Here is a 130,972-nt window from a genome sequence, read left to right as displayed (position 1 = left end):
ATACACGCTTTTTTTATGAGAATCTTTTTTATAAGAACGATGTTGCCGAGATTAAGTTAAAATTAAGAATATAATCAGAACATCACCCAGGCTGAGAGTCAGTTAAGAAAATTTTTATTGCAACCAAATATTTTTAAAATGAACAGTATAAATACGAATAAAATAATACATGAATAAAGTCAGTCGATATTGTCCAATTAACGAAGTAATAGGTCTCTTGGTCACATCCGCATAGATTTATTGCAATACTATAAGATAAGTTAAGAACATCTTAAGAACTTTTCAGGCTCAAATTGATAACAACAAGAACGTTCACCCTCAACTTCAAAATTAGACGTTCTTATAAAAAGAGAGTGTACACCAGCTTTAAGTTTCGTGATGAGTTTCATTATGAGATTAGTAGCATTTTAATTTTTGCGTCCACTTGATATTATACTGTTACTCATTTTATACACGACTCCATAAGCATTTAGCTTTAAAATTTATTGAGTGAAAATAAAGGCTACTCGTCAACTCATTCGCGTGGTTCAGTTCCGTGCGCTTCAGGGTGTGTTTTCTGTAATATTCAAAACATCTTCGTTATTCCCAAGAGACATACGTTTATGTCTAAATTTTCACCGGTTTCTCAACTTCATCGGAGTGAAACCAAAGTATAGTTCTAGCGAACCTGTTCACCCTCACAGATTTCTTTTTTTATTTTCTACGCACAGACCAGTCAATGTGGCTTGCGTTTTAGTACAGTTTCAGTACGTTCTGAAACCCTTCAAATGATCCTAATTTGAAAAATATCGGTCGACCGTTGATAGGCCCACATTTAACAGCGCTCCTATTTATTCTGACTTGGCTGCTCGCTTAAATTGAGACTGATAAAATCTTTTACAAGGCATTGCCTTTGGCCGCAGATATAGATTAATCTGGTTGGGTATTGAAACTTGACATCAAATCATATTGGCTATTGGAAACACCGGAAGTAGAAAACATAAAATGTTCAGGAAGTTCGTCAACAGAGAAGAGGGAGCTTGTTGAACTGATTGCTTCTGCTTTTCGGTAAGTTTTGTCGATTACGCAGTGATATACTTTGTTTTATTTATGTATCGTTACAAAATCAAAGATACCGTCCATATCTAGACTGGATTCGTTTGAAAGTTGGCGGAATACACAAGCAGAAACCGCCTTAAATTCTAATAAAAAATGATGGCTAACTTGAGATCACTCAAATTATGTAATAGCTCTAATTTTTTTCGTATCTTTTCTTTCCCCTTAAATTTACTAGTATCAGTAAAATGTAAGATATATTTCACTTTTTACATTTCTTTCATAATCGTTATTATCAAAATTTTCCGTTTTATTACAGCTAGTGTTGGAATTAAGTTACAATTTTATTTAGTACGATATTTGTAGTTTCTTTTGTTTGTCTTCCCCCGCCTCGATTAGTAAACTACACGCGGGTGGAAGTATTTTTGTATTAATTTATTTGCTTGTAGTATAATAAAGTTTTGTTGTTGTTCCTTAAAAATGTGACTGCTCCAATGCACGTGCCGGTCTTAGCCTGGCGGTCTTCCAATGCTCCACGATATTTTTGACCTGCGTGGCTTCTTTTCAGTTTACAGTTGTTCTGAACTCACCAAACGCTTACAGTGGTTTGGATAAAGATGTTTGCAGTATTCTGGTTGCCAACGGCTTGGATGTTACTTCTTATCCAACGCGAAACTCTGGCTCAACTCGGAGGTTTGTTCGTGCAGTAGGCCTACCGCCATCTTTGAATGCATGGCCGGAATAAAGCTTGCCAATATTACCTTGTGCAGTCTACATAGTGCTCTTAGCGGATGATATACAGCAAAATCAGGACCGAAGAATGATTTTTGCATGCAGGGATGTTTGAACGAAACCTGCGTTGGACCAAAGGCTAGATTTGGCTCGTGCATGGTTGTGAAGAAAAATCAAAACAGAGCCGGCGTCTTGCTCGCTATGTCTGAAGATCTTTCACTTGAGATGCTGGGCTGTGGCACGGATGACGGTGAAACTCAGTCATGCTATCCATGCTATTTTTCTAAGATTATTAGAAGTGCAGTACTATTGTTCGTTCTTGGTTTATTGCTAATCGTTTAATAATTAATGACGCGAAAACTGAGTTCAACAACTTGAGAAGACTTCTATTAATTCTATTGTCGTAGGTGACACTGTCATTAAACAACCAAAGTACATCCTACATCAAAGATCTTTTGTCCCCGATACCAGCTTCTAACTATCGCTCGTCCAAACAATGTCTTCTGCTCATCTCAAAAGTCAACTGCTCCGCTACTCTTGGGAATCGCGCCTTCGTTCATGCTGTTCCTGTCTTATGGAACTCGCTGCCATTATCAATCAGAACCGGTAGCAGTCTTGCCATTTTTAGAAAACAACTGAAAACATTTCCTTTTAGGAAAGCTTTTAGTTTATGATTAGTACTGAATGTAAAGCGCTTTTGAATATTTTTTTTGTAGTATTGGCGCCATATAATTTTATTGTTATATAAAAATTTATTACTATATTATGACATCCCCGAACTTAACGAATTTTCCCACAGGAAAGGTCTTAAAATTTCTACACCAAAACATCAGAAGTGTGTTAGCAAACAAAGATAGCATCTGTCAAATTCTGGACAGTTTTAGGAATTTCCATGTATTTTCGCTAAGTGAAACCCATCTATCCATCGATGATGAGGCTGAAGCACAAATTGAGGGATACACGGACATTGGATTTGAAAGGCTTCTAGTTCGAGCCAAGGCGGAGGTGTCGGGGTTTACATTTCTTCATCTTTCCCTTTCCACGTTCCTATTTTTATTTACTGCGGCCAAAACACCCTTGGTTAATCATAGAATCGCAAGGGCCAAATAAGAAGCTTTGAACAACGAAACCACAGAGTTATTGTGCCAAATTCGCCTTCCTGCTGCTGAAAACTTTTCGAAGAAGAAAGCGTGTTTGTTTGGTTTTGACTGCCTTCAAGGGAACGTTTGTTGTCCCTTTGCGCACTCTGATTTTATTTTGTCAAATCACATTGTAAATACTAGAAACAATGGGACAATTGTAAGTCTTCCTAAAGTGAAACTCGAGTTTGCTCGTCGAAGTTTTTAATTTTTAGGGGCTTCAGTCTTAAATTCTTTACTTTAATTATCAGGCAGATTGACTGTAGGGCACTTTTTAAGAAATCTTTAGATGAAAGCTTTCTTTTTATATAAGTATCGGTTAGGGGTTGTTTACATGAAGGGAGAAAGATCTTACCACTAGGAAGATCCTAGAAGGCGAAACAGCTTTTCTTTTGGTTTAGATGCAGAAATTTCGGTTGGGGTGGTCACCAAGTGGAGAAGGAAACAAGACGAAATTGTCGACCTTTAGCAGCTGAACGCCCAGCCGCCAACATGGTTGTTTTTCTTGTCCCTAGCACTAGTACCTTCCAAGCGAAGCCTTTGTCTACATGGTGCTAGGATCTTCCTAACGCTAGGATCTCTTCCTATCTCTCTACTAGGAAAATCCTACTGCTAGGGCCAAGTACAATCTTTTGCATGCAAACTGCATACAGAAAACATGTGGCGCTAGTATGATCCGCCTTGTAGGATCTTCCTCCCTCCATGTAAACGGCCCCTAAGTGTTAGTTTTATGCATGGTTTCTTTTAATTCATTTATAATTGCATTCAATTTTAGTTAATTTTTTCCAAATATGCCTGTGTCATTTAGTGATTAAATTCATCATTCTTATTTATTCACCAGGCTTAACATATCCCATCACATTATTTCCATTGCACATATGCTACACATTGACATTCCAATCCTAGCAGTATGCAGGATGTTTGTACCATGAACCTAGTTTAATGGCTTAGCTCCCACGAGTCTCCTGTAGCTCAGTGAAGGTCTTAGATTCGACTCCTAATAGAAGCGCTCAGATTTTTTCCTAGTATGACTGTGTCATTAAGTGATTAAATTCATCACTCTCTTTATTATTATTGTTGTTATTTTTAACAGGACCCCTGTGATGACAGTACTGGTGTCCTGATGGGTTTTCCTGTATAAATATTCGTTTATTATTATTATTATTATTATTATTATTATTATTATTATTATTATTATTATTATCAATATTAATATTATTATTATTATTATTATTATTATTATTATTATTATTATTATTATTATTATTATTATTATTATTATTATTATTATGTCAGTTTAAGCTTGTTGTCTAGGAAGCGCTTCTTGTATGACAAATGAGAAATTGACTGAGCTTTACTGATTCGTATCTGACTGAATAAAAATACAAGACAAGAAGGTTCCAGTTTATGATCCACATGAGTAACATTGCGTCCCAGTAACCAATATTTTGATCAACGTCAAAATTTGGATGTTAGCCGAGACACTCTTGAAGGACAAAGGAGGCCGAACACTTAAACGAAAAATATAAAATTTTATATCCGCGCCTTTTAATTTTACCTTTTTAACATGACATATTGTAAATGACCTTTAGTGGAGTAAGTAAAAGATATCATAAAAAAGTAAAAAACATTCGCCTTAATTTGCTGAAACTCGAAGTCCTTCGCAAAGCCGTAGGCGTTTGATCGCCAGTAGCGCAGATATCATTCACTCACAGGCTATCCAAACACTGAATATACATATCTAGCCATATCTTACTCGCGGCCCATAAAGTGTGCATGTTCTCAGGGCCTTCTCTGTGGCCGATACCAACAATGCAAGGGAAAATTTAATCATACCAAAATGGCGTTTACAAGTTTCCCCAAAGGCCACTACTAGGCCAGAGGAGAGCTCGCGAGTATAGGGTAAAGGAAATAATTTTGATTGGCTGATTTGATAACTGCCAATGAATAAAAAACATGGTCCACTGGTGAAGGGTCCAAAACGTCTCGAATTATATATGTTTTCAATTTTGTTTGGAAGTTCTCCATCATTTACTCAGCTGTAATATCTATTTTACATTTCGTGTTTTCTGCCGGAATGTTTTACCAAGCGGAAGGAAAATGGAGCCTAATCATTGGTCTAATACCGTAGACCAACACGTGATCCATCGTAAATACAGAGTTTGACATTGACCTTGTTGTTGTTAAGCTAATGGCGATTCGGCTATGTTCAGGCCATCATCAAGTTCAAAGTTGACTGTTGTTCGTGTTTAATGCGATGTTTCCTGGCATAGGGTTACTCTTGAATAGTGCAAGGACCACTTGTACAAACAGCAGCAAAGTGTAGCCGGATCTTTGTGTAGATCAGGATCAACAATGTTCAATAACACTTAAAATCAAATGCAAGGATGATCGGACAGCTAAAAAGGGTAATTTTATTGTCCAATATTTCGGTTAGACAAAACTAACCTCCTTCAGGGGCTGCAAAGAGCTAAATTAGTAAATTAGTAAATGGAAATACTAAGCGGTTACAATATTTAAAATAGTACTAATGAAACGATGAGACATGATTGGCTGACAAATTTAGAAAGCAGAAACGTGTACAAAAGCCACTATAAAAATAGAGATATAAATAGATTAAGTTTCATCGCGTCTGTTCATCCCATCCATAGGGTTCAAAAGTCTTCCCCTTAGAAATTAGAAATGCTTCTTTAGCTTTGCGAATGTCGTCTCTGATAGAGTTGATTAGTTCTACGGGAATGAGTTCTGTACATGTATTGTTGATAAGTATGATTTCAGACCAAAATTGCACGACACGAAGTTCAATTACCACTTTATTACACCCATTTTGAAATCGCGCAGTTTTTTGTCAATATAATATTTATTTATCCGCTTCACATTTTCATTTTGATGGGCTAAAAAAAGGATGTGATTTAGGGCAAAATATAGTGCGATTTGGAACAAATCGCACTGTTTTTGGCTAACCAGATTGCAAGGATCACTAGTGATTTCAAAATGGGTGTATTAAAATTTTATCACATATTTAAACAACTTACATCCTACAATCAAATTTACCAGTTCCTTCTCTCATAACGAAACCCGCTTTCTTGATGTTAACGGCGTATTGCTCATCAACGGCAGATTAGAAACTCACCTTTATGTTAAACATACAAACAAACATCAGTATTTCCTTAACTCATTCTGCCACACATCTTACACCAAACAGTGAATCTCGTTCAGCATGGCCCTATTAAGCGCGCACTAGGATTGTGGTAAGCAAATATGGCATCGATAAAGCGACCCCTCAATTGTATATCAAAATGATCACAAAGTGGAGTTTCTTGTTTGCAACCACTTTTCTTTTTATCCCCTAAAAAAGAATGCGAGTTCGCGAAGAGCTAAGCCGTTTTGCATGCTTTACATCTTTGCTGCGGAAATCCAATTAAAAGCCACGCATGCGCTTTTAACCAAAAAATTGTGACTGGTTGTTTTAGTGGAAATGAGCTGTTTTCTTTGGAACTGCTTGTTACAATTTCGTGAAATTTGATAAAACAGTAGTTCTCTAAAAGCGTAAGTCGCCTACAAACAACACCCAAATCTGACAGAGGGTATCTTCACAAAACATTAAAGTACGGCCAATATTTGCAGAGGATCTCTCTGTCAAAATTACGTGGGCGCAGCGTCAGAATGTCAGTATTTTGTGGGCTTATCTGGAGACAAATAAAGGAAAAAATCGAGTGCAGTTTCTAAAAATAAAGAAAAATCATTATTTGTGAACGGTTGATTGCTCGCCACTTTGTCATGGCAACGGTACCTAGCTCAACAACAAGATCAAAATACATTCCTTCTTACTTAATCTTGCACTGTGCTGCTCTCGGGCATAAGTATGTGCCTGCAAACAACGTTTACTAACACCTGTATACTAGAAAACTGTATTCGGCCACCTTAAAAAACAACTTAGTTATGGACCTTGAAAACATGGTTCCAAATCCATACAAAAGTCTCTAATTTTGAAAAGCGAAGCAGAAACCGATACAACGTAGAATTACGTTTTAAGAACAGTGCTTACTAATATCGAGGTATTTTTGGGCGGTTTTTCACTATCCGGAAAAGCAGATCTTAGCAAGGGATGTTGAAATCCAAAAAGAAAATTGGGGGTAACGACGCATTTTTTTTAGAGTAAAATACAAAGCAATGTATGTTTTTTTCCACATTGAAGCTTTATTATCTCTGCAGGATGTATGGTTACCCCCAATTTTCTTTGTGTATACCAAAAGCGCTTGCTAAGTTCTGCTTTCTCCGCATAGTTTTAAACTGCGCAAAAATATCCCTGTATTAGTAGGCACCACCCATAGGAAACCTTATAAGTAAAGGCTTAGATATACATAGGCAAGTGAAAATAAACGATTAAAACGAACGACGTTTCGGTGTCTTCGTGACGCCATTCTCAAGTTCGGAGTAATTGAAATAAAGTCATAGTTCACAAATAAGCATAAAAATACTTCACAAAAATTAACATAATATCTGAATATGTAATGCCACGCAAATAGTTTTGCTTGAATTGAGTCCAATTGGACATTGAGAGATGGTGTTAACTCTCTTATTGGCAACATTTCGTAAACTAAACAATCGAACTTATTCATACACTTCTTAAGAACAGAAAAATACCTGTCAAGGTCTTTTAGGACATTACCGTGTTTGTTAAGAAGATGCTTGCCAAAGAAGAAGATTGGTTTTTATGCTCGACCACGCGCTGGCGTAAATATGTGTAACCCTACATAACTTGCATCGCACAAGTAACATTGAAAACAACACAATGCAGATTTACAATAGGCAGTTTTCTCCCTTGTATTTTTAACTCTTGCTGGATTTTGCTTCTAAAAAAAGCAGTCATCCAACCGAGTTATGTATGGTATACACTTTAGCTTAGGCATTTAAACCAGCGCGTGGTCGAGCATAAAAACCAATCTTCTTCTATTGGCAAGCATCTTCTTAACAAACACTTTAATGTCCCAAAAGACCTTGACAGATATTTTTCTGTTCTTACTGAGAAGTGCATTAATAAGTTCGATTTTAAAGTTTACGAAATGTTGCTAATTAGAGAGTTGACACCATCTCTCAATGTCCAATCGGACTCAATTCAAGCAAAACTATTTGCTTGAATTGGCGTCTTATCTGACATCCTAGCTACTATAATAAACTTGTCGGTGCAAACCGGCGACTATCCTTCCAAATTAAAGCATGAGAAAATAATTCCAGTTCAAGACAGGTGACGAAACTGAGCCAGGTAATTATCAGCCGATCTCATTACTCTCTGTTTTCAATCGTCTATTGGAAAGACTCATGCATAAGCGACTCACGTCTTTCATTGAAAAACACCACATCTTATTCAAATCACAGCATGGTTTCCGAGAAAATGTCACTACCCAACATGCAATCCTCGATATTGTCAGTAAGATACAAAAAAATATGGTCAAAGGATTGTATTCGTGTGGCGTCTTTATTGATCTAAAAAAGGCCTTTGACACCGTTGATCACAGCTTTTTATTGTGCAAATTGCATCACTATGGTATGCGCGGGGTTATCAATGATTGGTTTTCTTCGTATCTATCTGATAGGACTCAGACAACTCAAATTGGTTCTGATATTTCTGGAAAAGATAAAATATAATTACGCAGATAAAAATCTTAGATCACTTGAGTAAATTGTTAATGCTGAATTGATTAAAGTTTGCGAGTGGCTTAACACAAATAAACTATCGCTAAACACTGGTAAATCCAATTTTGTTATTTTTCACCCTTATCAACGCAAGGTTGATTATAGCGACGTAAACCTAATACTATATGATAACGACTTAAAGAAAATGACTTCTCTCGAACGTAAAAACTACGTGAAATATTTAGGTATTCTGGTTGACAGTAACCTCTCCTGGCGATACCACATAGACTATATTTCATCAAAAATAAGTCAAGGTGTTGGGATTATTTCGAGGCTTAGGCATTTTCTGCCTACAAGTATCCTTTCATGAAGAATCTATCGTTCCTTAATTGAACCTTACATCTCTTATGGATTAGTTGCTGCCGCTTCTCATCTAAACATAATTCTTCTGATGCAAAAACGAGCCCTTCGTCTGATGTACTTTTCTGATAGTAGAACTCATGCCATCCCTCTGTTTCTCAGCTCCGGTCTTTTGCCTCTGAATATGCTCTATTTTAAGCATATTGCTACTCTAATGCATGATATTTTTAGCCATTGTGCTCCTCCAAAAATCTCTGAACTGTTCACTCGTTCTGACCAGATCCATTCTCACTACATTAGATTTTCAGTGTTGGGTAATTTTCATGTCCAATTTTTAAGACTCAACAAACAGCTGCTGTCCTTTTCTAGAATTGGAACGAGAATTTGGAATAAAATTCCTCCTCAACTACGAGAGTTACGTAAAACACTTTTCAAGCGTAAACTGCATGAATTGCTCTTAAAGGTTCTGGAGACTGAGGAGGTGTATGTTGATGAAACGCTGTTACTCGTATCAATGTTACGTCACTACTTAGTTAGCTTGCATTTAACTTTCTAAATAATAATTAGTCATTTAGGTGTTTTATTTATTCATTTATTTTCTTATTTAATTCTTTTTCTCTTTGTTTAATGACTCATTTCTATTTTGTGCTGTTAATTTTCTGTTCCTTTTGAGCGTGTAAACAACTATCAATGCTACCCACCTCGAATAGCCCTTGCTAATTGTGGGTATCTAATATTGTAATAAGTCTTCTCTTATAATAAATTGTTGTTGTTGCTGTTGTTGTATTGAGTCACAAGACATTGATTTTGGCCGCGGATTAATCTGATTGGCTATTGAAATTCACCGGAAGTAAAAAACATTACTTGTTCAGGAAGTTCGTCACCAGAGAAGAGGGAGCTTGTTGAACTGGTTGCTTCTGCTTTTCGGTAAGTTTTGTCGATTACGCAGTGATATACTTTGTTTTATTTATGTATCATTACAAAATCAAAGATACCGTCCATATCTAGACTGGAGTCGTTTGAAAGTTCACTGAATATACAAGCAGAGACCGCCTTAAATTCTAATAAAAAATGATGACTAACGTGAGATCACTCAAATTATGTAATAGCTCTAATTTTTTTGTATCTTTTCTTTCCCCTTAAATTTACTAGAATCAGTAAAATGTAAGATATGTTTCACTTTCTATATTTCTTCCATAATCGTTATTATCAGAGTTTTCCGTTTTATTACAGCTAGTGTTGGAATTAAGTTACAATTTTATTTAGTACGATATTTGTAGTTTCTTTTGTTTGTCTTCCCCCGCCTCGATTAGTAAACTACACGCGGATGGAAGTATTTTTGTATTAATTTATTTGCTTGTAGTATAATAAAGTTTTGCTGTTGTTGTTCCTTAAAAATGTGACTGTTCCAATGCACGTGCCGGTCCTGGCGGTCTTCCACTGCTCCACGATATTTTTTACCTGCGTGGCTTCTTCAGTTTTCAGTTTACAGTTGTCCTGAACTCACCAAAAGCTTACAGTGGCTTGGATAAAGATGTTTGCAGTATTCTGGTTGCCAACGGCTTGGATGTTACTCGTAATCCGACGCGAAACTCTGGCTCAACTCGGAGGTTTGTTCTTACAGTAGTACGACCTTCCGCCATCTTTGATGTATGGCCGGAATAAAGCTTGCCAATATTACCTTCTGTGCAGCCCACGTAGTGCTCTTAGCGGGTAATATACAGCAAAATCAGGACCGAAGAATGATTTTTGCATGCAGGGACGTTTGAACGAAACCTGCGTCGGACCAAAGGCTAGATGTGGCTCGTGCACGGTTGTGAAGAAAAATCAAAACAGAGCCGGCGTCTTGCTCGCTATGTCTGAAGATCTTTCGCTTGAGATGCTGGGCTGTGGCACGGATGACGGTGAAACTCATGCTATTCATGCTATTTTTCTAAGATTATTAGAAGTGTAGTGCTATTGTTCGTTCTTGGTTTATTGCTAATCGTTTAATGATTAATGACGTGAAAACTGAGTTCAACAACTTGAGAAGACTTCTATTAATTCTATTGTCGTAGGTGACACTGTCATTAAACAACTAAAGTACATCCTACATCAAAGATCTTTTGTCCCCGAAACCAGCTTCTAACTATCGCTCGTCCAAACAATGTCTTCTGTTCATCTCAAAAGTCAACTACTCCGCTACGCTTGGGAATCGCGCCTTCGTTCATGCTGCTCCTGTCTTTATGGAACTCGCTGCCATTATCAATCAGAACCAGTAGCAGTCTCGCCAGTTTTAGAAAACAACTGAAAACATTTTGTTTTTAGGAAAGCTTTTAATTTACGATTAGTACTGAATGTAAAGCGCTTTTGAATATTTCTTATAATTGGCGCTATATAAATTTATTATCATCCCCGAACTTAGCGAATTTTCCCACAGGAAAGGCTTTAAAATTCTACACCAAAACATCAGAAGTCTGTTAGCAAACAAAGATAGCATCTGTGAAATTCTTGATTCTTGACTTCTATGTATTTTCGCTCAGTGAAACCCATCTATTCGCTGATGATGAGGCTGAAGCACAAATTGAGGGATACACATACATTGGATTGGAAAGGCTACTTGTTCGGGCCAAGATGGAGGTGTCGGGGTTTACATTTCTTCATCTCTCCCTTTCCACATTCCTATTTTTACTTACTGCGGCCAAAACACCCTTGGTTGGTCAGAGAATCGCAAGAGCCAAATAAGAAGCTTTGAACAACGAAGTCACAGAGTTATTGTGCCAAATTCCGGCTGTGAACTTCGCCTTCCTACTACTAAAAACTTTTAGAAGAAGAAAGCGTGTTTGTTTGTTTTTGACTGCCTTCAAGGGAACGTTTGTACAAGTAGTCCCTTTGAGCACTATTTTGTTTTGTCAAATCGCAGTGTAAATACTAGAAACAATGGGACAATTGTGAAAGTGAAACTCGAGTTTGCTCGTTGAAATTTTTACTGTTTAGGGGCTTTGGTCTTTTATTCTTTGTCTTTAACTATCAGGCAGATTGACTGTAGGGCACTTTTTACGAAATGTTTAGATGAATGCTTTCTTTTCATATAAGTATAGATAGGGGCTGTTTGCATGGAGGGAGGAAGATCCTAGCACTAAGAGGATCCTACAAGACCAAACAACTTTTCGTTTGGTTTAGATGCAGAAATTTCGGTCGAGATATTCACTAAGTTGAGAAGGAAAGCAAGATGAAATTGTCGACCTTTAGCAGCTAAACGCTCAGCCGCCAACATGTTTGTTTTTCTTGTCTTTAGTACTAGTACCTTCCGAGCGAAGCCTTAGTCTACATGGTGCTAGGATCTTCCTAACGCTAGGATCTCTTCCTCTCAGCTAGGAAGATCCGGGATCATATGGAAACCAGCCTTAAACTGAATACAGAAAACATATGGCGCTAGTATGATCCGCCTTGTAGGATCTTCCTCCCTCCATGTAAACGGCCCCTAAGTGTTAGTTATATGCATGGTTTCTTTTAATTCATTTATAATTGCATTCAATTTTAGTTAATTTTTTTTTTCCGAATATGCCGTGTCATTTATTGATTAAATTCATCATTCTCATTCGTTCACCAGGCTTAACATATCCATTTGACTTTCCTATCCTAGCAGTATGCAGGATGTTTGTCCCATGAAACTAGTTTAATGGCTTAGCTCTCACGAGTCTCCTTTAGCTCAGTGGTAGAGCATCCGAACTAGTAATCGAAAGGTCTTAGATTCGACTCCTAATAGGAGCACTCGGATTATTTTCCTAGTATGACTGTGTCATTTAGTGATTAAATTCATCATTCTCTTTATTATTAATATTATTATTATTATTATTATTATTATTATTATTATTATTATTATTATTATTATTGTTATTTTTAACAGAACCCCTTTGATGTACTGATGGGTTATCCCGTATAAATATTAGTTTATTATTATTATTACTATTATTATTACTATTATTATTATTATTATTATTATTATTATTATTATTATTATTATTATTATTATTATTATTATGTCAGTTTAAGCTTGTTGTGTAGGAAGCGCTTCTTGTATGCCAAATGAGAAGCTGACTGAGCTTTACTGATTCGTATCGGACTGGAGTAAAAAATACAAGACAGGAAGGTTCCAGGATCCAAAAGAGTAACATTGCGTCCCAGTATCCAATATTTTGATCAACTTCAAAATTTGGATGTTAGCCGAGACACTCTGGAAGGACAAAGAAGGCCGAACACTTAAACGAAAAATATAAAATTTTCTATCCGCGTCTTTTAATTTGACAGATATTATTTTGTTCTTAAGAAGTGCATGAATAAGTTCGATTGTTAACACCATCTCTCAAAGTCCATTCGGACTCAATTCAACGCAAAACTATTTGCGTCAGACAAGAGACTTGCGTCAGATGACATTACATATTTAGACTCCAAGCAGTCCCTTTCTGGTCAGTCGAGAGGGTGCGCTCACAGCGCAGCGAGACTGAAGCGAGGAGAAATAAACGAGAAGAGACTGCCTCTATCCAAGCCCCCCTCCGCTCGTTCCCTCCAGTTTGTTTGCGCTCGGCTATTTCGCGCGGCCTCGCGACTATCCAGAAAGGGACTGCTTGCAGTCTGTTACGTATTCAGATATAATGTCAATTTTGGTGAACTATAGCCTGCCAACGAAGACGTATTTCCGGCTGTCGCTTCTCTCCGTTTTTCGGCGGAGAGAAGCGACAGCCGGAAATACGTCTGCGTTCGCAGGCTAGGTGGACTATTTCTGACATTGACTTTATTTCAATTACTTCGAACTTGATAATGGCGTCTTGGCGACACCGAAACGTCGTTCGTTTTTATCGTTTACTTTCACTCTCCTATGTACACCCATAGGAAACCAGCGCAGACCGTGTGCGCAGTAACAAAAACAGGCACCGTCCTTAAAGTGTACTATTGTACTATACATTTCGGCTGGTAAAAGCAGCCTTTTTCAGGTACAAAGAGAATTTGCATTGGGACATGTGCTTATATTACAAGTATTTGCGAATAACAGAACAACTAAAGTGATTGACAGTGTAAAAAATAAAGCAAATGAAATAATAAGAAAATTAAAAAATAAAAAGGAAAGCTAGTAAATTTCTTCGCGAATATTGAGACTATGTGGAAGAATCGTTCTGCCAAATTTACCTGTTGTCCTTCAGGACGATCTCCTAACCTTCGTGACTTATTGGTTTCAGCTAAACTTTTTTCTTACTCGACTAATCCCCACTCACGACTCCCTTCCGGCTTCTATCGTTGCGGTAAAGATTGCGCCACTTGCCCATACATTTCCGAGTGTCTCACTAACTACACCTTCTTTTCCACCGGTGAAACACGCCCTATCAAATCTAAGCTGACCTGTGAAGCTAAAAATCTAATCTGCATGATCCAATGTAACCGCTGTAATTTACAATACATGGGAGCCGCACCATGGATAACCCTAACACTAAATCTAAACCCACCACAGCCGCAGAACACCACACCGCTGACGAGATTCAATTAATCCCTATAGAAAATTGTTTTTGTTATTATTTCATTTGCTTTATCTTTTATACTGTCAATCACTTTAGTTTTACGTAGTTCCGTTGTTGCACAAATACTTGTAATATAAGCACATGTCTGCAAATTCTCATTGTACCTGAAGAAGGCTGGTTTGGCCAGCCGAAATAAAGTACACTTTAAAACGTAATTTTATAAACTATTTGCGATTTTGAGAGGGCAATACGCATTATATTGACGGCTTTGGAAGAAAATATACTTCGTATTGGGCTCCGTCGCTACGCGACTCCACCCAATACGGAGTATATTTTCTCCCACCTAGCCGTCAATATAACGCGGTATTGCCCTCTCAAAATCGTAATTAGTTTTGTATCGCGATACCTCCATTATTATTAAGGACAATTAAGTAAAACTGAAAAGAAATTATTTCGCGCCTGGTCAAAATGTATCTTCTTGCCGCCTGCGAACGTATCCATTGTAACATTTTTCACGCGCAAACAAATTTCGTCACGGGATATTTGAAATATGCCGGCAATTTCGTAAGTTTTCGTGTCTAAAATCGTTTAATTGAAACAGAGAAAACGTGGAAATTCAATGGAAGAGTTGTCGAGCTCCCATATCGTTTCCTGTGGTGGTGAATTGGGCGAAATACCAAATTTTTATATTTGCGTTTTTTTTTTTAAGAGTTGTTTGAGAACACCGAAACAGGAGGGTCCCTGAATAAAGCCAATAGCGAGCCAAAAACTAACGAATCTGAGCTCAAACTAAGCCGAGTAAGAAAAGAAGTAATATTGTAATCTTAGACGACGAGGAGATTGAATTAAGAGTTCCAGAGAAAGAAGATCGCGAAGAATACTGTCAAAGCTGGAACTGAGAATGCTGTTCGTCGCCTTCAAGCGTGGTACAACGATCGATATGGCAAGACACTGGAGTTGACAAGCATCAACAAAACCAACGCTTCCGACCTGCTGAAGCACGTCTTTCTCAAAAAACACAAAAGAAAATGTTTGATCGACTGATAGAACCGGAAAGGTGCTCTACAGCTGTTTACGGCCCAAACTGTTTGCATAAACACGGCGAGCGCTGAGCTCCATCAACTGTTCTCCAATCTTTTCAACTGTTCTACTTTTAACTCTTGCTAGATTAACATTAATTTCCCAAATGGCAAGTGACTTTCCATTTCATGACAAAATCAAGTGACATTGCCCCTGAATTTACAAGACTTGAGCTTGAGACAATCAGAGAAACGCACGATTGTTTTGAAAGTTTATTTTGAAGTTTTGAAAATTTAATTAACGCATAACCACTATTTCTTTCTTTCTTAAACTCTAATTTTGGAGAAGGCGTCCCCCAAAACCAAACAAATTCAAACAAAAAGTTGCTCATTTTGTTACCCCTGTAGAATCCTGTCAGACAGCTACCATTTCAAAGAAACTGAGTTTAAAATTACGATGTTTATCAATTTTTAAGTAAATCACAGAAATACGAAAATTCGTGAGAGTTTATATCAGTTTTCAGGGACGCCGTATATGTTATAGATTTGGAACCATGTTTCAAGGTCCATAACTTAGTTGTTATTCAACTAAACAGTACCAAACCTGTCAAAACACTAATGTTAAAGTGGTCTTTCATATGGTGGTGACAATTTATAAATGGGATAAAATTGGAAACTCGACCCAGTCCCCTCCTCAACCTCAATGGGCCAATAGCCGGCGCCAAGCGCGGGAAAACGCGTGAAGGCAAGTCACGATTGGTTTGGGTTTTGCTTCTCATTGGCTGTGGAATTGGCGCGAATTCTTTTAACCAATCACAGAGCGCAGCAAGGCAAAACCAAAGCAAAGGAGAATTAATTCCTTTCGGCACTCAAATGAAAACAGCACTATACTTTATAATGTAGACTGTTAAGTTGTTCACCATGCTTTTATATAGTTTAATTCTAGTATATTTTTTCTACTGTCGAGAAATAAAATAGAATAATAAAATTCATTGTTGATTTTATTTATCAAAGAAATAATTCCCCACTAGCTCCAAAAACTGTGAGGAAGCAGCAAGGAAGCCGATTAGACTGCAAGCAGTCCCTTTCTGGTCAGTCGAGAGGGTGCGCTCACAGCGCAGCGAGACTGGAGCGAGGAGAAATAAACGAGAAGAGACTGGGGGAGAGAAGTTTTGTATCCCCTTTTTCACGCCTCTCCCCAACTCCTTTCCGCTCGTTTGCTCCAGTTTTTTCGCGCTGGGCTATTTCGCGCGACCTCTCGACTATCCAGAAAGGGACTGCTTGCAGTCTAGAAGCCGATTGGCACAATGTTTATCCGTCTATCCAAACAATCCCACAATCCTTCACTCGCACCAGACTCCTCACAGTTTCTGGAGTGAGGCTGATTATTCTTCGACGAATAGAAACTATATCAAAAAATTCAACAACATTTTTATTTTCACTTAAATATCTCAGTAAAACAGAACGATTACAAATGTATACAACACACCATGATTTGCAAAAAAAAATGTAAGTGACTGTCTTTTTTATTCAATTAGCATTGAACAAAGCCACACAGGGTCTCATTCAAATATGTATAAAAAGAGTTTGGTTACAACTTTTTAACCTGTAGATTAAACTTCAGCGTGCGCGCATGTGCAGTTCTACTGAGCACTACTTTTACCTTTTATTCGGTGTTCTTTCTGTTTTTGTTTCCTAAACATTTTGCTTTCACCCATGGCGCTAGCTTTTGTTAGCTTACAAAATACTGGGAAAATACTGCGTTAAAAGTATTGTACATTGTACATTCACAGAGCTGCAAAATATTGAAGCCAATAAACAAGAAATATGAAATAGATGGCAAAAACAGTGCGGCTGGTTTGTGTTTCCGATCCAGTGCTGTATACCGTCGGTTTACCTGTTAGAAAGAAGAATGGAAACAAACAGCTATTACGAGCATGCGGGAGATAACCGTAAAAATAAAACTACATTTAAACTGATCTTGTTCATCATCATCTTCTTTCAATTTAATAACTTGCAAAATCCTTAACTGGACATGCAACAAATTTCAAAAGTGTTGTGCAAATAAAAACGTAGCATATTTAGAGTGTAACAAGTACAAGTGTAGCTGAGTTAAAACTTAAAAACGGTAGGTAAATCAAGTAGATGGGCATTAATTTCAACGGATTTAAAGCTTTTTGCTGAACTGAGTAAGACTTAAAATCTTAGATGACGAAGAGTTCTAATCGTTGATTGTTCGCGGCCACAAATTGTACTTATGTGCGTCACACGAAGCTTGTACCGGAATAAATTTAATAAGAGGTTTAAGTCCGCTTTGGAGAAAAAAAACTGATCTGGTTTTCACCTTTTTAGATTTATTTATTTAGTTATTTCTTGCTATCGTTATTTTTGCAAGTTATTAGACTAACCCTATCTTAGTTAGGCTTGCAAGTGAATGAATGAATGAATGAATGAATGAATGAATGAATGAATGAATGAATGAATGAATGAATGAATGAATGAATGAATGAATGAATGAATGAATGAATGAATGAATGAATGAATGAATGAATGAATGAATGAATGAATGAATGAATGAATGAATGAATGAATGAATGAATGAATTGTTCATTTATCTTTGCCTGAATGTAGCGAAGCGTAATGAAACAAAAGATAAATGGTTTCTTGAATTCCCAAGCACAAGTGCATTTGTCGGCAGTGTGTTTTAAGTGCCGGCGTGAGATTATGGGAAAAAAGTGTGATATGTAAACTAGCAAGTACATATTCGCTAAACAGTAAACAAGTTTCATTGTGGATTTTTACAAGCGGACAGTTAAATTTTGTTCTTTTTTATTTTTTGGTTGGAATCCTGTAATCCATTTCCTCGTAACGATTTTTAGTTGTGCTTTCCTGATGATTGACAGTCATTATAAGTGGTTTTATTTATTCAATTTACTTTGGCCGCATCGAACGTATAGAGTTTGTTTAATTTTTTGGTGTTTAAACAGTGTAAACAGTTGTTTTTGTCTTGTGATTAGTTGGTTAGTTCAATAAATGGGCTAAGAATTGTCTGCTTATCCCGCACCGCATTTCTGGTTGTCAGTTTTTTGGGTGCGGGGAATTCAAGAATGAATGAATGAATGAATGAATGAATGAATGAATGAATGAATGAATGAATGAATGAATGAATGAATGAATGAATGAATGAATGAATGAATGAATGAATGAATGAATGAATGAATGAATGAATGAATGAATGAATGAATGAATGAATGAATGAATGAATGGATATCAGAAGCGTTTTTGTAAGCGTTTGCATATCGCTTACTGGTCGAACGGCGCTTATAAAATAAATAAATAATAATCTTTATTTGTGCTTTTTTTTTTTCAATTTACATGTTGATTCTTACAATCTTTTAGCGGTGATATATCGAATTAAATTAATTATTAGTTAGAATAATGTGTAAAGCAAGGAAGCTAAATGAACCATTTGGTTATCTTGTTAGCTCCCTGGCTAATTTAGGTTCTAGATAGCAGCAAAAAAGAAAGAAAAAAAAATGAAAAAGCAAAAGGAAGGAAGAACTTATTAATTGTAAAAAATTAACGTATGTTACGAGGTCAGCATAAAAGAAAATTAGTTCATTTGTTGTTCTGACAGTAAATAACGTAATACTTGTTTCGGAAAAGCAGACACACTTTGTATGAGTTTTTTTAAAGGAGTTGGAAGGTCTTTCCAAATATCGGTTGCCATGAAGGAGATTAATTGTTTACCTACATTAGTTCTTACGTTCTGCTTATAAAGATTATGCTTAGCTGCATATCTTGTGTTGTAGCCATGTATATTACTAGCATATTGGAACATGTTGTCGAACACTTCAGGCAGGAGGCCTTTATGCCATGAATGTAAAAATTTCAGCACTTGTAGGCGATAAATATTATTTACTGTCAGAAGGCCCAGTAGATTTAGCAAAGGTTTGGCTTTCTCTGTTTCGCTGCCAAATGATTTGGCAAAAAATATTAATCTTACAATATGATTTTGTTTCACTTGAATTTTTCTTATATGTGTTTTGTATACACTCCCCCAAGCCAATATGCCATAAGAAATATAAGGATAGATTAGATTATAGTATATTTGTCTTCGTTGTTTAATTGAGAGGTAATACCTTAATTTCGAAATTATTCCAGTGTTTCGAGATATACGAGAACAGACAAAAGAAACGTGGTGTTTCCAGCTTAAAGACTCGTCAATCATAAAGACAGTTAGCAACGAAACTAGGGACATCAGCTTGTCAAGGCACCATTGGCAGCTGGTAGTAGCGGTCCGCCATCTCACTAATGGTGGTCATGGCCAAGGTTCATCTTGAGATATGTGAAGGTCATAGTAAGGTAGATACCTTTGGTGGGTAAGGGTGGGGCGGGATGGCGCAGTGTTGTTACTCCAACATATACACAGAGCTGTACAAATGTCCGATTCCTTTGTTATTGGCACAGGAGATTTTTGGAGCAGGTGCGCGCATCGCCATTTTACTCTCACTTTGTATGCATCAGTAGACCAAGATATTATATTTTACTTTTCTGCTTTGTATTTGTGTTTGTAAGCAATATTATAATTAATTAAACAAGAGAGAATAAAGGGTAAACCAAAGCGAATGGAAACAGGTCAAAACAGCTATGAACTTTCTCAGTCTTTGGTAAAATGCCTTCTCACTCGTGTTTAGAAATCAAATGCCTAGTTGGTTTAGAATTTTTGAACCAAGCCTTAATCTTCTTGTACTCCTTTGCAAACATTCCACGCTCACATCATGTACGCACATTTCCTAAATGCGATACAATCTCTGCACATCGAATAACATTCAGGTATTTTTCTACAAGGCCTATGACTAAAGAGGACCAATACGAACTATACACTTGTACGATACATCTGTAAACAGGAATAAACGGGACTTACTGGTTGGCATCAAAACTGTGAATAAAGTCTCCATTCCACCTGTAAGGTGATTGTTCACGTGACAGTGTAGCAACCAGTCCCCAACACTGTCAGGTACCATTTCCACAGCCGCGTAGACTCCTGGGAAAAGGTCGTACACATCTTCGCGGTGAAGTGTGGAGGATTTCTGTGACAAAACAATAGCAGCATTCGTTAAACTCTGAATTTATTTTAACAAAGTCTTGCAACTGACAAACTTGTTGCTCGCTGGGCTGAGATAGATTCACCCATAATGCCAACAGCTTATTTTACATTTGTGTTTTTGGTGACCTGGCCTTTGAGTGGACGCTAGGCTGGATTTAACTTTGTTTGGATATAACCTTCGCTTTTCTTATGTTTAAGAGAGGATCCTCTCTTGCTAGTTTGCAATACATTTGCAATGAGGTCAGGCCACTGGCTGGAAAAAAAAACTGTAGCCAGCAATCTTTTTGCAATTCTTTTTCGGCCGAGTTGTTTGCTGGAGAGAAAATGGCCTGGATCGGGGTTCATTTATTTCCAGTAAAAGTAAAATCGAAGTGAATGATTTTACAAGACAATTATTGTGTTATTTCCACTCAAATTCTTAAGCTGCTTGTGCGTTCTCTTATAATTCTACCGCTCTGGTGTAGCGAATATTAGGTTTGATTAGTCTAACACGATTACTGGAAATGTTCATGATGTCACACTACTTTGCTGAGTTTCTTAGTCTACCGGCTAAAGCTTCGGTTCGGATTTTTTTCTACGCCCCCATTGGAGTATAATGACGGGCTATACTGAGCTCAGAATGTGATCAGCTCCCAGTTGACTCGATAGCTCAGTTGGTAGAGCACTGCATGGGCATCACTGAGGTCATGGGTTCGAATCCTGTTCAAGCCAGAATTTCTTTCAGGCTTTCTTTTCACAACTGCTTATGTTGCGTACTAACTGCAAGAATCTTTCTTCTATTTGATACATATCATTATCAGAGTGTAGGAACCTAGAAACTGTCGTTCTATTTCTTAAATAAAAGCATTGCTTTTCATCCTTACGAATATAAATGTTTGCCCATGGAAGTGGACTGTGTGGACATCTGTTAAGTCTCCAAGACCCATTAAGTACCACTCTACTTTCTCTCCTCGGTACATCTTTAGACCAGGTAAGTTTCCATAAAGGAAGCCATTTACTGCGTAGTTCTGATTACTCTCCTTGAAGCCCGCATCCTTCTTAAGCTGGTCAATAGGGCCTGGGTCTGAGCAGTATTTGTTGATGTTATCGTCAAGGTACCAGCTTCTATTCTCGTCGAATGTGGCGAACAGAAGAAAAAACTCGCGGTCCACATCGCGGCGGGAATAATTGTCTTTAAGCGTACCCTTTTAATATAAGAAAACGAACGACATTTTAGCAGTAGATTATCATGTGCGTTGTTAGCTCTGAAGAACCGACTCAGCAAGTGTAGCTAGAAGTGGCTACCTTGTGCAAGTGTTTTCTTAAACTAAGAAAGATTGTTTCTACCACTGAGATGTCTATTAAAATTCCTACTGAGCGTTAGCCCTGATGAGGAAATGGGATACCGTACGAGGGAAAGCTTGAGTCCGCCCCGGCCGGAATAGAACCCAAGAATCCACGACCTCCGAATTTGATCGTCCGTTGCTCTAGCTACCGACTGAAACTAAGATAATTAGAGACATTCTCTCTGTTGTGGTTTTCCTGAACAAAAATGTTTCTTTCCCCCCCTCACTTTGAAAGAATGACTGAAGCCTGTCTAAAGTTTGTGATTGGTGCATGAAAAACTCACGTGAACGCTATGACTATCTGGCAATCTCATGCTTTTTTCCTTTTTTTATGTGGAAAGAAAACAGACTTTTTTGGGCCACGTTCTAGGGCGTTGGACGTTTCGGGATCTGAAACTTTGGCCCGCATCTCTACGTCGCTAATTAACATACCTGAGTAACGCCTCCCATGTGGTTCTGTTTGTTATCTTTATATGATCTCTTACTGTCTCTTAGGTGTCTGTCTTGGAGCTCCAGATTTACAGGGACAGACTTCACATGTGTCACGTGTTCACCCTAAGGGGTTGCTCGTCTAAAGGAGTCGCTCGCATTAAGACAGGTGCCCAGCCAGAGGATAGTTGTCGTATAAATACGGTAGGAGCCGACACCAACTGTCTGCTTTGTTGGAGGGATGGGGGTGTGGGTGTCCAAGGGAGTTGACAGTAATGCGTCTCAGTCTCTCTTCTACGTTAAAAGGTAGCAGCTAATGCAACGATGTGGGAGGGGAGGGTGAATGAAACGCTTATTAGACAGTTTAGAGATAATGATTGTATTGTTAACTAACTTCAGAAGAAATTTTTATTTTGAAACGGTTTACTACGGGCATTGGAAAAGTATTTATGAGCGAGTGTTTTTTATTTTCTCCAGCTCATTGTGTAATCAGTTATTTCCCAACCCTCAAGAAGAGTATTCAATAAAGTCAGAATATATAAAGTTAAAGTTAAAGTATCATTACCTTCTTGCAAACAATAAGCGGTCCAACAAGCCCAGAATAGAAATCTTTAACAGAAAAAGAGTCGGAGTAGTAGGACCACACCAGACAGTTTCCATCATTTCCTGTCGGTCCAGCACGCTCGGGAACTTTCCAGACGTATTTGAATGCTTTCCCTGGAGATATGGCATTATCTGCGATGTCAGCACCATTTGTTCCATCCTGGTAATTAGAACCTTCATACTTCTTTCTAAGAAAAAACGAACCACAAAGGTCTAGTGCAGTTTGCAAGTAAAGCGCTTCTCTCTTTAGCAAACGAATAAAATTCACTATTTCAAAAATGACTTCAATCATACTTGTTGTTCGTTTTGATAAAATTATCTTCAAAAAGGAATAGGTCCTGGCCTTGGCATCTAGGGGATCACGTAAGCTACAAGTTTAAGGTCCCTGAAGATTTTATGAAGATTTTTCCTCGCACAAATTATTCGTTTAAATTTTCCAAAAATACAAATTGCCATAAAAGGGCCACAAACAACCATTTTGTTAAGTTTTCCATCTCCTTTCACGTTTCGGTATTCTCTAAGTTATAGCCCATGGTAATTTCTAAGTCTTGCGCCTAGCTGCAAAATGCCTCATGTTAGGTGATGTCTTCCTTTGGTAAATTTTCTCATTTTTCTCTGCATCCTCTCCTCTCTAATTAAGGCGTTTTCACTATTCTCACGAGGCGTTTAGAACCTTACCTGTAAAATACTCCATGTGGGTGGATTGAATAATCTCGACTCGCCATGTTTTTAAACACCACCTCAATGGTATCTCCAACCTCAGCGCGCATGATCGGTCCCAGAATTCCAAGGTGTTTTTCGTATTCGGTTTTTCTTTCCATCTTTGTTACAAACGTAGCATCGGTAAATTCTCGAAAGATGGCCTTCTTGTACTGATGGCCAATGCGTTTTGGCCCTCGTGTAGTGTATATTTTGGCTTCCCTAAATTCAAATAAACAACAGGGTTATCATACATGAGATAGCAGAGATCTTGATAAACATCAAATCCTACTGACGAAAGCCATCCCAGCTAATGAACAGCTGTCAATGACTGCCACTGTCCGGGTGATATGGCTGTGCGCATGCGTAAGGTACTGGCTAGGCCGTGGGTTGGTGTCACTTGCTTAATTGTCTTAATAAACAGTATATCAAGTTGACGAAGCTTACTAAGTCAAGCGTTTGCATTATCATCAATAATCATCTTGACAATAATCATTTATTATAGTACACTTAACAAAACTTCTCAGTCCTGATTTGTCAATTCCAAATTATACTCTGTAGGGTGTAACTATAATGTTTCTACAGCCAACCGGGGCAAATTCGAACGCCAACCAAAACTATGGCCAACAGTTGTTTTACAGTTTCCAATGAAGACGTGCTCTAGAACTTAAAAGAAAAAGCAAGCAACAATAACACAATTAAAGTACAGAAACCTGGGTCAATGTTTGGCGTCGCTGAGCTGAAGAGTGCAATATCAATCCTTACATTGAAGAAAACTTGGCCGGTACTTTTGCTGAGTGTACTATAAATGGAAAAGTGTACGACTTTCGATCTGGTACAATTCGTGATTAATAGACGCGAGTGATGTCTTTGAAAGTTAACAAATTCTCGAGAACTTTCAAAACATCACTCCTATCTTTTAATCATGACGAATCAAACTTCTCGAAGTCAGGGCCTTTTTCTTATACTAGCTGTGGGCTAAATAAATCACAAAATATATAATGAAAATACTACCTGAGAAAAAGTAAAATAAACCTTCAAATTCAATTACCGAACATTAATGGTATTAGAACTAAAGGAATCAGAACTAAAGGACTTGTGACATCAAACAGAAAGGAGCAAGTGTCTTACTTTATAATTTAACGCTATAACAATAGACCATTTCCGAGTTGCTTTGAACCTCATTATTAAAGCGAGGCTAAGTGCAAAGCCTTTCATATGAAAATTAGTTTTTTTTTACATATAAATGAAAACTAATGTCATAATAAAAATAATGCACAAAGCCTCGTTTTCATAATGAGATTCAAAACAACTCAGAAATGACCTATTAAGTTAAACATACTCGCTCTCTTCCAAGGCTTTCCCTTTCAAAATATCTCGTCCAGTAGGTGTATAGTCCCAGGTCTCCTCAACCGCTGCAATATAGTAACGCCTGATGGTATCTGAAGCTTGCTGTGAAGTTGTATTCCCACAATTCTCTCGCACTGTATACTTTGTTTCCATGCCTCCGGTAAGGTGGCTTGTTGTTAGGCAAACTATTCTCCATTCTCCTGGGTTATCAGGTGTCATATAAACAGTGGCAAGAGATCCTATTGGTGAAAAGTGATTCGTTTTTAGTAAAAGGGTCTTACTCGATCTTGTACAGAAAAGTGAGATCCTTCTTTCAGCCTGACCGTGGGAAGTCTGGGTTCAAGACTACCACTGCGCTTCCTTCACAAGCTCTTTTCGTCCGTTTTTAACTCTCAGCCACAACAAGCAAACAACAAGCAAACTAGCTAGCACACCCACTATGGTACTGAGTGCGGGGTGACAGTTAAAGCTCCTCCCCTATGTTTTTAATTGCTGTGTTACGTGATAAATATCTCGACCTCACGGTTGATTGGAAAAAAATCTACTCGCTGGTCTTCAGTATCACGTTTATAGACACGAGATTAAGAGCTTTACAATGCATAGCTTTAAATGAAAGTGTTCACAAACACTAAACTTTACAAATTTAAAATCGTAGAATCACCGTTTGTATACACGTTTTGTGGAATTGGTGAGGAATCTCTCTAGCATTTGCTGGTTTAATTTCCTGTAAAGTTACTGACAAAGGAAGGCTGTTCCATAGGACTGGGGCAGGTACCATAAACGAGCGATCCCCCATAGTCTTTTTTGTTTCTAGCCTCGGACTTACCAGCAATATATCATTGTTGTTTCGACGCAATTGACAACGTGAAGCTGGTAAGATTTGGTAAACGAAATGAATTCTGGTAGTTGTAGTCAATGATGCCATCAGGAAAATACCTTATTCGTTTTATTTGTTTCGTGAGTTGGAGAATATTAAGTGTGGTATATATTACAGTCCGTCGTTGTTCCAGTAGCTGCTCTTACCTTGTATTAATGCTATAACATCTGTTCGTTTGCCATTAAAGAGAACAGTGTTACCAGAAAAATAAGCTGAATGCATCAGTATTCCGCTCATGATGTGCCAGGCCACTCGATCGCCTTTGCACATGTTCAAACCCAGCTGATTCCCATACACATATCCATTTATGTCATGCATCTTGTTGCTATTGATGTAAGAGGAGTCAGCTAAAAAGAGAAAAACGCTTCTGCATTATGAACTGGTGAGATCGACGTAATGGTATATATATGTGCTGCAACTTATTAAGAAACAGAACAACATTTTTAAGTTTACACGACATATTTAGATATACTTATGGTGTCATCTTCAGCTGCAAATTAAAGCCCTCGCCCCCTCCCCGAGTTAAACGCCGAAATCCTCTGATGGCAAGAGAGATGAAACTCTTGGCCCTTCCGAATGTGATTCCGTGGACTGTGAGGTTTAGCTACTTTAAACTGTTGGCTTTGTGTCTCAAGCTGTTTTGTTGTCAAACGCAACCAATTTTGAAACGCAAATTCTGATCTCTCCACTTATAAGCCCTGGCCCAGGTATGAGGGTATGGGGGAGTAGGGATGGTCCAGTGATGAGAGCACTCGTCTGCCACCAATGTGGCCTGGGTTTGATTTCTGGGCTCGACGTCATATGTGGGTTGAGTTTGTTGTTGGTTCTCGTCCTTGCTCCGAGAGGTTTTCCCCCGGGTTCTCCGGTTTTCCCCTCTCCTCAGAAGCCAACATTTTCAAATTCCAATTCGATCTGGAACCTGAGGGCCACAGAGTTGTCAGTCGTAACAGACTGTTAAGTGTCACACTCGTCAAACAAAAGCGATTTATTTATTTAGTTAGTTAGTTATTTACATTATGAAGTTTATAGTGCACGTAATTATGAAGTTTCTGTCAGCTATAAAAAGGAGCAAGACGCTCCGAGAAGGATTGGTTAACGACAAATCAGCTAAATAAATATACTATAAAGAGAATTCATGAACCAAAGTATTTCGTTATATATTAAGAGTTTTAAATTTTACCTTCATTTATACTGGAAGAGTTTTTAGCCTGTTGTTTGTTGAAATCGTAGTACCAAGAATTTTTTTCCAGTGTAACAACGAAGTGCAGAACAAACTCTTTGTCCACATTCTTTTGTTTATTGCTGGAGTCCAGACTGTTTTTCTTACAAACCAACAGCGGACCGAAAAGACCTGCAAATGAGCATGGTTTTAGTTTTGAAAAACATTTGCTAATTTACAATTAGATCACTGACGCTGAGGTCTCTATGAGTGATTATAGTTCATCACTAAATATTATCCGAGTCTGATTGGTTAAAATTGATCATGTGACAGGACACTTTTAGCACATAGTGTCCGTCCTCTAAAAATACCCGGAAGGATATTACTCGTCCGCAATAAAAATCCCATTTATTCTTCCAATTCATTAACAAACAAGTTGCATTTGTTGTGTTTTCATCCAGTGTTTTTTGTTCTTTTTGTCCTTATAGGCCATCTTGTTGAGCTGTAAATCCTCAGTGACTTGTGCAGAAGAAGATTTAGGGATAAACAATAAAAAACAGTGCATAATAGATAGTACTGTCGAGGAACTATAAGATGATATTGCCTCTTGCAAATTTAATGTTCTTAAAACTTACGACGGGCAACTATAAGCCCGCCATATTCCCTCGATAGAAAAATTATATCATTGTTAAAATAGACAATTTCCCAATATAAAAATGTCGGCGGTGATTGTCTTTCCCTTTAGAGTTCTCTTAGGGTAGAAAATATGTGGATTCATACCTTTTAGGTGTGAATCAAATAGTTGTCGTGCCTCACCTTTTAGGGTACGTATTGAGCCAAACGTAAGACAGGAACTATTTGCCAGTAAACTTATTTGGTATCTCTTAGGCTTGAAAATGAATTTGTGCCATGCCAACAAAACGAGATTCCAGTACTTTTGGGATCATTTTCACACTAGTGTCCTTAGCGGGGATGCTTTCTAATTGCGTTAGCCGACAACATAACTCTCACCACGACAATTTGGCCAAATAGACATAGACTACATTGTACTTTTAGCAGGGACATTTAGCCGTCGGCCATCCTTTTCACGTATTAATTGAAAGGGGATGTAAATGTGTCTCATACCAGCATATCTGTCCTTAGTTGGGTGCACAAAGGACAGGTACATTCTTGTTAAACAGTGAGCGTCCGTAGGCCTGGGACCCATTTCCTCGGGCACAGTCCACCGATACGTGAATGTTCCTCCCGGTTGAATAGCATCATCGCTTTTATCTTCCCCAGAAGTACCGTCTACATACAGAGCTCCTTCGTTGGACTTGTTGTACAGAACACCAATAGCGTGAATGCTGTAGTTTCTTGAAGCCTAAATTTCAACGTCAAGCGATCAGCTTACTAGCTTATACACTGTTCAAATAATGAATCCGGCACAGAATTAACTCTGCAGTAAAAATTAAAGAGCTGAGGAGAAACCATGAATTTCCAAGTAATCCTTAGCCTTAGAAAGAAACTTGAAAACCATACGATGCAAAGAAAAAACTTTTAAGCTCTCCGTGGGAATCGAACCTCAGGACCTCCTATCTCGTTGGTTTCCCGGCATTTTCTCTCTGGACTCAGAACTTCATCACATTAACTTTCACTGTAGCGTTAATTTTCTGATTCACCAATTGTCAGTTTTACTAGTGCTGCGAAAAAAAAACCTTGGATTCAAGAAGTTTTTGGACAATCGCCGGCCTCCGGTTCTCAATATTACTAAAAAATAATCTTGTTGTTATGAACATATTTCACTCGGTACTTCATAATTATTGAAAATAGAGCAGCTAAATAAGATAATAAAACTAAGAAACCAAAGAATCAAATCAACTGTAGAAATTTAAGTGCTGAGCATGTCCCTAGTAAGGAAACCGGTGGTAGAGAACTGTAGAGAACTGTTTGACCTCAGTGGGTTCAGTACGAATCCATGACCACTCCTCCTCCCCACCCCCCCGAGCAGCTGTAGAGTTAATCATCTGATTTCTCTGTCGTATAAACATTGCTGAGATACGCAGTTTTTCATAGCTGGGGGAGGGGGCTATTCGCCTATAAACATGACTAGAGTGTTTGTCGTATCTTTTGGATTGGTACCTCTTAGGGTGCTAAAATCCAAAAGGACCGCCGCTACAGTTGTCGGGTTACCTGTTTGGGTCCTTTGGGGAAAATGACGGGAACCGTAACCGTTTCCCATTACTATCGCTAGCTATTTTTTGGTTTAGAATTGATTCCTCAGGGGGATAAAAATGAATTTGGACTACGCCCACAAAACTAGATTCTGGTACCTTTTCGAGTGTTTTAGAAATTTTCAAACGAGCAACCCCCTTCATTTTTAAAGGGGAGAATTCTCCGGGATTTCATATGCCCTTCACAATGATGAAACTAACCTTGTTTCTAAAGACAACTTCAATGGTATCACCAACTTCCCCACGAATAACAGGGCCCAACGAACCAAGGTGTAGTTCATCTTCAGTTCTGTTCCTCGGAGTGCTAAACGTATCGTCTGTATACTCAATATACAAAGCCTTCTTATAAGTGCCTCCAATTCTATCGTCTGCTTGGATGAAGTATTCTGATGACTCGCTGAAATAATGAAAACAGACGTTTATTGACATAGTACCCAATTTAAGAAACAAAATGACGGTTTCTGTCTGTTACTCGTGTCTTGAATGTACTGAAGACTTTGGCAAAATAGTAGAATCTCCAAGACAAGACTGCTTCAACTGTGAATTGCAACTTATCGTATATTTGTGCACTCCGTAAGTGACTTAGGCGCTAAGGAGCGTTTAAAGTCAGGGTAAATTTGTTGAAAGGAGGTAATAATAATAATAATAATAATAATAATAATAATAATAATAATAATAATAATAATAATAATAATAATAATAATGACGACGACGATGATGATGATGATGATGATGATGATGATCATCATCATCATCATCATCATCATCATCATCATCATCATCATCATAACCTTTACTTACCCTCGGCATTAGTGTTACCGAGCATTAATCTTCACAAAAACATTATTCAAATTGAATTTAACATGGTTTAAACTCTAGCTAGCAGACAGAGCGGGAATTGAATCCCTAGTCCGGCACCCTAACCGCTCGGCCACGCTGTCACGCTGTCACGCTGTATCGGCGCTAGAAAGAGTATTTTTTTTATCCTTTTTCTTTTTCCCTCGTCTAACCTAATAATCAAAGTGGTCTTCAGTCATAAAAACCATGATATTGTCTTGTCGGAAACTTTGAAATGAATTCCGGGAAGGTTCGCTATCAGGAGGCACGGTTCAAATTAAAGAATTATCCCAAACTACACGGCGCGCCACTTTCATATACTCTTTTTTAAAAAATCCTTTTTTGTAAGAACGTTTAGGCTGAGTTTTACTTTGACCATCAGTTTTTGTTTTGTTTTCAAAAGAGCAGTTTGAATACAGGTAAAATAAATGTATCAGTTTAGTCTATACAGTCCAAAATACAGAGAACTGGGTGGCACGATATTTTGAACGCAACACTAGAGTCACAGATTACTTGATACCACAGAACAAAATGTAATGCTCATTGATAACTTTCTGCTCTCATGTGCGCATTGCTTTTTTGGAAATACTTTAACGGGTAACTTGAGGAACATCTTGAGAACTGAGTTTTTAGGCACAAATTGGCAAAAAAGATAAGAACTTTCAGCCTCATCGCCACAATTAGACGTTAAGCCAATGTATAAAAAAGAGCGCATGCGATCCCCTCCCTATGTTGTGAGTTTCTCAAATAGGTTTGTGGTGAAATGAAAATCGAGTTTTAATTTCGGCCGATAAATGGCATTTTGTATCCATCAATCAGAATTTCGTGCATGATAATGATCTGTTCCTTTCGCGAAACGATCTTTAGTTTGCATTTAGTAATTATCCATACCTTCCTGGTTTAGTGAGTTGATCTCCATTCATTTTATTCACACCACTCGGCCCATAATTCCACATCTTCTCCTCGGCAGCAATGAAATACTTTCTCGTTATGCCACCGCTGGCGACTGGCGGAACAACGTCGCCGGCGCATTTCGTTACGTTAAACAAAGCGTACATCCCTCCGTCATAGTTACTTGTTACCATACAGTTTAAAAGCCAAGTTCCCGGATTGATGGCCTTCATGTTTGCTGCCACAAATGTCGCGGGAAAAAGGGTTGCAATACTCTTTCGGTGATGGTCAATACTAAAGATCTGTCCATGAAAATATGCTGTTGAACAAGAACAAACGATCATTAGGATTGAAGACAGGATATTTAGGCCCAGTAATAATTTATTGATCATGATTTCATTCTCTAGCTGAATTGATGTCAAAGGACCAGCCGTTTGCAGCTCGTTAAGAATTACATGTAATTGCCACACATCGCTCCTAATCTCACAGGATATGTCTTATTTTGCTATTATTTGTGATTCTGGAAAGACAGCTTGATTTATAGCTAGAGGTCACTTTCCACTCGATACAGCTAGGGATCGAGGCGAGAAGAAGGAATGAAATGAAAGACAGAAAAAGTAAAGACAAAATAGCCAAGGCCTAGTCTGAATTGAGCGAACAAGGCATTGGTATTCCCCAAGGTAGCATATTAGGCCATCAACAGGCTTACCTCTCTTCCCCATCTCCACCCCCTCCGCTCTCCAAAAAATGTTAGGACCATTACACTCCATTTATCGACCTTCGCGCAATTTAAATTTGTCGTCAGTGCCAACTATTAATTCATCCTGCCTTAAAAATTTCTCTTCAAATGTGATGAAGACAGCTGGTTTCAACAGTTTCAATCCAAGAAATAAGGAGGTTAGTTTCTAAAGGAACTGTGGTGTTGCGTCAGTGGGAAGTGGAAACGAATGTTTGGTTTTTTCAACAGAGTTGAGAAGGTACTGTTTGGCCACCATAACGAGATTCGAGTGCTGACGTTTCGAGCGTTAGCCCTTCGTCGTTCTGACGAAGAGCCGGCTAACGCTTACATTTAAACATCAGCACTCGAATCTCTTTACGGTGAACAAATCCCCTTATGAACTCTGTTGAAACAAACAAACAAACAAACAAACATTCAATCCAGGTAAGTTGAGTTAAGAGTTCTGTTCTGCTTTGCCGTGATACAGTAAGAAAAGAAAAAAACATTCCTTTGAGGTCTGATCCAGTCTTAATCGGGATTTTGCGATCAACTGAATCAGTTTTCGTTTCCATTGAATCCAAACGATTGCCTTACGGTATTAGCTTGTTCCGTTGAATCGGCTGAATCTGGTTCATTAAAGGAGGTTTGATCTTTTCCCACAGGAAGTAGTTGTTTTAATATTTAACGCGGTGGATTGTTCAGAGTCACTCTGGCGAAATTGAAATCTAGCTGGCTAAAACGTACGTCAAGTGAACTGTAGTTTCATATTTCTCCATTTTTTAGAAGAGTAACATAGGCAATACCTGCGTGGACATCGTAGTCAGCACCAATACCAAACATATGCCAGCTGATTTTGTCGCCAAGACACAAGTCTAATCCCCCTAAGTTACCAAACACGCGTCCATTGATGGCGTACATCTTGTTGCTTTTCACAAATGCGCCATCTCCCTTCAGATTCATAGCTCCGCCAGGGTCTGAACAAAATCGCTTGATATTGCGATCAAGGAGCCAGCTTTTGTTCTCATCAAAAACGGTGAAAAGGAGTACAAATTCTCTATCTACATCTGTTCGAGTCCCGGAGCTTGGATCCAAAGTTCCTTCTTTGCAAGTTAAGATCGCCCCTGTTTGTCAGCAAAATAAATATAAACTCAAAAATAGAACAAATTCGTACGATTTATTAAGTGGCCTCTCTATGGTCGTCAATACAAACATAAGTTTTTTTTTTCAATTTACTTTGCCACACAAAAGAAATTATAACACGGGAGATACAATTAGGTACACTATTAAAAATGTAAAGAAACCATGGAGAGAAGACGTAAAAACAAATAGAAAGTTTACATGTGATTAGATACTCAAGAGAGCTTCACTGTAATTCTCGATCAGATCTTAGATTCCATGTTGTTCCGTCATTTTTACATTCATCAAAGTCATCAAAGTCAAGATATTTGTTGCTGTCACCATCGATCGTTGTTGTTTATTGTTTATATTTTTGTTTTCCTCCTTGTCAACAACAACAACACTTTATTTTACCCATAAGAAAAGTCAAAGTTAATTTACGAAAGAATAACTAATTAACTAAATGACTAACTAAATAACTAAACATAAAACGACAGGGAGCCGGATTAAATAATCTAAATTATATAAAACATTGATAGCGGAGATAAAAAACTAAATAAAGTAATGCTTGAAACACGAGCAGCAGCGTTTTATCGGGATTTAAAACCACGAGGCGCAGCCGAGTGGTTTTAGACCCGATAAAACACATGCTGCGAGTTTTTTGAACGGCTTCAAAAACATTCCTGGAAAAGCGTTTGTCAAGAGAGTTCATAACAATGATGCTTTTGTGAACATTGGAAATTAGCATACGAGAAAAGACATTTCACACCGCATACTAATAGGGAGGAGGTTTTATCGGGTTTTAAAACCACTGTTCGACCATTTGATAGGTCAAAGGGCCTATGAATTCTTAATAGTTTTTTTTTTTTGAAGTTAAATGTTGATAGGGGAGGTACAGCATGGCAACACATACAAACGTTCACACACACAGTGACAACTTTTTTAAGGAAAAAAACGGAGAAGTAGGAGAGAAATTAAGGAATAATAACAACTACATGCTGTGGTTGCCGTGGTTAATGTTTTTTTTCGTTGTTGTACGATCTTGTTATCAGTGCTAACCTTGTTGTCACCGTACTTACTCGCAGTTGTCGTTGCTATTTTGTTGTTGTTCCACTTTAATTTATTGCCGATTTTACTCACCAATTAAGCCAGTGTTGATATCCTGAACAGGCTTGACGTGAGAATGATAAGCCCATGTCAAACAGTTCTCGTCATCTTTGGTTGGTGCATGACTTTTAGGGATGGCCCACTCATAAACACGGGTCATATTTGGTTGCACATGATCGTCCCCTTTCAGGTCTTCCTTGGTATGATCTTCATAGAGAGCTCCCTCTGAACCCTTGTCATAAAAGACCCCATGCGGATGCATTGTATAGGGTCGGTCGGCCATGTTTTTGAAGTGAACCTTTAGAGTATCTCCCACTTCACCTTTTATTATGGGTCCTAGAAGGCCCAGGTACGTTGGATGGGGGATCTCCTCTGTGAATGTCCCATCTGTGAATTCACGATAGAGCACCTTGCGATAAACTCTTCCTATCCTATGAGGACCTGATACGGTGAACTGGGAAGCACCACTGCAAAGATAATTTTTATACAACATTTGATAACTTGAAACGTAACCAAGGTGCATTCTTAATTTGTGTAGGATCAAGGTTTCAAAAGGTTTGCTCACACAAGACCTCCCTGTTTATATGACCACCTCGCTCAGTTGGGACCACTTTGTTTAAGTCCAACGGATGAAGCCCAGTCATTCATTGTCTTGCGTGAAGAACCCCTTTAATGTGATCAGATTTAAGTGGTCAAATTGTCTGCCGTGGGAATTAACTGGCCATGGTGGACTCGGCTAATATCAAACCAAGCGTCCTAAGTTCGTCAAAGCAGTAGTTGATGGACTAATTTCAGCCGAATGTTCTGAAGTTACTTCTAACACAATGCATAGCCAGTTATAACTGCTCAGTGTAACGTTATCAACTGACTGTTAAAGGTACCAGTTACCTAGCAACCAGGAAGCTGCTATCGACGTCAGTCGCCGCCTGTGGGAGCAGACGCCTTTTCCGCCTCTTATCTCAAGCATCCAGGAAAACGAACTGGAAAGTGGGACAACTTTGGCAGGTTTTAACCCTTTTGGTAATGGTGTGTTTGAGTTGACAGGGTTTTGAATTTTACACCATATTTATTCATTTTTTACTTATAATCGTTAAATTGCTCTTTGAACTCCACTTAAGACTCTCGTGCACGCAAACATGTAGGAAGTCTTTACGCAGCCAATCAACATTCGAGGGTTTTTTTTGGAATGAAGCTACGTATGAGTGATTGAATTGCAGTCGAACCTCCCCTTGCGACCACCTCTTATGAGCGACCACTTTTCCAAATTACCAACATTTTTCCAGTCAGATAACTATAGTTGGAACCTCTGGTAAGCGATCACCTCTCGCAGGCGTCCGCGACCACTTTTGGAGATGACAGTTTGCAATTTTCTTTTGTTTTTAACCTCCCGTAAGCGATCACTTGTCACATACGTCCTCATATCTATCCCCTGTCGGAAGTTAGACAATTTTCCTTTGCACACAAGGGGTCTAAATTTTGAACTCATAAAAGCATAAGGTGACTCCAGAGATTTAGTAGACTGACACAAAAACGTTTTTAAACTTTACAAAATTATATTGCCAAAGAATTTCGGTATCCAAGTTGATGGTTTGCCAGTGATAAATTACCTAATACGGCGAATGGGACAAGTCTATTTCTGGACAACCGGTACCTCCGATTTTGACATTCATGTCCCCTGTACTACCCAGGAATGTGCATGTTTGATTTTGACTAATCGAATCGCTAAAGTAAGATTATGTAATTCATCAAGACAGATATTTTGTCATTTGAAAACAAATGGAAGGTCAAAAAAGTTACAAGCAGCATTTGCATCAATACAATTATACTCTGGTATTAATATTTTTGCACGGCATGGGTAAAACGCCAAGCGAGGAATGGGAGTTAAAAACACAACTACATGCACTTCTATGAGCCTATTTTAACAGTACTTTGGATAGCACTTTGGAAAACTATAAGACTTTCCTACTTGCGGCGTTTTACCCTTGCCGAGAAATCTTTCTTTGATGACTGCCCAGGAATTATAAAACATCACTTGAAGATGAGCTATGTGCTAAGCTTATTAAAGATATGTTTTTTTTATGAGGTCTTAGTTTTCGAGACACCCCGGCTAAAGAAAGTGTTCGAACGGCTCGTAGCTGGTGAACAAGAGAACGGCTATGGAAAAATTATTTATCGGTGAACGGCTTGGATGTTTCGAACGACTGGCAATGAAGGGATTAGAAGTTTCAAACGGTTCAATGAAACAGAAATGCAGAAAAATTATCAAAGGCTTTATTTTCTGTGAGAACGAATTTATACAACGCACGATTGCCGTGCGCACCCACCGAAGCGTGACATATTGAACACACACGCCACAAATTGCATATTAGTCTGAAATGTCGATCAGCCGTTAGGGGGAGGAGACGGCTGACATTTCAGACTAATTGCATATACGAAAAGCGTGTTTGTTCAGCACTGCACGACTCTGCGTGAACATGCAACATTGCCAAAACACGACTGGACGACTAGATGATCGAGCAGTGTTTTAACTTGAATATTTATTTAGTGGACCGGGTATTCTGCAATCTAGCCAGATTCCGTTCAGCCAAAGCTTCTGAATAGATCAAACTGTATTAGCTTTCACACCCGGGGGACGGGGGGGGGGAAGGGGGGGGGGTGGTGGGTGGGTAGTCCCAGATATGGGCTAGATAGGTATGTGCCGCCGTGATAGGGTATGATTTTTGAGAGTCATTTTTGTACGTGCGGTTGGCATTGTGTTCCCGGTGTGATCCTTAGATAGGGTATATAAGTTGTATCAGCATAACTAACACTGTCAAAAGTGAACAAACTTCACTGAAAGATGTTCCATGGTTATGATGGCATATTATTAAACTAGGCTTACCCTCACGGTATTCTATGCTTGATGCGTAACTTCCGATGTTACAGGAACGAAATAAAGCCGTTCACGACATTAAATTCTTAGTTTTTGTTTTTCCCTTGAATAGGATGTCATTGTTTGTTGTCTCATCCTTAAATAGGGTTTCCAAATTTATGGGAGTACCGCCCCCGGGCTTACACAAGGAAGGATCCATTAGGAGACAGCGCTTTAATCTCATTATTACATAACATGATATTTCCCTCGCTGAAACTAAGAGATCTTTGTGTTTTTGCTTTAAGAGCTTCTTTAAGTTGTCTTTTTAAAGCGACATTCATTATCAAACCGGTTTTGCTGTGATTAGCTTGTTTGTGCGACCATAATACACATATGCACCATCTAAATTCCGTGGCTCCAGTATTCAAGCGAAGGCTCTGAGGTTTCGAGACATCCGTGTGAACTATGTGACGCCGGCATTTCTTACCTGCTAGCCCGGAGCGGACAGCTTTATAATCGCAAGAGTGGCAGCTGCAGCTAACTAGACAGCTGGCTACAGCTAGATCCACCCGTTGCTTTGCCTCCCAGGCGGTCATTTTTTTAAAGTCGTATCGTCGCTTTGCTTCCAAGGCAGTAGTTTTTTAAAGTAGTATTACTTAAGTACTCGTGCTGTACGTGCGCAAAATGGTTCCACAATTTCATGCAGTTCTGCTGAACTTGCTTAATGGAATACTCCCTTGTTGTCTAGTTTCCGAGTCTTACCTGTCTTGTTCCAGTTGAACGCCTTTAACCATATCAAATCCTGTTGGCGCGTAATTCCAATCCTTCTCTAAAGCTGCGATGTAATAATGACGTATCTTTGCTGATGAACAGCCAAAATTGAATATAGCTACTTGCAAAAGTACACAAGCTATGCCCTGCAACGAGCACACTGCCATGACTGCAGGCTTCCTAAGTGCCGTGAGAGTAGACGGCATGCAAGAAATGACATTCAAACAAAGCATGATATTAACATATTGAATACTGAGGAAAATAATACCTTATTCTCACTATAATTCCCGCGTGTACTTAATTACGCGGGATGCCCTGAGGGGCATACCGTGTCTAAAAACGGGTCGATTTCTTTCTTTTTTTTTTTTACGCGGGATGTCCTGAAGGAGCATACTGCGTCTAAAAACGGGTCGATTTCTTTTTTTTTTTTCTTCTTTTTTTTCTTCGTAGTAGCTACAAATCTGTACATTAATTTATTATTTAAACTCTCCCTCTCCTACTCGGGATGTATTGTTCTGATTGTTTTCAACAAAAGCAGGCCAATAAAAATCCTTTTTTGCCACTTATATTATATCGCGAGGGAGGGGACCCACTCACCCCTACTTGTGTGACGTCAAAGCATTATTACTTGGGCTTCCCAAAGGGAGACCAAGTTGAATATAATTGCCTTTCGTTTTTTTTTTTTTTTTTTTTTTTTTCGTTTTCCTCATTCAGTCACAAATCGCCGTCTGGGTCTTTAAACGCATGCGCAGGTAATCTTGTCGCTGCATGGGTTTGCATGGGTCGGCCATTTTTTAGTCGCCGATTTTCGCGTTTTCCGAACGAAAACACAACTTTTCGAAATGGTACATCAAAAGAAGAACTACTTAGGAATACTTAGCCTGCAGTGCAGGCGTTTTTCATGGGCGAGCGCTGAATAATAAATTTAGTTCATGTATTTGCCAGTCGTCTACTCCCTTAGGGTCACTTTTGACTCGCTCCAGCCCTCTCGCGCTTCCTCGCCCAAGATGACAGCAACGAAGGATTATTCAGCGCTCCCGCTCCAAGAATACGCCTGCATTGCAGGCTAAGGAATACTCAACAGTTTCGATAGCGGAAATCCGAGAAATAACGCCGAAGAAACTGTGCTTTGAGTACCAATTGTTGTTTTATCCAGTCGACGAGTTAGCGGAGCGCAGACATCTCAAATCCTTATTCAGGCCACGGACTTTCTACAAAATTTTTTAGTACTTCTGGGAATTCAACGGCTGAAAAATTACAGGTTTGATCGTGAATTTGTACTGAAATACTATTCTAATTGATTGATTCTTTATATTCTGAACAGTTTTTGCGAAAATTTGAAAAACGTGCCACGCACGGGTTGATAAATTCGCTTCGAAATGGACTGATAGCTCCTTCAAATCGCTTTCGCGTCTCTCGTCTCGCATTTAGAATTATAAGCATTTCTTTCTTAGGCGTAAACAAAGACTTTTCTGGATAAATTTTTCCTTTAGGAAAGCATTCTGTCTGTTTTTCTCTCTATTTTAATTGCCAAAACGTGACAACTGCGAAATCTTGCTGAAACAAACGCATGCACTGGAGACGGATCAAATTTCGCCTATGTGACGCGAGGACAAATTTCATCGATTAATGGGTGAAAGATACTGACATACAGAAATTTCCTCGAAACACCAATTTCAATCAGAATTCCCTTATTTCAAAAAACAAAAACTTTTGCGAGGGGGGGAGGGGGAAGGAAGCCAACACAAGATATCCCTGCCCACTTTGCTAAATCCTGTTGGCCAGATAGATGCACACATAGGTTGAAAGCTCGGATTTTACTGTCAGAACCTTTATTAGATTCTAAAATTTATTACTTAGGGCCTGTTCGCATGGAGGTGGGGGGCCCCGGGTAGGTGAGGTACCCCACCTCGGTGGGGTTACCAATCGCTCCATACAATCTCTCTTTATTTCTTGATCGCGTTCACATGTGAAGTGGGGTACCTCACCGAGGCGGGTTGCCCGGTCAGCCGAGGCGGGTAACCCGCTTAGCTGGGGTGAGTTTTCTCCATGTGAATGCTGGAGGTGGGGTGATGTTCATCCGGGCAATTGTCTCTGAATTTAGTTCAAGCGTGGCGAGCTTTTTCGCAGATATCACCTTCAAAACATCGACAGCAATGCCATTGACGAAAGTTCTGAAGGAGTTGAAGGTGCATTTGTCGAGTCTGATAACCAAGCTGATCTACCGGTCTTGGATGAAGGTGAAGTCGTGCCTGTAGAACAACTAAACGAAAAGTGTCTTCCATCCGCCATCTTTGTTGATATATGTACTAAGCGACCACGCGATAGCTTTTTAAACCTCACCCCAGCGCCCCGGGGTTGCATGTGAAGGCCTGTTTTTTCTGACCCCGCCGGTAGATGGGGTACCTCACCTTCCCGGGGTCCCCCACCTCCATGTGAACAGGCCCTTAGAGTGTCTACTTAATCGGTCAGTGTAAAACGCAGACTACAGACCGGGCGTAAAAAACGGACAGAGGGTACAATTTAGACCAGGAATATACATTGCTTTCAATATACTTGCTTATATTATGCTTGAGCAGTCAAACAATCGACAAATGACAACTGAGATTTTATCACGTCAACTTTCTGTCGTTTACAGCTCAGTGGGTATGCCAGGAAAGAAGCCTAAGTTCACGCACATATGCGTCTTGTTTGATTTATTTATCAAAACCGGATTAAATTTGGCGCCATATTGTTAACATGTTGTGGACTCAAGTGTGCCGTTTTCAAACGGAAATTTCACCATTTTGAGGCGATGAATCGAAAGAATAACTTCTAAGAAACACTCGACATTTAAAATGGTGGAAATTGGTGAGTTCCTGGCGAAGGAATCGTGCTTTGTTTGACAGTCTTAGAAGCACGATGGCATACTTGAAAGAGGTCATTGAGAAGCTTACGTTCTCGTAATGGAATTTCAAAAGTTTCCGGTTAGACCCATAAGAAGCGTAACACAAGGGAAACAGCGTAACGCGATCTTCGTGACTCAAACTATTCCATTAGCAAGGATAGTTTTATAAATCTGCGAAGCATACAGTTGGAATAAATGGGGCAACATTAAGCATTCCGTGTATATGCCGATTAAGGGCATCTTGTTTTTTTCTTCGTAGTAGCTACAAATCTGCACATTAATTTATTCATTAAACTCTCCCCTCTCCTACTCGGGAAGTATTGTTCTGATTGTTTTCAGCAGAAGCAGGCCAATCAAAATCCATTCTAGTCGCTTATATCGCGAGGGAGGGGACCCACTCACCCCTACCGGTGTGACGTCAACGCATCATTTGATTTATTCATTAAAACTGCATTAAATTGTGGCATATTGTTAACATGTTGTGGACTCAAGTGTGCCGTTTTCAAACGGAAATTTCACCATTTTGAAGCGGTAAATCGAAAGAATAACTTCTAAGAAGCACTCGACATCTAAAACGGTGGAAATTGGAGAGTTCCTGGCGAAGGAATCGTGCTTTGTTTGACAGTCCCGAACCACGATGGGAGACTTAAAAGAGGTCATTGAGAAGCTTACGTTATCGTAATGGAATTTCCGAAACTTCCGGTTAAACCCTTAGTAGCGTAACACAAGGGCAACAACATAACGCGATCTTCGTGACCCAAAATATTCCATTAGCAAGGATAGTTTTATCAATTGGCGAAGCATACAGTTGGAATAAATGAATTAGCCACATTAGCCACTGTCAGCATCTCGCGTAAATGCCAGTATAGACATCCTGGTTTTTTTTTTTTTCGCCGTCGTAGCCACAAATCCGTACATTAATTTATTCATTAAACTCTCCCCTCTCCTACTCGAGAAGTATTGTTCTGATTGTCTTCAACAGAAGCAGGCCAATCAAAATCCATTCTTGTCGCTTATATCGCGAGGGAGGGGACCCACTCATCCCTACTTGTGTGACGTCAACGCATCATTTGATTTATTCATTAAACCGAATTAATTTGTGGCGCCATATTGTTAACATGTTGTGGACTAAAGTGTGCCGTTTTCAAACGGAAATTTCACCATTTTGAAACGGTAAATCGAAAGAATAACCTCTAAGAAGCACTCGAAATTTAAAACGGTGGAAATTGGAGAGTTCCTGGCGAAGAAATCGTGCTTTGTCAGTGACAGTCTTAGACCACGATGCCAGACTGAAAAGAGGTCATTGAGAAGCTTACGTTGTCGTAATGGAATTTCAAAAATTTCCGGTGAGACCCTGAGTCGCCTAACACAAGGGAAACAACGTAACGCGATCGTCTTGACTTAAACTATTCCATTAGCAAGGATAGTTTTATAAATCTGCGAAGCATACAGTTGGAATAAATAAGTCAGCCACAGCATCACGCGTAAATGCCAGTATAGGCATCTTGTTTCGTGAACATTTGGGAATCGAATTTTGCGATTGCAAGAAAAATTAGAGCAAAAGTATGAGGTGGATCCAGGGGAATTCGGGGGGTTCGATAGTCTCCTACGCAGCCGCTCTTAGTGGGGAGGAGCGTTGCGTGACGACACTAAGAACGACTGCGAGGGAGACTAGGGGCTCGATCGAATCCCCTAAATTAAAGCATGTAGCTAACTTCGAAAACGTGTAAAAATATGAAATAAATACAGTCAATCTTAAATGCAAAAATTTCATAACCAAGTTAAGCCTCTGCTGCTAAATATTAAAACATTTTTTCCCAAAAAAACATAAATTTTTGGTTCACGGTTAATGTCGCTCTTTTAGATGTCTGGACAGTCTGGCAAAAACTGAAAGGGGTCCGTGGATTTTGTAACTCGTGATTTCATGCTCATCTGCAGTGAGATTGCAGGATGTTTTATACAGTAGATGCGCGTCTTTAGACTCTTTAGGTGACAGCGCTAAATATATGTCATCTCTGAAGACATAGGATCCGTGGAATTCGTGATTTCATGCTCATGCTATTTATCTGCAGTGAGATTGCAGGGTGTTCGTTTGTCGCGTACACTCTGTTTTTTTTTTTTTTTTTTTATAAGAACCTTTTATTAGAACCTCGAAGCTGAGATTAAACAAAATTTTAAGAACGTATTAAGAACATTCTTCAGGAGGAGTCGATTAAGAACGCTTTTATTTTGCTAATCTGTATATCAAATCAAGGTAACAAATGTAAATTTACCAAAATACTTAAGGGCATGTTTTGTGTAACATTAAAACAATGGTGACGCGCACCTCGGTTTGTCGTAATCACTTTGATATGTTTCCTGGTCACGTCCGCATTGAGTTTACTGAAATACATGTAGTGTGTACCATGTAATTTAAGAACATCTTAAGAACGTTTTCAGCCTCAAAACGCAAAAAAATATAAGAACGGTCAGCCTCAGCTCCAAAATTAGACGTTCTTATAAAAAAAAAAAAACAGAGTGTATATAAGAGTCTAATGGATCCACGTCTTTACAAAGTTGATTATTGTTGTCTCTCGCTTTCGAGAGCTTTGGCCTCTTGCAGTTGTTTTCAGCTCTGTTGCCTCGTGACTGAAAGACAAGTATAGTTCTTAGAGCTGACATGACTGGTCTCCATTGTTTTGTGTGTAAGTTCGCATCCGGTAGATATTAGAAGCTAAGACGGTCGGTAACTGTCATGCGAGTCTCTAGGATGCTTCAGCGATTTCTTCTGACAAGTGTTTAGTGTTGTTTCTTGGGCAAGACTGCAGTCCCGGGGGGGGGGGGGGGGGTACTCCTCTATATAAGGTATATAGGTATGTGCCGCCCCAAAGGGTATGGTTTTTGAGCCGTTTTGGTCTGAAAACGGGTATAGATTTTGACAATTACGGTCTGAAATCGGGTCGGGTTTTTGGGGCGGGGAACATTTACGAAAGCTTACAAACATTTTTCTTCTCAGTACGTAACTGGAACGACTAACTGATAGCGAGAAAAAGAAATAGATAAACTATGTCATTCCAGCTTACTTTTACTCCTTGCATCAACTTCCGTTCGGCACTGATGCATAATTATCAGGTCTGAAAACGGATATGAATTTTAGAGGTCAGGTCTGAAAACGGGTGTGGAGAATGGCATGTTTAGGTCTGAAATAGGTTCGGGATTTGAAGACCCGGGCGGCACACCCCCACCAAGAATTCCAAGGAGTAACCCCCCCCCCCCCCCCCGGGACTGCAGTTTCAATTCTAAATGAATCTCGCCGAGTTGCCGCTGAAAGTTCTGAGAGCAGATCATGCTGTTTTGACTGTTTGAGTTTATATGTCCCGTTCAGTCACGTCAGTCGACAACGAGCGAGTACTTTGACTGAAGCTTGTCAAAGGATCACGTACCGCCATGACAACGGAAAGACTGTCAGCTCTGACAGACTGTTGGGTCTGATGAACATTCACTACGAAAAGCCCGTTGACTGCGATGCTGTAGTTCAGCTTTTTGCGGAAAGATATCCCCGAAGAATGCTTCTTGTCGATCCCGTCTTTGACGAAACACAAAATTGAAATAAGATAAAATGCAGTATATTCTTTCATAGTTTTATTATGCAGACTTACATTTTAACTTTAAAAAATGAGATAGCTTTGCCTCAGAATAGCGGAAATCGCGTTTCCAGTGTCGCGTTTCCAAGGACTTGAAATTTCAAAATTTAACGGGGGGGGGGGGGGGGCAGAGGTTCCCGGATCCCCTGCTGGGGCGCCACCTTCCATCGAACTCCCTCTCCTAAAAACCTGGATCAGCGCCAGAAAGTGTACTAAATTTCGCGATTTTGAAGTCTACCTCTATGAGTGCAGAAATTTGGAGACTGATCGTTGGAGAGATTTACCTTGTAGACACGAAAGAAATAATATTCATGATCGGTATGGTCGTTTGGCTAATGTCACAGTTGGACACCTACCAAGGAAATTTCAAGAGTTACGCGCTTTAAGCTTTTACGAGGTGGTGTCATAAATTAATGTTGAAGTTATTGACTCAAAGCACCGACGATCTCCTTTTGTACAGGATGGTTTTGAACTTCCAATTAAGTCATTTTTGAAATGGATCACTCGTCAAAGAATAAGGAAATACTGGTAGCTCTGAGATGCAAAGGTATGGTTCATGGAGCTTACAAATGGAAACTTCGATGACTGTATTAAAGAGCATTCTCGACTCCAGAGCTCTTCCCTTTTGCGCATGGTGTATGACCTAGTCACTGAGCCGAGCGGCCCTGGGGTCCGTGGGATTAGCCCATAATCCTAGTATCACTTAGCTCAATGGCCTCGCTCGTATACTTAAGAATACTTGTATTGATCGACTAGGACTCAGTTATCCCTTGGCGATTATCCTGTTAACATTGTTTTACATTAGACACTTGACTTGTCTATTCCGCCTTCTCATTGCCTCCAATAACGACACAGGGTCGAGAATGTATTAAAGAGGTTTTGGCCGAATTACAAGCTGAAGCAAACATTGAGTCAGAGAAAGAGTGCTAGTCGAAAGCAAGACCGGAAAGATGTTTTCAGGGGCAGATAGTCACAGTTTTAATAGAACCTTATCACTCAGCGGCCATGTTGAGTCTCAGGAAAGTAAAAAGCTTTGTTTTTGCACGGCAAGCCTCGTACTGAATTCGCCTCTTGCTAACAGCTGCGCTGTGCGAAAACAAAGCTTTTTTATTCCCCCGAGGCTCAACATGGCCGCTGAGTGATAAGGGTCTATTCAGAACAATCCACCACAAGGCCCGTCTTAACTCAGAACATTTAAAATTCTTATTGTTTTCTTGTATTATATGGTATTATATTCCGCGTGTTGAAATTTCGCGCAATCTCTTTTCGCGCGTTTTAATTTTCGTGATTTTCTGAAAACAGGAAAATCGCGAAAATTAGTTAGAATAAGGTAGGACATTTCAGGTTGCTTTGAACCTCATCATGAAAGCGAGGCTATGCAAACAAAGCTAATTTTTATATCAAAAACTTTGTACTTAGCCTCGCTTTCATAATGAAGTTCACATCACCCGAAAATGCAGCTATTAGGGTACTTAAACGAATAAAATACTATGTTCCTTTCGAAGTACTTAGAGTCATTTTCAATCATGCATAGCGACTATCTTTCGTCGTGCCATCTTTCAACATGCAATGTAACCAGGCCTTAAGTCTTAATTTATGGCTGAGCTCGACTTTGGGCCAGTACCAGGTCAGCACATTAATCAGCCATTTTAGGTTCATTTGTAAGTCATCTCGGCGAAATCTGGATGATTTTCAGGCTTGATACTTTGAGGCCATTATTTTCCACCCTTGATCGTTTATTGATGTTTTGAATTGGTGAACTATTTTTATCGAGGTTTTCTTAAACACAAGACACCGGCCGTCCGGAAATTCTTGTAAAATTGCCCTGACGGTCTCGTCGAGTAAATATCTACAAATGTAAGCTTATTTCTTCATAAAAGCGGATCAACCTCTCTCAAGGCATTGTGGTCCCTGGAGAGGAGACGGGGATAAGGCCCCCTAGAGAAAATTGTGATCTCTCCTTACCTAGACTAGTGATTTAATTAAGGATATGACCTGTGTGGAATTATCCATTGGCGTTTTTTTCAGTAGGTTCGCCTAAACAAACTCTCACTGGTCAGTCACATAATGAAAAGGAAAAGATGAAAATTGTGGAGAAGATGCGGCGTTTTGGTGACAAACTATTCAAGTGAAACATTCATTCATTGTTCTTATGGCTTCTATTTTGAATAAAAACAATTTTCCATCTCCTTTATCCTGCCCATTTTTCGGGATTTTAGGGAGATAGAGGCTCATGTAAAGCTCGCGAGAGTGGCCGACGGTGCTGATCTTGTTAGTGGCAAACAGAATATCCACTGCAATGAATCAAAAAGTAAACATAATTATAATATATATAGTGTGAGCTCCGATGCATCAACGGACTAACCGTTCGTATTTTCTACACTTCTGTTTCGTCCAGGTTATTTTCTCGCTTTCTCTTTTGGCTTTTTTACGGCTAACGGTTAATTTTTTTCCGTTACGGTGAAGAGAAAAGTTTCCTTTGTTTTAAAGAGAGTGAAACCTTTATACTGTGTTATTTATAAAACAGCTGTAAGATTCAACAAAAAAAATCGGGTTTTCGCGTGAAATTTAACATGGAATTCCCTCCTCAGGTTGTGAATCTTCCTATAGATAGAGCATAATATTATATTATCCCATTTCTAATATTATTATACGTTTGAAAAATATATTGTATATAAATAGGATATCTTTTTTGAACTACTGCGTAAAACAAGGAACGACGAATCCATGGAAGCAACCTATGTCGATATATTCGTACATTTTTAAAAATACAACTTATACATTTATCCTCTCTTTGCCGAAACAACCGGGACCTGGACGTGTTAAGCCAAAGGCATCCAAATTCCTGCAAATATGCCAACCGCGTTTAGCAGCATCTAATATATATGTTGTTCACGTGAATCAATAAACCAAAATTTTTAGTAAAAGCGTTCTACAAGTAGGCATTTATTCAGTTAATTCAGTACAGAAATTACAAAATTCCCAGGTCCAACATTTTTGAAGATAACGTGCGGTGCGTGACTTCCTGCCGTAGCATTGAAATAGGAAATGCCTAGAGTCCATACACACGTTTCTTATTTTAACATTGAATTCATTACTTAGTAATAATAAACTATTTTCCGTTCAGCTCGCTTTTACTGGTGTGTTTTTTCACTTCAAAGCGTCTCTTGTTTCGATTCGTTTGTTGCTCCTCTTTCGTTGACTCGATATTTTGACCTCGTTTACTCGAAAACTAAGCGTAAATCAATGAAAAAATATATAGAGTGATTTTTTGCTGACTGAATTGAAGGCGACATACAACTGAAACTTCAGCCACTTTTGAGCAAAACGAAAACTCGACCTAAAATTCGGCAGAAAACGGTTAAATGTTCTCAGCCTTCAAAAAGTTTTATCTACAAGATCGATTCATTCTTATTATCCTTCATCGCCTAAAGAACTCTATATTGCAGCAAAGTCAACCACGAAGGCTTTTCTTTTTTAGCATTAAACAAGATTGGTTGGATGGTTCCAATTTCTTTTTCAAGTTTTCTGTAGAGTTGTCTGTTTTATTCAGCAGAAAAGTCTTGACGCAGAATCCTCTTTTCTTCCTCCACGTAACTTTTCCCCCGTGAGGACTGTCCTTGGTCGCGTTTTCTTTTCTCCTTCTGCCTGAAATTTTCTGTTTTTTGTTTCTTTGGTGCACTCTCCCCTGTAATTACAAAAAATTGAAAGTGAATATGTGAAATGACTATGAATGAATGACAACAATGAAAGAAACATTTCGCTAAGATTTAAGCCCTGCCATACCTACCCGCCTCGACTAGCTTTAGCTATTTGCGGGTAGTTATATACCTAATAAACTTTTAACTCTGTTTTTAATAAAGTGTTGTTTTGTAATTCAGCTAAAGTGAGTGCTCAAACCAGCCGAGATGTCAACTTAACCGGGAGCTGGTTCCACTAGATCCTAAACTTTTTCAGGCTTTCTTTGGCTGTCTTCTCTCCTTGAAGGAATCAAATGTAGGTGACCTGCTACTTTTCAGTTCACACTGATCACACACGTCTAACCAGGCTTTAACTTGATATATCATAGAATGACTTATTACCATAATACAAATGAAAGTAAAAATCTCACCTCTGTCGTTCAATATGTTGAGAGCTGCGGTCACCGATCGCTTTTCGTGTATGACTAAATGCTTTTGGATGTCTGATATTTCTTTGCCGTATTTGACCGGAGCAGAAGATATCACTGCATCTTCGTATTCCTCGCTGTCTCTACTCTCTGCAGGAGAGGAAAACTGCACAGGTGGAGCTGAATATGTGTTCGGTTCGTAGCGTTTAGAGAGTGAATTCCAGTCTACATAGCTCTCTTCCTTAGTTTCCAAAAACGATGGTCTGCCGACAGTTGCGAACAAAGTGGTCGGCGAAGGTAATTTTGTTTTAGGGGATGCTGCCTTTTTCGTTGAATCCTTCGATTTGAAACCATCCTCATTATCTTCTCCAGTTTGTTCTTCGCTTTCTGAATCATCACTGGAACTGGAATCTCCAGCGGTGAAGAAAGATAACGGATCTTTGTCACCGTGATGATCCGAATGTGTGTCCGCAGATTCGTCCGCCATCTTGGAGCGCCTGCACTTTAATCAGCGGATTCATTAAAAAATAGATCCCAGTCCCACGCACTTCGCAATAAACGATGGCGGAATGACTGGAATGACAGCGTAGTCGTTCTTTCTTTAAGTCTTTAACAAGTTTTTAAGCTTAAATTTATCCAAGAATGCCTCGCAGAAATTACCGAAAACGCCAGGAAACAGAAGAAGAGGATGATGATGAGCATGAACAAATTTCAACGAGCGAAACGCTTGAAGAAAGGAAAGAACTGCAGCGATTTCGGAAGAAACATGGCGGCGTTTCGGCGGCAGCTCTTGCTCTGGGAAAAAAACTTGCGCCAGAAGAAGAAGTGGAAAGCGACCCTTTTAAATTGAAGACAGGAGGACTTGTGGAGTTAAACAGTTTGATTCAGGATAGAAATCGTGACAGAGAAGGGGAAGATAAAGAAAAGTCTATCAACCTGGGAGCAAATTTTGCGGCAGAGACAAACCGAAGAGATGAGGACACGCACATGTTAAAATACATTGAGGAAGAAATGGCGAAAAGGAAAGGCTTTCAACCCGATCAAATTGTCCAAAGCAAGTAAGTGGTTAGCTTAATGGTTAGCTTTTGATGGCAACTGAATTAGAGGCGCAACCAGCTTACTTCATCTTCTATTTTTCATCTTTGACCAAAGCTATATTAAGCTTACCTTCATGATCAGGTGTTTGGTAAACAAATCTTGTTTTCATAGGTTTGTTAATTCTATGGCTATAATTTACCCTGTGAGCAGAGGTTTCTTGGTCATCCTATATGATGGCATGTCAATACATGTAAGAAAACTTGGTTACATTTGACTTGAGAAGTTTTGTTGGCATTTTCAGTGAAAACATTTTCTGAATCTTTATAGGGAAGACGGGTGTTTTCTGTGGAATCGTGCCTTGCCCTTGTGTACTCACTGAATTTAAAATCGGTTTTTTTTTCACAAAGTGACGGTATGCATGATTCATGATGATGTTAGCGTGCACATGCACAATAGAGAATCAGATGAAAGTTTGCAGAGGTTACTTTATCGCCTACCAGTGAAGGGGGACCAAGGAAACTCTGCTAGCAGGGTAATAATTAACAATTATTCCACGAGCGCGCGTTGGATATGAGATGATAGATAGCCAACGAGGCGCGTAGCGCCGAGTTGGCTATAATCATCTCATATCCAACAAGTGCAAGTGGAATAATTGTTTTATTAAAAACAACCGAGAAATATTGCTAGATCTTACTGATTTCGCTGTGCAAGAACGACCAGAAGGCAATTTAATGGTCGCCATTTCTCGGCCATGGTATAATTGCTCATATACCATGGCCGCTAAGCCAATCAAATCCCTCGAATTGCATTATACAATGATGCAGTTTTTAATAATACTACTTATAATAATAGCTTTATTTCTATAGCGCTCATATTCTGTCTCATGGTGCTTTACAATGTAATAAATAAATTTATTAATTAGGTTAATTAATTAATTAATTAAATAATCTTTGTAAGTCAGTAGACCCCTGCTGTGTAGAGAAATTACATCTCATTGTATATAGGGATTTAATATTATAGCAGTCCAAGTAGTTATACTTGTGTGTATAACATGTTTCGTTATATTTATAGCTGATTCGTCCCATTATACTCATTGATTCATTTCACAAACCTGTGCAACAAGATTACTAGGTTGGCATGCCCTTAAAATCTGTAATAATTACAGATTATTATCTTCTTTTTTTAAATTCTATCATCTTTTTGTTTATAATTCGAACATTATTTAACAAATGCTAAATTGTAATAGTATCGCTTTTGCTCTGTAAATATTTGATGAATTGTAAATTAAAGTTTGTTTTCGACAAAAAATTAAATTTTAAAAGTTCAAGTGGTGTTTAATTTCATATTTTTTTCTTAAACTGTCATTTGTAGATGTATTTTTATAGTCAGTGACACAAGTGTACTCAGAAAAAAAAAAATCTTAGTTCTCCCAACAGGAGTTGAACCTATGACTTTCCGATTACTAGTTTGGATTCATAATTTACTTTAAACTATAATTTGTTATAAATGCACAGAATCTGCTTTGTACAGTGTGAATATACAAATATTCCCATATTGGCTTGCGTAAAAAATCCAAGATGGCAGATGTGAGGGTAAGTTTGGGGTCTATCTGATAAAAAAATAAAGGTTTGGAAGGACACATCCTGCTAAGCAAAAAATATATATGTATATTAAATTTTCCATAAATTTTGTATTCCTGCAAAATGCCAGGGTTTGAGATAATGAAGACTGATACTGTGGAAATTTAAATTACTGATTTATTTAAAACTTCTTTGCAGACCAAAGTCAAAAGAGGATTTACTGTACCAGGTTCCTGAAAACATCAATGTAAAGTCAAAGATCATGGCTTCAGAGGAAATGTTATCGAATCAGATGTTATCAGGAATCCCTGAGGTGGACCTTGGCATTGATGCAAAAATAAGGAATATTGAGGCAACCGAGGAAGCTAAACAGAGAATTATAGAAGAACAAAGGAATAAGAAATCAAGAGGCCCAACTGAAATGGTGCCTACTAATATGGCTGTCAATTTCATGCTGCACAGTAGATGTGAGTTTGCTAAATATTATGTATTGTACCAGAAATTGTCTTAACCCCCACCAACCCCTTCCCTTGGAGTGGTTTTTGGTTTGAGCCATTTGCTTCCTACCCTTTGGAAATTCCAGTTTAGTTTAACATCTGCCTTTAGACGTGTCCCCCTTCCCCTTTTAATTGCCAGTGACCTTCTTCTGTGGAGTGTGTATTGATATTAATTTATTTTCCAGAAATTCTGATGTGAAGGTCAACTAACACTAAACCATGCAGTAGACTCTTTTATCTTGACCAACCACTGGCTCTCCAGAATCTATTTCCACCTTGCTCCCGCTTGTAGGTCATTGCTTCCTTTGAATTTGAAGAATTGGACAAGTTAATAGTCCCAAAGAAAACCAAGAATGGATTAGTAAACTTATAGTTGGTTGGTTTCCTGAAACTTGTCTTTGAAACTACCATTAAAATTAGTTGAGTGGCAGTGTCATAGAAAGTGCAAAGCTTGCAGTGCTTTAACCATGCCTGGTATTCCTCAAGCTGTATCCCATAATTTCAGTCAGGGTAAGTAGCAGGATCTCCATTTCCAGTATGGCAATTTTGAAATATGTTAGATAATTATTGTTTGAAGCAGGGCTCGGGGCATAATTGACCTAAACTGCTTTTTAAAGATTGTTTTTTTGCTCAGTTTTGCTAAACTTCTTTGCATGTGGCCCTCAAAAAAAAAAAATATTACCCTGAGATCTTTTCACATTGTCAGGTTTGTTTACAGTAAAATGCCATTGTGAGCAAGATTTTCATTTTAACCACATAATGAAGCACAAAGCGGCGGATAAAACATCAAAGCAACATTTCCAGAAGGAATGGAAGGCCATGAAAAAATTTGGCAAATCTGGCCAAAAACAAGAAAAAATTGTCTAAAAAGCACTGTAGCTCGGTTATGCCCAAGTTCTTCAATGAAGTGTCTCATCCAGTGACTTTTTACCTATTGGAAAGAAAAGTAACGTAAAGTTTGTATTTCAGTTTTTGATGAGCAAAAGAACATTGATGCTGAAAGCAAGAAAGCTGCAGCAGCAAAAGACAAGGCCAAAGAACAAGAGCAAGCAATCAAGAAACCAACAGTGAAAGGAAATGATGCTACAACAGTGCAGAGTGAAGGGGAACCCTTACCAAACAAGAAACGTACTGGTGACAAAGTAGAAAAGGCAACTGATGACTTCTTTTATGAGAAATTTAGAAAGCGTGCTAGGGACTCCTGGAGATATCAGTAAACAAACTACTCATGCTGTGATGTGTTTGGAGTTTGGGATTGACTACAGTCCAAATTTATGTATATACAGTTTAGTAGCGCGAGGTTTTAATAGAAAAGTTAATGCCTTTTAGAATCTTCTTATTCCAACTGTTGTTCTAATTTTCTACATTGAACTTTGTTGTTTTTTTGTTGTTGTTTTTTTTTTGGCAATAGATATTATCCTGCTTCCAGTGTAAAGCAAAGAAGTGATTATTAATAAGTAACCAATAAATATTCACTTTGTACTTTGTGCTGTTATTCCCCAATAGTGATCAGCATGTAATGTCTCCTTACAGTTTGAATTGCTTGATCAAACATAAAGATCATGAGAATAAGGAAAATGATCACCAATGATCAAAATAATGTCTTGATGTTTAAACAAATTCTCTCAACTAGTACTATACAAAATATATTGAAAAGAGTAAGGGGAATATGCATGTTGATACTGGGCGTTAAAAGGTGCATTGTACAGTTTGATTTGAGAATGAGAAAAATCTAGATGCGGCATAGCTGAGTGGTTAGAGCGCTGGACTTGAAATCCTGTGGTTATAGGATCAAGTCCTGTTGCGACTGCTGGAGGTATTTCATGGTAACTCCAAGATCAACTCCTTGGCTACGCTTGCCTCTTGTCAGCTGGGATTTTAACCATGCTTATTTTAAAGTTATTTGATTGTGAAGTTTGAATGCTTGTTCCATTAGCACCTTGACACGCACCAAGGGTAAACACAATACGTCCAGTTTTATTTTTATGATGTGCGAATGGTGATACCCTTGTTCATAGAAACTAAATAAAAAATGCACAAAGCTCACTTTTCACCATCTTTTTATCCACATGATGAGTTGAAGGAAAAAAAAAAAAACGATTGTTTGAAGGACTTTTTATTTGTTGATACATGTATTTTTTTTTTTTTTTATTTTACTACTGAAGAATCACATTCACCAGTGGGTTTGTTTTCTTCATCACTTAATTTAAATAAAGTCTGTTGTTTACCATCAGAATTTCCCGTGTCCAAAATTATATTAACAGATGATAAAGCTTTCTGGGCCCAGTCTGGATATTTTTTATCTGGAAACATTCTGTTCATAAAGCCTCGAACAAATTCAGGAAACTTGTCCTTCTTAATACTTTCCCTTATGTTTCGCATTAGCTCCATCTAAAAATCAAAAAGATTAAATGGTTATTAATAATATTTGCAATATGATGTGTTTACAGACTTTTGCTGTCCACTAGAGAGAAATCTTTGTTGATATGCACCCACATTTGGAAAAAGCATACAAACTACATGTAGCTGCAAAAATTTCAAACTATTTCCAACTCTTGGCATGCAACTTTATTTTAGTAATCTCAGACATTGAAGTACCATTTAACCAGTTGCAGGGGCTGCATGCTGAACTCCATTTGGTTCTGTTCTGGTTTGCTTCTTTTATTAAGCTGGTCTGAGAAGGAACCAAAAGTCTGCCCCCCCCCCCCACCTGCAATCCTACATGACTACCAACTGAGCAGCTTGACCAAGACACCAAGAGGCATTTTGGACTGTTGCCTAAGAGACATCTACATTTACAGTCTACCAGCAAATTTCACCATCTGAAACTTCAACAGAGTCCAATAGAGCCATTGTTAATGATCCTGCTGAGGATTTTTTTTGCTAGAAACTAGCTTGTTGTATTTCTTTGAATAATTTTACTTGCTCCATTAGGTGTGATTATTCGAGGATATTCAACTGAACTACCAATAAAGGATGATTACCAGTAATTCTTAACACTTTCACCTTTATAGTAAGAAATTATTGTATGACCAAAGAGTTGCACAGACCATACTTACCTGATAATAAATATTATGAATTGTTAACAAGTGGCAAGCCACCTCTTCTCTGCCCAGTAGACTATTGATGTATGCTCTGGTATGATGCTTGCACGTCCAACATCCACAGTCTCCATCAATAGGTTCAAGATCTGTGGTATACTGTTTATGCTTTAAGTGAAGCTGTCCCCATGGAACCAAGGCTGTACCAAATCTCTGCAAAACATTTTGTAGCTCACCTGATGCATTTCACATAAACGTGAAGTTCCAGAAAAAAATCCATCTACCCACCTCATGGAAGGTCATCAGAAATTCCAAGGAGGAGGGGGGTCTTAAATTAAGAAGTAAAATCTTTGAAGCTAAACTGGAATTTCCTGGGAGAGGAGGGTGGGGGAGTATGGATTTTCTGGAACCGCACAATCTGCAAGTGCTGCATCAGATCCTGGAAAGTCTCTGGGTTTGCAAGATTTTCTTAAAATTATGCATGTAAAATTATAACGTCAACTCTTCATAACTCAAACCCCCGCTAACTTGAACCTTGCGCTAACTTCAACCAATTTTCCTTTCCCTTCAGGTCATCTATATAATTTCACCGTTGATAACTCAAACTCCCGATAACTCGAACTTTTTCCAATTTCCCTTAAAGGTTTGAGTTATTGGGAGTCGACTGTAGATGTACACACATATTCAAAAACTACCAGTCCCATGGTCTGGTGAAAAACTTGTTAACACTGCTGTTAAAGGTGCAGGGATAGAAATACTGCAAAGAAACATGAATTTGATTTTGTTGTTTGGAAGGGGACTTTTTCATTTTCTTTTCGATATGTTTTCCAAAATCATTACAAATATTTGTAGCCCATTCACAGACCTTCTATTTTCTCATGACTATTCCCTCAGCATGGGGAGAATTATGAACCTGAGGGAGTTTGATGAGGTGGGGTAGTACCCAAAATACACACTGTGGATAGACTTTTAAAAACTTTCTCTTTTTCAAATCTCAAGACAAAGGCATATTTTAAGAATGTTAAATGTACTTACTGCTGTTCTTGTGGGATAAACACAGTCAAACATGTCAACTCCTAATGCACAGCACACCACAAGATCCACAGCATAGCTAAACAATTTAAAAACATTTAATTAACAACCAAAGTTATCCATGATCATAAATAACTATTAATAATCAAAGATTAGGGAGTGGGTTTGATGATCTCAATCTCAGGTTCTCTCTCCTTTGCCAAGTTGGGGATGCCAGATACACGTCCCAAGATCCATTCATTCCATCAATGTCCAAAACAATCCCAACTCCAATCTGTATTAGGAGTGCACAGACAAATTATTAGCAGCTATGCTGGCTAGTTGATTTTCTATGTGTGGGTGGTGGGTTGGGGGAGGTGGGGGTTGGATATTTTCTGGAACAACACATTCAACAGATTTTATTAAAATATGCTCTATTATACTACATCATTGTATCAGAACTTGTTTGTTTCTTACCCCACTCCCATCAGATATCTTGGTTTATTCTTTGGTAACAGATCTGTGCAGAGGGTGACAATCTTCCAGAACAATGACTTTTCTTCTCCCCCACTGAGACCACCAATAGCAATACCAGGGGTGCGGCGCTGTACCATTTCTAGATGTATTCATTCAAATCATAAAACTTTGATTTGACTCAACAAAACAAAAAGACAAGAAAAAGACGTAGTTGGACAGAGTAAGCCTTGCCATAACCTCCCTCGCAGTCGTTTTTAGGGAACTCGTAGCTTTACGACTGTGAGTAATACATCAGTTTTGAAGCTGGTGCTATTTTACTTCCAAGGAAGAGACCATTTGAAAGGCTTATCATCATGAATATGAATGCAAGCACGTAACTAGATCAAAAGTGAGCAGGCCAGACAATAATATTGAACTGCTTGGCTGACAGCCAATTGGACTGCATAATTTAGCTTAGTCATAAATTAGTCGAGCTAATTGAGAAAAACAAACCACCAAAAGGTGCTTTACCTTTCACACAAGCCTTCCTGAGCTCTGCGTCTAATCCTCCTTGAATGATTGCAAATAAATTCTGTTCAGTTGGTCGTTTGTGTGCAGCTATGCACCTGTCAAGCCATCGGATTGAGCGATTCATGGCTTCTTCAACTCTTGGGCCTATCGATTATTTGAGACAAATAATTAAACCACATAAATTGTTGATGATCTGTGTTAAACAGGTTGTACTAACCGTTGAAGCAGGTGCATTTTTTGGAACTTGTTGGGTCATAAATTATTTCAAAATCTATGGGAGTTCTGACATTGGTACATTTGACACTCACAGGGCTGGGATAGAACTAACAGTAATGTTAATTATTTGCTTTGCTGACTGTAGGTGTGCAATTAAATTAAACATGTAAATGTATAATAATATTTTGTTCTAGCAGTATCCTAGCAATATGCAGGATGTTTGTCCCATGAACCTAGTTTAATAGCCTTAGCTCCCACGAGTCTCCTGTACATGTGTAGCTCAGTGGTAGAGCATCCAAACTAGTAATCGGAAAGTCTAAAATTTTAGGTTCGACTCCGGATACGGGAGCACTCAGATTTTTTTTTTGAGTATGCCTATGTCACTTACTGAATAATACATCATTCTCAATTTTGTGCTTAATATTGAAGTGCATGTCACCTGTTGTAGTACTGCTGACCACATCATCCAGTTGCATAATGATATCAGCTCCAATGGAATTCTGGATCTCTGTTGACTTCTCTGGTGTAAGTAACATTTCTTGGCCATCATGGGGTGACTGGAACTTAACACCTTCCTCTGTAATTTCAGCTAATTTCAATAAAGACACCATCTGAAACCCACCACTATCCTGGACGTTAAAAATTAATTTTAAAGCAAATATCAGAATGCCACACTGGTTTATTAATGTAGTGTCATATACTGAGTAGCTGAAAAAAGTATATTAATATATTTTTTGCCTTGATTTTATACCATGAAATTTAATACTTATTATCCTAATTAAAAACTAATTTGAACTAAACAAAAGCTGTCATAAGAAATCTCCTTGAACTTTGCACTTAGAAACAGATCATACTTGAACGAAAACTTAGAGGCAGGCAGTCCAGACGTTGCAAGGCCTCCTTGATGAACAAAAAATTTTATTATTCTATTGCATAACTTAGTTGAATGATTAACACTTACAGTTAAAAGAGCTCTTTTCCAGTTCATGAAGCCGTGGAGTCCTCCAGCCTTCTCTAAAATCTCTGTTCCCTAACAAATAATACATTCATGCCAATTATAACATTTTCAGATTTCTACTGAATCTCCTCACTGTGCCTTCCCCCTCTCTCCTAAACGATCAACCCCCTCCGGCCCTTCCTCTCTCTCAAACTACCAACTCCCTCCCTCTATATCAATCTGCCAACCCCCCTCCCCTTCCCTCTCTCCTAAACTACCAACCCCCGCCCTCCCACCCTCCCTCCCTCCCAAACTGCCAGCCCTCTGCCCCCAGCCCCCTTTCCCCCTCCCAAACTACCAACCCTCCCTCTCTTCCTCCCTCCCAAATTGCCAAGCCCCTCCCTGGCCTCTTCCTCGTCTATCTGAAGTTTTTCTTTTTAACAAACAGACCACTTTTGGTGGGCAAGGGGTTGTTAATTTTGGCATTGCTTCTGTTACTTTGTTTTTATTCAGTACCACGTGAAATTAACTTACCGGTCTCATTCCAAGATGGTAAGTGTTACCAAGAATAATTTGACAGTCCAATTCAGTGAGCTGTTTTGAGGTAAGTCCCTTCATCGTTCCCTGAGTCCCAACTGGCATAAATACAGGAGTTTCTACTTCATAATGTGGTAATGTTAGTATTGCAGTTCGAGCCTTGCTTGACGAGCACTCCGCTAAAATTTCGTAACTCAAAGCACATGAACTCTCTTGTTCGTCCGCCATATTGAATATTACCGCTAACTTAAGAAACCGACGGCTCTAAAAATATTGTTCTGCAAGTTGGGGATGGGAGGGAGAGAAAGGTTTTGCTTTACCTAACTTTCTTTTGGTTTTATAATTTTCCTTTCTAGAAAAGTTTCACATTTTATGAAACTAAGTTTTACATATCACAAAATGATTCCTTCGTAAATGTGATATCGTTTGCTGAGGGGAAACTTACATAAACTTTTTCGCTTCCGTCCGTTCCTCTCATCACATTTATGTTTTGTTTTACCTTCATTATGGCCAGCGGTTAACAGCTCCACGGTTGAAAACAAAATGGCGGAAGACATGGACGAAAATTTGGAGGAAAACAGAAGTGTTTCCTCTTCAAATAATGGCCAAATAACATTCAATCAAGTTAGACTTGTTGGAATTGAATACCCTGGTTATATCAAGGATGAGAAACGCATGCTTGAAACACTAGGAGGCGAAGACACTGTCGCAAGAACCTTCTCTAGTCCAGCAAGGAGATTAGAACTTTCGTTCCGGCCGGGGGACCCATACTGCCATGCAGTATGCGCTGATCGATACCCCACAGCGAACTTGCTTCTCCGAGTAAAGCAACGAAAAAAGAAAAGGCGAGAAGGAAGTGACGAACCATCAGAAGTGAAATATGAACAGGAAATATTGGGGATAGTAGGGAACACATACAAGTAAGTTTATGTAAGCAAGCTAGGGGTGGGGAATGGGGTGTCTAGAAAACTCAGACCTAGAAAACTCAGACCTCAGACCTCAGACCTAGAAAACTCAGACCCCCCAATTCTGGAAAACTCAGACCCCCTTCAAACTGCATGTAGAAATCTCAGAAGAAAAAAAGGTTGGAACTTGGAATACATTTTCATTACGGTGAAATATTATACGCTATATTTGTACAGTGTCTGCCTTTTATTATTTTACAACTAATTGCAAGATAACGGAAAAGATAACAACAATGTTTCCTGTACGTTTCGTCTCATGACACGAATTTGCTCTTTATGAGAATAAATCGACTGATTGGCATTTGTATATTTCTAAAATAATAAAATATTTTATACTTAAAAAATCACGGCTCGTGTCAAATTGTCTACAGTGACAATCGCCTCACTTGACAAGAAAACTCAGACCCCCCAGTTCTGGAAAACTCAGACCTAGAAAACTCAGACCCCCCAATTCTGGAAAACTCAGACCCCCTTCAAACAACAAAACTCGGAAAAAGAAATAAACGTGGTTGGAAAATGGAATTCATTTTTTTATACGCTATACAGTGTCTGCCTTTTATTATTGCAAGATAACGGGAAAGATAACAACACTCCGTTCCTGTCGTCTCTGACACGAAATTGGCTTTTTATTCGAAGAGAGAATAGAGCAAAATCCAAATCATGATACCCCTAAATATCTCAAGGACTAAAATTGTGTCAGTTTGGTGCTAACAAAAAAATCGATGTTAAGTGTTTGTAATCGACATATTGTGTTAAAAAATCATTTTACACTGTCATGTCGGATGTGGCTTGAGCGGCGTTGTGTGACGGTCACGCGACATGAACAGCACATGACATTTTGGCGCGGTTTGGTGGTTTCATGTTTCTGTTTTTGCTTTATTCTCTCTTCGCGTTTACTTATTTTTCTGAGTTTTGAAGGGGGTCTGAGTTTTCCAAAATTGGGGGGTCTGAGTTTTCTAGGTCTGAGTTTTCCAGAATTGGGGGGTCTGAGTTTTCTTGTCAAGTGAGGCGATTGTCACTGTAGACAATTTGACACGAGCCGTGATTCTTTTAAATATAAAATATTTTATTATTTTAGAAATTTACAAATGCCAATCAGTCGATTCATTCTCATAAAGAGCAAATTCGTGTCATGAGACGAAACAGGAAACATTGTTGTTATCTTTCCCGTTATCTTGCAATTAGTTATAAAATAAAAGGCAGACACTGTACAAATATAGCGTATAATATTTCACCGCAATGAAAATGTATTCCAATTTCCAACCTCTTTTTCTTCTGAGATTTCTAGTTTGAAGGTGGGCTGAGTTTTCTAGGTCTGAGTTTTCCAGAGTTGGGGGGTCTGAGTTTTCTAGGTCTGAGGTCTGAGGTCTGAGTTTTCTAGGTCTGAGTTTTCTAGGTCTGAGTTTTCTAGACACCCGTGGGGAATGGTCCTTCAAAACCTATGGGTCTCGCAAAATTTTAGCCGAATTTTTCGATTCTGCGGTATCGTTTTTTTGGCGGTTATGTCTCGCAATCTCGAATTTTTGCAAGGCTAAGGAAAGTCTAGAAGTCCATATTTGTTTGTTTAAATGAATGACGGACGTCTGAAGTATCGTTACATGATATAGAGTTATAATAACGCAATTTTCAAATTTCCGAGAAATTAAAATTAATCTTAAATTGTCTGAATATTTCCACAAAACTCGTTTGTAAGACTTCATACTAAGGTACAAGCTCATACTAAAGTACAAGCTCATACTAAGGGAGGCTCACTTGCTCATACTCGAATTTCAATTTCAAGAGTTTGAAATTTGTCTCATGCTCGCATTTAAAATACTTCAAGGTCTCGATCTCAGAATTTAAAAAGTCAAAATGTCGCTGTCTCGCATTCACCATTCCCCACCTCTCTTAGCTAGACTCAGAGCTTCTGCAGTGAACAATTTGCAAGTGTTTACACTTGCCACCATCCATGCCATAAGATCTACTAAGACTACATACTGAAAGCGATTGCACCTGTATTTGTTGGTTCACCGATAGTGAGTTTATTGGATGATGTAATAGCTTTCATGAGGTCTCACGTGATTGGCTTGTAACTCTTTTAGAAGACAACAGAACAAAATCCCCATCCCTAAAAAAAACAATAGCAGCTTCTACACTATTAAAACAATACTTACAGGCTTATATTATGAGAGCTGCTACACTACTGATTATTTTCACCAAATGGCTATAAAAGCGAAACAATTTGAACTATAATAATTAATTACACTGTTCGCCAAAGATGGACCATTTTGCTAGTATGCCGCTTTTGAAGATTTTTGCCTTAACCCTTTCCCGACCAAGAGTGCCATATGGCACAAGACGCAATTATGAGCTCAGTATTTGGTCAATTTGTGTGAAATTTGCACAACCAAAAGATCTTTGAAAGATCTATAAATTGAAGGCATAAAATCATGCCCCCGCCTAAATGAGACTTGATTTACCACCCCTCAAGCTTTTGGATTTTTTTTCCTTTGTACGTTAAGTATCCAGTTGATATCTTACAACAAGCAATGCACTGAGAGCTGTACATTAAGCTATAGTTTAGGGGGACACCCAGTATGTACAACGAATAAGAAAATTTTCAAAGTTTTTCTTCTTTCGTTTTGGACTTTTCTCACTCTAATATGTGACCTCCTCCATCTCTGTTGGTGTGATTTATAGCACACTCCAGAAAATACCTTTTAAATGGTATATCACATATAGTCTTCCAGTTCATAGTTAGCGATTTAGAAAAATTCGCCATTTCCCTCGGACGGGAAAGGGTTAACCTCCATGAAAAGCAAAATATATTTGAATTGATGGATTCGGAGTAGCTAGGGAATACCCTGCCACTCCCTGGAACGAGTGGATACGTGGCTACGCAGCTACGTGGCTACGCGGCTACGCAGCTACCTGGCTATACGGCTACGTGGCTCACACAAAGAACGAGGCATAGTCATACAGTCATGTACTTCTACGTGGCTACGTGGCTACGCAGCTACGTGGTATCTGCGTAGCCATGTAGCCACTCTTTCCAGGATTACTTTTGGAGTGGCGGGGTATTCCCTAGTTAAGCCATGGATTCAAATACAATACCTACACTATAGTACAATACGATACTTATACTATTTATAATAGAATATTTGTGCTACTTACAGTCCATTTTTAAGGGTGCATATACAGTACTAGGACTACTTACGACTTATTTGCGATTATATACGCGTATTGATTAAAAGTTAGGATGAAAAGATATAAAAAAAACTGAAAAAGAAAAAGAAAAAGAAGGACATGAAAAAGAAAGGGAACAGAAGAGAGAGGCCGCACTCCTAATGCAGAAGTCTTGGAACAAGAGTGGAGTTTAAAAAAAATCGGTCGTTTATGTTTGTAGCTCTTGCACAGTCAAGCCTTCTTATCAGCACATCAAAATACTAGTCAAAAGCAGTCTCAGAAAACACTAAAAAGTCAGATGCTATGCTTGCTTTTATTGAAAACAATGAAGTAAAATAAACTCAATAACCTTTGTATGGCTCTAAAAATGTGTGAAGGAATTTGTCCCTAACAATTATCTGGAATTCAAACCTCACAATGTTCCTTGAACCTTCCTAGAACAGATACACTGTAACTGTTTGTTTCTTGGAATAGATAGTACCTGTGGACTACTGATTTCAGTGTTTATGATTTTTGTGCCAAATAAAGAAATCAATGTAATTTTTATATGAAATATTTTCCTAACCTAGAATCTTACGCATGCATAAGTTAGCATTGTTCCTTGAGGCCGAAGTAAAAGTAACCTTTTTTTAACAGTTTTATCACACTTAGTTGTTACACCCCTGAATCTAGTTTTAAAAATGTTTTAAAACAAAAACTAAACTTGAGGTTAGTGGTTCATCTTCTGAGGGATTTAAATATGGATCTTTCTGGGGGATAATCACTAGAATACCGGTGGGATTACTAACTTGTTTTCCAACTGGGATCTTAAGTATACCTAGATGCATTAGGCAAGCAGTTTCTAAACTTTTTTCATTTAAACTATTTAAATCCATTTTTGTTACAACATTTTTTGAACAAGGCATTTATTTTGATTAGAATACATGCATGAGTTCCAGTCTCATCAAAACTTTTCCAACTCCATCCGACTCTGGTATGTCTTTATAGTCTTACCACCGTAAGTTAAAAATTCTCAATACAGTGTCTTTACTGGTCTTAAAGTCCTAACATATCTCTGAGGAGACCTCTCAGTATAAGCCCGGGGGTTTCTTGAGGTCTTCCGCCACTTCTTACTTCTTCTTTCACTATTATTATTTACTCTAAACTTATGTACAATCCTAGTCTATTATTCATTGTAACTTTCTATGTTTGTATGTCGTGGTAAATAAATAAATAAATAAAACTGATGATAAGTTATACATTAGACTGATTGGGTCTGTATTTATAAGTTTAGACAAAAGGGCATTTATTTTTCAAATACTGCAGTTGATGTTTACATGTCTCTTTCAGATTTGAAGTGATGGCAGATTTTCAATATCTTGTTCCTGACATGCCAGACTTCTTGGCAGAAGTGAAAGATGCTGACGCGCTAAATCAAGATATTCCTCTTCATTTGCCTCCTCCTGTGTTTGCACGGTTTGACTGTCCAACAAATTATAACTACCGCCCAGATCCACAGACAGGAAAAGGAAGTACAGACAAGGGTGGTGATCTGGATGGAGACAGGTGCAAACAGCCTCTTTAGATATTAAGGCAAAAACCAGCTAACCTTTTATTTTTTTTTATTCATTCACCTTGACCTATTGAATTATCACAGAAAGTAACAAGATATACAAAACAACAACAACGGACTCAAGATGAGTACAAAGGCAAGGGATTAGGGTTTGGCACAGGGCAGTAACAGGCTAGGACAAAGTCTCAATAAATATTATTGGCAACTGCATCCTAAACTTTGCAACTTTTTCTAAAATTTATCTGGGAACAATTTGCTGTGGCATGTCAATGTTCATAGAATTTCTTGTTTCCATGACAATCATGTTTTGACGGGCAGGTTTTTCTTTTTGCTTTCCAGACTAGATGGCATTAGAACAAGACATAGACGCCTTGCTAATGCGGTAGGCGCCCATTTTAGGATGCCTGAAGTCCCCTCTGTACCAAACCCCAAAGCAACAGAAATAGCAAACAGAGTCAAAGATGGTCTAGTGGAGGTGGTACAAAAACTTTTTATTAACAGGCCAATTTGGTCACGGAGCGCACTGCAGTCTCATGTTCATACTTCAGCAGAGAGACTAAAGCAGTTGCTAGCAAGCGTTTCATATTACTGGCTTAATGGTCCTTGGAGAACACTTTGGACAAGGATTGGCTATGATCCTCGGAAAGATCCCAGTGCAAAAATGTAAGTTTCAGGTTTTCTCAAAACATGTCCTATTGAAATCATCTCAGGTTCTGGCTGACTCACAGTTTGGTAAAATAAAAATTCCATGTTGAACACCCTGGAAAAAAAGCTTGTAAATAAATCCTTTTGTTATAATAGACAGTTTGGTAGCGCTGTTACAACTCTGTTGCCTTGTGGACTTAATATCCCATCATAGTGCACTAAAAAGTCCCTGAAGTTTCATTTTATCAGTGTTACATGTTCATCTTTAGACAACTTTTTCTGTTTATTTCAAAATGACCATTTTTAATCATTTCGTTAACTCCAGACACCCTAATGTAGGTTTCACAGTGGAGAAAGAGGAACAAAAGTTATCTTTTTACATCTCGATAGACAACAACCATTCTCCTTGGAGAGTGGAAAAAGACACTCAATAGTCTAAATTAACAACTGAAGGTATTTATTTGTAACAGATATCAGATGTTGGACTGTCGAGTTGGCACTCGAAGGGAAAGTAAGGACCTTCCAATCAAAGCCAAAAAAGACACAAGCATTTACACTCTCCCCAACTTAGTCAAGAAAACCTCTTCCCAAGGCACGCTGGTAAAGGAAGCTGTTGTAATTGGCAGTGATGAAAAGCCAGACAATAAACAGAGCCAAGAACAAGATTTGCCGTACGTGTTTACTCCAAATAAAATGCCAACACAGAAACAGTTGTTTTACCAGCTGTGTGATCTGCATGATCCAGAGATTCAGAGACTTGTCAGCATTAATGACGGACAGGTATGTTCAGCTAGTGATTTTAGTGTAGCGACAAGGCTAGGATTTCAGTTTAAACGGTGCTATGTTTCCGTTAAGGGACTCTGTTGTGGCCGGGCTGTTTAGCGTGAACACAACGGAGTACTGCACAGAATACCCAGCATGAAGTGACAAGAAAGATCACCACCCCTCCCCCCTCTTGACAGGATGTTACTCCATCACAGGGTGTCCAGCATGAAGTAGCAAGAAATGCCACACTCCTTCCTAGATGGGATGATATGCGTTCTGTCACAAATGTTGAAGTGGCCATCCTTCTTTGTCTCTCACCCCTTCAATGTTGATTTTTTGTAAAGTGAAAGAAAAGTTATATGAAGGCAATATTGCGGGAAGCGGGGGGGGGGGGGGGGGAGAGACCATGTTTATGCGGTGTGCCACTTAGTGTGGTGACTGAGTGTGTATTCCTTTCTGAACAGCCTTCTATGACGTGTTTATAAAATAAATAATAAGTTAATAAAATATCTTTATTCATTCAATAAAGTACATATTAAAAGTTAGAATAAAATATAAGAACACAGTAATAGTAAAAGCAAGCATAATCAAGTGTAATACTAGATAGAAACAGAAAGAATGAATTATACTTCAAGCTTATACTTAAAGATTAGAGCGGTTTTCATTTGAGTGTCGGAAAACCAAAACCAAAGAAATTGCTCTGGCCAATCACAACAGACGCAAAGAGCGCAATGAACCAATCAGATTTCGCTACAAATACATGTAACCCGGCGGCGCCAAGCGCGGGAAAACGCGTGCACGATTGGTTTTGGTTTTCCTTCTCATTGGTTTAAAAATGGCGCGAGTTTTGCCAACCAATCAAAGAACGTAGTAATGCAAAACCAAAGCAAACGCGTATTACTTTCGACACTCAACAGAAAACGGCGCCAATATGTTAATAAAACTACTCTTAAACCGCACGGTATTAATAATAGGCAAAGCACAGCTTCTCTATCTTAGTCTCTCAGAGCTCATCTTCCTCTTTGGGATGAGATTATGCGGTGGGTGGCAAGCATTATTTTTGATCTTATAGAATAGCTTTTTGTCTTGCCTTTCTAGTATATCCTAGATACAAAGCAGTTTAGAGCTTTATCTTGTTCTCTTTCGGCTAGGAGGACGAGTGTCATGAGCGAGATGGGTGGTGTTTACCAGGAACAAATGACAAGATCAGAGAAATCATTTATCAACGGACCTTAGATTTAGCAGAGAGACTAAAACAACAGTCAGGGGAGGGGGTGGAGCAGCCGTTGCCCCAGTTATCAGTCACAGGGGATCAGTGGGACGGTCATGAAGAGGTTCAAAAGTACTTGGAAATGTTGGAACAAGACGACGACATTGAAGCGTATGATATATTTGATGACTTTACAGAGGATGATTAAGTGTTAACAAGCTTACCCTAACCCGGAAGATTGGCTGTTGTATCTGTTTGTAGATATGAGTTTTGATCACAGTTTCATTAGCAACATGTGAAAGCAAAGGATATTACACAGTGTCAAAAAGGTTACACCGCGTCGTAAACTTTTATTTAATTTAGTTACGTGCGTAGAAATACCGAGGTCTCTTCCCCTTGAAAAAAAAAGAAAAGAATAAAAAGAACATTTACTTGAGAGATTTAAAATCACGCCAGTTTACGGCAAACGTGAGGAGTGACCACGTGACCATGTTTACGCTATATTTGCCGCTCGCTGTTTTCAGTTTCTTAGTAAAATTGAGTAGTTTTGCGCTAGCATCAAAGGTCAGAATTATTTTGCGCTATTCTGATCTGTGTACTAATTGTTTTCAAGAAAACACAACGCGAATCTCACGTTTGCCGTAAACGCATTTCAAAATCTCTCTAATATTGAATCGGTTTTCGGACAACTCGTCCTTGTCCCTAGAGTCAAATCAAACGAATGAATAGTGATGCCATTTTGTTTCTGTTCTGTCACTTCTGATTCCGTTTTCGTGCAGTCGGGCGTATTTTAATAAGATTTATTGCCTTGTGTCGCAATAAAAAAAAAAATGTTTATTCATCATAATACATATTCTTTATTCAAGGGTACTTCATAGTCAAGGCAGTCAACGAAGTTAATTCAAATATCACATTCATATAACTTTTCAGTTTTTCCCTTTCTATATTAATGAAATGTGATCTCTTTTTCCTTTTTACAACTCATATTTTGACAATCTCTTTGAACCACGGGTTTTAATTGTTTAACTTCTAACCAAGATAAATCGTAGGCACTGGGTCCAGTTGAAGAGAAGGTCACGTGATAGCTATTGTGGCGGCGCAAAAGTAAATGGTTAGCGGTCTCATCCTTGCAGCCAGTACCTGCAAAGGCCTGGGGACAAGGATTGGGTTAGCCTGACCTGATTCGTGGAGTTGTGATTGTTAATTTGTAAGCTGTACGTTTTACAGTTTTCTCGTGCAAGGCTTAAATTGTATCTTGGAAGAAAGATTGCTTCGTTTCTCTGTCTTCTTCTCCGTATCGCTTTTGTTTGAAAAGCGAATGTACAAAACGTCTTCTAAAGCATCGAAAAAGCATAAAATTAAAATGAAAACGATGTATACTTTTTAGATGATTATCCAAAGTTCTTATGCGGCAAACCACACTACGCGAAACTTAACCATTACCTCGTTAAAATTATCTTTACGATCATGGCAGCGCAGCTGATAAGAAACTCAATTGTCATTTGCATAGCTGCAGATGTTTCACCGAACTAGAAGTATTGATGATTTTCTTCAATATCGTTCTGTTCTTTACCGGATCCAGCAACAAAAGGATTTTACTAATACCCTGAATATGTTTTAAAGCGTGCATGTGGGCAAACAAGGCCATCTAACTTAACTTTGTGCGTTCAAATCAAACGAATGAATAGTGATGCCATTTTGTTTCTGTTGTTTTTGTGTCACTTCTGATTCCGTTTTCGTGCAGTCGGGCGTATTTTAATAAGATTTATTGCCTTGTGTCGCAATTTTTCTATAAAAATGTTTATTCATCATAACACATATTCTTTATTCAAGGGTACTTCATAGTTAAGACAGTCAACGAAGTTAATTCAAATATCACATTCATATAACTTTTCAGTTTTTCCCTTTCTATATTAATGAAATGTGATCTCTGTTTCCTTTTTACAACCCATATTTTGACAATCTCTATGAATACATTCGAAGTAGACGCATTTAAATACAATAACCGAGATAATCTTAACACCAAAGAGGAAATATCTTTGTAAATTTAATAGCTTTGACCTGAGCGGACGGTCGTGTTATAGTTTCATTATTCATCCGCGAGACTTCATATCGCGTTTATTAGGGCGGTTATTTCGTCAAAGGAAGCTTGATATCCGCCTATAGAATATTTAGGGTTCCCTAATTCTAAACAACACACTGAGCAATTAGATTCGCGGTGAAACTGAGGCGAAAGACTTTTTCATCCGGTCTTGTGTTTCAAGCGAACTTGTGTGAAACGCAAATGAACTGCTTTACGGTCGCTGCAGGTTGCGTGTTTGTTTTAGTAACAACAATCTGAGCTTTTCTGTGTACCTTGCACGGCCGGTAAGTACGTATCGCGAATTTATTTCTTTTAGTCTCTTTTTTTATCCTAGTTAATGGCACAGTTTTTTGAAAATTCTTATTTATGCATAACTCTCTATGGCGAGAACTTCTCATGGTACACAAAGTTGTGTATGTCTTAAAACTCAGCACGACACCTTTTCCCGCAAATTTTTAAACCTTGAAATGGAGTGAGGGATTAGTTCATAGTATATTTTAAGTGCAACTGTGCGACATGCAGTTGTTTTCTTTGCGTGTTCAATATTTCAGATTATACTAAACAGGAAGAAAAGGAGAAAAGAGCAGACCTCAATAATTCACTGAAAAGAAATTTAAATAAATATGCGATGGTACAATCTTTCAAGAACACCGGCGATTTTTAATGCATAAAGATCATGCTTTTATTTTACGACTTTTCTTTTTAATCACGCCAGTATATTTTAACTTTTTTATTTCAACTCTGAAATGAAAATGCAAATGATAAGAATCACTTTAGGCTTTTCCTATGTCTGTTAACATTTCGGATATAAAATCGGGGGAAGATACGAGGACTGTCTCCCGGTATATCGCTTGTATATCTTGAACGCGCAAAGATAAACAGAGAGTTTTTTCAGGGTACATCTTACAAAGAAAAGCGTTTTCATGCGATTGTAATTGAGAACTTGTTTATATTTTGCTTTTCACCTGTTCGAATCTGCATTTTAATCGCAGTTCAAAGATCAACAAATTCGTCATGAACGTAATGTTGTTGCACAATGGCTGTCAAAGGCGAAAATGAAAAGCAATTATTACTGAATCCCAGTTGGAATTCCAAGCCCCAAAAAACGACAATAACAGAAACAACAAATAAAAGGGAGGCCACAACTTTGTCATCCCTTTCTACGTATGCGAAACTACCGTGTAAACCCGTTTTCAAAATAATTAAATTGCTGCAATTTAACACTAAGCGTGACAAAAAATATACGGTATATAAATGTTATAAGATGAGAAATGTTCCAACCATTAGCCTCGATTACATAATTTGCACGGAAGTCGGTTACTTTTTACGGTATTTTAGGGCGGGAAGGTGCCTCACATATGTTCTGCGCATCTCGAAATGGTCTCATGAACTCTGCCTACGAATCCAAAGATATTTTGCGCGGTTTATGAAAGATCTTAGTAACTGACATTGACATCTAAATAGGAAATTGGTGGTAACCACGCATTTTTCAGAGATAATTAAGCTTCAATTAAAAAAAAAAAAAAATACGTCGATTGTTTTGTATTTTAAAGCTTTTTTAAAATTATTATTGTAACAGTTTTATTATCTCTGAAAAAATGCGTGGTTACTCCCAGTTTTCTTTTTGAATTTCAAAATCCCTTGCTAGGATCTGCTTTTCCCGCACTGCTTAAAAAAAAAATCTTTATTGGGAGGCACCGAACTTAGCATATAGATTCCATTTGGCCGCCTGATAACGAACATATTAAGTGGTAAGACTGGACATGAAGGCGTACGGCTCGTAGCGACTGATGTTCTTATCACGTTGTGGCGTCCTCTGCGCGTTATCAGAGTACAGACGCACGGCGAAATGCAATCTATTTGTTTTAAACCTGGTATGATATCAGTTATCCCGTACAAAATTATAATGTTTTCAAAACTCGTCATAGTGATGATTTGTGTGGAGTTTGAGACGGCAAATTTGGTTTTTGTCACGTCATTTTTGATCTAAAACAAGAGAGTGCGCCTATTGGCTGTCGCAAGACTAGCAAGGTTTGTGATTGGCCAAATTATGGTACTTGAAATTTCAACCACATTCTCAGGGTCCGCTCTCTTAAGGCCCTCGAGGTAGAAAGAGAGCGGGCCCTGGTCACGAGTTTGGAGAACTTTCTGCGGTTATTGTCGTAATTCGTGCGTCCGTGTTCTTACAAACAAATCAAATCTAGACAAATCAAAACGTGAATCTTACTCTACGATCACCTGACCGATCATCGATAGGAGTCACTTGAAAGTAATGCAATCATTTACGTGTGGATACCAAAACCTGAATGCAAACACATAGATCTGGACCAAAAGCTTGCATTTTGAAAAATCTCTGTTTTCCATTACAAACGATTGATAAAACATACGTGTAGACGGGGCTTTAGCAGTTTAGTCCAGTTTATTTCAGTGCAGGCTTACCATCCTTTGTTCTGTGTTAGTGGACTGTCTTTTGATGGTGGCGGTTATCAAATCATCCTTTCTTTATTCTAAAGATACGGATTCTTAGGGCCTTTTAAACACAATGAAAAGTGTCAAAATGATGTACATTTTAGTTCTGTGTTTTTCGTTGTTGTTTTTTGTTTGTTTGTTTGAGGCTTGTGAGGGCAGTTTTGTTACCTTGAAACTTTATTCTTTCCTCAGATTCGACTCAGACACAGCTTCGCATACGTGGTCATCATGTTAATATTTCCCCCACCATTTTTAAACCTTTTTTAATCAGTTTAAAAAACCTTAAACATCGCCCTTAAAGAGTCTAGTCCACACAAACGGTTGGAGGTAAGCCTTGGTTTCAAGATTTTCAAACTCGTGAAACAAACTTGGGTCTTTTTACCGCCTCTGTGCATGTATGCATCATGATTGCGCTGATATGATCGACAGGTTAGTAAACGTCATTGCAAGTAAAATAAACTGGACATTTAGGCGCCCTCGCAATTCAGATCAAATTGTAATTGATATAGACTCCGCACAGTCTGTTCTGTAGCGCGCGTTGGGTCCAAGCATTCTAATTTGCATAATTTTACCGCTACTTTGCAAGCGTGATCTGAGGAATAAAGGACGACTGCTCTCAGTCTATTATTGATAAATTTTGACTTTTATGCGAACGAAAAAAACTTGACGAGGTGAGTTAAGGAAAATGAAACCAGCAGAAAAATTCAAACTCATTCTCATCAATGCACTAATTTTTTTCAAGAAAGTATAAACGTGAATCTCACGTTTGCCGTAAACGTGGTGCCTAATCTCTAAGGAACTGCGCCTAGCGCCGAGTCCGCAGTGCACGTGAGTTCACATGCGGCAAGACGGAGCGGATGGCCGATAGGCATGTTTCAAAAACCCTATGGAAACACGGATAATTTTTCATGGGTTACTAGTTTATAAAGAAAACCGTGGATCTGTGGAATTTATAGAAAACACTCGTAAGAGTTTGCAATGATGCAAACTCGACACAACAGCGGAAGAACGAGTCGTCGTGTTTACACAAAGATATCTCGTTCGCACAAACTTTAATTTGATTTTGTGTTTTTGTAATTCTTTGGCTACTGACGCAATTTTCCTCTACTACTTAATCTGCCGCCGAAAAATTACATTTTTAGCGACTAGCTCAGACTTGGGCTCAGTTCTGATAATATTCGTCACTTTTTTCATGACTTATTACTTGAAATCACTGAGTTCCCTTACTAAAATGTCTGAATATAAATGATTGCTGTGTCCGGTTTTCCATAATCTATATTTACGTAACCCGAGAAATCTAGAAATTACGACTGAACAATGAATCACTGGGATGTCTATTGTAACATTGCTTTGAGTCTTAAAAAAAATCAGTGAAGGTCATTGTTTTATCTTTATTTATTTTCGCCGCTGAGATGGAGAGAAGATATATGACTGCAATTTAAACTTGCGATTTAAGGCGTTAATTACATCTTTAGAATCATCCTATTTTGCAAACTGACCTAATAGTGCCCTCTAAATGTAACTTTAACAACGCTTTGAATTTTTTTTAAGGAAAACATCATTGCCTTATATTGTATCTAGTCGCTGTTTTATATCAAAGTAACATTCACTCTATTTTTTCCGCCAATTCATTGAATTGAATGATCAATTTTAAATCATATGTTTGATTTCCGATTGCATGAATTGGGCAGCTCCTTGAAAATGAGCAAAGTAAACACAGAAATGACACATCTATTCACTACTCAAAAGCTTTTGTTCAGATTAACACCTTCTAATCTTTTAAAAGAAATCATTTGGCCCTCCACGTATACGACACAAGTCGCTTCGCATCAATAGTTTGTCGACGTAATGCGTTTGAGTAACGCATTCAGGCGAAACGCTTTCAAACAAATGGCTTCGAAGCTTATTATCGCATAAAAATGGATTGATTGAAATTCGAAATAACAGCCAAAGAGAGTAGCACAGCATGAAATATATTAGTTTTAACAGCCGCTATAGATCGCTTCAGTGAGGCAGTGTGAAAGTCACGGATGGAAATCACAGCATAAGTGTAAGGCCAAAGGTAACTGAACTTCAACGTATATATCATTCATGATGTACAGGATTAGGAAGTAACGAGATTTTAAAGTGAATAGTCTATAGCAAAAGGTACCGACAAGCGCTCGTTTGTTTGTCAAACATATTCCCTAAGAACGAGCATCTTAGATGAATTTCAATTAATTGTATAGAGGTGGCATGTCGATATAGCAATCGAGACAACTCAAACAAATTAGAATTTCAAATCCCTTCAGTGATCTCCTGTTTTTTAACATAATACCCACATTTGGACGTTACTTGGAATCCTGTCGGCAGCGACTTGATTAAAACTAGCGATAAATTAATGTAAGAAATAGCTAGGAAAACACCATGATAACTCTTTAAGTACTGAAGCCATATGTTCGCACACCATGACTCTAGCTCCTCTATGCCGTATATTTGCTTGTGGGTAATTTATAATTCGTGTGCTTCGAGATTGCACTTGGACGGTGTCAAACTCTTTAATTGCTGTTTCAGAAACTTTATAATTGCTTTCATGCGGTTTTGTATCTTAAGTAATGACAACTCGAACGAAGAACCTTACAGCGAGTGTTCTCCCAAAGAGCATCCATTATTTGTTTGCTTTGCTATTGTCATTTTTCTGCGTACTACTTTGCAAATTCAATGAGCATATGCTTTCATCAATACTTCTGCTATTTTGTTCTAAATTCGATGTATTAGTGTTAATGCCAGTCTTTGCATTACTTGTACACATTTATTGAATTCAAGCTGGTCACTTTAGGGTAAGAGAGAAGTAGATTCTTTCATGAAAGTTTTTGACGTAATTAAAACCATAGATACAAGATGCTACGCAGTCGTTTACATGAATTTTTTAATATGTTTCGTTTCGCGATCATCGTTTACAGTTCCAGATCGTACAAAGACGAAAATGTTTGAGTATGATCTCGGTAATATCATACTCAAAGTTTTAAATAATGCATCATAAATCAAACTTAACAAGCACATCAAGAACATTGTTGAATCAAAGTACGGGTAATGAGATTTCTTTGAATTTGAGTATTTACGTAAAGACTATTTGCATTTGTTTCACCAGATGCAATATCTACAGCGTTTGAGTAACTATCGCTGTGACCCAACATATGATTAGGAATATTTTTTATAAAGAAAAATCATGTAACTTCATCTTCATGTGGGCTTGAAATTCGTCTTAATTTGTTTAAAATTGCTTCTGACGTTTCCGAACAATTCTGGATAATTATCACTTAACATTTCTCTCTGCGGGATGCCAAATGGTGTTAGTCTCACAGAGTGAAACAATTGATAATGTGTTGGAAGGAAAATTTGAATAACTAAAGTTTGCACAGAATTTATTGTGTGATGAAATTTAATCATGTTGCGCAGCTCAAAGGAGTGGAGCTTGATTAGTTAAAATCGACTAATCAACGAGGATAAATGGCCAAACTAAATAAAAAAAATGCAGTCACGAAATGTACAGTATTCAATGGGTAAGACACCCTTAACAGGGATTTTGATGGTATTTCGTCAAAATTATTATGAAACTGTGAATATGTACCCCTCCTGATATAATATCAAAAGTAAGAGTTCAAGCCGATCTAGCGAATTCTTGAAGTAAGAGCAAAACTTAATGAGCTTTCAGCGAATTTTTCACGGCACTAATCGGGAGGATTTGAAAACGTTGCCCCTTTTTTAAGTTGCAACCATTTACAACTGACACTTAAATAGTTTCAATTCACTACTAGAGTAAGTTTAAACAACACTGGAATATTAATTTTAGGTTGGCATTCTTGGTAAAAATGTGACTTTTGGCAATCAAAGAGTCACTGAAACAGCTGGAATGCATTTATTTAGGATTTATTTGAATCACCAACAAAATAATTGCAAAGAACACGTACACCACAGCAGTGTTGCCGATTTCTGTGGCCACGTGCAAGAAATTAATATAAAATATAAAAACTCAACTTTATAAAAGTACTATGCATAAAAGAAGAAGAAGGTCGTAATATTGTGTTTGGGCTCCCAGTACTATTTCAATTCCATTGATTACAATTAAAAATGTATAAACCATGATTACTATAAGCAAAAATAATAAGAATTTTTCAAAATTGAATTAATTAATGCAGCCATCTTCGTTTCTTTTTACTTATGATCACGTACAATCTTTTGACACTTGTACTGACAGTTCAGTATTATTTCATTTACCAACACCAAACCTTTAAGTATGCTTCAAAGTTTGGAGAGTATGTAGACTGATCATGCGAGGATTTTTTCCGCGGTTTGTATTCAGTTGTATTAAAAAGAAGACTGCGAAACTTGATTTTTATTATTATGAAAGGTGTTGTTTTTATTGTTATGCAATTGTTTCATACGAAGATTACAAAACCAGCTCGTGAGAGTGTAGAAGTAAGATTATTCTCAGAACTAGTATGATTAAAGTTACGAAATTACATCATGATGGATATGAAACCGTTTAACGTATATTAGCTGCTAGCAATTATCAATCATGATAAACACAGAGTAATTATCAACTTCAGAGATAATCCAATCACTTAAATAACGATAATCTTAATCTTATTTAATTTTATTTCGATCTATCTGCTCAGTTATTTTCGAGTTTCTTCCGGCACTATGAAAAAGCAAAAAGGTCGATTTGTTTAAATCAATAGAAATTTAACCTAGCCACGGACAATTATCTACGGTTTTGTGAAAAAATTGCTTAGTCCTATTGCTTTGAATGATTAATAACTGCTTCAATCGTTTATCTTGATCATGAATTATTTCTTTCAGCCATGAATAAGTTGGTATAGCACTAGAAAAAGAATTTAGGGCAGACTCGTTCGACAAGAAATTAAGCAAATCAGTTATTGAGGACTGCCTATTTTAGAGTGTCCATTTGTAGACCTCCAACAAAGAGGTTTTCAATGTTTAATACTTGTTAATACTGTTGTGCACCTAAGGGACAATTCTTTTGAATATTGGCTGATCATCGATAAACCTGAAGTGTAGCCGCTTTGTTTTCGTCGTGAAATTATGGAATTCGAGTGCACGCGAAAACAATAAACGAGTTTACGTAAATGTGTCAAGCAAATTTTCATTTGAATGTTTTTCTTTTTTCTTAGAAAAGTGGTGTTTTCCAAAAGGTTTTTTCTAAAACATTTCACATTTTACTTTCGAAACAAAATATTTTTTCGTAATCGTACTAATAAACCAGGTTTATTAGTACTAATAACCAAGAATTTATTTCACGACACGACTGTGTTCTGTTTCAGTAGCTTTAAAAAAATATTATGTTTTTTTTAATACCTTTAAATTTAATTACGCTACTGAAAGTCAAACAACTTCTTCGATTTATTCATAGCAGTTGCTTGCAGTCAGAATTGTTATGATTTATGTTTAAGCCCTGATTGGTTGGGAAATATGATTAAATTAAGAACTGCGAAAGTTTTAAACTTTCTACATTTTATTTGAACTCCATTCTAGCTTTTTCCCGGCTGAATAAATTTATTTGCATGCAAATTGTTTAATGCAGTTACTTACAACCAGCATTTGCTACAGAACTTAGCGACAATTCGAAAGACAACTTTTTTCATTATTATACATATATTTTTTTGCAGATGTCATGTTTTAACAACAATATATATAATTAAAGTTTTTGTTCAAACGCGTTTCTACAAGAGTAATGCATCTTTTAGATCTCCGGCTGAAAAGGCATGAAAAGAAAGGCAATCAATTATCAGGAATGAATCACCAAATATTTTAATCGAGTTTCTTTGGTGTTTTTGATCGACCATCATTTTCTTGAAGCTATTTCCAGGTCTCTTTCTTATGCAAATATTAATAGAGTTATCAAGACAATAGACATTGGATGCGTTAGGCATTTGTTCATTGTTCGATCAAAACCTTTTACATACTTTTTTAGTTTATGACTTCATTGCGGATGCAAAGGTTTCTGCCGAAGATAAGTTCATCACAGGAGTCCACAACACTCCATATTTGACCGGCTCATATTGGAAAAGAAGCCTTCACTTTACCTAGGTATGCAATATTTGGTATTGTTTTATTCGAAGCACGGTTTGTTTTGCAGGAATGTGTTCTAAATGTCAGTACCAAATCTAACTTAGCAATTGTTGCTTTACTCAAGTGCTTGAAACGCGTCGAAGCTTTTCCCGCAATCAGACCAAAACTGTCGTTTGAGGCAACATGTGTGTCATGCGTCGCCTCATTTCATCCGGCCTATAGTACGTAATTTTATTAGTGCCATAAGTTTCTCATACCTCTAAACGGCTGCCATTAATATTTGATTCATTTCGGCACCATATTGTTATCCAACACAAAATTTATGGTCTGTAACATTGCAGTAAGTTTCAAAGTCATTCTGTTAGCAGTTAAAGGCTCGTCCGAGTTAATTTCCTTTCACCAGTAACAATGAACAAGAGATAAGATTTTAAGATTCGATTAATCCTTATACATTCCTTGCCATGTTATTGTTGCTTATTACGTTATACGCACATTTTAGTTGTCAACTGTTTGGATATAATACGGAAATGTTTTGAGGAACTAATATTTATAGCAACACTCAGAAATGTTGCAAAAGTTTAACATATTTATGCTTTTTTTTTTCAAATACTTAATATTCGTTCCGGTGAAAATATGTCTGGTGAATGATTATCTTTGATTAAAAAGCGGGATTTACAGTTATTGATTTTCCCTTAAGGGAAATGTCATAATCGTCGGGTTTGAGTGACACATAAATTCCGCTCGGTTGAATGCCGCAATAGACTGGCGTTCGTTTACTTTGAGATGTGTAAAATACTACCAATCACCAGATTGTAACTTTTAGTAAAGTATGTCACGTGTCTTGTGCATAACTCCACCTAGCCAAACATTTCGAAATTACTCGCAAAAAGTGTACTAACATGTTGCGGAGTTGTACCAATATTTACCAATTATTCATCGCATTGAGGTGGATAATTGTTTTAGTATATGCCAAACCAGTCGATAGCCAGCCCTAATTTGTCATTTATTTCTGCCAATTCAGTGAAAGAAGTCGCGCGAAATTCAGAACAATACTGTGAGATGAACAGTAAATACTAGTATCCGGAGATTTAGTAGCCAATCAGAGCTCAGGAAAAACACTGTCGACTGGTTTGCGGTACTATACTATTTTGTACTTGACAAATCGTGATTCGCTGACAGTTTTCTTTGCTCTATACTCCTGGCAGTGGAAGCACTCGCCTGCGGCTCGTGGTTCCACTTGAGTTTTTAACGTTTTATGACGACATTTCATGGTCTTTAAGATTGTAGACCATAGAAAACTGCCGTCGGTCGTCACGCGGAATTGGCTTTATTTTCAGTTCAGAAAGCGGGCGCGTTACATCTGACGTCATATTTATTTGTCTGTGTTCTTATAGACAATAACAAGGAGCCAATCAGCGCGCAGGAATTTTGACAGTTATTTGGCAGTTATTTTTACAGACATACAAACAAACAAACAGTTTGCTACTGCGCTCCCGTCTCCCGACAAGTTACATGTTACCCTATCCTTTTCTTGTTACTCATGATAAAAGTTTATGTTTGGTGATCAATCTCCTTTTCGCCTGTTTTGGATTGTATATGGAATTTTTTCTTTTTTCTTTTTTTTTTTTTAGTTTGTTGTTTCTAATTTGACTCGCCCTGCATGCGGGCTGGTCAAGGTGTAGCACATCTCGTAGATATACGAAAATATCTCTTAGTTAATTCATACTTATAATTTCGTGATGCACTCAACCCATTTTTTTTCAGTTTCTTCATGTTGTTCTTGAGTCAGGAATTCATGGAGCCATGCGTAGCTCTATTAGTGCGATCCTCGTGTTGGGGTCTTTAGTAGACATTCTTTCCTGGCACCTACATCAGAGGGTACCGGATATGACTCCAAATATAGTACCCGGTCAGCGGCACTTACCTCCGATGAAACGGCGCTTCAACAATGTGGATGTGAGGTGTGTTAGTAAGATGATGTATATAGCCAAATAATGAAATAAATAAATAAATAACTAAATAAAATTTTCATTCATGCATTGCTGCCGCTGTGGCCGGTAAATTCAACTATTCTTTACGGCTAATTGGGGGCCTGTTTCTCGTGTCCCGTTGACCTACCGGGCTCGAATTTTATATGTGCAAGGTTCCTCAACTGAAATTCATTATTCCTTAAGGTTTAAGGTTTAAGTCTAGAATTCTTACAATTTCATCGAATAAACTGAGTAAGCTAAGACGTAAACTTGACACCAATCGATAAAAAATGGATTTGAAAAAAAAATCTGACTCTTAATTTCTGGGCCGAAAAGTTATTGCGAATTTCAAGATACGGGCCCGTGCAGGAATGGTATTGAAGTCTCGGAAGTTCGATTGGAGCTGCGCTGTATGCATGTCCGGGCTAAACAAAATATATTGTTGCCCTGGGAACCTTTGGAGTAGCCTTATGGTGCGTTTGATTGACCCTATTCCGAATATACCTACAATAATTATATAAGAAATCTCTCATAAGAGGTTTCTGGAGTTACTGGAGTACAAAATCGCTCTTAAATTATCATTTGTCAGCGAATTGTTTACAGAAATGGCTTCCCAAATTTACTTAAAAGAGACTGAAATCTAACAGCTGTTCCGCTAATTCTTATTCCGGAACACGGTCAACCGAACGCAACTTTAATGTCGTCTTCCTTTTCAATGCAAAACAGCAAAATAATTTTTGTCATAGGCTATTTCATAGGCTATAGGCGCAAGTCCATAACCTGCTCATTTCCGTATTAAAAGGCACTCCAGACAGTTCTAAAGACTGACATATACCGAACTTTGAATTATACGGACTACGGACGCAATCAGAGGCCCCATTTTTTCGCCCGAAAGCTGTTCAAACAATTCGGCCAGCATCGTGAAGAGAAAATTGGGGCCAGCTGAGAAGGAATCCCATTACAGTACATATAAATAACAGAAAGAAATGTTTTAATCCCGGTGAACAAATTATAGATGTATTTTCAGTAACTGACAAAGGCATACTCGAAAAGAGAAAACCAAATTTTTGAAAAGTTCCTTAACTACACGCTAGCTAATAATGGGTCATTTGTACAACTATTAGCTGGACGGCCCAGAATTTACCAGACTCGATAAATAACTCATTTTTTCAACTTCTCTCTTTTTTTTTTTTATCAATTATTGGTAATTTTTGTTGAAAACTTGGCCCGTACATTGCATAAAATTAGTAAAATTTTACAATTTAGCTTTTAAAATCAATCAAAACTGCATTTTTGTTTTGTGCGTGCACAGAAAATAGTTTAGACTTTCGAGAGACAGCTCTTTCTAGAGCTCGCACAACAAGCTGCCAAAAAATGTGAGCAGTATGCTGTTCGTTTGCAATCTGAATTGAGACACACAATGATTCAGCCTGATCAAAATCAAGTTTATGTAGCTAAGAGGTTCCGAGGTTCGATCGGGGGTTCGATAAGATTATTTGGAAACAAAGACAGCCGAAAACACGTTCGGAAAATGAAGGTGTCAGTGTATTTGCACTGAGAATGGACTGGCATGACTTCCAGCGTCTAGTCTTCGTTGTTTGTTACTTAATCTGTTTCATGTCATCATTAAACTAATATTTAATTTACAGTTTTCATTTTGGGCAGGAAAGAGCCACCCACAATTGACCTACCCAAGCCAACTTGAAACCTTATTCATTGGAGTTATGTTTCTGCTTCCTCGAGTTAGACTCAAGAAATACTCGACGAGAAATCCTTGAAATCATTGCAGAAATCACGACTCTGCCTACACTCTTCTTTTACACTTCATAGGAGAAATTCCTGGGGTGTAACGCGCGGTAAACTGTTTGTTTTTAAACTGGCAATGGCTCAAGTTTATTGAAGAACGTTTGATCGTGCTTCGGCAGGATTTCGCTGGGGTTGCAAGGTCACACGTTGTTTATTTTAACGCTGAGTTTAATTTTTAAACTTTTAAAGCCAGTGATATCTGTTAGTTAGAAAGCAAAAAAGCCGCGGCGACGGGAGTGAAAGGAAAAACATTTTTTTAGTCGGAACTATTCACTCACATTTAGTATTTTCTGACTCATTTGTAGTTGTTGTTTTCTGGATGGAAAATCCAAGAACGGAAATCAAGGTCAGAGCCAATATCACGAGACACTACACAACTTGATGCGTTACGAAACTCACTTCAGAGAAGGTAAGCCAAAATATAATCTAACTTAAAATGTACATGATTTACAGTAAACTTATTTGAATTTAGATAAAAAGCCGTTGCCCAGCGATAAACCCAAATGACGTCAATCTAACTCGGCCACATTAATTATTGCACCGTGGCGCAGGCATAATTTTGCTTCAAGTCTTCAGCTTTGGCACCATTTGTTGGTAGGTTTATACATGCATATGTATACAGCGTCAAGTTTCTTTGATTGTAGTTCTAGCTAGCAGAGACATTTGGACTGACCGATATCACCCAATGATATCTAGTTGAACATTTTCTGGGGCCAACAAGGACAACAACAAATTGAATTTTGTTTTTGATGTGTGGTAGCAGTTCGCCCGGCGGCATATGATTATGATATCACTCTCAGACTCTTGGCGACAAGCTCTTGGTGACAAGAAGCTTAACTTTTTTAGTCTGGGAATGTGAAAAATTGAACCAAAATAGTAACAGCTTTTTATTAGACATTATTTCCAACGGCAAGAAACATTGTTTACGTTTGTTGTGTCCTAAACTTGCTTTGCGGAAAAGCCGAAAATTTTTGTCTTAAAATTGTTTCCGTTTGTGGATACTCTGGTCTGTATACATGACATGACGTTTGAAGAAGTGGCGTTATGATGAAATAGCGTCATTGAAATAACGTCATAAGGTGGTCCGTAATTTCAAAACGTAAAAACAAATGCTGATCGGACAACTAAAAAGTGTAATTTTATTGCCCGATATTTCGGTTAGATTAAAATTAACTTTCTTCAGGGGCTGCAAAAAGTTAAGTAAAAATGGAAATCAACGGTTACAATATTTAAAATGATAGCAATGAAAAGATGAAATATGATTAGTTCACAAACATAGAAAGCAGAAACGTGTACAAAAGCCATTATAAATAAAATATTGCAATCGGTTTTTTTCCATTTTTACTTAGCTTTTTGCAGCCCTGAAGAAGGTTAGTTTTTCTGATTGGGCAACAAAGTTACCATTTTTAGCTGTCAGATCACCTGCATTGCATTTCGTTTTGCGTTTTATTCAATATTGCTGATCCTGATCTACACAAAGATCCGGCTTCCGATCTTGCTGCTGTTTGTCCAAGTAGTCCTTCCTTTATTCAAGAGTAACGTAATTTCAAATACTAGCACGTGCATGCGCCGAACATCTCACGAGACAGACACGTGGGTATCTTCAGTAATTTTTTTTCCTCCAAGACAAACACCAGCTCGCTAAAGTTGAGAGCCAAATCTGGCTCTGGTAATTCGATTTCCGTTTAGGAGGAACAAATCTTCCACCAGCTTTACAATTCAAGGGAGACCTCGGATACTTGATCGATCAAGCTCGTTTCAGATAAATCTGAATGACTCCACGTGATCGATCGGTCTGCGCATGTGTAATGCTGCTTGGCCTCATCTCATAAGGCGTAATGTGTTGTTTTAAGCTATGTAGAATTCTCACAGGAAAATGACTTTGAAGTACGGATGCGTTGACTACTAAAAAAAATAATAATTAAATAATTAAAAATAAAGGAAATGTGTTGTGTTTCATTCAAATATCGTCAACTTGCAACATCATCGGAACAACTTTACTGAATTACATTGTGCTCTCACATCGCGAGACTTAATACACCAATTCAAAGTTGGGGCAAACGATAGTAATTATAATCTGGCGGCCTCGACAAGATACGAGAAGAAAAGCGGCGCCAACATGGCACTGGCAGAGAAGTTAGGTTTCCATATCATCCTCATTAATGGTTAATTGCTCTCGTACTCGGAGCTTTCGTTTTATCGATAAAAATCTGTAATAAATATGACGCTTACGTTCTATTCCTTTACAGTTTTATCGAGTTCGTTAACTTTATTTGAGTTCAATATCTGGCAAACATCTATCGCTGTAATTGTTTAAAAGGAAAAATTGAATATTAAAATTGTTCTGTATCTGACTCGCTTCTTTGTGGAGGCCGATCTGTGTATAGATTGTTTTGTCTGTACACTCCCATTATTCTAATGCCTAAGGGTACAAACAAAATTCAATAACACGGACGCGACTTCCTTGCCAGCCGAATCTATGATGATAAATGCTTCATAAAGCCAGAAAGTAGTCTAATTGTAGGAAAATAAAGAATTTCTCTGCCCAAAATGAGAATTCCTTACGAAACTCAGGAAAACATATCTTAGAGCATACCGGCTGGACAATGTATAAATATACTTTTATGTCATCGCAATTAACGATACCTAAAAATTACCATTCTATTATATTTTTCTTTCAGGTTTTGGCATCAATAGTCTGACGTCAGGTTTTCAATTACTCTCTCAACTTGTCATACAAGGATCAAAAACAGTTCTTCAAGGATCCAAGCTAGTTTCACGTCTTCACTTCGAAAACGTGCTCTTAAAAGTAATGCTTGTATTTCTCATCCATTTGCTGATCAAAAAGAACTATACCTTGGAGTTGCAATTATTAGCAACGGCTATTTTACACTTGGAGATTTCCAGCGCGACTGCTTCGCCGACGCCTTCGCTATCAAGTGCAGCGGGTAGCTTACATAGAGATACGCCATCAATTGCAAGTTTTCAATCAAGTATCACGAATGAATACCTCGCTAGAACGCTAAACGCAAGTGTTACAGAGTCACAAGGAACTAAGACTTCTTCACAAACAACAAATTTTGAAATAAACATGCCTGTCACCAACACAAAGCTAGCGCATCTACAAGGTAAGATAAAACATTTGTTGTTGTGATGGTTTTATCATTTGCGGCGCGCCGTCTAATTTTCATCATGGCACTGAGTACAATAGATCGGGTCCATCGCTATTTTCATCGCCACAAAACTGAACTGGCTAGCGATTTAAGCCGTTTAGTAGGGGAAATCATTCATTTTTCTGGTTAGATCATCACTCTTCAGTTAAAATGGAACAAACGTACCCTGGGGTGTCATCTCTTGTTTGCAGCTAATAATAAATGTTTATATCAGTGATGACTGTTTTGGATTGAAAACTGGATGTAAAGAAAATACGGCCCAAACAACTTTCTTTCACTCAAACGCATCTTAAAACTACATTCATTTTATTAAAATATGTTAAAAAGTAATTAACGTCGAGTTGAATGTCCAAAGTTTCAGTGATCAGTTCAATGAAAAACTTAATACTTAGGTTAACATTATCAGAAAAAAATATAGATATGCTAATTTATCAACAACTTCGAGTCCTAGCGGCATCCGTTATTGTCCTCTAGGAGCACTAAGCATACGCGGAAAATGTCAACGCTTAAATTTACGTTGATGAAATTTCCCATTACAAACGCGGAATGGTTTGGTGATAGGAAATGAGCAGGAGAACAATTCCCTCATGTTATCAATTTCCCTGAGGGGGAGATGACGTAAAGCGATGTTGTAAACATAAGTTAGAGAAGAGCCAGTTTGAAAACGCTGTCGATCTTATTTTAAAATACACGTAGGATGGAATCTTAGTCTAACCTGACCGCGGCGAAACAAGATGGCCTGGGAATTAGACAAAGGTGAACCTTACCACACACACATGTGATCACGTGACCCTCAAGTTATCGTCATTATATTTATTTTCCGCTATTAGCTTGAAATTTATTTCGAAGCAGTCTTTTAATATCAAAGCACTGCGTCAATTTTGTCAATACAATATAATGTAATGGGCTTCTATCGCAAACAACAGAAATGAAGAAATGTTTTTTATTCACTTTCCCTTGCTCGTGTCATCTAAAACCTCAATGTGAAGCTGAATATTACTCTATCGAAAGACGCCACTGTATCAACTGAAGGCAAATTCTCTCCAATGCTATTCCCAGTTTATCCGACTTCAGGTTCGTGAAGCGAAGAATTATCTTTCAGCTTCAGCAAATTCAAAACACTAGATAAAGTTTCCTGCCGTAGGGTAAACAGTGGGTGCTTACCATTTACGCAAACCACCCGGATGTAAATTTTCGGCATAAATACGAAATGATTTAGCTTGTCTTGACAGAAGATGGATAACATGCAAAATGTATGAACGTCCGCTGTAAATCCCAAAAGGAGTAATAAAAATGCATCACTTTGACCAGAAGTCCATAATTTCAGAAGTACTCCAAATAGAATAATGCGTACCATTTGATTTTCCAATTGGAATTTCCGGTTTTTCCATGTAAATGGTAAGCGCCCAGTGCCTCCGATATTTCTCTTTTTAGTATGAATACATTTGCTTATTTTAAACACAGAGTAATCAAGTTATCCAAGTTCAGTTTTGAAAGAGGAGCCTGGACCCCACGAGCCATTCCCAAGATTTGACAAAAGCACTGATGAGCTGATAAAAAAATACTTAAAATCAGAAAGACCACAGGACAAACTAATGAGTGGTGCCGGATCTCTTGTAGACCTGGATCAGTAAATTATTTCAAATACAAAACATAGACGACAGACTGATCCTAACGGCGGAGGTGGCAATAAATAAAATGGTTAGAATTACTGAAATATAGATATAACATATTTCAGTTGTTCTATAGCCATTTTTGCTTATTTGTTTTTTCGCCATCTCCGCCATTACAGATTAGTCAGCCGTCAATATTTTGCAACTGATCAAAGCCTGGATAAACAGTGCAAGGACTCGCTTGCCACTCACTCGACACGTACAGTCTGATTTCGCTTAGGATTGACAAACTGCGATCTGAATAAGAAAAAGTGTCCTATTTTTCCGTTACGTTACTCCAAAATTTGAAGTTGACACCCTTTGAAGTTTAGAAGGTGCGGTATTGCGCCATTTCTTTTCTTTCTTTCTTTTCTTTTCTTTTCTTTTCTTTTCTTTCTTTTTTTCTTTTTTTTTTTTTTTTTTGCACTGTCTTTTTTTATGGGTCCATTTCTTTATTTTCCCTTTGCAGGAGTCTGCGATGAAGAGTGGATTCACGATGGAAGTCTTTGTTACAGAATAGTAAAAGATGCAAAAGTGTTCAATCATGCTGAAAGATTTTGTACTATCCATTCAGCGCATCTGATATCGATAGCAAGCAAAGAAGAGAATGATTTAATTTTCAATTGGGTTCAGACTTTTATTGGCCAACCTGGAAAGGTTCGAGTTTGGCTTGGAATGGAAAGACTTTCATCTGATTCCAGGCTCCACTGGGTTGATAATAAACCGCTTAATTATGAGAACTGGGCACCAGGAGAGCCAGATCAGACAGGCGCATGCGTGCAAATGATTCACAAAGGATGGTGGGAAGACACGTCATGCACACAAAAACTACCTTACGTCTGTAAAAAGGGTAAGTTTGGTCTGGCAAAAATTTCAGAAACGCTCAAACGTAGGGTTATTAAAATAAAGGCAAATATTAAGGGGTTTTTTTAGCCTAATTACTGCTGAGTAAACAAGGAGTTTAAATTCCAAGATTGTTGTTTAATCAATAAAATGGCCAATATAATCAAATAATGTAACTGTGATAGACAGAATCTCGGGATGCAAAAGTGGATATCTAGAACTTTGGCTCCCACAGATGTTTAAAGATATTTGATTGCCCAGCTGAAAGTCTTCTGAAAAATTTCAAAAGATGTTCAAAAATTTGTCAAGTGGACTCTCAACCTCGTATGCAGAGTCCTCAGGTGCTTTGGACAGCGGTTTGTTGCCTGGAGCCTCCAGGCTCTGGAAAAATCGAAAAATTTAATTATTTTGATTGGCTGTCCCATAACGGATCTGCCTTTCACCTACTTTTAAGGCAGAAATCCTGCGGTAAAAAAATTCCATTACCCAGAGTCTCTCCGGCGACCAATCGCTGGCCAAAGAGCCTGGTTACGCGATTGTTGGCCGCCGAATGGCATCCATCAGTGTTAGTTCTGTTAATCAGTTGTTATGAAAATCAAGTATAGCTGATTAATTTGAAAGATAAATCTTTGATTTTGAGTGTGCTATGGAGCAATTTCTAAAGCAGCTGTACTGTAGCCTCTGTTTGAAAAACTAAGGTGTCTTTAAACTATTTTAGTGTTGATTTGTGTTCTGAAGTGTATGTTTACAATTTCAGAGGATGTTGACTTTAAGTGGTAAAACTGTAATCCTCGTCAATTCCCTTGGGAAGGTTGCCACTTTTTTACCTTGCCTTCACTTCCCTCCCCTCCCCTGTTTCATTGTTGGGTTCTAAAGATGAATTTTTATGCATTATTTTCCGTCTCACAAAGGCGAAAAATAAGCCGGCAACTTATAATAATCGCTAGACTGTCAAATAGAGACTTGTTTAAAGGGTGTCTCATGGTCTTACCTTCACAAGAGAAATTGAAGCTTCAAAGTTGAATCGAAGCCAATCGTAGACAGCATAATCCTGGTTGAACAACAGAACCCAACGCTAAAACTTGGCATTTTCCACGTTTTCAATCGGTCCAGTTTATTAAAAGTTAACTTTTTTTCTTTTTCCTGTACAGATAGCATTGCCAGTTTACCCTACTCTAGAGCCACCGAGCTCGGAATATTGATTGGGATACCGATGGCCTGCTCTGTCATCATGTTAACGGTAGTCGCTGTTTTATTCGCTAAAAGCGTCCTCGATTCGCAGGGAACTTATTACGCATATGGAAAAACTCGCAACAAGGACAAAGTCCATTCTTGCCTTGTTCGACTGACTGCAACCATTGCACATGTTGGTGGTGTTGGGTATGTGAATCAAGGCGGTGATTTTAATCGAACGAGTATTAGATGGAATACGTCAGAACATTCTCTACCTGATGCCCAGTCTTCTGAACATTCTCGGCCGGATTCAATCGTAGAAGCCCCGGAGATTACCATCACGCCCGGAACTCCAGAATCAGATAGGAGACTGGATGTGGCTAAAGTATTTGCTTCTTCGAGCACAAGTATTGAACAAGACCGGTTTCAATCTGCTACAAGTCTCGAAACACTGGTTTCTAAAAAATACATCAAGCCTAAAACTCGTAAATTACGATCCTTGAGGAAAGCTGATGCTGTAGTGACGCCCGCTGGGGCTGCCGGGAAATATATAAAGAAAGAGGAACGATTGGAATATTGCGAAACTTGACAAGTATTATTTAGATCTTCGGGCGTTTGGCGTAGGCGTTTGTAAACATAATTAGATAACTTAAGGACGGTGCCTACTATTGTTACTGCGCATACGTTCTGCGCATCGCGAGACACTCTGGTTTCCTATGGGTGGTGCCTACCAATACAGGAATATTTTTGCGCGGTTTAAAACTATACGGGGAAAGCAGAACTTACCAAATGCCTTTGGTATCTCAAAAGAAAATTGGGGGTAACCATGCATTTTTCAGAGAAAATTAAGCTTCAATTTAGATAAAAATCCCATACATTGCTTTATATTTTGGCGCTTTTTAGAGATTTTGTTGCTTAATTATCTCTGAAAAATGCGTGGTTACCCCCAATTTTCTTTTTGGATTCCAATAGGCCTTGCTAAGATCTGCTTTTCCCGCATAGTCATAGACCGCACAAAAATACTTCGGTATTAGTAGGCACCGTCCTTAAATACCTAATGGCATGAAATTTTTGCGGTGTTATGTACTGCAAATTGTGTAGGAAGAGCTTTTTCCAAAATCATAAATGCAAAATATTTTCTTCAAAAGCTTACTAAAATATGTAAACCACCAAATAAAAAGAGCGGTTTTCAGTTGAGTGCCGAAAGAAATTTCGAGTTTGCTTTCGTTTTCCTTTACGCCCTAAGATTGGTTAACAAAACTCGCGCCACTTTCCAACCAATGAGAAGCAAAACCAGACCCAATCGTGACTTCATTGGACGCGTTTTCCCGCGCTTAGCGCCGGCTGCGTGCATTTACTTCGGATTCTGATTGGCTCATTGTGTTGTTTAAGTCTGTTGTGATTGGCCTGAGTCATTGCTTTGGCGTTGGTTTTACGACCCTCAAATGAAAGCCGCTCTTTCACATACAATTCAGGCGACAAAAACACTTTCATATCAAAAAAAACTTAAACTGTTTTAAAAATTAAAAGAAAACTCCAGAAAAATTTTCACCGCAGATACATTACGCCACGCAAAGTTTTTTTTTTAATTTTTGTCCTAAAAAGTTTCAGGCAAGTTGCAAAACCTTAAACATAAAAGGAGGTTTTTGCAAGCCTTTTGGAGAGAGAAGTCCAATATCAAAGGTTTTGCACCATCCTCGTTTGGAAGGGGAGGCAAGAAACAACTAAAACTGGAAATGGACTGTTTAGAGCCGATAAACTGATATTCAAGCCATCGCCTACGAGACACGTCTTTTCGGCTCTTTTTTGACACGCTTTATCACAAAAAGACGGAAAAGATTCTGCTTTTAAGCCAACGAAAACTTCTCATGGAATTCTAAATGAGATTTTGGTATAAAAACTTACAATAATGAATTATTTACTTCAGTAATTCGCTGTTATAACGGCTTGCAATCAGAGTGAATAGATTTTTAAAGTTGGCGTAGTAATTTATTTAACTGTCGGTTTAGGATTTCTCAAAATCGGCCGTAATAGCATCCAAGTTAGTTACATTGATGAAAAACGCAGAAGTTATTTAAACACAGAATTTGTTCAAAAAATTCAAATGGTTGGAGTGTTCTCTCTGACGGAGAAAATATGGAAATAATCAAATGTCAAGTTTGTAGGTGTAATGCATCAGTAATTTCTATCAGTGCCTTCAAATGCCCTGGGATGGATCAATGCCGACCTCGGAGAAGGGCAATGACGAAAAATACTCCACTAATGCCCCCCCCCCCCCCCCGGGGGGGGACGGGGTCACTGCTGGAATTAACTGATGCATAAAGTACTCGATTTTGCTCGATATCTTTTTCAGAGCCAATGACCAGCGGTCCTTGCCTGCTGGCCCATGCCTCATATGTTTCACTCAACTGTTGGTTGTCCTAGTGACCGTCTGCTGACCAATGATCCCGCAGACAGTTGTCATTAGGTTGGCAGCTAAGAGCAACCGCGGGCCTCAAAAGTGATATTTTTGGCATAAAATCATGACATTCTGAAGTATTTATTTTTCTGCTTTAAACATAACAAATTTGTAAATTATTAGAAAACACACCACAAATAAACTATCATAGCGTTGTCATTGATGTGTTGGATGTTTCTATTTGTCGAAATTAGAGGAAAAACGCCTTGGGATGTCAAGGTTGAGCAGGAAAATTCCGTTTTCCTTTATCAAGTCTTTGTAAGAGCAATTTTTCCCGTACCCGTTTTTAGACTTTCAGACCAAAAAGGTTTAACTCTATACCCTATTTTAGACCAAAACTGCCCAAAAACCATACCCTTTGGGGCCGCACATACCTATATAGCTCATATAGAAGAGTACCCCACCCCCTCCCCTCCCCCTCCTTCCCGGGTGTCCAAGACGTTGAGAAGTGCGAGGAGAACTTCTGAGAAATCCTGCAAATATTACAACAAGGATTCTACCAATAAAATAACAAGTAATCGAGAGACAAAAATAGAATGAGTATCTTTATTTGTTAAACTCTGAGAACTCTTAAGTACAAAATAGGATATCTTTAGATTTTACGGAAATATTAATATTTACATATTCACACTTTTTTTTATATAAATACTTTGCTCTTGAGAAGTACACTGTTCAACTCTTAGAAGAGGAAGACTGTTCCAAGGCGGTTTTCACTTTTTGCGTTCGATAAAGGCAAGTATATTTAAAAAAATCAGAAAGAGTCTTAAGGTGTTTTCCTTCTTTTTTCCGTTTCTTTTATTGTTATTCTCGACAGTCTTTCAATGGTCAGAAATTGCATAAGAGTTATGGGATTCCTCAACCACTCATTCATTCACTCGCTCACTCAACCGACTGCAACACAGTCGTCCAAGAGGATTTTCCACAGTTTCCTGTCCCGTGCTATGAGACACACCTCCTGTGGCAATGGAGGCTGGGCCTCTACTTTTAGTACTACATGATCAGATAAACGGTGTCACAAGAAAGTATAACATTTCACAATACCACCAAGGTTTCCCGTCGTCTTGCGGAGAACTATGGAGCGGTATCGGGGTTAAAAATAACTCGATGTCTATTTCTTATTTCATCTTGTATGTCAGGACCACTTTACACTGGCTAACAAACAGCACCACAGGAAAGTACTGCTCAGTAGCTTTCATTTGAATGGTCACACTTTAGGATTTCATCCACAGACTCAAAAGTGAGAAGAACCATGTACAGCCTCGTAAACAGCACCACAGGGAAGTACTGGTCAGTAGCTTTCATCTGAATGGTCACAACTTAGGAATTTATTCTAAAGACTTCAAAGTTAAATCCGTGTCACAAATTTAATTTTGACGCTTGAAGAAAACCTGGTTTGCTTTATTTATCAGGCGAGATGAACCAACAATTTTTGATCTTTAGTCCTTTTTTCAGTGAGTCCTTCAAATTTCACCAGACTTCTCTCCGCATGCGCTGACGACTTGTGAAGCTTGGACTGGACCCTTGGACCTCTGAAGCTTAAATCTTGACGGGCACTTAACGCCCTTTGCACTGTTTTTGTAGCCTGGAATTCAAAACAACAGTTTTGAGATGACAATACAAGCTTAATCAGTATTCAGTAACATTCACTTTTCAAATAGATTCTCCTGTCGCTGGAACAGATGAGTAAGAACGAATGCTAGGTTTATCAACAGAGTTGATAACTAAAGGTAAATTGGCCACTGTAAAGAGATTCGAGTGCCGACGTTTCGAGCGTAAGACCTTTGTCATTGGAGCGAGTCCGCTGTGACAAAGGGCTAACGCTCCAAACGTCAGCACTCGAATCTCTTTAACGGTGGCCAATTTACCTTTAGTTATCAACTCTGTTGATAAACCAAACATTCGAGAGGTATTAGAGGTATTGTTATCATGTGTAGCAAGCGTCTCCGTCTTATTTTTCCCTGCGTATTTTTTGGTTCTTTGATATTTGATGGGACAAATGCAAGCCGCTAATAATGGGATTGAACGGTTTTACTGTTTCCTTACTGGATAAGTTTTGCTGTAGGACTATACATGTACTTGCCGCTTACCTTTTTCTTTCCTTTTATAATGTTGATGTGAAAATCCCGTTCCTCCATACAAGCTTTCACTTCAGGAAATACGGAACCTCTGATGGGTGGAAGAACAGCTTTACCACCAAACTTGGCTGCTGATTTAGAATCTTTTGAACCTTAGACAAAAAAAAATCAAAGCATTGAATGCCCAGGACGAGATTAAAATTCTCTTGAACGAAAACTTTACAGAAGTAAAATAAAGATAAAGAGCATGAGAATAACAATTACACCACAAAGGAACGAGGAAGATGAGAGGCTTTTTACAAAATTTAAAACCTGGAATTCGTCGGACAGATTTGTTCGCTCACATTGGTACAGGCCATGTAGCGAATCAGAGAGAATTTGCCATCCCGATTTTTTTCTTGCTAACATGGAAACAAATGTCCGACTTCAAATCAGACGTGTGAATTGCCCCGCTTCTTTGAAGGGCAAACTTTCGATGGTTTATCCTCTTACGGAGAAACTTTCCCCAAAGTTTACCGTAGAATGCAAAACAGTCTCACTTTAGTTTGTTGCTCCTTTTTCTCTCAGTTGATTAATATGTGACATGTGAATGGAGACGCGAAGCACCGATATTAAAGTGCCGACAAGCGAGGCGAGAAGAATAAAGAAAAAAGGCAGTATCTGCAGCCTTTTGCGGCTTCCGCATTTTGCCCAACGATCTGGTGCTAAATACGAACTATTTTGCAGTCTAAGTATTGCTCTTTTCAATGCAAAACTCATGAAGGCTTTGATTTGTAACACAGTTTTCAGTCTTTGCCACTAAAGAATTTTTCGTGACTTTAGCGAACACTATACAATGTCATTATTTGCTGGTCATTAATTCATTATGTTGTACCAATGAACTGCATGAACATTACCTGTAGCATGCTGGGAAAGTTCACGATAACTGCTTGTTTCCCTGATAGCAGCCTCGGCCTGACGTGCAGCCGCCATACCCACGTGACTCTTCATGACGTCAGTGATCGCTCGCCCAGGAAACAGCCGTGAAAATATCGACACGATCTCCTTGTTCTCGGGGTCTAAATACAACGACATAAGGACATCTTGTCGAGCACCATCCATGTCCTTGTAAGAAACGAAAAGAAAACCGTCAGGATTGCTTACGGATATGGATAAATATTAAGTCAGGAACAAGTCGCCAATATACCAGCTGGACAATTTAAATAATAACTTCTGAGTGGCACGCGTACTTGCGGCGTTGAATATAAACTGTCACTAACAGTGTATATAGAACATACATACTAAGGACGGGACTACATGTAATGCAATTGGCATGCATGTAGCGGATACCTACAACACTGCGGGTGATTAGAAGCTATTAGAAGAAAACGCAACAAAACGGACCTTTTCTTGTTGCGGCGAGGTCTTTATTTCTCTCTTAGTAGTTGGTAGACTGATTCATTCCTATCTGGAGCATTTTAGGCCTACCACTAAAGGTTAGGCCCAGGAATAACTTTTTATTTCTTTACCTTCGAAGTTCAGCCAACTGAACAGGAACGTTTTAACAACACAGACTTTTTGTAGCGAAAAGATTTACATGTATAGTATACTAGTATAAGGAATGTTTATCAGTCGCTGAAGACGTGATGGCCATGTGCGCGTTAAAGGTGTGAGCTCAGCACAAAGTCAGATTTGCAGACCACAGCCCCGCACTCCTTCATATCTCATATCAAAAACAGCGATTAATGACTGCTTCATTGTTCTTTGAATGGTTAAAGAAATGTATAAGTTGGGCGTGTGTTAACTTTCTGTGATATTGCACTGCAATTAGTAGTAGTTATATTGTTTGGCATGTAAGAATGATGTACCGTTAAAAACTACGATCAATAAACCGCTTAAGAAAATCTTCCACATGACAGGTACAGAATACCTGAAAAATGCGACAAAAACAGGCTTGCAAGTTCTCTTTCTCGAGGTTTTTCGTTCAAAAGACAAAGGTTCAAAGGTCTTAGGTTCGACTCCTGATAGGAGCACTCGCATTTCCTTTTCCCGAGTATGCCTGTGTCACTCACTGAATAATACATTATTCTCAAGATCCAAACATGTTCAATTGTAGTACCTCAATCATGTATCTTGCCCTGGCTCGTGACAGATAATATGCTCCAATCCGCGGGTTGTAGTGGATGGATGTGGTCAGGTGATCAATAGCGTCAAGATAGTGTCTGTCGTAATACTCCAGTATACCAAACTCATTAAAGACAATGGAAAGTCGGCATCTAACAGACCAGTCACTGTTGTCCATCTCTAGTGCCTGCTGATAGTCTGACAGCGAGAAGTGAAGCTCATTCAGGCGGAAGAAACAGTCTGCAATGCCAAAACAACAATATTGTAAAAAAAAAGTGTCTGACACGTGTGCATTTTTTGCGTTATATTTCGGAGTAAACGCGCGCGCGCGTTTAATGTTAAGACTGGAGCGAGCATGGAAATGAAAAGCGATGCCCACGTGTGGCTTTCAACTCTTCATGTCTTGCAGTTCCCGCTTTCGTGGAAAACAACAGAGTATTTTTACCGGGAAAAAATGCACAAAAGGAGTAGAGGTCAGGATGAATGTAGCTTGCGGTACTGTACACTACTGCACGTCTAGCCTTTACCAGCAATTCCATTCCGGCATTCTGCCATTCCTCCTGCAGCCAACGCGCTATGAAAGTGGGGTGCAGGCGAGCCCTATCAAATTGCCTGTAGTGGCACACCACGTGAAAAAATTCTTGAAATATTGCTTGATATACTTGATTTACCTAGCAGACTGTCCGATGGCAAGACTGACCATGCCAATTAAATTAACAATAAAGAAAAAGAAACTGAGCATTAACTATTGAATTCACCTCCTCTGTTAATGTAAAGCCCCTTTTCTTTCTTTTCTCCTTTGATTGCTTTGTTTAATAGAACCACTGCTTCATCATAATATCCTTTGCTGTGAAAAAAGAACAAATTAAAGAGACATAAGATCAAGGTACAAAATACCACTACCTGTATGCTACCCAGGTGGGTTACTCCAGGTTAAAAGTGATGGGGATTAGAGATGCGAGGGATTTTTTGGGGTTTGAAATTCACGATATTGGAATTTTTTTTGGTAGTTTCATTTTACCAGGATTTTTTTTGGTTTATGGGAAGATTCGCAGTAAAAATTTGTTATGGTATGTTAAGCACACGTTACTCTTTTCTGAGTGTTTTTATGGTTCTTAAATTCAGCATAGGATTTTTTGGGGGGATAACTTTTCGTTTAGGCGATTTGTTTGGCTTTCGCTTCGAGTCCGAGGGATTTTTGTGGGTGTTAATTGCGCCAATCGCACCTCCTGTCACTTTTAATTTGGAGTACCCCTCCCCCCTGGGTATGCTACTAATGACCAATTTAACAATAACAAATCCTTAACATGCCAGTAAATTTGTATGAAACACAAATCTCTTCCTGCTACTGCATAAGGAATTACACATGTGATAGTTACAGCTGTATGTATTTTCAAAATACCAACATACGCTTTTATCTTAGCCAGTTGTTCTTACCTAAAGCACTCCACAGCAAAGTCATTATAACAGAGAAGAAGCTGTCTGTGTGCTTCTTTGTATGTGTTGTTTGACTCATTGTGATCTGTCTTGTCCATGGCTAAAAGATAATCATCTATTGCAGCATTAAAATCAGCCTGTCTTCTGTGGAGTGCACCACTGCAAGGGAATGAATTTTGCATTGAATTTAGCAAAAATCTGTTAGAGCCACACTGTAAATACATTTCACTCACATATACAAACAGCTGCAGAACAGTAAATTATGTTTAAAAAATAATTGTAATTCACCTTTGTTTCAACTCTTTTTAAAGTAAAGATTTTAGAAATTATTAAATCACTCACCGAAAGACATGAAATTCTGCTACAGATGGATTTGTTTCAATGGCGATGGAGATTTTAGACAGGGCTTCTTTAACTTTTCCTACTAGATGTAATTGTATGGCCTGCCAAGATAATAAGATAATTGTCACTGACAATACAATATGAAAAAAATTGCTTCAGTGTGCATGAACAATAAATTACATCAATGCTGTGATAACAAGTGACAGCAAACATTTATGGTGATCAATTTGCTTGGTAACCTGAGTCATCTGATGATCAGTTATCCCAGTGTTTAATAATACGCCTATACAGATTCATCTATGAACTATTACCATTTAGCAAGAATATGGTAATTAGGAGAAGCAGACTGTGTTCTAGTGGTTTCAGAGGTCCCAAGAGAGAGAAGGGATAATTACTCCATTAAAAATAAAAAACAGAAACGACTGAGGTCCAGTTTTTCTAGGAAATTTTGAAACAGTTCTATGGTACTAGTAACAGCTTATGACCTACATTGCGAACTATTAAAAAGTAGTGAATTAATTTAAATTCTAATTTTCACACCCTAAATCGATTGATCGATCAATCAATCAATCAATCAATCAATCAATCAATCAATCAGTCAGTCAGTCAGTCAGTCAGTCAGTCAGTCAGTCAGTCCAATCAATCAATGAACCAACCATTCAATCATTATTTATACCATGTAGTATCTGTAAATAGTATTTGATTGTGCCTTATAAAAAACACTTTCTATTTAACATTACTAAAACAAATTTAATCAATGAGCCCTACAATCCCTGGCTCCATTTGGGGATTAAGACTTTGGGGATGAGCCACTACAGATGCTATGATATACAGCTGTATTAAGGATGGATGGATCATTGGGCAGCCAACCCTGGCTTCTTCTAAATTATTAAAATATTCTATACCAACTGAAGGCAAAAATAAATTAAATTAAATATAAAGTAAATACTGATGCAGCTGATCTGACCTGTTGTCTACTATCCTTTGCTCTTTTTTCAAGTGAGGCCATCAGAGTTTTTGCTTCTGCCTTTTCAGGGGCTAGAGCTAATGCATCCTTGACGTCATAGTAACAGAGAGTAGACTACAAAATGACAGACAAATTAGAAAAAAAGAATTACACCAGTAACATGTTGTACGTAATTGTATTGTTCGGAGTAAAAAAGGAAGGGCATCATTTGGTAGCATTGCTGGCAATAACCTGATGTTATGACCAGTGCACTGTATTCAGTGTTTTCATCATCATCTTCATCAGCCTTGCCACAATATAACAATCATAGTTTGGACTGGAAGTTTAAAACCATTGTGCAGTTGAAGGTTTTAACAGAAGATAGCGGAACATTCAAATGATATTGACCCAGCTGTTGTCACCACACTTACATTACGGAATAGCTCATGGAGTCTGGCTCTCATTATAAACAGGTCAGGATTGTCAGTTTCTTCTTCAAGTCTTTTATTCACAAGTGCTAAGCATTCTCCATGTCGCTGAAGAGCAGCAAGGCAAGCCACACTGTTAAAGAAAATATACAAATAATTTCATGAATTCATGACGTTATGAATACCCCTATAAAACATTAATTATGAAAACCCCTAAAAAAAAATAAGTTCTTGCCAGAAATATTTCCACCTAAAAAAAAAAAAACCAGAAAATTTTAACCAAATGACAGTTGTATGGGATTTCTGCATATAGGTATAAGGATAGCAAAAGGTCTTTCAAAAGCCTCAACTTGTAAAATTTGAGCCAAATTTCATGGGTTTTGCAGTCCTTTTTTTATGAAGCTGTCTTGGAGGAGCTGAGTTCTCAAGCTTACAAAAAAACTACTTAGTAGTCCTTTCTGTTTTGCAAAGTTGCAATTTACCATTCCCTATCACTTGTATCCACAATGTGTTTCCTTAAGACCACATATACGTAAATGATGCCAAAAAAAGAGAAACAAGTTTCATCCCAAAAAAAGGTGAATAAGTGTCAAACCTTCTTGTGTGATAGCCAATCACTTCCGGCTTCATTTCCGCTGCCCTTGAAAAAGACTCCAAAGCTTCACCATAGAGCTTCTCATCAAACAAACACTGCCCTTGAAGGAAGTAGAGAAATGCTAATCTGGAGTATGTCTGTTCATTATCTGGGTCTAATATACACGCTTTCTTGAAATTTAAGATTGCTGATTGGAAGTCACATATCTGTAAGTAACTCTCGCCTCTTGTAATATAATGTTTGACAACTTCTGGTTTCAGAGAAATAGCTTTGTTAAAACAAGATATGGCCTGATTGTGGTCGTCCCATTCTGATAATCTGCATCCTGCAATGAAACTGAAAATAGAAGACAGAAAAAGACGTTACTTTAAAATCTGTGCAACTCCGATATATGTGTACACTGCATTGGTGGGAGTGCACATGTAATGGTGATGATGGTACAAATTAGGTACATTTTAAAGAAAAAGTGCTGCTGCATTGGTGGGGGAGTGGAAATAAGATTAACATTTGGTTTCATCAACTGAGTTGATAAGATAATTTGGCTGACATTTTGAGCATTAACCTTTCATCAGAGCAAATCAAGGAATTTAAACACATTACGCCTGGTCACTTTGAAACACTGGACATTAGCATTTTCCTTGTAACCTTCTTCTTCATTTCATGTTAACTTTTCACATCGGATTACTGCCACACTGTATATAATTTTATTTACAGCTGAGTTACTAGCCGGTTGAGGCCATCCAGTCATTTAGCCACTGGAAAGCATTACACACTGTAATTTTATTATTATATAGTATGTTCATCTCTTATTCTTAACACAGTTAAAAAAGGAATAACATGCATCCACAAAGCCATGCATGTAGCCTGGCCATAAAAGTATAGGAGCAATTTCAGAATACCCGTCCACTCGCAAGGTGCATTACTCTGAAACCCGTGGTCCATGCTACCGCGCTCAACAGATGAACAAGTAAATTAATCTTAGTATTAAACTGGAGTGCCACAGTGGTCCGCAGTCCAGTAATGGATGGATTCAAAGAACGAGGAATGTATTAAACTGGAGTACTACCGCGGTCAGCAGTCCCGTAGCGGATTAAAACTGGAGTGCTACCGCGATCCGCAGTCCCGTAGTGGATCATCTAAGTATTAAACTGGAGTGCTACCACGGTCCGCAGTCGTATAGTGGATGCAAATTAGATGACTGTGGGACTGCGGTAGCAGCTTTTTAAGTTCTAGATTTAGTGGCCTGGTATTCTAGAATCTAGCCGAAGTATATATAGTTACGCTTTTATTTTTATAATTATGTAAGGTTAAGATCTCCAGGTTATATGACGGCTAGGTGGCTTTATATAAACTAAAAACAGACACTGTACACTACTAATACACTGTTAATAAATTACACATTTGAACGTCTGAATACACCAGTATGGTTAACTGTACCTAACCTGTGAAGCAACAAAAGCACAGTTAAGACTTGCCAGGTCGTTTAACACTTGACAAAGCTTTTAAACACTTACTGTTCTTCAGCCTTCGCGTCAATCACAGTTTCCGTCGTCAAAACTGTGATGGATTTTCGCCGGTACTGCGAATGCGGTGTGTTTGTAGTTGGGACCAGTTCAGCGAGCCGAAAAGAATTAACAATAGTATTTCTTCTGTTTCGTATTTCCTTTGTGGCTTCGCGTGTAAGAGGTGAAGGTTCGTCGCCACTGTTATTATCGTCCGATTCCGAAAGATGTTCGACGAACTTTACAAGTGGTTTTTGAAGAAGTTCAGTTTCCTGCAAATTGTTCTCACTTTCTTCTTCATTTCCTTCAGGTAATTTAACTGGTGTGTTGGTCTCCATTTGTTGCAGTCAGGTGTTTATAACTCTAAGATTATTGGATCTAAAAGTGGATATTTTCACGCAACTTTTCTCTGAAGCACAGACGCCATGTTTGTTTCGTCTCAATGGAAACGCATGATACCGTTCTTGTATCGCTGGCTCAGGAATGTTTCCCAGTCCTTCGCGGCTATCCACAGTCCACATTCCACGCGCACCCGTTGGATACAGACGGAAGCCAAAAGCATATCACCTTGGCTAGGTGATGATAGCGAGGTGCGCTGTGCCGAGTTGGTTATAGTCTTTCCATATCCAACAAACACTAGGCGGAATAATTTTATTAAAAACAGGATTAAAAACAATCAAGAAATATTGTCACACCTCGATGGACTAAAGGCTAGCCTGTGAACAGGCTCTGGGGTATAGGGCGAAAAGAAAAATCGGTGAGCCGGGCGGGTGGAGCGCCTTCCTCCCCCTCTCCGAGCTCGATTTTTGTCTTCGCACTATACCCCACTTGGGAGCCAGGCTAACTAAAGGCATGATATATAAATGACAATGTAAGTCGCAGGGTGGGACTGGCAATCAAAATCCTGGAAGTATTAGTATGCGAAAGGAAGCAAAATGTAGAATGAAATGTTAGCGTTTTCAAGAGTCGCAAAATAAACTGTCAATTGAAAGGGAAGCAGTTAAATTCAATTATTGTATTAGGGGTAACAGAACTGAGCAGACATTCCTGGCAGCCAATTACATGGAAACCCGCTTATGAGATACTCTTCTGTTAGTGCTTTATCTTTGTAGCCTGTGAATCGAACAGGCTCCCAAGCGTGGTCCCATAGAATTCCGAAAGTAACGGTCGCCCCGAAAGTAGTTCGTTAATTTTTTGATCTACTCATTGAACTTTCGGAAAGTAACGCCATGTTTTCAACTGCGCATACGTTCTGCGCATCGCGAGATACTCGGGTTTCCTATGGGTGGTGCCTACTAATACAGGAATATTTTTGCATGGTTTAAAACTATACGGAGAAAGCAGAACATACCAAATGCTTTTGGTATCTCAAAAAAAAAATTGGGGGTAACCATGCATTTTTCAGAGATAATAAAGCTTCAATTTAGGGAAAAATCCCATACATTGCTTTATATTTGCGCGTGTTCTAGAGATATTATGTTTAATTATCTCTGAAAAAATGCGTGGTTACCCCCAGTTTTCTTTTTGGATTCCAATAGCCCTTGCCAAGATCTACTTTTCCCGCATAGTCATAAACCGCACAAAAATACTTCGGTATTAGTAGCCGGCGATAGAACTATATGTAGAGTTTAGGGGTGGTCACATACCTAAGAAACAACGGAGAACGACTGAAATATTACCCCCTCCCTAGAATATCGAACAACGAAACCGATGATTAATTTGCATTATAGTCATACCTACCCGCCCCAGTCGACTAGCTTTAGCTATTTGCGAGTAGGTATATACCTAACGTGTAACTCTCTGTTTTCTAATAAAGTGTTGTATACGAACACCGGTTTATAAGGACAACGGACACTTTTCAGTGAACCAACTGACATCCTCTTCTACAAAATTAACCTCGCTTTACGAACACTAGTTATCTGCGCACAGTAAGTTTCTACTGTAAAAATTGTCTTGCATTCAGCCCATCTGGCTGATGCGCAAAATGGAAATGTCAGTCAAGAGAAAAGTAACAGCCGTGCTATTTTAAATGATTACGTTGTTTAAATGTGACGCACATTTTTACTTTTCACATTTATGTAATTTAATGCTGTCTTTATGTTACTTTTTTATATATTGTAATTTCCTTTTGTTGTGAACCATTGAAATAGTGCATAATAATAAAAAACCTTTAAAAAAAACCTCAGTCGCGTTTAAAGCACTCTGAGAACATTAATTTTAGTGCAAGCCAGATCGTTTCAATGAGCTTGAGGTATCTTCAGTTTGAAGTTAAGTTACAGTTAATATATCGATAAAACAATGAAAACATGTGTCGGTGATGTTTATTCTTGGAGCCCTCGTTATACAGCCACTTTTTCCCCTTAAATACTCAAAATTATTCGATACATTTTTAGAATTTTGTCTTTGATTCTTATAATTTTTTTGTTGTTGTTGTTATCGTCCAATTGAAGCATATTTTCAGTTTATTCCTTTCTCTTTTCGGCAGCCTGGTGCTATTTGTTGTTCTCAAACACATCATAGCTTCTTTCATAAGGAAAAGGCAGCGATATCGGAATATTCACCATTCGAGGATACAAAGTCGGCGAACCACGCACAACAGTAGAACAAAATCGTTCCCAGTCCACTGGCCCTTCGACACCATACCCCTCCGGTCCAACAACACCAATGAGAGGCCAGGAATCTGTAGCACAGTATTGAGTAAAGCACACTCGTCGCGAGCGAGTAGAGTTGTTGGAACGCGACGCATGTGCAGTTCGCACGTGATGGAATGACGCACCACCGGATGGGACTTCGACGTCTACTGCTTTACTGGGGTCAAAGGTCGGATCAGTTATTGCTGATACAAAGACTCCGTCTTTAAAGTGAGATAGGATTGGTTCTTTATGAGTACCAGGAACGACCTGCAGGCACCCTAAAGTTGAACAGAAGAGACAAGGTGGTGTTAGATTAAGCAACATTTCTTGCAACTTGTCTTCAACTGCGTTGAAGGCCAGGCGGGGGGGGGGGGGGGGGAAGGGGTGGATTCCCTGTAACGGCCTATACGGGGCGGCTTCGCCCGAACGGGTACCTTTTTTCAAGCTGGTGGTGTATAAAAGGGTACGGATTTCACGAACTGGTCCAGTTTGTTCAAAGAGTGGATAACTTTATCCAGCGAGAATTAGCCACTATCTGCGGATAAAATGCATTAGCATACCTCAGTGACCGACTATCGCTTAACGCGCAATCTGATTGGCTACACAGGTGCCGTCTATCGATCGATAGACGGCAGTTTGTCAGAGCGCATGCGATTTAGCATGCAAAATTACTCAAATATATCAAAATTTATGAAATAAAAAGATTTTTTTGCTTCATAGATCGACCACTGAGGTATGCTAAAACAATTAGACGGCTCGCTCTCGGTTTCTAACGCCTTTGATAGTTGGCTCGGGGCCTCGCCCCCCGCCAACTATCAGCCGATAGAAACCTCGAGCTTGCCGTCTAATTGTTAATTAGCTGGAGTGGATGTTATCCGTTGGATTGCGATTTCTCCCATGGATAATGGTATCTGCTCTTTGATCAACTGAGCAAGCAGCTGAGGTATCCAGGGTAATCTGTAATTTAGGGCAATTCAAAACATATCAAACTGACTCACCGATGAGAGATCACGAGAGGTACAGTGTTTCTACTGTGGCTATTTAAAGGGGATATTTAAGATATTTGAAAGGGCTACCTTTTCTGTCAACAATGGTACATAAAAGAGTAAAGTCTTGGATCTCGGGGCGGAGCCTCACCGTATAGAACTTTGTCGAATACCCCCCGGACTCGAATTGTTGCGAGACATGAAGCGGGAGGCGTGCGAGACCACGCAACGCCTGAAAAACTCGCTACAGCCTTCCCGCAATTGCCGCGAAAAGTTAAAGTTAAAGGTGAAACTACTTTCTCAAGCGTTACTTATGCCATAATGCTCTAATGGGGTATACCTAGCACTGTACTAGGTTGCTTAGAAGAATGAAACTCTTCGTCCTGGAGTTAAGAAAGACTCTACTCTGAGCAGGGTGGCGTCAAACATACTCAGTACTAGCCTAGGACACTTGGAGGAATAAAACCATTTGCAAACATAAATAAAAATACAAGTTAAATATAAAATATTTTATTACACCCATTTTGAAATCACTGGTGATCCTTGCAATCTGATTGGCTCTCAACAGTGCCATTTATTCCCAAATTGCACCATTTTCTGCTCTAAATCGCATCCTGTCTTTAGCCAATCAAAATGGAAATGAAGTAACAAAAATAGAATATTAAAATTGACAATAAAACTCTGTGATTTCAAAATAGGTGTAATAAAGTGGTAATTGAACTTTGTGTCATGCAATTTTGGTCTGAAATCATACTTGTGATTTCAAATCAAACTCGCGCTACGCGCTCGTTCAGTTTTGAAATCACGCGTATGATTTCAGACCAAATTGCACTCCACTCAGTTCAATTACCATTATAAATAGATAAATTAAAAATATTGACTAGGATGATAGGAGAATTTAAAAGTGTTACAATCTGTATGTCTGAACGTGAACATGCGACGGAGGGGTAACTACAAACGTACTCGTTTTGTTATATCCATCTGGCGTTAGGGTTAACAAGGGCCAGTTATAAATATGTCTCTTAGTTCTGGTTTGTAAAGGTTAGCCGTAACCGGTTTGAATGGTCAACAACAACCGTTTCGTGCGTGGTTAGATTCCAGGTTAAAGCGAGTGAGATAAGTTTGTAGGAAAACGCGAATAAATTTACAAACAGAGGGAAATATTTGCCCAATCCATGGCTCAAAAACGCACCTGATTGGCTAGGGAAGTTTGAAGTGACAAAGAGGCATTTCTTTGAAAATCTTAGTAAGAAATTTTCAGTTCATTGTAGCCTGCGAGCAAGCTCCCTTTTAGGCCAGCCGCGACCTTAAAACTCCAGGCTTACAGGCTAGGTTCATTAGCAAACAGTCTCCCGTTGGACAGGGTGGGGGGTTGGGGTAACTTAAAGGCCCATGCTGGTGATTGCTCATCCTGTGTTGGCAAAAAAAATTTGTTTACGTAAAAGTGACTTATGACGCTGTAATATATGTTTTTAGTACGAAACTAACATGCCAGACTTTAGTTACAAGTTATGACTACCAACCATTTTCTTTGGTTGAGTCATCTACAGCCAGACCCACAGTAACTATACTGTCATTTGTGTGAGGAAGGAATGCCCAGTCCTGATGCCACTTGATTGCTGATGAGCCGTCTTTACCGGGAAATTTCATGTGAATCTTCTCTTGCATTATGTAGCGGATTGAGGAGCTGTCAACCTGTGGTTAACAACAAACAAAAAGTAACGTAAAAATGGGCGTGCGTGTGCGTTATAAACCTATTGGCTTAGAGGCAAGGTATATGAGCCATTATACCACGCCCGAGAAATAGCGACCATTAAATTGCCTTTTGGTTGTTCTTGCAAAGCGAAATCAGCAAGATCTAGCGATATTTCTTGATTGTTTTTAATAAAACAATTATTCCACTCACGCTTGCTGGATATGAGCTCGTTGGCTATCTATCGTCTCATATCCAACGCGCACGTGTGGAATAATTGTTAATATTATTACATGCAAGAGAGCGACAGTGATGCCCAGCGCCTGTCATTTCTTCTAGCCTATAGGAGCGGCCATGAGTACGTAAGCCGCGAGAAAATTTTAACTCGCCTCTTCCCCTTTCTCCTCGCGGCTCTGCCGCGCAAGCTTGGCTTTCGTCCATCATGCCAACATCCCGCCAACTACGCGAGCTACATTTCTTCACGAATTATTTCGACGTGTTTCCTAAATAAGTCACCCATGATATCGGTACAGTCAACTCCCTTTATTGCGGACACCCTCGGGACCGCGAGTTGGTGTCCTTAATAGCGAGAGTCCGTAATAGCGGGGATTTATTTCAGTCAACGTCTGTAGTCTGTTTTTGCCGGGAATTTAGCTGCTCTCCGTATTATCGGGGTGTCCGTAATAGCGAGGTGTTCGCAAGGCGAGAGTTAATTGTATTGGGATCCTGGGGATTCATGACTACAGCAGTTAGCCCCGAATCAGTTGAGTTCAACATATTAGCAGGCGCCCGATGGGACATGAGTGTATAGTGGCTGCACAAGGCAATGTTTCATGCAAATACATGGAAGGGCCACTAAACAAAATTTACAGTTGCGGGGGAAAAAATGTCTAGTCTAACTTACCTGTGGATAAGAATCTTGAATTTCTGCACTTCTTTTGTTGGCAAAATCGCTAATTTAGAACCGAACTTTACTTGTGGTAACGACTACCGCAACGATCGCGAACTGAGGAAACTTGTACAATCCTTTTTTTTTTTTTTTTTGCGCCGAGACAACTCCCAGGAAACGTTGCCTTGGGTGTTACCCTAACACTACCTGGATACAGACACGTTCATGATACGCGCGACCACTAGTTGTACTGAGAAACAACCCGACACATTTAAGCTAGAGAAGTCTAAAGCCCCATTCACACCAACAAAACATGTTTAATTAAACCAAGCTTATCAAATGAAAATTGGTAACAGAAAGCCAAACCCCCGGCATCGACTTTGACATAGGATTCAAGTAAACTTTAACTTATGCTTTCATTTGTGCTAAATCTGTAATCGACAAAAATCCCAAAGCAGCTTTTATGAAGGAAACAATTTTAAACTGTGTTTAGCTAAACAGCTTTTAAACGTGTTTAAGCCTTGGTGTGAATGGGGCATAAGTTAGCCTCGGATGAGAAGAATTTTGATATTAAAGACAAGCCAAAACGGGACCATGTAATCTTTTGTTCTCTAAATGAAAAGGAGCAGCTAAAGATGAGTTTATTCTGTAAAAATGCTCTGATATAGACTAGTAAATCAGATATTATCGCCCATGTAAGTTTCCTTTCTGACAGCGCGGGAGGCTCCCTCCACGTATTTTTTTTTATTTCATTTTATTTTTTGTTTCTTCTCCCCGGAAGCTCTTGTTCGCTTTACGCGCCAACTTAGGAGGAAACAATTGCTATGTTCGCGCAGGCTACGATAGCTATTGTGTCAATTCGCGTCAATCCATTCCGTTTTTAAAACCGACTATTTAACCATACAAATTTTCATTCAAGAATTCCCTCCCCTCTACCCTTCACGCAGATTAACGATACCCAAAGCTAGAGATAACATTGTGCCTACAACCGGCACTGTATTAGACTCAAAACTTACAGCAACACTGAGCCTTAAACATGAGTTCGGCAATTTTCCTTGCACTCTTCCCAAGAGTAGTCTATCAAAAATTAGAATGCCTTTGTGTAGCCAATCAGATGCGAGTTTGCGCTAATATTCGATAACTAGGCTATGGGTCATGAATTATTTAGGACTGAAGTGGTAAATCTATTTATAAAGATTGAAAAGATGGAAATGCATATTACCAGTTGTGAAATGATGTCTAGTAGCTTGGGATGCCGTAATGCTTTTTGCCAAACAGGGTGTATAAGCGATGGACAAATAACACGAGACCGTTTTAACAACGATTTGCTGGATGAGCGGCCCTCTTCCAATATGAAGTACTTGTCTGATTTGGTTTTACCCATACTCCTGACAACAACAAACAAATATCAGGTTAGAAAATAACTTCTCTGTCGTGTTCTATACAGATCAACCGATTTTGTTTGGTTGAGTTGGAAGTTTGTTTGGTGGAGTTGCAAGTACTTGCGTGTTCCATTTGTAAAAAGCCATTTTCAGTTGCTTTGTTTGGTCAACTTTTTCAACTATCCTTGTTGTTAATGATTATTAAGTGTTCTGCTGGGTAAAATCAACCAAATCAACCAAAACCGGTCGATATTGAAACGGTTGGTCCTAACAGAATACAAAAACCTTATTAAGTTGCCAAGGAGAACCCTGAGTCATGAAGTGCAACATGTATAGCACTATGTTCATTCTGCAGTGGATATGGTCATAACCTCTGTAACAGATGGAGAGGGGCTGACTCGAACCATTTTACAATTTAAAAATATGTAGCCCTATGGATCTACCTAAGAATTGTATTTCCTGGCAACACAACAATCATTGCGTGTTTGCGCAAAAATTTTACTCTGATGTTTCTAAACCCCTAAAGAAACATGAAAATCGTGTGTGAGCAAGCTATCTTTGGCAGGGGTAGGGTAGAGGAGGGAGGGGGGAGAGGTTGGGAGTTTCTTTTTTCTGTTCCCTTCCCTCCCTCCCCCCCCCCCACCACCCCAAAGAGAGCTTGCACACACGCTTTATGAAAACTGCTTTGAATCTCCCAATTATGAAAAACTCACATCTGTAGGAGCTCGTCTGTAGCATCGATAAGCTCCTTCTTTTCATGTTCATTTAATACATCTTTAACCACTAGGAAACCATCTTTCTCATACTACAATAGAGGAAGGAATACAATTGGTCACAACATAATACAATATGACTCCTTTATTTATACACTATCTGTCTACTTAAGCATAGATTAGCAACTAGTCACAGGAGTCCATTATCTCAACTACTCGTAGACTACTACCATTCTACTGCCACTAACAGTTTCCAGACCTTCAAGTAAGTTGTGGGGCGTGGGGGGGGGGGGGGGGTGGCTCTCATAAATGCTTGAATGGCTTCTCTTTCTGAAATTAAATATCTGAGAACTTAGCTATAGACGGGGTTACCTAACCTTTGGAATCTGGAATACGGAATACGGAATACGGAATAAAAAAAAAATGAAAATTCGTCAACATGAAAATTTCAATGAAGGTTAAAGTCACTCGGGAAACAGTTTTTATAGCTCTTGAAAAGTTATAATATCAGTCAGGAGCCTAGTGAAATTTTCAAAAGTTTGCCTTAGATTTCAATTGCTTAGGCAGTTGAGCTTCTCATTTGGAATAAAGGTCCCTAATCTTCAAACGTACTCTTAAAACCCCCACACCTCTTCCTATTTATTAACGTTTCCTCCTCCCAATAGCACGTAGAGAGATACTGAAAGGTAACTAGAGAAAAGAGTCAGTGTTGCATTTATCACTCATCAACTCTTCACAAGACTCACTGTCTTTGCATAATAATATAAAAAGTCTTGAAACAAGTTGGTATGGGGGGGTGACTTAGATTTCATCTAAATAAAGCCTTGAATTGGTACCGACCTTGGATAGACAGTGGGCAAAGTCATTTATTTATTTATTTATTAACTCATCTGTCCATCCCTCTGTTCGTTCATTCATTTATTCATTCCTTTGCTCAATCACTCACTGACACTCACTCCTGGTTCTGTAATGCCTGCCGGCATACATTCCTATGTTCAGTCATGTATGCATGTATTCATTTATCCACCTTTTTACAAAAGACTGTTGAGCTGCCCATACAAAGGAAACATTTTATGCTGATGGCCTTTTTTGAAATACAGTAAGAACTTCAGGAGCCTGTGAACAATTTCCCTTAATTTAGTAATCACAATAACAGGAAATAGATAACAAATTATTTTATATCCTCTAATTCCAGATACCTTAGAATTCGTAGATCTATTGATTTTGATTTAGAAATAACAAGTCTAAATATTTTAAGCCCCATTCCCACCCTTATGACCAAAACATTTGTTGAGCCATAATAATATGTTAGTCACAATGTTATGACACATGTAAAGATATATTTCCATTGTCACCATCATGAATGCGTTAATTTGCCTACTGCATGTACCTGCCAAAATGCCACCAATCATACACATCTCTCGCCCCTCTTCCAAAAGAACGAAAATCCCCTACTCACAAGCCAATCAGCATACGGCATGTTACACAGAAAAAGAAAAAAAGAAAAAAAAGAAAGTCTTTTCTGATTTACAAATTCTGTGTATTTGATTTTTAAATACATAGATAGGTGTAGTTCTGGTGTGTTTTAAAGTTTTACGCTTTAAAGGGACTGCCTTAGAATACTAACACCATAGGCTTAACTAGTACTGCAGCAACTTCACTGATATTATAATTTTTCAAGAGCTATAAAAACTGTTTCCCAAGTGACTTTACCCTTCGCTGAAATTTTCATGTCGACGAATTTTCATTTTTTTTTTTTTTCATTCCGGATCCCGTATTCTGGATTCCGGATTCCTGATTTTAGGTAAACCCACTATGATGGAGATGACCTCTAGCTTTTGTCTAAAAATAAGGGGCCCCAGACAACGCCGGGTCCCTTTCTAGATCACCACTGGCTGTGTGATATCAAATGATTTTACCGACCTAATAATGAATAAAAAGAAATATACATATATATTTATCAGTGGTAGAAAATTCTGGAAAGCCGTGACTCGAACTGTATAAAATTATTGGGTGATGTATGTAAAAGTTCAAAACCTTTGGCTATGAATTCAAATACAGTCAACTGAGTCAAGCCTCTATTTAATAAGCGGTCACCCTCGGGAAATAGCCATATGACCGCTTAAAACTGAGGTTGACCGCTTACTAAAGGTGCTTTAAAATTTACAAGTAATACGGCAAAAATCTAACTAGAATGCAAAATTTGAATGGATCAGATGTTATGTATTTTATTTACAGTCGAACCTCTTCATTACGGACACCAAGGGGACAAGGAATAAGTGTCCGTATTATAGAGGTGTCCGTTTTAGAGAGGTAGGCTTTGTAATAATGGATTTCGGTCTCTCAACTGACTAGGGACCAAGTAAAAGAGAGGTGTCCGTAAGGAGAGGTTCCATTGTATACCATACCTGAGCTTTGTCTTTTGCATCTAGTTTGAAGAAGGAGCCTGAATCAGTTGAATTGCTGCTTAAGAATCGGTAAGCACCAGCACGTTTCAAACGATTATAGCAATGGCTTCTAAACAAGCGAAGCGACGATTCCATTAATGCTTGTTATTATTTACCGTGACTTGTGTTTGTAGAAAGTTCAAAGCTGTAAACTGTGAAGGACATGCAAGTCGTGATACGTGAAACAAAGAAATTATTTTCCGTTTTCCGTGATAACTGACAAGACAAAGCAATTTTTTCCGTGAAAAGTTACTCGCCGAAGACCTACGAAGTCTAAAAAATCTACATGCAAGGACTTCAAAGCAACGCAAAGCTCTCCGGATGACCTTATGTGACCTAGGGTCACGAGACTGATAGGCCCTAGGGGACCTTCAATGACTTGTTGCGTATGAGTCATTGCGGTCGCGGCGTTGTCTCCCGACGGCCTTTGACACCAGTGATTTCTGTTTCGTATTACAGTACTACAATTCAATGAAATAATTTTTTTTAATTGGAAGTGATTTCCATGTGTGTTAACAACAACACTCTGTACGTTTCGCATAAAGGAAATCCTGCGGGGTGTGGCAGCCATCAGCATGTCAGACTCGACGGTGTGCATGCAGCTAATGCGTGGTTCAATTCTACCTGTTACCATCCCCCCCCGGGCACACCCCCGGGAAAACCCGGTCCGTCTGGCCCGGGGGTCGGGAATTTCCTCAAGCGGTCTTGCCCGGGGGTAGGGGGCGGGGCAAATTGAAATAACTACTCGCGCAAGGACTTATGGGGTGACACAATGGCAGCTAACCACGCGGAAAAGGCCACGTTTTCGCGGGCAAGTCCATTGAGTACGTTAGCGAATGGCTGGACCAGAATAATCTCTCGAAGCTGAAAGCTGTGTTTGAAGATAAGTGTTATTGGCAATTTGCTGCTGTTTTATAAAAAGAAAATACATTTTATTTATCGATCTGACAGAGGCGATGTGATTTATAATTCATTCATCGATTTTAAAGCTTATCCCAGAACTTGCTTTGACGTAAGTATTTGAATTTTAGTAGCTTTATTTCGTATATTCAAGACTGTTTCATTTTCATACTTTTATCTTAAAGGTATAGGCTTTGGGTAAATGTTTCGGTTCCCAGATTTGTTTTCAAATTTTACAGTTGGATTTCTGCATGCAATGCGTACGCGTCGCTTCGAATTCAACTCGAAACGCCCTTCTGGTATTAGTGTGTGTGTCGAGTTTTAAAATATTCGCTTTACTTCGGAAGGGAGTTAATTGTTCTAAAAGTTTAGGATTTTTCAGGTTCCTGGTTTTGTTTAGATAAACAAATAAATCATCAAAACGAAGTAGTTTATTTTTAGTCCATGTCATGAGTCCCGGGGGTGGGGAATTGTCTCTTTCTGTGTGCCCAGGGGAGGGGAATAGGACGTCAAGTACACAAATGCTCGGGGGTGTGCCCGGGGGGGATGGTAACAGGTAGAATTGAACCACGCATAAAGAATAGAACTGTGCATTGCTCTGAACGTGCACATATCGCTCCTTACAGAACTGCTGAGAACTGGTACTGTACTGTACTCCCAAGTGAAGAAGTAACAATTATTGCTGGAAGTGGAAGGGAAGGAAATTCGAACGGAAAAACCAACAATCCTTGCTTTTCTCATCCTATGGGAATTTGCATGGAATGCGACCAAAGCATTTTTGTAACTATCGCACAAACCCGGGGGGTACTCCAAAAAAAATTGGGTAGGGGTGTGCGGCCCGCTTCCCAAAACCCTTACCCTATTTATGACCAAAATCTACGATTTTCCCTACCCTATTTATGACCTGAAGTAGCTTCTTCTAAAAAAAAAAAATCGAACCCAGGACTAGAGTGCAAAAATCGATACCCTATTTATTACCAAAATGGCAACAAAATGGCTAAAATCGATACCCTATTCATGACCAAAACAGCCGAAAAACCACACCCTTTGGCGCCGCACATACCTATATAGCCCATATAAGGGAGTACCCTTCCCCCCCGCGGGCGCACAAACTGGGTCTGTAAAAGTAATTACAACAATTAAAGGTATTGTGCAGTTCCTGATACATTGAGGACTTCTGTACAAGGCATTTTCTGTCCACCTAAAACATATAAAAGTGCCAAAGTTGTCTCTAGGTGAAGCCGTACAGAACTTGGAAACGCTCGACGGATTCTTGAAGAAGACCGTTGAAAATGTAATGGAAAACTTTTGCAAGCCATGCCAACCCTCGGGTACAGTTGGGTCAGTTGGAACTTTATTCAGTCAAGCATTATCATCAGCTAGTGAAAATGATTCTCGACGGTTTGACAGCCCGGGGGGGACTCCCATATGGAACAGACGGGGATGCTCGTCATTTTGAATTCAACCCCTAAAGGAGACCATCTGGGCGTGGATCAAGCTTTTTGTGACCCCTAAAGGAGACCAATCTGGGCGTGGCTTAAGCAAATTTTGACCCCTAATGCGGTAAACAAAAAGGTAAAAAGAAAATTTGACCTCTGTTTCTCTTCGCGTAATTCTGTGTTTCTTCACGGAACCCTAAACGAGTCTTTGGCGGCTTAAGGGGGGACTTAACCTGAAATTTGAAGTGGTTTTAAGAAGGGATAGAAGAAAGAAAATGATTTTTGGAGCACTAACAGACAGTTGATACCCACGCAAGAGCACCCCAGGTTGCTAGTGGACTAACTTGATATCCGTATATTAATTATTAACTACAAATTCTTATTTAAAACTTCACTAATTCTTCAATATTTCTTATTTCTCTTAATTTAACCAATCCTTCTAGAAAAACTATCTCCTCCCAAATATACCCAAAAATCACCCCAAAATTCACAAAACACCCCACAACATAGATTTACGGGATGAACATAGAGTTTTTGGATCGCTTGAAACGTGAACGAGATATTTCCATTAAAGCCATGTAAAGTGCGGTAAAATGGCGTTTACGTTAAGTCCCCCCTTAAAATATTGGCGCTTTTCCCGGAACATTCTAAGCGAGACCAAAATCCAAAATTAATACCCCTAAGTGAGACGACGAGCATCCCTGTCTGTTTCATATGGGATTCCCCCCCCCCCCCCCCCCCGGGTTTGAAAGCTCTATAACAGCTCAGGAGTTGAATCCGAGTTACGAAATTGACCTGCACGCTTGCCTCACCGTTCAAGTAGAAGAATTGTATGCAGTGGGTCACTTTAAGGAACAGTTTCCCACTTTGCTACAGTATGCGCGAAATTTGGCAAATACTACAAAGAGGGTTGTACAGTGGGCCGCATACTTAACTTCACACACGAGAAGTCTTACTATCCCATTGTCCCTCAAGTAACTCCACGCAATGCCCATCCACGGATAAGCCACCTTGGTCCGGCCAGAAAAGAGAGCGGGAAATCATGTTAGACTGGGCAATAAACAACGGTAAAGCGGTCAGGCAAAGAATAGTGTAAAGCAAATAATCTAAAAAAAGAGCAAGGCAGGAAACCATCACTGTTCAAAGCAGGTATCCCCCACTCAACATGTATGCCACCTCGTTGAAACCAACGGAGAACATTAGGTTTGGGAAAAAGGTTCTGGATTGTCCTGCCAACAGTACGGAAAGTCCTTCTGAGACGCATTCTGAAAACAACAACGACAAGCAACCAGACTCCCCAAAAGGAGGTGAGATGGAGTAAGAGCGCCAAACATCAGAGCAAGGTAACGACGACTTAGAAATCGATCGCCAGACTGATGAGTACGACACCGACTCCGATAATGAGCTTCTACCTGTGAGTCACCATGAGGATGAGACGGTGTTTCTCCACGCCGTAACAACTCGCAGCGGAAGAACTGTTAAAGTAACATCAACACTCTTTTAGGTAGTATCCGCGATGAATACACCTTACTTATATTTAGTTCTTTGATCTTCTCAGTTTTACAAAAAGGTGTCATCGAGTAAAGAAAACATTGGAATTGACGCTTGGTATCAAATAAGACTGAAATTCACAATGTAAAAAGGTTTTCAAAACCGCAAGATCTTTTTTCACTTTCATGTTAATTACCGTGAAGCGTGAAATGGGAATATTAATTACGGTGATCCATTATTTGTCATATTTAATAGTCGTGAATCGTGCAAAGGACCCCCCCCCCCCCCCCCCCGCCCTTACGGCCCCTCTTGTAAAAGCTCGACACTTTAGTAAGTTGTGAAATGGATGACCAGGAGATTGAACAACTTGGCCGGGCCAGTCACGCGTCACGCTAACAACAGTGAGTTGTGGAACGGACTTCAGGATCACGGAGCAGCGGAGCAAAGTCCGAAGGAAATGGCGCCATAAGCCTGCGCAGCAAGCGTGGAATTTTACGCACTGAAAAGCCGATTTCCGTATTTTAGATGAGCGCGAAATGGAGGGTAGGGGAGAGGTCCTACCCTCTCCTCTCCTCCCCCCTCCGGCCACCTACGTTTTTTTGTTTTGTTTTGTTTTGTTTTGGTTTTTTGTTTGTTTGTTTTGTTGTTGTTTTAGCTATTGTCCCACTTTCCACGCCCGTCAAACCGGTGAGGGTAAAAGGAGGAAAGAGTTTGCGGAATGGTATGTGGCATGGTGCGCGGAATGGCATAATTATGCAAAATACGATTTACGCGGGGAATAAATTAACTGAAGAGCGCATCCTGTTTTCGCGCCAATTTTATAAGAGCAGCAGTTTTTTCGATGTTGCGGACTATTAAACAACCAAACAACAGATCGAGGATTAGAAAATATACGCCTGGGGTAGAACATGTCTGATCGCTGGTTAGGAAGTGAGAGTGAAGAAATCGATGAAGTTTCGCATTCAAGGAACTAAGAATAAATTAAATTTCTAGTTGACAAAAAGAACATGAAAGAACGTGGCAGCGAGTAGCCTAGACAAAAAGCAACACCAGACTGGAGAAATAACGTCAGTCCAAGGCCAAAACAATTATGTGAGAAATTTTAAATTTAATCTCGGTCATTTTATCAGACTCTTTGACGGTTACAATTTGTACCGACTCATGGGAAAAATATGTTCTACTTTTTCTCACCTTACATTTTCGTCGAGCGACGTGCACGCAAGTCACTGTTGAGCTGCTGAGCTACCTACCTAGCTATTCAATACGGCGATTCAGGTAGCTATAGGTCAGTTACGCGTTATCGAACTAAACATATCCGTCTTTAATTAAGGTCTTTCAGTGCCAGACGTCCCAACCTAAAATGAGATTTAAAAGCGAAAAAGCCCTAGAGCAAAAAAGCAGATGACAAGTATGGTGTCTAATTATCGACACTGGTTGTGTGAAAGGTTGTGAAACTATTCTTATCACAAATGCATTTTGGTCAAATTGTTGTCATTTTCCCGCTCATGATAAATGAATCATCGAGCATACAGGGCAGGGGCATTGATCTTTTACCGAGGGTTTAAAAAAAATGAAAAAAATTGTTTATTATTTGCCCTCGGTAAAGGATCAATCTTTGTCCTGAGAAGCCCGGGGGGGGGGGGGGGGTACTCCCCTATATGGGCTATACGGGGACATGCCGCTGGATAGGGTATGGTTTTTGGCCCCTCTGTCCTGAACAGGGTATATAATTTCAAGCGAGTCTGTCCCGGACCCGTCCGTAGACAGGGTATGGTTGCAAGACTGTCGTCGAGTATTTGGCAATCCGAAATCAGAGACGTTAGTCTGCATTTATTTTAGTGAACAATGCTTCACGTCAATTGAGTTTCCACTTAAGGTTCACCGCTGTTAATGCGAAATTTTGGGATTTTTCGCAATCAGTTTTAGGAAGTGCATTATTTTATCTGTTGTAATTGGTATTCGCGTTTCAATGCGTGGAACATCACGTCCGGTAAGTGACAGTGGGCCTTTAAATGTTATTACTATCGCCAATACACAAGAGCTAGACGTTGTCCTCTGTCCTAAATAGGGTCTTAAAATTGAGGACATTGTCCTACACAGGGTAGCTATTTAAGGTTATTTTCGTCCTAAACAGGGTCAGGCAGTTTCAAACCCCCAGCGGCACCCCTACACCCAAACATGGGTCAAGTGCCCCCCCGGGCTGAGAAGACTTCACGCTGCCACGTTATTTTTGTAAACCGAAGTCGCATGGAGTAAAGTGAACATGAAATTTAATTTACTACGGATTTACTCATAGTTCCTTGAATGCGAAAACTATAAACAGTTTTCATCGCTTTCTTTACCCTCACTTCTTCCAAATCAACAATCAGACGATCAAATCCTCGAATTGTTGTTAATATTTAGCAAGAGTCCGCAGCATCAAAAAAGCTGCTGCTCTTATAGGCTCGATTTCCGCCGTCTCACGGGTCCGGTCTGTGATCCTCCCCGAAGAGAGTCTTTTCGGGGGGATGAGTGCGGGCTCATTTTCCCGAACAGCGGCTGGTAATCGAGCCTACTGCTCTTATAAAATTGGCGCGAAAACATGACGCGCTCTTCAGTTAATTTATTTCTCACGTAAATCGTATTTCGCATAATTATGCCATTCCGCACGCCATGCCACATGCCATTCCGGAAACTCATTCCGCCTTTTACCCTCACCGCCGTCAAACAGCGAAAAACGCACAAAAGGAAACGCTTGCTGCGCAGGCTAATGGTGCCACGAAAGTTCTTGAAAACTTTCGTCGCATACAAGATGGCGGATGCAAGACAAATGACTAAAAATAAGACTTTGGCATTCATAGAGAGAAGTATCTCGACCGGAAATTCTTAATGACTACTTTAAATCATTTCTGTCCAAACCGGATATCCGAACCTGAACAATGATAACGGAAAACGCTTGCAAAAGTTTGCGTTTTAATATAATGCCATTGATCACCACAAGATTTGGTAGAAAGCGTAGAACACTTGAATGTGGCCTTCACGACGATCATACCGCACATTGCGATCTTTTAGCGTCATCATGACTCGGGATCACACAGATACATATCTGACTCACGCTTAGTGTTGAAACATAATTAATGTACAAATGGTTTCTGTCTCTAAATCAAAGGTGAAAACGTAAGGATTAAAGCCCGGGAATTAAAGCATTCCGGTATGAAGCACAAAGTATTCCACTTATCAAATGTCGTTTTTCCTTGTATTTCATTCTGACTGCAAGAAATGCAATTCTATCTGGTGGTTACTTATTGCCTCCCTCTATCTCTGTATCTATCGATTTGGGGGAGTTAGCGATGCTGGAGGTTATCACTGCTAAAAGGTCGTAGGCTTGCGCACCACGCGGTCAAATATGGCCCGAGTTTAAGCTGGTAACAGCTTCAATTCTTGTTTACCATAAATTGGTGCTGTCATGAAGATTACTTTGGTTAAATAGGAGCAAACAGGGCAAATAAGTCTCACAATATATATTAATCTTTTTCATATAGCCACGTTATCTCACTGCTGGTCGATTCCCAAAAACAACTGCCGCAAGCATTACTTATACGATCCGTCAGTCACAATGTCATTTTATATTACCAAATTGGCAAGCTGGAGGTTTTTGTTAATGGGAAGAGATACTCATACCATTAGCACCGGCAGCTGTTTTAATAAACACAACAAGAGTGAAACCTCCATTACGGGATCGTCAACACTGTCATTATCACAATGAAGGCATGGATAGCAAATTCAACGGATGAAGGCTAGCTAACCCGCTGTGGAAAAAAAAAACCGCATGTATGAATAAAAGAGTTTAGGCCGCCACAAAGTATGTCTATGGCTCACACAAAATCTTTCACCAGCAGTTCAACAGATAAGTTTCATATATTCATATTAACGAATCTCGGTTTTTTTTGTTTTGGATAGTTAAAATTTTTTTGTTAATGGGGACAGATACTTAATTGTTAAACCTCATTAGCACCGGCAGCTGTTTTGCTGATAAGCACTGCAATCACAGCAAATGAAAGCGTTCATGGGACGATCTGGGACCGTCATGCACTGTCCGATATCAGCGGGATTTTTCCTGGGGAGGTGCGTGTGAGTGCTGGATCGAAGGAGCGAGTTACTTAGTGTATACTCCCCCGGAAAGTTTTGAAAATTGAAGTTGTCTGAGGTTGCATTTCGTGTGTTTGCGACGCAATTACACCGTACCTTAGACAAAGGATATTGCTCGTAAAACGCCCAGAAAATCTTAGAATACTTTTCAAAATTCGCGCTTACGTTACGGAGGGGTCTGGTCACTCGTAGAATAATTTCCTTTGGTAAGTATAAAACAAGTTTGGCACGAAATAGATCGAAATGGGAAAGCAGAGCATCCGGCTCCCACTTGCACGAATGATAGTGATCTTCAACAATTCTACTAATTCAGCGAGATGAAATTTTCGTGTACCTTTCAGCATGACCAAAAATTAACCGCGTCAATGGCGAACAAAAGGACCTCAGCAGTCCATGAGGGGGGTACGTGCGCACCCATATGTCACCCCCTCCCCCCCCCCCCCTACGGACCTGAAAAGGACGCTAGTATTAGTAAAAGAGTTTAGTTTCACTCATTTGTACAGTTCTCACATACAATAGATCCGGCTTCAAAATGTTCCCCCGTCTTATCAAGTTGTCTTTCATGATTAGAGACCCCCATTAAAGGCTTCATACTCGCCTTATGGCATGGCAGGGTCTTATCTTTTTTCGGCTCCAAAAACATTACTGTTTTGACTTCCTGCCCTCTAAATATAACTAGAGACTCCCACGGCACGTCTTGCAGTTGGGCAATTGACGCGCTGAGGGGACATACACCATCTAGCTACACTGTGAACTGAGTCAGGTAAGTTTAAGTTGTTTTGCAGGTTGATACTGTTCTAAATAAAGAGCAAGGCTGATTTCACGGTCAGGGAAGTATATTTTCCGATATTTCGGAAGGATCTGATTAGATCCTTCACTACAGGATCCGGTACTTTTATTTTGTTGCAAACACCGTTTATCACTGGTTTTTACAGATACTGTTCTGCGTGGTCTCTGTTTGACCAGACTCAGAGGAGCTGTAATATAACTTGCTGAGTACATGAGCATTCAGGAGTATATATATATATAGCAGATCTTTGGTATTAAAAACGTGCTTCACTTTTGTTGGAAAGTCAAAAGGAATCATTTTTATTAGAACGCTTTTTAGTAGTTTCAATTAAGGGGTTTACGTTTAAAGGTATTTTCGGTTAGAGTTTGTTCTTTGTTTAAGGTCATTCAAGTTTTATTCAAGTGTGAGCCTGTAGAGGCATTTCCTTAGTTTTTGAGTAGTTCTGTTTTCAAAAGGGTTGTCGAGTTTAGCTGTGGTATTTTTAAGTAGGTATGCTTGAGGATTTAAGCTGACCTTGCATTTGATTGGCCTTGTGATTCTTGTTTGAGTTTATTGTCTAACTTTGTACTTTTGTTATGGAGTTTACATTGGTGGTCCTCCACTTGTTATTGTCAAGAATGTAGGTATGTTTTTCGCACATTGAGTTAAGCAGTTGAGTGTGAAACTAGAGCTCCCTTGGTCAGCAAACCCAAACATGTCTACAATTATAGTATATATATTGAGGTTTGCAAATAACGTTAGTCAGTCAGTGGTAGGTGAGAGCTGTGCCAAGAAATAAAGATTTGCTTAAAGGAAGATTCCTGGTGCCTCCGTTACAGTCGCGAGCGGGTAGCTATTCTACATATTTGGTGGAGAACTTTACCTTGTTGCTGCATACTCTGTGAGTGGAACACTGATGTTCTTTTACTTTTGTGCACCTGGCCATTGCAAGCTTGATTTGTTTAGCTTTTGCCAGTTATGTGGTTCGTTTTGTTAGAGAAGTATGTTGCGAAGTCGGTTCCTTGCTTAGTGTATGAGTTCTGTTTCTTAGTTGCCTCAGTTTAGTTTAGTTTTTGCATTCTTCGTTTTCAAAAGAGAGATCTGGTTCTGTTGGGCATTTCTCGTTTTCATCCTGATTACTAGGCAAAGAGCGCGCGCCCTGGCTGCTCAGCAGGTCTTGCCTGACGAGAATTCTCACGAGTCTGACGAATTATTTTCATGGCCTGATCCTTCCCCTCCTCAGCCTTCGAGATATCGTAAATTATTTAGATCATTCAGAAGGTCGACTAATACACCGCAGACAGAAGTGCAACAGCCCGGTTTTGTACCAGAAAGTGTGATCCCCACCCCTAGTGAAGGTTCCGAGTTTTCTTTTTGTCCTGGTAACAATTCGGATAGCGATTCAGAGAACGGGGATTGCGAGTACGAAAACGTAGAGCGTAGTTCTTTTGACCAAGGCACGGTTTACGAGGACGTCCGAAATAATTCAGAGGGAAGCTCTAGTGACTCGCAGTTAGACTCTTCTTCTTCTGGCAGTGTAAGTCGTTTTTCTTTAATAGTTTCGAAGACAATGGATGATCGAGTGTCTCACTTGTGTGATGCTGTTAGGGATATGACCACACGATCGACCTCGGCTTCAAAGTTAGTTGTTAACTTTCCGATTTTCAGAGGCGACGAGTCTGAGGATGTTCATGTCTTTGTGGGTAAATATAGGCGCGCCGCTAGGTTGAACGGTTGGAGCGAGGAGAATTTAGCTTTGGGGCTGCCCTTGTATCTTAAGGGTCATGCTAGTGCCTGGTTTAAGGGAGCAATTCACCTTTAGAAACGCCATTTTTCTGCCACTTGACATAGCTTTAATTGCTCATTCACGTTTCAAGCAATCCAAAAACCTTATTATTATCCCGTGAATCTGTGTTGTGGGGTATTTTGTGAATTTTTGGGTGATTTTTGGATATATTTGGGAGGAGTAGTTTTTTTAGAAGGATTGGTTAAATTAAGAGAAATAAGAAATATTGAAGATTTAGTGAAGTTTTAAAATTAGAATTTGTATTTAATAATTAATAGACGGATACCACGTTAGTCCACTAACAACCTGGGGTGCTCTTGCGTGGGTATCAACTGTCTGTTCGTGTTCCAAAAATCATTTTCTTTCTTCTATCCCTTCTTAAAACCTCTTTAAATTTCATTCAAATTTAGGTAAATTGCCCCCTTAAGTCTTTGCGACGTCCTAGTGAAATGTCTTTTGATGAGCTGACAGCTGCTTTAGTTGAGCATTTTGCGTCGGGTGCGAGTGAGTGGCGCGTTAGACAAGCTTTGAGCCAGCGTCGTCAGCTAGATAAGGAGCCGGTTGCTGATTATGCGTACAGCTTGCGTACCCACTGTGCTCGCTTAAATTTACCCAAGTCTGAGTGGACTCATTATTTCGTTCAGGGTTTAAAGCCTGATATTCGAGAGTATGTAGTGCTTCAGCAGCCCGAAAGTGTCGAGGCCGCAGAGAATTTTGCAAAGCTGAAGGAGTCTGTTTTGGCTAGCTCTGAGAAACCGCCGGTGTTTGATCCGAGGCAAATGTCTTCACAGATCATTGAGGAATTGAGTAAGGTTATGTCGCCTAAAGATAAGACAATTGGTGCTGTGGGTCAACAGGGTTCTGTTGATAGTAATTCGGCTATGAGGCAAGTGTTTCGAGAAGAGTTTCAGCGGTTTGTGGGCAACCGTGCTCCTTCTGGTTCGGATAGATTTCGCCCACGTAGGGATCCTACATTTCAATCAAGAAATTTTCGGTCTCACAGTGGAGATCACGTTTGTTATAATTTTGGTAAAAAGGGTCACTTGCATTACTATTGTCGAGAAAACCTGACCCGAGGGTTCCGTTTCCGTACAATGGCCGACAAAATTATGGGCCCCGTCAACGGCGTGGTCAAAACAATTACAAGTGGGATACCAATCAGGGAAACTAAGTAGTGCCCCTGTCTCGTTTCGAAATAAACTTGTGATGGGGGCTTCAGAAATAGTAAAATGTAGTCAAAAGTGGCTGTGGAGTCGCGTAATACCGATAAATGTGCCTTCAGTGAAGCGCGGCCTGCTGAATCTTTGAGTGATAGTTCTCGTGTTCTTAGCTCGTCAACTGATCAACTTTCTGAAATGTGTAAGTCTTGTCGTTCCATCGGAAGTAGAGTACCGTCAAAACAGTCCACTTCTCTCCATGATAGTTTTGTTGTTATTTTAACGCTTGTTGTCGCTATTGTTATTAAAATACTTGAGTTGATAGAAGGGGTCGTAACACGAGTGGTGTTTACGTGTTGTCTTGACAAGAGTTCGTCAAGGTTATCAGTCTCGTCTACTCAAAGTGATATACCGAGTAAGGGGTTTAATGAGCGCACGAAAGAAGAAAATTCCCCTGTTTTAAAAGTCGCCGATGAAGAAAAGGTTAAGCCGGCGTTTGTGGTAGTTCAAGTAAACAATGATGACGTATTGGACGGAGAAGGTGTTGATGCTGATGAGGTCAAGTTTAATAGTGTTGTTTTGAAAAGCGATAATGTTGACCCTGCTAGCCCTGTGTTCAGTGAATTGCATGCTACGCAGCCAAGTGATAAGTTGTTTTCGCCGTCTTCAACTTCGACTAGTGTAGATAGTTGTCGTACCAAAGTGGTCAAAGATGGTGATCTTCCTTTAAAGGCGTCTTCTGAAGTAAAGTTGAAGGATGTTTGCAGTGGTCAAGCTGTTTTGTCTGGCATGGAAGCAAGTACAGTGGACGGTGTTTGTTTTCCTTTTGTAGCTAGAAATTCCACTAGTTTGGTTACCATAGGAGGTTTTCAATTTCACGCCCTAGTTGTTGCGGAATTCTTTTCACCCCGTTCCGCTGGTTCAAACAAATCAAGAGGACTGTATCTTTCGATGTAATAACACGATTTAATCCAATCCGACAATCTACTGCGATGTACAATTCTCACATTCAACGTTCGTAACACAACGATCAACGTAACTAAACGATCAACGATCAACGATCAACGATCAACGATCAACTAAAACATTCCAAGTATACAGTGGTTCTTCTACTATCCTTGCGCAAGGCAGTATTTTTACATTAATCACATGTACAGTAAAAGTTCCCATTGTAATGTATCTAAATTAAGTGTCTATTACAAAATCGCACGTTCTCTCACCTTATTTAGCCTAAGAAAATGCATGCAGTTACATCATTTTATATCGTAAATATACTCGGACTTTGTCTACATTATTGTGAAATCTAATGTCACGTAATCTAACTTCTTTGCGCTACAAATGTCAATTTCTAATTAATATTTAATCACAGAACAATCAAGTTACTATTTCTTTCCCGACATTAGTTGACACTGGAGCTGCTGTCACGGCAGTCAGTGTGGATGTTTGGAATACATTTTTGAAGTGTTCTCACCCAAATGTAGATGCTTCAATTCCCGGTAAAGTTACTTCGTTGAGTGGTCGTTCTTTAGTCACGTTGGGAAAGTTGATGTTTTCATTCGTTATTGATTCCGAAATTTTTCCGTTTGAAGCTCATGTGATTCAGGATTTAACGTTTGATGTGATTATTGGTAGAGATTTTCTTCGGAAGTTCTCTTCAAGAATTGATTTTGTGAAGAGTGTTGTTGAGTTCTCCCGAGACGAGAACCCCTTGCCCTTTTGTGATGCTAGTGATGGTACTTCAGTGGGTGGAGATTCTCTTAATGATTTTGTTTGTTCTGTTCATGCTGATTTTTCTTTTACAGTTCCGCCTGAATCAGAATTTGTAGTTATGGGTAAATTGAATTTACTGCCTGAAGAAAAGGAAACATGTGGCTTAGTTGTTCCTAGATCTAACCTGCCGCACCGTTATTCGATTTTCGGAGCTTCGGAGCTTGTCAAGGTTACTGATGATGGTACTGTTCCTATTAGGATGGTGAATCCTTCTGCTCAACCAGTAAAGATTTTTTGTAGGACAAGATTGGCTGATTTTGAATTGTTTGCTGATAATATAGCAATATACGAGCTTCGTGAGCCTGAAGAACTTGATATTTCTGCTGTGTCTTGTGATTCGGATGAACGTCTCCAGCCGCAAAGTGATTATTCGGATCTTCCTGATTTGTCAGATAGTGTTTTGAGTGATGGCGATAGAATTAAGTTTCGAAATTTGTTTAGGAAATACCGTGATGTTTTTGCTTTTTCGAAGGATCAGCTGGGTAGAACATCACTTGTTCAACATGTAATCGATACTGGGGATGCTATGCCAATTAAGCAAAGGCCTTACCGTACTAGTCCTGAGGGTAAGCAAGAGATCGATTGCCAAGTGGGAGAAATGCTTCAGAAAGGAATTATTCAGGAATCAGTTTCACCTTGGAGTTCACCCGTAGTCTTAGTTAAGAAAAAAAGATGGTTCTTTTAGGTTTTGCATTGGTTTTCGCAAGGTTAATCAGATCACGAGAAAGGATAGTTTTCCCATGCCTTTGGTTTCTGATACTTTAGATGCTTTGTGTGGTACTCAGTTCTTTACAACTTTGGATTTAAAATCGGGCTATTGGCAAATTGAGCTCCATCCTTCTGCTTGTGAAAAGACTGCGTTTGTTACTCATAATGGTCTTTACGAGTTTTTAGTTATGCCTTTTGGTCTTACTAATTCTGGGGCTAGTTTTCAGCGTCTTATGGGTCATGTTCTTAGGGGCTTAGAATATCGTTTTGCCTTGATATATATTGATGACATAATTATTTTCTCTAAATCAGTCGAGGACTACTTGGCTCATCTTGGAGAAGTGTTTAGAAGGTTGCGTGAAGCAAACGTCAAGTTGAATCCAAAAAAGTGTAGTTTTGTTAAGCAGAAAGTAGAGTATCTTGGGCACGTTGTGACTCCTGAGGGTATTAGTCCCGACCCCAATAAGATTCGTGTGGTAGAGAATTATCCCACCCCTACTAATTTGAAGGAATTAAGGAGTTTTTTGGGCCTTGCAAATTATTATAGGCGTTTCATCAAAGGTTTTGCAGAAATTTCTAGTTCTCTAAACGCGTTAACTAGAAAGGGAGTTAAGTTTTGTTGGACTGAGTCGTACGCAGACGCTTTTGACAAGTTGAAGCGTGCCTTGGTTTCTGCTCCTATTTTGGCATATCCTGATTTAAAGGAACAGTTTGTAGTCTATGTTGACGCAAGTTCTACAGGAATAGGTTTCACACTTGCGCAGAATCAGAATGGTAGAGAGGTTGTTATTGCATATAATGGCCGCGGTCTCAATAGTGCAGAGCGGAATAACGCCACTACCGAAAGAGAGGGCCTGGCACTAGTGGAGGCAATTAAGAAGTTTCAACCATATTTGTGCAACCGTAAGTTTACAGTTTTTACTGATCATAGTTCGCTTCGCTGGCTAATGAATGTTAAGGATGCTACAGGTCGTTTAGCTAGGTGGGCGTTGCTTCTTCAGCAATATGATTTTGATATTGTCACCGTCCTGGAAGAGAGAATGCCAATGCTGATAGTTTATCTAGGCGTCCTTTCAAGGATACTGAGTTAAGCGCTCTTGAGAGAGAAGATCCACAAGTTTCTTCAATTCTTGAGAAGCAAAGTAGAGACCCTGAGTTAAGTGAAATGATAGATTTCTTGGCGAATGATGTTTTACCTGTTTGTGATAAGAGAGCGAGGAAAGTTTTTCTGACAAGTGATAGTTTTTATCTAGGCCAGGATGGTTTGCTTTACCGTTTAGATCGCAATCAGAAGCGTAGTGTTCGTGATTCCTTTTAATTCTCAGCTTGTTGTACCACAGTCAATGAAATACGAGATTTTGTCTAATGTTCATGATCATGTAGCTGGTGCTCATTTTGGTATACACAAAACGTTCCACAAGCTTAAACAGAGGTATTGGTGGCAGGGCATGTTCAAAGATGTTGAGTACAGGTGTAAGTCTTGTGTAGAATGTTCTATGAGGAAATCTCCTCAGAATTCCAAAAAGACCCCGTTGTTGCCCTTGCCTGTGGAAAGTGCGTTTGAAAGAGTTGCGGTGGATGTGCTAGGTCCATTCAAGCCATCTAAGAGGCAAAACCGATACATTGTGATCTTTAGCGATTATCTAACTCGTTGGTGCGAAGCGTTTCCAGTGCCTAGCGTTGAAGCAAGTGTGATTGCTCGCCTTTTAGTTGATGAAATCATAGCTAGACATGGTGCTCCGAGGGTTTTGCTTTCGGATAGAGGAGCGAGCTTTTTGTCTAAGCTTGTAGCCGAAGTTTGTAAGGTTTTCCAGATTCATAAAGTTAATACTTCTAGTTATCATCCGCAAACTGATGGTCTCGTGGAAAGGTTTAATTCGACTTTGTGTCAGTCACTTTCAACTTATGTGGCAAAGAATCAGAAAGACTGGGATGATTTTGTACCGCTAATTTTGTTTGCACATAGAACATCCATTTCGGAAGCTATTGGTGATTCACCTTTTTATGTTCTTTATGGGCGTGAGCCTCGTTTTCCCATTGATGTGAAGTTTTTGCCCCCTGTAGCTGATGACGTCACTACGTCAGTTCTTGAGCATCGTAAGCGGATTGTAGAAAGGGTTGAAATGGCTCAGAATTTAGCAAGAGACAATATCCAGCGTTCCCAGCAGAAAATGAAAGAGTACTATGACCGCAATTCGAAGCCACCTGTTTTTGAGGTTGGTCAGCGTGTCTGGGTTTACTCGTCAAAGACAAGAAAAGGGCTGTCAAGGAAACTGTTGTATAAGTGGTTTGGTCCTTACAGAATCGTTGAGCAGTCTTCCCCTGTCCATTACCGTTTGCGAACTGAAACTAATAAGAAAGTGACTTTTGCCGTTCATGATAATAGACTGAAGCCGTTTTTCGATCCCGCTTTGAGACCGATTGATCCTCCTCTCGAGGATGACCCTAATGAGCCGTATCTAGATGAGGTGGATATTCCTGAGGATTGTTTTGAAGCTGAGAAAACCGGTGAATCGAGTGTTGTGACTGTCGACACTTCAGCGAAAACTGCATCCTCGCAATCAAACCAACAGACAGATTGTCAGAATGTGCAGTCTCCGGTCAATCCCGATGGTGTTGTCATTGATAACCAGACTGTGTTCCGCGCTGAAAAGATTCTCAAATGTCGTAGAAATCGTGGAAAGACTGAATATTTTGTTAAGTGGTATGGTTATCCAAAGAGTCAGTCCACTTGGGAACCCGAGGAAAATATTTTAGATAAGCGACTTCTCGAAAATTTTGAGTTGTCTCGAAAGTGACTCTTTGAGTGTTAGTAATTTGTGTCTTTTCTGATATTCTTTAGGAGTCCAAGTTTTTGCAGTGTGCCTGTGAGTCCGGATTGTCTCAAGCGATGGATTCTAAGGGAAAAGCCCGCCTTTCTGCGTTTCGTTTGTTTCTTCTGTTACTTCTTTCCGGTTTCTCATAACATTTCGTTATGTCGCAGCAGTTTAGTTCTTTAACCCAGAGTGTCACTTTTTATCCAGCGTCGTTAATGATTAGTCATAGTCCAAAGCCGCTAACCTTTTATGATGACACAAAACTATTGAATATCCATACCGTCTTGAACTTTACAGGTTTCAATAAGCGATTGTTTATGTCCAATAATTCGTGTTCCGTTTTTGACAGCAAGTTCTTTGATCAAGTGCTAGGTTCAGTACGTAGTTTTCAGAAGGTTTTGCGCAGATTGTTGTCGTTGCCAGGATTTTCAACCTTAGTCGAGTGTGATGCCTATTTGCCCAGGTATTTTCAATATTTGACAGGTCAGCCGTCCAGAATGTCTTGCCCGAGAGCGTATCGCAGTTCGATTGCACAGTGTAAGTCCTGGGCTTTGCGCTTTTGTCGTGGTTTTTCAGTCGACGAGCGCCAATGGCTAACTACAAAAGAACGAAGTAGACGTTCAAATTGGATGTGCCATGCTGGCGTTTTTGGTTTGTTTAGGGCAATTTATAGAGGTACTGGTCACAGATGCGAGCCTAATCATGTCTCGAATTTAAAACAAACAATGAGGGCTTTAACTCGTGCCATGGCAGTTTCTCAGCGTTTGACTCGAGTTGTCAATGGCAAGGTTGTTTACTTGTTTAAACTTACTGACCAATTGAACAGTAAAATGGATGTTTTGGCCCAGAGTTTACGGACAGTTGAAGAGTTTTTTCCCGTTGGCAGAAACAGTTGGATATACATTTTCTAATTCTGTCAAGTGTCATGAGAGTTTGACGATGGAATTCCTTTCTAAGTATTCTGCAGAGGTTAATCGCGCATTTGCGGCGTTCCTCAGGCTTTTTGAAATCCAGGACACGTTGAGCCAGATATCTCAGTTGAATGGAAGAATGTTAATTGGTTACTCAGATTTGCCTACTTTTGTTTCGTCACATTTGTCTTCAAAATTGTCCACTGATCCTTCTTAAGCGTTAACATTGTCAGCGTTAGAGGACGGTTTGTCTGTCCTTGCCAGTCCTATGGTTGATGTTGAGCACGATGGTAAAGATTTGAGTGTCGATATTTTGATGTTACAACCAGAAATTACTAGTAAGAACGATTTTTGTGTTGTGGAACACTTGACCCCACTTAAATTTAATATGTCCGGAACTTGTTATACTGGTCCGGTTAGACAGACGAACCTTGCCCTAATTTCTTGCCCAAATTCTAAACAGATAGTATCACTTGAGGCCTTAGATAGGTGTGTTAGTAGTGAAGTAGGTTTTCTTTGCCCTAAAAACGTGTTAAAGTCAATAACAAGCTTGCAGTGGTTGGGTTTTGCCTGGAATCCTGAGCTGAAGTTATCATTCCCGAGGAATCACTTGTCATCTCCGAACTGTGATCAATACAGCCACTAGTTCATCTTGGCGGACGATATTTTCTCTCCACAACTTCTGGTGTTGTGACTACAAGCAATGGTCAGCTTAGTATTTCACCGTTGGCAATATACAGCTTCCCTTGTAATGTCAGTGTTGACGGCATGGAAATGAGCTTAACAACGTGCCCAGAGAGTCTCACTGTCTCTCTTCCTGTGTTTTCTAACGACACTGTCACTTATGTCCAGTGGGACCCCAGGTCTGGTGATTTGTCATCATTGCACTTACACCACAAGTCTTTAACTGTCCCACCGCCTGTTAAGATCAATCGTACCGTGATCAACGACTTTGATGAGTTGTTTCTACACTATGATAGTCAGCTTAGCTCGTCAATTAAAAAAGCAGATAAAATGATTGAGCAGATAGAGGAAACTACAGTGAGCTCTTACCTTGTCTACATTGCCTTTGCTGCACTTGCACTATCAGTGGTGAATCTCATCGTGTTTTGTGTTGTTTGTCGCTGTGTCTTCAGGCGTTTTAGCCATCGCCCCACCTGTGAGCTTTCACCACCGTCGACAGCTTCAACCTCACCAGTCCGTCACCACGAAATCTGCGGACATTGTTCCAAACCAGTAAGGAAAAATCCTTGGCAAAGAGAGCCAAAAGAAGTTCTAAGGTGCAACGTTCTGCGTCAAAGAGCCTTGAAAAGGAACTGTCGGAGAAACTGAGTTGAACTTTGTTGAACTGTTTACGATGTCAGTCTATATAATAACCTTAACTCTGGTTAACTTTTCCAGAATGCTAGATGAGATCGGAGCTATTAGCCTAGCCTCAGTTAGCGGTCTTTTTGCGTCATTTAAGCTTCAGAATGATAGTTGTCTCCCAAGGCAAACACCACTTGCTTTTCGTATAGGATACCCTTTTTCGTGGCATTCTTTGGATTTGTTTTTGGGTCTATTTTCTGGTTTTGGTCGAAATTTGCTTTGGCAGGTCGATGATGTCGTTGAATTTATTCAAATTTGTCATTATTTTATGGTGAGCGAACGTTTTTTTCACGACATTTTTCGTGCTACTTTCCCGCCGGATTATTGTTACTCGTTTAGAGAAAATCAGTTTTGTGAGGTGTTGTTTGCCTTGAAGTCATCCGGTTACGTCAGTCTGGCGCGGAACCTTATGTCTTTCGTGTCAATCCAGTACGAAGACCTTTTTGTGTTTGAAGATTTGGTGTCAGCTGCCAATGTGGCTGCTTTTCGGTATTCGGTGGACCGTCGTTTTAGTGAGTTGGACAAGAGTTCATTGTTAGAGTTTATCTTATTTTTATTATTATTTTTATTGTTGGTATTTCGTTAACGTTTCAGGAAGTATGGATCGCGTTCATCACATTGCGAAGTGGGTATGTGTTTTCTGTTTCGTGGAGAAGAGTTCAGTGGTATATGATTGGACTGTGTTTCGGTGCAACCATTTGGTGTGTTTGAAGTGTTTCCGGAACAGAGTCGAGGAGCTTAAGAGGATGTTTGCATGTCCGTGTGGAGCTCAGTTCCCCGAAAGTGCATATGACTACATGGTGACTTTTACGTCATCTGCTCGCGAAGAGGCGGAGCGGATGTCTCGTTGAACATTTACATGCGCCGGTTGTATTTTGTGACTTTTTTTTTTTTCCGCCACATCATTTTGTTTATGGCCTTAAATAACTTTAAGGCGTAAATAACTGTAATGCAATCTATATAATAGTTTTTACCGTGTCATGTTAATCTCGTTGGCCTATTTTAGTTTTTGAGTCATACAGCATCGGGGACGATGCCGAATTTAACAAGGGGAGTATGTTGGAAAGTCAAAAGGAATCATTTTTATTAGAACGCTTTTTAGTAGTTTCAATTAAGGGGTTTACGTTTAAAGGTATTTTTCGGTTAGAGTTTGTTCTTTGTTTAAGGTCATTCAAGTTTTATTCAAGTGTGAGCCTGTAGAGGCATTTCCTTAGTTTTTGAATAGTTCTGTTTTCAAAAGGGTTTGTCGAGTTTAGCTGTGGTATTTTTAAGTAGGCATGCTTGAGGATTTAAGCTGACCTTGCATTTGATTGGCCTTGTGATTCTTGTTTGAGTTTATTGTCTAACTTTGTACTTTTGTTATGGGGTTTACATTGGTGGTCCTCCACTTGTTATTGTCAAGCATGTAGGTATGTTTTCGCACATTGAGTTAAGCAGTTGAGTGTGAGACTAGAGCTCCCTTGGTCAGCAAACCCAAACATGTCTACTATTATAGTATATATATTGAGGTTCGCAAATAACGTTGGTCAGTCAGTTGTAGGTGAGAGCTGTGCCAAGAAATAAAGATTTGCTTAAAAGAAGATTCCTGGTGCCTCCGTTACAGTCGCGAGCGGGTAGCTATTCTA

The 130,972-nt window shown here is 39.0% G+C and overlaps 9 protein-coding genes and 1 long non-coding RNA gene across 14 annotated transcripts; 5 read left to right on the top strand and 5 right to left on the bottom strand.

Moving 5' to 3' along the window:
• Positions 1–17,129: 17,129 nt before the first annotated feature.
• On the bottom strand, positions 17,130–37,716 carry LOC146469681 (hephaestin-like protein). Its single transcript, XM_085122995.1, has 14 exons — positions 37,462–37,716; positions 33,882–34,315; positions 32,429–32,746; positions 30,908–31,226; positions 29,381–29,576; positions 28,092–28,329; positions 26,988–27,158; positions 25,954–26,154; positions 24,923–25,169; positions 23,560–23,802; positions 22,844–23,069; positions 21,388–21,708; positions 20,342–20,507; positions 17,130–17,311 (listed from the first exon to the last, which is right to left on the bottom strand). Exons 1-14 carry the CDS (start codon positions 37,701–37,703, stop codon positions 17,202–17,204), a joined length of 3,432 nt encoding a protein of 1,143 aa, XP_084979121.1. The 5' UTR covers positions 37,704–37,716; the 3' UTR covers positions 17,130–17,201.
• Positions 37,717–44,259: 6,543 nt separating this feature from the next.
• LOC146469680 (uncharacterized) lies at positions 44,260–46,693 on the top strand. The gene is made up of 2 exons (XR_014867167.1): positions 44,260–44,323; positions 44,441–46,693. It is a non-coding gene; the product is annotated as an uncharacterized LOC146469680 (long non-coding RNA).
• A 686-nt stretch (positions 46,694–47,379) lies between these two features.
• On the bottom strand, positions 47,380–48,576 carry LOC146469679 (UPF0690 protein C1orf52 homolog). Its single transcript, XM_085122938.1, has 2 exons — positions 48,092–48,576; positions 47,380–47,668 (listed from the first exon to the last, which is right to left on the bottom strand). Exons 1-2 carry the CDS (start codon positions 48,573–48,575, stop codon positions 47,526–47,528), a joined length of 627 nt encoding a protein of 208 aa, XP_084979064.1. The 5' UTR covers position 48,576; the 3' UTR covers positions 47,380–47,525.
• A 63-nt stretch (positions 48,577–48,639) lies between these two features.
• Positions 48,640–52,690, top strand: LOC146469678 (splicing factor C9orf78 homolog). Its single transcript, XM_085122994.1, has 3 exons — positions 48,640–49,146; positions 50,905–51,173; positions 52,173–52,690. Exons 1-3 carry the CDS (start codon positions 48,731–48,733, stop codon positions 52,418–52,420), a joined length of 933 nt encoding a protein of 310 aa, XP_084979120.1. The 5' UTR covers positions 48,640–48,730; the 3' UTR covers positions 52,421–52,690.
• Positions 52,691–52,768: 78 nt separating this feature from the next.
• Positions 52,769–58,166, bottom strand: LOC146469677 (queuine tRNA-ribosyltransferase catalytic subunit 1-like). The gene is made up of 8 exons (XM_085122992.1): positions 57,930–58,166; positions 57,420–57,488; positions 56,898–57,087; positions 56,243–56,386; positions 55,733–55,871; positions 55,280–55,355; positions 54,263–54,457; positions 52,769–53,594 (listed from the first exon to the last, which is right to left on the bottom strand). Exons 1-8 carry the CDS (start codon positions 58,158–58,160, stop codon positions 53,352–53,354), a joined length of 1,287 nt encoding a protein of 428 aa, XP_084979118.1. The 5' UTR covers positions 58,161–58,166; the 3' UTR covers positions 52,769–53,351.
• Positions 58,167–58,463: 297 nt separating this feature from the next.
• On the top strand, positions 58,464–66,569 carry LOC146469676 (general transcription factor 3C polypeptide 5-like). Its single transcript, XM_085122991.1, has 5 exons — positions 58,464–58,852; positions 63,392–63,607; positions 63,954–64,277; positions 64,730–65,039; positions 66,176–66,569. Exons 1-5 carry the CDS (start codon positions 58,476–58,478, stop codon positions 66,440–66,442), a joined length of 1,494 nt encoding a protein of 497 aa, XP_084979117.1. The 5' UTR covers positions 58,464–58,475; the 3' UTR covers positions 66,443–66,569.
• A 146-nt stretch (positions 66,570–66,715) lies between these two features.
• Positions 66,716–88,528, top strand: LOC146469675 (uncharacterized). 5 transcript variants are annotated; one of them, XM_085122988.1, is made up of 7 exons: positions 66,716–68,601; positions 76,761–76,876; positions 78,623–78,819; positions 80,940–81,043; positions 83,316–83,762; positions 85,929–86,309; positions 87,454–88,528. In XM_085122988.1, the coding sequence occupies exons 3-7, from the start codon at positions 78,662–78,664 to the stop codon at positions 88,062–88,064; spliced, it is 1,701 nt and encodes a 566-aa protein (XP_084979114.1). In that variant the 5' UTR covers positions 66,716–68,601; positions 76,761–76,876; positions 78,623–78,661; the 3' UTR covers positions 88,065–88,528. The 5 variants fall into 5 exon arrangements, with proteins under 5 accessions (XP_084979114.1, XP_084979115.1, XP_084979112.1 ...); XM_085122987.1 differs by lacking the exon at positions 66,716–68,601 and adding an exon at positions 72,801–72,848; XM_085122989.1 differs by lacking the exon at positions 76,761–76,876.
• Positions 88,529–91,194: 2,666 nt separating this feature from the next.
• Positions 91,195–99,816, bottom strand: LOC146469674 (tetratricopeptide repeat protein 16-like). Its single transcript, XM_085122985.1, has 11 exons — positions 99,374–99,816; positions 97,860–98,195; positions 97,268–97,397; positions 96,858–96,971; positions 95,891–95,991; positions 95,549–95,707; positions 94,870–94,958; positions 94,107–94,351; positions 92,905–93,112; positions 92,021–92,160; positions 91,195–91,515 (listed from the first exon to the last, which is right to left on the bottom strand). The coding sequence occupies exons 1-11, from the start codon at positions 99,697–99,699 to the stop codon at positions 91,339–91,341; spliced, it is 2,025 nt and encodes a 674-aa protein (XP_084979111.1). The 5' UTR covers positions 99,700–99,816; the 3' UTR covers positions 91,195–91,338.
• A 1,733-nt stretch (positions 99,817–101,549) lies between these two features.
• On the bottom strand, positions 101,550–110,451 carry LOC146469673 (uncharacterized). Its single transcript, XM_085122958.1, has 5 exons — positions 110,066–110,451; positions 107,658–107,749; positions 106,785–106,950; positions 104,504–104,675; positions 101,550–102,272 (listed from the first exon to the last, which is right to left on the bottom strand). Exons 1-5 carry the CDS (start codon positions 110,198–110,200, stop codon positions 101,854–101,856), a joined length of 984 nt encoding a protein of 327 aa, XP_084979084.1. The 5' UTR covers positions 110,201–110,451; the 3' UTR covers positions 101,550–101,853.
• Positions 110,452–119,627: 9,176 nt separating this feature from the next.
• LOC146469672 (uncharacterized) lies at positions 119,628–121,840 on the top strand. The gene has a single exon (XM_085122937.1). It carries the CDS (start codon positions 121,067–121,069, stop codon positions 121,790–121,792), a length of 726 nt encoding a protein of 241 aa, XP_084979063.1. The 5' UTR covers positions 119,628–121,066; the 3' UTR covers positions 121,793–121,840.
• The last annotated feature ends 9,132 nt before the right edge of the window (positions 121,841–130,972 follow it).

This window comes from Pavona decussata, unplaced genomic scaffold (genome assembly GCF_977016875.1).
Source record: "Pavona decussata unplaced genomic scaffold, jaPavDecu1.1 SCAFFOLD_120, whole genome shotgun sequence".
Classification (NCBI taxonomy): Eukaryota; Metazoa; Cnidaria; class Anthozoa; order Scleractinia; family Agariciidae; genus Pavona; species Pavona decussata.
Note: the sequence above shows the minus strand (reverse complement) of the source record. Positions and strands in the feature narration are given on the sequence as shown.

Excerpts from the sequence above, each read along its gene's own strand:
- LOC146469672 (XM_085122937.1), top strand. The coding sequence starts at position 121,067 with ATGTCTTTTGATGAGCTGACAGCTGCTTTAGTTGAGCATTTTGCGTCG.
- LOC146469674 (XM_085122985.1), bottom strand. The coding sequence starts at position 99,699 with ATGGAGACCAACACACCAGTTAAATTACCTGAAGGAAATGAAGAAGAA. Across the intron at positions 97,398-97,859 it reads ATTGGCTATCACACAAGAAG|TGTGGCTTGCCTTGCTGCTC; the intron begins GTTTGACACTTA and ends TTTCTTTAACAG. Across the intron at positions 91,516-92,020 it reads TTATAAAAGGAAAGAAAAAG|GCTACAAAAACAGTGCAAAG; the intron begins GTAAGCGGCAAG and ends TTTGAATTCCAG.
- LOC146469681 (XM_085122995.1), bottom strand. The coding sequence starts at position 37,703 with ATGCTTTGTTTGAATGTCATTTCTTGCATGCCGTCTACTCTCACGGCA. Across the intron at positions 25,170-25,953 it reads TGTTATAGCATTAATACAAG|GATCTCTTGCCACTGTTTAT; the intron begins GTAAGAGCAGCT and ends TTTCACCAATAG. Across the intron at positions 21,709-22,843 it reads CGCTTATTGTTTGCAAGAAG|GGTACGCTTAAAGACAATTA; the intron begins GTAATGATACTT and ends TTATATTAAAAG.
- LOC146469675 (XM_085122989.1), top strand. The coding sequence starts at position 78,662 with ATGCGTAGCTCTATTAGTGCGATCCTCGTGTTGGGGTCTTTAGTAGAC. Across the intron at positions 81,044-83,315 it reads CGAAACTCACTTCAGAGAAG|GTTTTGGCATCAATAGTCTG; the intron begins GTAAGCCAAAAT and ends TTTTTCTTTCAG. Across the intron at positions 86,310-87,453 it reads ACCTTACGTCTGTAAAAAGG|ATAGCATTGCCAGTTTACCC; the intron begins GTAAGTTTGGTC and ends TTTCCTGTACAG.
- LOC146469678 (XM_085122994.1), top strand. The coding sequence starts at position 48,731 with ATGCCTCGCAGAAATTACCGAAAACGCCAGGAAACAGAAGAAGAGGAT. Across the intron at positions 49,147-50,904 it reads GATCAAATTGTCCAAAGCAA|ACCAAAGTCAAAAGAGGATT; the intron begins GTAAGTGGTTAG and ends ACTTCTTTGCAG. Across the intron at positions 51,174-52,172 it reads TTTCATGCTGCACAGTAGAT|TTTTTGATGAGCAAAAGAAC; the intron begins GTGAGTTTGCTA and ends TTTGTATTTCAG.
- LOC146469677 (XM_085122992.1), bottom strand. The coding sequence starts at position 58,160 with ATGGCGGACGAACAAGAGAGTTCATGTGCTTTGAGTTACGAAATTTTA. Across the intron at positions 55,872-56,242 it reads CAGGAAGGCTTGTGTGAAAG|AAATGGTACAGCGCCGCACC; the intron begins GTAAAGCACCTT and ends GAATACATCTAG. Across the intron at positions 53,595-54,262 it reads TTCATAATATTTATTATCAG|ATGGAGCTAATGCGAAACAT; the intron begins GTAAGTATGGTC and ends TTTGATTTTTAG.
- LOC146469679 (XM_085122938.1), bottom strand. The coding sequence starts at position 48,575 with ATGGCGGACGAATCTGCGGACACACATTCGGATCATCACGGTGACAAA. Across the intron at positions 47,669-48,091 it reads CAACATATTGAACGACAGAG|GGGAGAGTGCACCAAAGAAA; the intron begins GTGAGATTTTTA and ends TTGTAATTACAG.
- LOC146469676 (XM_085122991.1), top strand. The coding sequence starts at position 58,476 with ATGGCGGAAGACATGGACGAAAATTTGGAGGAAAACAGAAGTGTTTCC. Across the intron at positions 64,278-64,729 it reads AAAGATCCCAGTGCAAAAAT|ATATCAGATGTTGGACTGTC; the intron begins GTAAGTTTCAGG and ends TATTTGTAACAG. Across the intron at positions 65,040-66,175 it reads TCAGCATTAATGACGGACAG|GAGGACGAGTGTCATGAGCG; the intron begins GTATGTTCAGCT and ends TCTTTCGGCTAG.
- LOC146469673 (XM_085122958.1), bottom strand. The coding sequence starts at position 110,200 with ATGGAATCGTCGCTTCGCTTGTTTAGAAGCCATTGCTATAATCGTTTG. Across the intron at positions 106,951-107,657 it reads ACAGACGAGCTCCTACAGAT|GAGTATGGGTAAAACCAAAT; the intron begins GTGAGTTTTTCA and ends TGTTGTTGTCAG. Across the intron at positions 102,273-104,503 it reads TGACTCAACCAAAGAAAATG|GGTGCCTGCAGGTCGTTCCT; the intron begins GTTGGTAGTCAT and ends GTTCAACTTTAG.